Source organism: Heterocephalus glaber, unplaced genomic scaffold (genome assembly GCF_053883595.1).
Source record: "Heterocephalus glaber isolate CG9 unplaced genomic scaffold, H.glaber_assembly_v1.0 deba00000122, whole genome shotgun sequence".
Classification (NCBI taxonomy): domain Eukaryota; kingdom Metazoa; phylum Chordata; class Mammalia; order Rodentia; family Bathyergidae; genus Heterocephalus; species Heterocephalus glaber.
This window is the reverse complement of record NW_028258138.1, coordinates 68,143,339-68,287,517: the sequence shown is the minus strand read 5'-3', so window position 1 is coordinate 68,287,517 and position 144,179 is coordinate 68,143,339. Positions and strand designations below refer to the sequence as shown.

Sequence of the window (144,179 nt, the reverse complement as noted above, 5' to 3'; positions counted from 1 at the left end):
TATAAATAGCATACATTCCAATTTTAGTATATGTGTTGCCGAAGCAAGCACATAAATAGCATAAGTAATGGAGAAAGTTGAAGGTAATCAGGGTCAAGGAGGATGACTGCTGTCACCACTTCTGTTAAGTATTATATTAGAGGTAGGAACCAGTTCAGCAAGAAAGAAATAATAAAATAAACCCAGATATTAGAGGCTGTAAAATTCTCTTTAGCTCCTGGTAACATAATCTTCTAGGTATAGAAAATAAACTCCAACATTTCAGATTATTCATAGTTTATGTAGCGATTTCACAGTTTCTTTAGGTTGAAATAAACTCATTGTTCTTGATAGTTATGCTTTTGTTTTTTATTATAAAATTATAGAATTTCATTATAAAATTCTACCAGAAATTTCCTAAAGATTCTGACTTAGCAGGGTTCAAAAACATTTGGTAGAAAGAAGCCAATTAATAACTGTGCAGGAATATTTTTGGTTTAGCTACAAATTCTCCTTCCTGACTTAGGAAATCCAAGCTGAATTTTACACTTGATTCAGAGAAAGATGGTCATCTCCAGCAGGAAAGCGAACAGACTGGTCAGAAGGAGATGGTTCTTCTTTCTTCCCCATCTCCTTGTCATAATTTAAAGAGTATTCTGTACATAATTTTCAAATACACTTTATATTAATTGTTACTTATTATTTAGACATTTCTCAACACTTAAATTTGTAAAATTAAGATCATGCGAGGTCATGTTTTTAGAGAAATGAAAGTTTCAATAACCCATGGAACACTTGTAATCTTTCTACAGCAGCTTCAGTTTTGTGCCAACATTCCCTGTATTTGAATATAAATAAAAATTGATCCTTACCAAATAAATGAAGACATAAAAGTAGCTGTTTGTACCCTTTAAAATTCATTTTGATTTATTTTAAATCTTTGCATTCAGAAGTGGGGTACTGTATTTTCAGATCAGGAGGCACTGCTGTGAAAGATAATTTACTTTTGTAAAATATCAATTTAAAATAAAGAGTAAAAAAGAAAAAAAACCCAAAATGAACATTTGGACAACAAATTGAATAAAGACAATAAACTATTATGGGAGGATAAAGTAGGAATTCATTTATATGAAATTAAAGGGCCTATAAAGTAATACTATATGTTCATAATTTACTCTCACACCTTTAATGATTTCTGCTTCTTAATAGTATATCTGTCTAGGATGTCCAGTTATTTGAGAATTTGCTTTGCCTTCTTGATGGATTTTATCCCTTATTTCCACTATAAAATATACACATTGTACTTAGAGCTGGGGATTGATTGCTATGGCCAAGCCGAGATTAATGATGCAATATCCTGCGGGTTGTTTCTTCTGCGGAGTTCCAGGGTCTAGACAAGTAACAAATACCTCAACTACTGTTCTCTCCTTGGCTTCATTGTCTCTAACACAGAGATTCAAGTCATGTGTCTCTTAGGAAGTCTTCGAACTTTCAAGTCCAGCAACTCCTTCTTTTTTTCCAACGTTATTTGGATTGTTCTTCTGTTTTAGTGCTTTCTTTTATTTCCATTTCATGGGATTTTTCTAGAAAAAGAGATAAAGATTGTAAAATACAACTCCTTGTTGTATGTTTATAGTTATTCAGTTGCACTTGTTCCAGGAGATGCATAAGTAAGGTTGTGTTATTCCCCTTAGCATGTTAATTTATTTTTATCACTCACCTGTAGAGAGGAAATGCAGATTCACATTCATATACTATGTTCTAGTATACTTTAGTTATTGCATGACTCCATCACACAGTGTTCCCTAACAGGAATAGGAAAGGCATTTATTTATTTCATAACAGATATTTATGTTTCACACAAACATAGTATTTCTTTCACCTTTGTCATTTTTTTGCTTACATTATATTCATCCAATTTGAGATTATTTTCCTTTCTGTATGAAAGCTACTGCAAGTTGTTGATTACATTCTCTGCTGTTCTTATGAACTGTTTATCAGATTCTTAAAAATTCTTATGTTTTAAATGTATTGTTGTCTTCAAATTTTGGGGAAATTCAACCAATATTTGTTGAGCAATTTTGATATTCTTGGCAGAAGGGACACAGGGATGAATAAGATATGGTCCCTGCCTTTGAGGGAAGAATGAGCCATAAACATATGAACCAACCAAGATGTAATGTACAATAAGACAAATGTATTTGTAAACTACGTTTTGCTCAAAGATAAGAGAGTGATTAATTCTGTCTTCAAGGGTGAAGGAAAGCTGAAGAAACTAAATGACATTGAGTTAAAACTTGATAGATAAGCAGGGATTTCCTAAAGAGGAAAATGTGAGCATGTATTTTTGAGCAGGAAAAAAAGAACACAAGCACACGACTGCCATATAACAGAGGATTGGTTAAATGTGAGTCACATGAAAGAACACAGTCAAGGAAAAGGCTACATAGTTGGAAGTGAGAGGATACTTGGGGGTCAAGATAAGGAGTTTGGACTTCAGTATGTGAACAATAGGAACTTTTTAGAGATCATCAATAGAGGTATGCCATGCACAGATTTTGTTTTAAGATTAGTTTGGTCTTTTGAATGTTGGGCTCTTGAAAGCAACCAACTTGTTTGTTTTATTACTGTAAATTCAGTGTCAAAAAACATCCAAACATATACCAGGAGCTTAGTTAAATTTGTTAAATGAAAGGCAGCTAAGAGTGGAGAGAGTTATTTCAGTTAAGAGGCTTGTACAATAATCCAGGGAAGTGCTGTTGTTAATATGCCTTGTTTCATTGTAACAGTTAATTCTTCTCCAATTAGGGTGACCATATAATTTATAATCAACATTGTCTAACTTTTGAAAATAGAAGATGTATTTAAAATTATTCTGGAAAGAGCAGGTGAATATTGGATAATGTGATGTGTGTATCTAAAGCCCATACATCATCAGAATCTCATCCTCATGTCCCTGTCTAGAAGAGAAAGGGACAATGGAGTTTAAGGCTAAGAAAGTCAAAACCAGTATTGATTTATTTATTTTATGGGTACAGGGATGAGTCTATGTTTGTCCTCCAGTACTTTGCAGCTTCCGTGCCCTTGGAGTTATTAAAGGTTTGGGAAACAGCATATGGATATGATCTGAGGGCAAATAGGAAAGCGAAGATTACAATGGGTGGGGCAGCCTCCCTTGAGTAGTAGCTTCCCTTTGAGAGACAAGGAAACATGTGAGCTCCCAAGAGGAAGGCATTGGTGTCAAACCATTTACACTTTTCCTAGGGTCTTTTGGCAGGATGGTGCTTCTGCTTTTTAGGATGTTGGCTTCTGCTTTCAGGAGCCAGATGAGGAGTTAGTCAGGGCTATAAAACCATGAAGAAGTTCAGTATAAAATTAGGTCTGTGTGCTCAGTGAAGGGACACATGTGGTCCATAGGAGTTATTCTTCCTGTTGTATATCTCCCATCTGTACAAGTTTATTTAAAATTTCAGATTGCATATGATGGGTATAGGAGAAAAAATAAAATTGCTTTCATTATGAGGATATAAGGAAAATGCTAAGATGGAAGGACTGAAGGTAAAGAGCATAAGCTGCCACCAGCTAAGCCCATCTGAAGAGGAAGTGGGCAGCTGCAGTAGGGTGCTATCGTCCTGGGTGTGGGGAGCAACAAGGAATTCAGGTGTCTGGTTCTTTTTCATATTCCCCACAAACACTTCAGAAGGAAGACTTCATAAAATTAAGTAGACTGAGAGTTCAAACATCATAATTGCATATTTAATTAAAAAACCCCAGGCTGGAGAGGCTAAGGAATCTGGGTTACAAAAAATTGCCTTTTTTTTAAAGCAATATTTTCAGTTCCCAGAAGCACAAGTGCTTACTTATTGCCTTATTTACTTCCTGTTGCTTGAATGGCCCAAAACAGTGACTAGAAGTGTTTGTTCGTGCTTTTACATTTTCTTTCCCATATTACCTCCCTATTTTTTTCATTTTACTCTTTCCCCACCTTCAGCCTTATTGTCTATCCCCATTTCTCTTACTGACCCTAATGCTGGTTCTGAACTGAGATGAAAGAAAAGCTCTGGGTTTAACACTCTGTGCTCCTATCGTTCTTCAATCATCCTGTCATTCTTTCTGCCATTGCTTCTAAAGGGTTTGTCCCTTTCTCAGCTTCTGTGAGGCTAAGGTGCTCTTTTCTCCCATGATTCATCTTGCTTTGCTCTTCCATTTCCTGTGTGAGCTACTGCAATACCTTGTACCAAACTCAGCCTTCTCCTTCTCAGCTCAAGGTCCCATCAGACATGTCCAGCAGGACCCAGAAACTCAATGGGCCACCCTTCTCTCCCTTCCTCATTCTATCATTCACAGATACACAATCATTATTTATCTGGATGTCTCTAACAAGAGACTGAGGAAAGGGACTTTCATTATTATTATACTAATAAATGCACTCAAATCTAGAGCTGTCTTGATGAAAGAAAGCTAGCTGTTAATAAATAAATGGCAGAACCTAGGCCAGGGATATAGCTCAGTGGTACCTTGCCTACCTGGCAAGGTCCTGAGTTTGATCCCTTATACCAGAAAAAAAAAAGGCAGAATCAGGAAGGTTCAGCTAATGACAGAAAAATATTCGGGGATGGTAAAAATCACTGTACTTAGGGAGCTCGCAATGAAACTCAAAGCAAAGTCACTCAGGATAAAATTCTCACCACAGCCAGCAGCTAAGAGTGTGGGATGTGAGTCCACGATGAGCACTGGAGGCCACTGAGGCCAGCTGCTGCTCCCATTCCTGTGTAAGAGGCATGGTGTTCGTGGGCAATGCTGCAAGTCTGACCAGCTGCCAAGTTACAGTGAATGGCAGGCTGCATGAGTGGTTAAATTGCTACTATCTTAAAGCAGGAAAAAATATAAAGCGAGATTTATGCTAATTTTAAACAGTGTTGGCTTAATTTATAAGAAATACAGACACGATCCTTTGAGATATCAGGTGCCCACATTGATGGCTTCAGAATTTGTGTGAGACAGAACATATAGAAGCCCTGTACTTGTATTTTACAATTTAAAGACCATGACTCTGTGGCACATTTACAAATGTCTCATTAACCATGTTTCCATATCATAAAGCCAATGGAAAAAGTTTTTATTTATCAGCCTTGAAACACAATGCTATTTTCATAAAGTTTTAAAACTTTATGGCTTCTGTTGGATTTCTTACCCTCTCATTGCCACTATTACACCCCACAACAAATTTTTTGTTATTGTTCTGAATTGCTCTGCCCCAATGGGAAAGGCAGTTAATTAAACTGGTCATGTTATCTAGTTAATTCAAACATCAGTTTCTACACTTGACTGAGCTTTGGGATTATCAGGGAGGGGGTTATTTAAAATAATAGCTTTTTGATTCCTACTCCAGATCTCCACATTACACTTTCCAGGAGTGTGACATGGAAATCTATTTTAGAGACTTGGTCAGTTATTCTTATGTAGGTTGGTGTTTGAGAACTGTTCAATCTGGAATTTTCCAACCCAGTCAGTGTGTCAATTAGGATGTAGAGTATGTCCTTATTGATGACCTTGAGGTCTTTGCCAGTGTTCCAAAGAGTGACAAAGGGTCATGTAAAAGCATGCACCTCCCCTACATGGACAAATCAATTTTCACATCTGGTGGGTGGGGTTGTAGAGATGGAAAATAAACTCGTTCTGGAGTCACCCTGAGGGTTGGAGGATCTACCTCTTTTGTGAATGCCCTCACAAATTTAGTTGATATGGTGAAGAAATGTGCTCAGGGACTGGCAATGTTCCTGGCTGGTGAGAGAAAATAAGATGTGTTGAGGGTGTGGTTTTGAAGCGAGGTTAGAAAGTATATTGGTGCTATGCAAAATACTTGCTAGTCAATTTGATCTTTCAGTTTCAAATATGTAAACACTTATATGCCTTCTATTGAATTATATTGTTTAGTGCAATAAATGAAGTGTTTTCAAGCAAAGGGACAGTACTGTCAGATATATATTTTAGAATGATATCCAGTTAGCAATGAATAGGATATAAGGGATTGGAATGGGAAAAAATAGAAATGGGAAGATTTGAACTGCATTAGCCTTTTGTTACTATAACAAATACTTGTGATGATGAAAGTTTAAGAGAAAAGGCTTCTTTTGGCTTACAGTTTTGGAGATTTCAGTCCATTGCTTTTGGGCTTGTGGTCAGGCAGCATCTCATGAAGGGAGATATGTGGTACAATAAGCTGCTCACCTGTGGCCGTGTAGAGCAGAAGGAGAAAGAGAGAAAGGACATGGAGTCCCAGTGTATCCTTTGTGTGTATGCTCCCAGTGACACCCCAACTCCTAAAGGATCCATCACCTCTTAGCAGTGTCATGGTCTGGTGACCAAGCCTTTTTAACAGGTGTACTTTTAGAGGATATTTCAAATCCCAAACACACATTGAGAAAGGCTATAAGTCAAGTCATGGTGATCAGAATGTAGACTTAGGAACAGATTTCAGAATCAGTTTTTGGAACTTTTCAGTTTTTGGTATAGGGGGACTGAGTAGGTGGGGTAGTGGCCCTAGGATCCCGTGTAGTGGTGGTGGTCAGGGAAGGGTGCATGGAAGAGCTCACATGAGCAATCCACTTACATTCATCTTTAGCTGCAGGAGATGTATGAATAACATAAAAAGCAGAGCAGAAAATTCAGGTTCAGTAAGCGAAAGGAGAAACTGAACCAATTGTGTAAACCTCAGCGCTAGCATCTAATGCTATAGACCAGAGCAGAGAGTCAGGATTTGAGCGCCTCAGACTGACCAGCTGTAGGCCTGGACCTCACTGGGAGGGATTTGGAGCCATCTGACTAAATAATGCATCCTGTGACTTTCTCTGAACAGGCCAGCAGAAGCACATCATGTGGGCCAACCATCCAAAGGCAAAGGTCAAGAGATAGACACTACGAAATAAATGCCAATTTCAAAGACTTTCATATAACAATTTCTAAAACTTCACACTGTACTTAGCACATAGTAGATTTTTAATAATGGTCTGATAAAGGAATTTGTGAATAAAGTAGAGTACCAGACAATGTCTGAGAGCAAACTACATTTCTAGGAAGCCTAAAGATGAATGCTGGCTCAAAACATCTCTGTTGAGGAATTGTGAGGATGCCAACCTTTTTGACTAAGAAGCCAAGGGAGGGTGCTATCACCAGAGGAAAGATCTAAGTTCCTTCTGCCATCCTTTATGGACCAGGAAAGCTTCCATCCTAATTCTCTGATAAAGCAGAACAGATATTCTCCAGTTAGGCATTCCTGCCTTCTTCATGAGATTGGAGAGCTGATAAAGAATAATGAACCCTATCAGAATCCATAATTATCTCACACAATTTTAGTTTTATAAACTTGTAGTGCTGTAATTTTCTGTCTTTTCTTCAAATCCTTGTTTGAAAGACTTCAGCATGTTCTTTATTTTTCCTGCACCAGGACTGCTGTCACCTGGCATATCACATGCACTATATCACATTAATGGCTTCCAGCTCAACAGTGTGATACTTAATCCCATATATCATCTGCTGATATAATCCATTGCCATGCAGTATATTTCATTTGCATTTATCTTTTCCATATATAGCACTCTCTTTTATCACTCTTTCTGCAGCCTCTTTTCTCCCTCCTGTTTATTCTCACTGGCACACATCTACACTTTCTTCCTGGCTGTGTTATTAATAATCCTTACAAAGACCTGTCTCCCCCTTTTACCTTTTCCCCTCTTAGTAACTGACAGCTCCTTACAATTTGGCCTTTTAATGCTGTAGACTCAGGCCTGAATGAGAATGTTTCTTTGCTGTTTTCATAGGCATTAGCATAGTTGCCTGACCTGGGACTCCGGCACTTTCTTTAGATAAGATTTATGACATCAATCGAATTTATGGCCATTTAAAGGAATGCTGAACTGGCTGTAAATCAGCAGCAGCACATAAAATACTCATGAGAACTGCTGGAATCCATCTACATCAGCTTCTATCACCTGTAACAGCAGCCAATCAGCAGCAAAGAGATGGAGCTATCCTGAGAAGAGGAAAGCAATGGCAATGATAGGCTTGTATCAAAGAGAAATGACTCATCTGATGACAGTAGATAGTGCAGACATGAATTTCAGGTGGGTAAGGAAAGTCTATAGGGAGAGTAAATGGGTAAAAAATTTGAGCTGGTAGCTGGTGATGTTACAAAGGAATACATAAGAGTAACTAACATTTTGTAGTGGTTTACAGATTACAAAGTAAATTAATATATTTTTTCTTTTAACCCGTTTGGCAACCTTGATACTTGGTTTTATTTTGCCTATTTTATGTATGAGAAAGATATAGGCTATAATTACGAAAGGGCCAAATTATGTCCATATTTTCCCTACCAGTGAAAGAAAATGGTGAATCATTTTGCACTGCAGTAGTCAGGTCACTAATTGAGGAAAGACATTATGGTATCATAAATATATTACTAGGTATTGAGTGACATGTGTGCCACTGTTGATTTATTCTCTTTGCATATGAAGATTAATACAACCTTGAGGGTTCTGGTATATTCTAAAATATTTGTCTTTCAACTCCTTGCTAAAAGGAAAAAAATAATAATCCCTCAAAAAAAAATAAGCTAGTGGTTTCTTCCTAGCCCTTTAGTTCATTGCCTGCTACAATGACCCAGGAAGTTTCTCTTTTATCATCTTTTATGTTGTGGGATGCACGTGTACAGAAAAATCATATTCTGATCCATTAGTTTTCATTTCTTATTCACTGTCCTTATGCTCTCATCCTCTTTCCATTCAAACATGCGATAGATTATCTACCTGTTTCCTCTGAGAAGGCCTGGAAAGAAGAAACTAGAAATAGATTGCAAATATCCCCTAAGCTTTTATTTCTCATAACTGAAAACTCAGAATGGCAGAAAATTTGGGGATCCAGAAAAATATCTGGGAGAAGTAGAAGGGAGGGATGGAACAAGCTCCTACTGTCTCTCTCTCAAATAGATATTTCTTATGTAGGGAGAAAGAAAATTGCAATCTGGAGTCAGAGAGCTCTGGAGCTTTGAGCCCCGCTCCTGGCAGTACTGCTTTGTGGTCACAGCACTATGTGTTTTTATTACTTTAATTAAAAATATTTTTAGTTAATTATTTCTAAAAATCTGTGTGTGTGTGTGTGTGTGTGTGTGTGTGTGTGTACTGATCCTTTCTGTCCTCATGCTTTTCCTCTACATCCATTGATAGCACATTCCCAGATATGTGAAATTTCCTATACCTTTCAGGGAGCTGTATATTTCCTAATGATTTTTTACTATTTCCCTCACCTGCTTCCCTCTCCTCCCATAAATTACATCCCTTGGAGAAACTTTCTCCAACTGTGCATAAGTTGAGTCTTTCAGAGGAAAGATGCTATAAAACATCTAATCGATAAATAACCTTGTTCTCTTCATCGAGTAAAAGAGTCAATCAATCTTTACTCCTCCACTTAAATGTGCATAGCATACTCTTGCTGAAGTCTCATCAGAACTATTTCTATGGTGATTCCCTTTTGGTTATAAAGGAGAATTCATAATAAGTGAAGAGGATACCTTATTTACCTAGAATTTTTAGTCTCCTCTTTAAAGTAAGTGAAAAAGGTGAAGAGAAAAGCTGATTGTCAATGCTTTGTATCTGTGCAAGCTCTGACCTGCATCCAGGCCTTCCATATGATAACCTGAACAGGCTTATTTTAATTTTTGAGCAGCATCCAGGGCATGGACGGTGATCCCTACCTTCCTCAACAAGACTTCAACACATTTAAAAAATGGAAATGAACTATGCCTGGGATTATACAGTCATTACCCTTAATTAAACTTAATCACTATAATTTACGGAGGACATGGAGCTGTTTGGTTCCAAATTTGTAAAGACTGACTGTTTATATTTTATGAATTTAATGGAAATTTATCATTGCCACTCACTTTGGGTGATTTTGTGATTTTCAGTTTTCTTTATCTCATCCTATTCTTCAGTGAGCTGAATTCCATATTAGGAAAGAAAGCTGAAGGTATCAGGAGAAGCCTTTTGGAAGTCATGTTGAAACTGAAGATTTAGTTCATGAAGACTAAGGCAACGGTAGGGATTAAGGCTGAAATGCTGGAAATGTGGTGCAAAGCGCACAGTTCAGTTGAAATAACTTCATGTAAAATCTCAAATCACATGTGAATTGCCTATGAATCCAACGGCCTTAGCCAATTACAAGTTGTGTGATCTTAGTTGAACTTTTTATTCTCTCTCTCTCGGTCCCAGTATCTTTACCTGTGAAGTAGGGGGAGCAGTAATACTTATTTCATGATTAATTTAGGTATTTAATGGGATGTGCTTAGAATAGTTTGTGGAACATAGAAAGTGCTGTATGTTAACTTTATTTTTTGTTATTATTGTTCTGCATTTTAATTTTATTGCCTCATGTTTCTAAAGCCAACCTAACTAAATGATATTACTGTGATTTATTTCTCCCTAGCTCTTTTATATAATTTCTAAACTGTTATGTTATCAACACTTCCTTCTCTGACAAATTCTGTAATCTACATATGCTGTAATTTAACTTGCATATGTTCTCACTCAATGCTTATACATTGAATCAATTCCATCCTAACTCCATGAATTCTCATCAGTGAACATATTGACCAACAGCAAAGATTCCTAGGCCTTGCCCATCTGCTTTTCTGTACAGCTTTCCAACCTAGATTTTTGGTTATTTATCTCCTGGAATTTATACCCTGTATATTTTTAAAAAGTATTTGAGGCAATAAACATCAGTAACAAAAAGATGGCAATACTCCCCTAAAGAACCAAATTGCCATATTAAAGATATAGATTGCATGTAAAATTCTTTTCAGGAAAGCAAACCTTATTAAACGTTGGAGAAGATTGCCAGATTATTTCAAGTAAAAATATCAAGGTTTCAGTTTCACATATCTGTATCCAGTTGCTATGTGAGCACAGGACAGAAGGTTCAGACCTATCTGTATTCACAAATCATATCATATCAAAACATCTAATTACAAAATGATTGTAGTAAAAGAAAGATAACAAAGTAAGATTTGTATAGCTCTATGTAGGAGATATCTGAATATACCTTGAATTAAAGAATAAAATATTAGAAATAGTTCTAATAAATACAAATTTTCATTTGATTACTTTTCTAATCACAAATATAGACTGATGAGTCAGTCCCTCCTCATCGTCTCTAGTAAAAAGTAAAACATGGCTTACATGCTTGAAATGGGCTGCATGTTTGTGTCTTATCAAAATTTGTATGTGAAAACCCTAACACTCAGTGAGATCCTATTGGTTGGTGGGGTCTTTGAGAACTTTGAGTCCATGAAAATGGAATCATCATGGTAGAATTAGTTACTTTTAAAAAAGAAAAATCTGAAAGTTTGTTTCCTTTTTCCTTCTTCTTCATGGGAAGACAATGACTTTCTGCAAACCAAGAAACAGGCCCTCACCAGAGAGTAGTTCTGCCTGCATCTTGATCTCGGATTTCCCAGCTTCCAGAACTGTGAGAAATAAATGTTGTTTACATCACTCAGTCTATATTGCTTTACTGTAGCAGCCTAAACTAACTAAGATAATGCTTAAAAATGCAAATTTCCAAGCCCATTACAATACTTTACACTAAAATCTTGTGAAAGGCCTGCTTGTAGCCAAGTGTGAACAGATACTCATAGACTTTTATTTTAGATTCATGTTTGGAAAACACTGAGTTGGACAATCACTTGGTAATCTGACCTGCATCTTTTGTTTCCTTGTGTGAGTCCTGTAAGATTTTTCTTAGACTACTTACTATAATACCTCTATACTGAAAGATTATGAGCAAACATTATTGAAGGCCTAATAACAATGGAGACATCTTTCTTCCAGATAAGAAAACATCCAAGAAAACCTATCTGATTTAAAGCCACAAAATGTGGCTGTGCTTCAATTCTGACATTTATGATCTGTGTAATTTTATAACATTGACCTTTGATGCCTCAGGTTTTTATATCCATAAAATGGGGATAATCACTCAGTAAGTGAGTAAGTTTGTAAAACTGTGAAACTAAATGAGACAAAGAGCAAAGTGCTATATAAATGTTAGTCTCTGTTGCTATCATTCCTTTATTGGGATTTGGATATTCTTTTTAATCCTAAATATTTTATTCTTCTCTTGTGATACAGTGCTTTTGTGTTCTGCACAGACTCTTCTTCCACTTTTACTTTTTCCCTTCCATGTTTTTTTTTAATTCAGAGAATACTCAGAACTTCTCTACTCCCTCCCATCTTCTTCTCCGGAGCTGAAACTTAATGCCAACTCTGCCATTTTTATACCCAGAGCAACAGGGGAAATCTGAACTTGGCTGTTGGCATTACTGTTTTCTATGACTTCTGCTTTTTTAAAGTCAGAGTTATTCCACAACTTGACTAGTTGGAACTGAGATAAACAAGCTTTCCAAAGTTACAGAACCCAGAATAGAACTTGGGTTTCTGACTCATGAAAGACAGTTTAAAATTTTTCTCCATCTGTTCTGAAAACTTAGAGACTGGTGGTGCTTGTGTTTTAGTCGTTAGCAGAATTAGGAAGGAATACCCATCCTATCTTAGTACATCTGCCTCTCCTAGGCTGCATCCACCTACCACCTCATTCTTTGGGATGCCTCCTCCTCTAAAAATTGAAGAAAGCACATGTTTCAGTGTAGCCACAATGGAACTACAAATATTCTATTGTTTGGGAAATTTGAAGAGCTTGAATGACTGTAAAAGAGAATGCTATAATGTACAATCCAGGCCTAAATATACCCAGAAATAGAACAAGAAGAGAAGGATTTGGACAAAGTGTGCACTTGTGTGTGAGTGCATCCATGTCTACATATCCACACATGCATCGCACACATATGCACACACATAACACACACTTGACATAAATCCTTCAAGGAGCATCAAGTTAGAGTTCAGGGATCCTCAAAGAGACTATGTTTTACCTGAAAGTAAGTGGTGAATCTGGGATTCTCTTGATTCTTTTGTAATGAATTTTCTATCTTTAGTGGTTGGTAGTTCTAAAATTCTGATATGCTGAATAATCACCTAAGGTTTTTACTTAAATGCAGATTCTGAGTGAGAAATGAGAGGTAGGGCCCAAGATCTACCTTTCTTAGAATACTAGGAAATATCCAAGCTACTGCTGTGGGCATCTCATTTTATACAGCAAAGAACTAATGCTTTGTCAATAATAGTCAACGGTATGCAATTTAGTTTGAGGAACTCTGAACTAGAATGATTGTCAAACTTCAGCTATATATTTTAACACCTGAAGAAACTTTTAAAATATGACAAAATATATCCATACCCAGACATTCAGATTAAATTTTTTGGAGTGCAGCCTGGTCATTGAATTCTCAAAAGATTCAAATATATGATCAGGGTAAAGAAGAATGGCATAATGTCTAAATTCTACACTGATGATTTTGGAATTATGGTCTCTGGGCTACCAGCATCAACATCACCTGAGAACATATTAGAAATACAATATCTCAGTCCTTCCCACCCCTTCTGAATCAGGAACTTTGAGCATAGAACTCAGGAATCTTTGTGTTCGCAACTTTTTGAAAGTACCTAAGTTTGAGAACCAAAGCTGCAGTAGAGAGCTTGTTAAAATATATTGATACTCAGACTTTTCGGAATTTCTGAATAGTAAATCTTAAATGGGACTGGTGGACCTCAATTTGGGGCCACATGTCCACACAGAGAGGTTCATGGATAGAGAAAGAAAGATTATGTATGGCTTTACAGGATTTTAGAAATGAGCTTAACTAGAGAGGAAAAAAAGAGAAGTTTCAAAACCACAGATTTAGAAGGTAGGGACAGAAAATCTTTGTGGTAAAAATAGAAATGTTTAAAATCTTTCTAATTTTGTTTAATATCTTTCTTCCCTAGAAGGCAGGAACTCTGTGCATTCACAATTTATATTTTTCTTCTTAGTTTGCAAATGAATGAAAGGAAGATTTTAATAGATTAAATTTAGGAATAGGAGGCTATTCATATATAATCTACTACCTGTAGACATTCAGTTAACAAACATTTATTGAGTTTCTGATGAATTGAGTGTTATGAAAATGCAAAGCTAGATGAAAAATCAATTCTCATACTTAACAAACTCATAGTTCCTTTGACCATTTTTTATTCCTGAATTTATCCTTCCATCCAATTTTCACATTTTTGGAGCACTTACTGTGCACCTTTATGAGGTACTGGAAATAGGTTAGCAAATAAAATAGATTTGACTGTACCTTTCAGAGGATTAAAATTGATTGGGAGAAGCAAGCAAAAAAGATATGTGGGTGAATATATAATTAAACATTAGGATACATGTTGTGAAGAAAATATAGAGAATACATTCCTTAGAATAACAGGTAAGGAGACTTCAATGGAATGGGAAGGCCATCTTCAAAGGGGTAACACACAAGCCCAAGAGCAGGGACATGGGTAAGTAGTGGGTGGTAGTTTGGGAGTTGAAATCTGCTAGCTTGATCTTGGCTAGGACACTTAGTAACTAATTTATGCTAATTTTCTATTTTTCTCATCTGTATCAATAATTGTAATAATATTTATCTCATAGAGATCTCACAAGGATTAAATAAGATAATCTATGATATGGCATAATTTAAGTACTTATCAGAGAGATGCATACAGTTGCCTGAAGAGCCAGTAAGTGTTGTTGGCTGTGTCTGCATGCTGGAAATACAGAGACAGATAGGAAGCATTCTGGTCCTCGAAGGGCTTACAGTATTTTTATGATTGCATAGTTACATCCTGCTATGGTTTGAGTGTGTCACGTAAGGCTTTATGTGTTGGAAGCATGGTCTCCATTATGGCAGTGTTGACAGGTGGTGAAACCTTTAAAAGATGTGATACAGTGGGAGGTCTTTGGGTCATTGGGGTTGCTGCTTTTGGAAGGAACTGATACATTTCTTTTGGGGCCAGGACCATTTCTTGTGACAGGGTTGTTATAAAAGCCCGGCCCCTCCCCAGTCTTCTTGTCTTTTTGTCTTATCACGTGATGTGTCCCTCTCATATGCATAATGATCATTGTGAGGCCATCTGATGAGCGTTCTCACTAGAGCTGAGCAGAAGCTAGAATCATGCTCTTGGGTTTCCAGACAGTTGAGCTAAACAATTTTTTTTATTTATAAAGTACTCAGCCCTTAAATATTATTACACTGGAAAACAGACTGACATGTGCTCAATAAAAATCTTGCATAATATAAAAAAAGATGAATACGATGTACATTGCATTGAATGTTATGGAGGAAGTTACATCAGACAAAGTAATATAGAAAAATATAGTCCTCACTGGCACTTGAGCAGGTAAACATCTCTCCTGATTTTTTGAGTTACAGATATCAAAAGATTTCCTAGTATGCAAGTTTAGGTTACTTGCCTACTTCTTGGAAGCTTCAAGGAGAATTATGTTCTACACGAGGACGCAATGCCATCACTCCTTTTTTACTGGATACTGACACTGGGAACCACTGAAAAATAGTTGAACTGATCAACAATTTATTAAGTATTGAATGCTTCTTTAGTTGATGACACTTCATGAGCTGTGCAGTTTAGAATTATGAACAGAAATCAAACATCAAATATCAAGGATATCAAGTAATGTGTGGCTTTAGAGACATCTACAATGTATATTAACAGTAATGGTAATATAAAAATAATAATTACCATCGTTGAGTATCTACCATATTTTAGGTACTGCTATAGACCCTGTACATGCATTTGCTCAATTAATCCTGAAGAGCCTCATGAGGTACATACTATTTTTCAAACAGGGTAACTGAGGCTGAAGAAGTTAATTGATGTGGCTGAAGGCACCAAGAAGCAAGAATGAATTTTTAAAGAAAATTGTATCTAAAGCAAAGCCTATTTAATTTCTCCACTCTGGGCTGTATTTGTTTTTTCTGCTGAGGGTGAGCTGAATTATTCACCTTTCATCTTGTTTTTAACTTTTCTTTCTAAGCAAGCATTACAATAACATAGAATTGGAACAAAGGAGCAGGCTCTTTATCTCCTTGTGTCTCTCTGACTCCATTTTGATTTATCACACTTATCTGCAAGCTGCAAAGGTATTAACTATTTCCTTTACCACCTAAGCCTGAAAACTTCTCTCTGCATACTTTTTATTTATTTTTTCCATCTATATGCCCAGTGTTTTACTAATTAGGGTCAGTTGCCTTTATGTATTTCCAATCTTTTCACATGTATATTAAAATGGAACACTAAAGCAATTATGAAAATTGCTGAATAGAAAATGAGCTTATCTCCATTTTCTATCTTGGGACTCCAAGGTTACCACTTGGATGAATGGTCTAGGAAACAGGGCTACAGTTATAGTCAGAATTAGACTGCTATATTACTTGGCTCCTAATTTCTACTGTGTAGAAAAACTCTTGTGCACCAAGTTGTTATAATTTGATATGATTTTAGTGCTCATGAATAATGATAACTTTTGCTTCATGATTATTAAGCTTCAGTATATTATCTGAGAATTTTCACAACTAAAATGTGATATGCATATGAGAGTAGGTAGCATCTTTTTAGAAATCAAGTAGAAAGACTGGTGATGGTCATCATGGTTTGTTCTTCCAGAATTTTGTCTGTGAAAGGCTGACTCTACCTCCTTATGCTCATCAGAAATTCAATTTGTGATATTTGTGAATTTGGTATAAAACAATTACAGCACTGAACTATGGAAGCACCCATTTCTGCACCTTCTATTTTTCAAGAACTCTATTTTGCAGGCAGCTCTGTAAACCCTGTTCCTTCCAGATCTAGTACTGTGGCTTTCTAGTGAAGATTGCCAAATGATCACCTATCTTTGCTTCTGTTTTATGTTTTCCAAATACAGTTGTTGATGACTAATTTCTGAGCAATGATGTCAGTGAAAAAAATTATGACTTCAGCCAAATGGAAAAGATGTATTGATGCATGACATTAATTTTCTCAATTTCTCTACATTTATTGAACTTTGTAATTCATGAGACCTAAATCACTTTGAAACTTTTAAAGCATTCCTTAAAAAATAAGTTTTATTATTCTTTTAAAATAAAAATAGCAACTTTGTGCAGTTACTGTACTTGCAACTTTAAGTAAGTGATTTTATTTAATTGGGTCATTTCCATGATTTATTGCTTTTATCCCTAGTTTATAAATGAAATAAGATAGCATAGAAGATCATGGAGTTTCAAGACTGCCTGAGTTAAAACCTGACATCAACATTTACTTAGTAATATGGATCAATAAGTTAATAAACATTGTAAGCCTCAGATTTTTCATATGTACTGTAATAGAGATAATATATTAATACTCCACTGAGTTCTAACAATTCAATGAGATAATTGGTATTAAAATTTCTATCATTGTGTCTGTTATACAATTAGAATTCAGTAAGTGTTGTCTGTTTTTCTCATTGCCTAAGAAAACAGAGCTAGTACATGGTGGAGCAGGAATTTAATTTTGTTTGTTTTTTTGGTGCCAGGGATTGAACCCAGGACCTTGCACTTGCAAAGCAGAAGGCAGAACCACTGAGGTAAATCCCCAGCCTAGGAGCAGGAATTTGAATTAAATGATCTTTATTTCCAAATTCTGTACTCTTACCAGTGGACTGTCCCTCCAAAAACCAGTCATAGGTCTGAGATGACTTGTAAACAATTACTTCCAAAACTAGATGAGTTTTGTGGTTTGAAATTATTGTCTTGAAGGTCTTGTCCATGTCAGATCCATTGTCCATGCAGCAGTCAAAGTAATGTAAATATATAAGTCAGATCATGACATGTTTCTTGCTAAGGTATTTTAATGGCTTTGAATTGTTTCTAGGATAAAATCCAAATTCTTGATCATGGCCTGGAAGATCATGATCTGACATCTTCCCTGTGACTTTTATCTCTTACTTTTTCACTTATTGTGTTCAGCAATACAACATCATTTTGATTCCTTGAACGTGACAATATGTTCACAGGATCAAGAATTTTACATATGATGTACCTGGAAGAACCTTTCCTCCATTTTTAATTCAGTTAGTTCCTATTTATCTTTTGGATCTGCTCTGGTTTAAATATCTCATTATCAGAGAAGACAATGCTAACTACACCATTCCCTTAACCTTCTACCTTCAACAAATGACATTCATACCTCATCACACTTAGTACTGGTGCCAATTACGTATTTGTGTTTATTTTCTTATACTACCTTCTCCCAAAATACCTATATCCTAATGGGAGTGGAGACTATTTCTGTTTTGCACAACAGTGTGGGCTGTACAGTCTCACTCTTTAGGGACATTCTTCCTTGTCATTTTACAAAGCACACCAGCCTTCACCTCTCTCAGGTATACATCTGTGTGTGTGTGTGTGGGGGGGGGATGCACATAGAAAGTTTAATGAAAAAATGTCACAAGTACCTATGTACTTACTGCATAACTTTATCAGTTTTAATCATATTTATTGTACATTTTTATTATTAAATAATTCAGATACAGTTGAAATCTCTCTCTACTCAGAGGTAGTCATTGTATTGAATTAGGTATTATTCTTATGCATAATTTTGCATTGTTATAACATATGTAGATATCTTAAACAATAGGCAACACTGTTCTAACATATTTATAAACATCATTAAAGGATTTATCATAGTGATTACATTATACCACAATATAGTTTTTACTGCAATATTATATTTTAAATTTTTGGCTAGGTCAATATCAGTATTTTTAGTTCATTCATTCTTATCCATGTATAGAAATTTGAATAATATATTAAATTTATTATATTCATATTGGACCTTTATACCATTCTTAATGTTTTCCTGTCTGTATCAAGGCTATAATGAACTTGCTTTTCATATCTCCTTTTGGATTTCTGCACATTTTGTCTATGAAATATAACTTAAAGCACAAGTGCAGGATCAAAGAATAAATTCATCTTCAAATGTAGTTGTATGACAGTAGATATTTTCAAAATGTTCTCTAAAATGTACTTATTTATTTCCTACAGAAGGATATGAAAGCTTCTTTTTCTCCAAATTCTTGCCAGTTTTTGATACTGTTGAAAAATTTAAAATTTGCCCATTTGTTTGTTGAGGGATGGTATCTTATCTAGCTTCAAAATATGGTAGATGTTAAACAAACAGTTCTGCTCTATTGTATTACTGCTGAATATTTTATATTAGTCCCTACATTCAGTTTTAATGCTCCTGAGAGAAGATGTGATCCTGATAGAAGTTTATCACCAATAATGGTGACATTTAAAGTAGAGATTTAGTATAAGATTAGGAAATCCTTCCACCCTCATGTTATCTCTAATAAGTGAGAAGTGAAATGTGAATCTCTCCTGAGTTACAATTTTACCAAATAAATTCTCCTAAATAAAAGTTTGCTGAACTTTGTCTTTTTCTTGCCTTTCATTCTTTTTTCTGGGCTAGGAGGCAGTGTGGTCTAGAAGGTGACAGGTGGCTGAAAAGGCACCAATCATTTGTGCATGAGGGAGCCAGTTGCAGAGCCAGGAGCCGAGAAGCAGCAGTGCTGGGACTGGAGCAGGGAGTGGTGCTTGGAAGGCCACCTAACCAAGGCTGCAAAGGTATCCAGCATGGACAAGAAATTCATTATAGACAGAGGGATTAAATGCTCACTGTCAGAGAAGGATTCATAGAAATGGAAAAAGAGAAGAACAGTATGAACCCTCAGGTGATAGGTTGGAGTTGGTGGCATTTACTGTATCCAACAGATGCAGGCTGGCCAGGGCATGTCCTTATGACAATTAAGGGAAGCAAGAGCAGAAAGGAAAATGTAAAATAGATTTTCAAGTCTCAGCTTGCATCAACTTGACTAAGAAACCACTGACCAAAATCAAGTCCCACATTTAAACTCAAGGCAGAGTGGAACAGCACTAGAATCTTATAAGGTGCAGGCTTGGATACAGGAAGGCCCCTTTCATCGAGGCCATCAGTGTAATTAATTTACAAGCCTGAGTTAGAATCACCAACATAACCCTAATCCCCTGAAAATGGGATAGAACATGAACAACTGTTATTTATGCTCATCCTGTTTTGTTTTGATCATGGTATTAATTTTAATATATCTCGTTATTTTTGCCTTCATGACTTTAACTTCTGTCTCTTGATTTATTGACTTGACATAGTGTCTATTTATTTCTTGATATGAAAATGAGAGAACTAGAGCAATTATCATTCTATCATTGTTCTCTTATCTGTAATTTTTATGTTACTCTGCTTACATTGATTTATCTTAGTATTTATCAGTTTTATACACAAATGCCTTTCATACATTATCTGTTGATTTCTAAAAACAAAGCCTCCATACCATACTTTATAATATTATAATATATACAATTATTCATTGTAGATCAAAGAAATATTTTTAACTCAGGAAAGTAATTGTTACCCAGTATCATTTAAACTGTGGTAGTGGAACATTCTTAGCATACTATTTTAATGAATTTTCTTTTCAAAGCTTTTAAGATTTCTTCTGGGTTATACTTAAATATATATCCTATGTCATCTTCAGTCTTGAATCATTTTCATTTTGGTAGAGTACCTTCTTGAATAGTTTATTTTATTCATAAAGCATCTGTGGGATATAAACTGTCTAACTTCTTGCTTGTCACCAAGTTCCTTCATTCTTCTTTCCTATTTGATTGATATTTTCCAGTCATACAGTTTTGGTCTAGAATCTTTTCTCCTTGGGAAGGATGAGTACAACACTGCTGTCTAAGTCATTGAATATGTATAACTATAAAGGGATTGTTAGATTCTGCCTAGATGTGAATTTCCCATTTGTTTTTTATTGAAATAGCCTCTCAAAATAATAGATTTGTGCTTCTTAATGAGGAAATTATCCCTTACTATTTATTTGAGCCACACCCTGCATTTTTCATTGTTTAAGATCACCATTGATTCTTAAACATTTGACTGCAATCTAAAGAAAGAAATACATTTTAATACTGTCCATTATATATATGCGTATCACTATATATGCTACATTGTAATCAACTTATCAAGTTTATTCTTGTTAGAACACCCAAGGCTAAATTATTTATAAACAAGAGAGGTTGATTTTGGTTCATGGTTCTAGGGGCTGGGAATTCCAAGAGCATGATGTCAGTATCTGCTTAGCTTCTGGTAAAGGTTTCATGCTGTGTCATAACTGGCAGAAAAGAGAAGGGCAAATGAGAAAAAGCAAAACACAGAATGGCCTCTCTTTGTAACAACCCACTATTATAGTGACTAATCCAATCCCTCAAGAGTAAGATCCTTCTCCCATGAGATAGCAGTAAGCTTTCCACAGGGGCTGCTCCAACAAAATACCATAGAGTGGCTGACTTAAACAACAGAAATTCATTGTTTACAGTTCTGGAGGCCTGGAAATCCCATGATCTGGGGGCCAGTGATTCAGTTGCTGGTGAGGGCTCACTTTCCAGGTTATAAATGGCCACTTTCATGCTGAATTCTTACATTGCTGAGACAAAAAGATCTCTCCTATCCCATCCACCCCTCCTTTGTTCTACTGGGTATTGAACTAGGTGTCTTTGCACTAAGCTATGTTCCTAACCTTTTATAAATTTAGTTTATTTTAAGACAGGCTCTTCCTAAGTCTTTAAATTGCCCTGACTGGTCTTGAACTTGCAATCCTCCTGTCTCAGCCTGCCAAAGCTGAGATGATAGACATATACCACCACACCTATCTTCCTGTCTCTTTTTATAAGAACACTAATTCCTTTATAATTGTAAGACCATGGGCCTTACCAAACGCTCCGAGGAGCTGACTACAGCGAAGATCATCTGGGAGGGAACACACCGGACAAGTTGTAAAACAGACCTTTATTAGTCTGGCCACACGGCACTCTCCAAGCTCCAAGCTTAGAGAGACAAGAGGCTCAGAGCCTGAGGTCCTTTTATAGGAGATGTTAGAGGGAAGTCGGCAAGCAGAAATACAAAAGCGGAGGAGAGGGATAAAACAGACCTTTTAGAGATCGTCCTTAAGATAACATATTCAGATATGGAGTTGGGCAATCATGACAGAACACTATGCACACAACAGACCTTCCTGGCACAACAACAAGCACATCCCTGGAACTCGATGTCTACCTAGTGATCCGTAACAGAAGCAGACAAGTTGGGGCCCTATTACAAAATGGAGTAACTGTTGTTCAGTCTCACATAATGACTCCACTTGTAAACTAATTATCTCCTAAAGGCCCCATCTCCAAATGGAGACATCAGGTGTTAGGGCTTCAACATAAAATTTTGGAGGGTCCAATGTGCTACATGGCAATGGCCTAGTAATGGCCCTACCTCTGCAATTTGAATAATAAAGTTTTGTGAAAATGTATTCTTTTGAACATTGTTTTACTTCTCTTAAATATTCCTTCATATATTAGTTCATTTCTTTGGTTATACATGTTATATTTTTTACTTTTTGTGTGTGTTAATAAGTTGGTTTTAAGCTGGGTACAATTTATTACTTTGCCAATCCATTTGAATTTTTAGTTTCCTTTATCAATCATGTAGAACAAGTTTCCTACTTTCTAAATAAGATTTTTGTAATTGTTCTTGTCTTATGGCTACCCTTGCCTCTTTCTCCCTCCTTTAAAAAAATGAGATATACAAACTGTGCCACTATGAACATGGGTGCACATATATTACTGTGGTATGATTCTTTTAATTCTTTTGGGAAGATACCCAGAAGGGGAATAGCTGGGTCAAATGGGACTTCTAATCCTAGTTCTTTGAGGTATCTCCACACTGATTTCCACAGCAGCCATACCAGTCTACACTTCAACTTGGAAAGAGCTCAATTGCCCATCAGCTGGACACAGGATAAAGAAGATGTTTATATATATATATAAAAATATATATATAAAAATATATATAAATATATATATAAATATATATATATATAAAATGGAGTACTACTCAGCCATAAAGAACGAGAAATTAGAGATATTTATAGCTAAATGGATCCACATTGAGGCAATACTCAAGTGAAATAAATAGGACACACATGTAAATACTGAATAGTTTTTCTGGTGTGAGAAACTGAAAGTATAAATAAGGACTAAAACGTATAACAGATAATGTGAAATAGGAAGAAAAGGGGCTAAGTGGAAGGGAAAGTGGGAGGTGTATGAGAAAGGAAAGAAGGGAATGGAATTTATATGAGAAAATGAAAAAAATGGAAACAAAGACTATGTGAATAGGGAGGGATGGAGGGATTGAAGGGAGGGCAGGGAAATGGGGAAAAAATAAGATTACATAAAGATTACATAAAGGTGCAAATTCCCAATGATGAATGTTACTATATTGTATACCTAAAATGTATCAATAAAATTAATAATAAAAAATGTTTTAAAATGAGATATAATTTATATAACATGAAATCCACCATTTGAAATTGTACAATTAATGGATTTATATATCTATTTCTATATATATATCTATATATCACTATGCTATGTACCCATTACAACTAGCTAATTCCAGAACATTTAAGTTACCCCTCAAAAGAATCCTGTGCCCATTTGCAGTTAGTCTGAATACCACCCTTTGCTAACCCCTGGAAACTAATAATCTATTTTCTAGCTATAGAAACCTTAATTTCCTCTGAGAAGTCTCCTCCCATTCTTAACTCCAAAGAGTAGTTAAAGTATGGAGAATCACCTTGAACTTGGTCAATTGGGTTCTGCTTCCATACATTCTGACTCTTGAGGAAGTGAAGCAAAGCTGAGGCTTTGCCTAAAGGTGGTTTGAAGTCTGCTGGGGATAGTGAGTTCCTGTCCCAGTAGTTATGGTCCTGCAGTGGATCTACTGGTGGTGCTGCTATGGCAGGTTCTTGGCCATTATGTACTTCCTTTTACTTCCTTTCTCTTTTCTGTGGACATTCGTGATGATTTTGTTAGGTGCCCAATGTCCTTCAAATAAATTAGCTTCCAATAAAACCAGTGTAGTTTGGTTTCTGTGGTTTGCTACAGCTGCTGGCGCGCACATACACACACACACACACACACACAACAATAAAAATAGTTTGCTAAATAAATGCCAAATTAATGATATTAAAAGTCTTAAATTATGGATATGTGCTTTTAATTCCTGTTTATGATCCTTTCTGTCCTACATATATTTCTGGGTCACTTTCCTCAATAAATTTACTCCATATATTTAATTTTAGTATGTTAAGGAAAACATCTGATTCCCTAAGCAAATATCCAAGAGCTAATGACAGTTTAACTTGGAGCTATTAACTCTGTTTCCTCCTTTCACCAAGAATCCATGTATACCTCTTACGCTCTCATCAGCTTTCACCATCCTTGCAAAACACAAGAGCACTGATCTGATATAGAAATTTCTCCTCCCATAAATTCCCTTATTTTCCCTGGAATCTCACTTACAAAATATATTTTGTGTCATCTATTTTTCTCCTTTAGCATACCAGTTCCCTAATGTCCTCTTTATAATCCTCTCTGATAGAAACAACTCAAACTCACACCATGTACATCTCTTAGAATAGGAATTTTCATTTTTGAAAATTCACAAGTAATAGTATTCCCCAACATTTTTGTACAAGTGACCACAATTTACTGATTGTAATCATTAGTTTTTAGTGCATTATTCAAATGACCAAAACTTCTTGGACCATCATTCGCCATTTTGCAGGTTTTCTATGTATTGCTTCCAGAAGAAGAAAACTTGGAGGCTTATTTTTATTCCTAAGCAGGAAAGAAAGCAGGCTGTGCCTTCAAGCTTTATGAGTGCTGTGTCTGTGATTGCTCCTCCTCCAGAGTAGAGGTTTGTATTTCCAAACAACAGTAGCCAGATGGAACTGAGCGGCATGAACTCCCCCACAGGCAGGGCATGAACTCTGTAGCCTTCCCAGATTCTATCATTTCCTATTGTCTTCCAGAAAACCGAGGGTCAGCTAGAATTCATCTCATCAAGTCAGAACTGGTCACTTCCATGGTTTAACTCTCTAATGAAAAACACTGAGTTTGAACTCTGACCTTAGACCATCAATATGCAGAAGCTTATCCACCATCTGAGTGATTCAAATTTACTTAGAAAATTCTCTTTTGTTTAGAAACACGAGAACTGCTCCCTTATGGGTATGAACAGTTTAGAGGTTAGGAGCCAAAGAAAATTGACTTCCCAGTAGTGGGAAAAGAAAAATGCTTCCATTTTTTTCCTACCATGTTTACAAAAAACAGACTGAGGCAATTTCTCAAGAAGCTTACCAGCTCCCTAACAAGTCATCCTTTACCTGGGTGAGCTGTATCTCATGGGAGGGGAGCTCATGCTTGCAGAAGGCTTACTGAACCACATGCACTTCCTGGCTGTAGCTTCCACTGGTCACTGGGTAATTATAATCAGCAGCAAGTTTCAGAGCACAGAAAATAGAATTCTAAGAAGTTCTCAGGAAAGGCTGCCAGCTGTCGAGGTGCCAGAGTAGGCACCGAATAACTGTAAAGCCCCATGGGAGAGAAACCAGCTGCAACCGCTGCTGCTCTGAGGGTGACCAGATGCAGCAGCTGCCTCATTTATTTTACTTTGGGTAGAGAAACTGTAGTGACAAGGATTGGAGGGGTCTCTTAGGATTTCCTCGTGCCACCACCACAGGAATCCAATTTGGGCTTCCTGAGGAAACTTTTCTCCAACTCTACCCAGGTTCTTGCCAGTAACCTACTGTTTGGGCCCTGCTGGTCCACGCTGGAATTGAAGATGAATCTGTCCCCCAGAGCCTTCTGCCACAAGTGGCAAAGAGCCAGGGCCGAGGTAGTGTTTTTGTTGTGTGACCAGAAGTACTTCCAGGACCTAGGCTAATAGAAAAAATGTTTATGTTTGTTCCAAGGTACACTTGTCAATTATAAAGAAGAAAGCAACCACAGTTTCCTCCTGAGTCCTCAACTGCCCTTTTCCAGGAGCTAAGTAGTAGTGAATTATTCATTATTGTGGTGTCAAAAATTTCCATAGCACTTTTCTTTTGAGGCCTTCTCACATTTTCTGAAAAACATTACCACATTTGTATACTTAAATTTTGTTTGCTGAGTAGAGCTAGGGCATGGGAATCTCATTTAAAAGGAAAACAGATGCATGAACCTGGGAAGTTACATCAATCAAGCTAGCAGAGTTTACAAAATCTGGGCAATTGTTTCCTTCTTATGGCAGACCTCCCTTTTTTCACTTTTCCCTGTGGTTGCTTCTAGGATAAACCCTAGAATTTACAGAAATCTTGCGACTTTCTTTGGGATTACTACAAGTCTTAAAGGCCATTTGCCATCCAGTCAGCTACCAGCATTTTTCTGAACTCTAATTTCACCCATGGGCACTCTAAAATAGGCATATTTTCCCTAGCAAATTGAATTATTCAGGTATTGTCACAATAATAAGGTGTGACAAATGATTTCAAAATATCAATAGTAAAACGAAATTCTTTTGATTTATTTAAGCTATGTTGGGAAGCTGGTTTTAGTTTCATGCTTCAGGTTAACTTCTGGCCATCTCCATTTGTCACTTTGGGTGAGAGGCTATCTAGGAATATTTGCTTAGTGAATGACTGGAGTATGTGAGAGCAAAAGGAAACACATGAGGCCTTTGTAGGTCCCATATTGGAACTGAAACACTTTCCCTTACTGCTATGTTCCATAGACAAGGGAAAAGCATATGGTTAAACTCAATGTCACTTGGGGCAAGGAGATGTACTCTGCCCATTCTGGAGGAGCTACCACAGTGTCATATGGCAAGAGATATACATAGGTCATTCTTATACAAAAAGGACATGAAGAATATAAAAAAGGACTTAATTTTCCATTTAAGTGAAGAACTCAAAGAAGGGAGGAAGAGAGGAAAAAATTCATTATGAAAGAAAGAAATTACAAACATTACAAATTTAAAATTTAAGAATTTCAGCTTTAGAAAGGATTAAAAGGAGCATGTCTTGAATAAAAGACATCCTAGTAAATAACTGGAATATGACTAGAAGGACATTTTTTAAATACTGGCAATTTTTACCAACAAATTGAAAAATACTCCCAATTGGTTTATCAGGTAAAAATAACTGTAGTAAGATGAGAAAAGAAAGGAGAGAGCTCGAGTGAACAAACCTAGAGGAATATAAAGTAAGACAGATTTGATCTAGAGAGAGACTAAGTGTATGAGTGAGGGACATCTGTGATTGTCAGGAGATCAACATTCTAGAACCATTCTTAACTCAGGCTAACAAGTCTCTATAGAGATTCTTCAGATAATGTATCAGATAATATTTGTCTGTTCTCAATAATTTAAAAGATGCATTGCATAAAGGCAGTGAAATAACAAGAAATATAGAATCTTAATTCCTTTTAAAGTGTCTTCCCAATATCTATACTCACCTTTTACTTATAAAGAGAATGTAGTATTCATATAGGTTCCAATACATCCAACTTAATGTCTAATTTTCAACCTCTCTTGTAGCTATGGATGACTCTTTGGCAGAATTGTGTTTTTGTAGATGCAAGGTTTTGGGGTTTTTAGGTGAGTTTTAGTGGGGTGTGTTCATCTGGAACCAGCTTTTAGGTCTTCTTCCAGTCAAGATGCAATTGCTGGAGCCTGAGCAGCCATCTTGAAATCACAAAAGTAATAAAACAAAAGTCATTCACTGAGCAGAAATATTGGAGTATTACTTCCTGCTGTCATTGGAGAGCCTCTAGCCAGCCTGGGCTAGCTGCCATATTCATTATTATGTGAGAAAAATATCCCCTTGCTTGTGGTTCAGCCACTGTGTTTGCATTGCTTCTACTGGTACCAGATCCAACCCTTTACTAAGAGAGTGAAAGGAGGTTACAGATCGTCCAATCAACCTTTCCCTCTTTATGTTACCATGAATGCAACTGCAGTTCTGAAAAAGTCTTTTGCTCAAGGTCAGGCAACCTGAGGTCTCCATAATCCTTTCAATGCTGGGTTCCCAGGAGTGAGATGAAAGAACCATGTGTAAATTAACCTAAAAAATACCCAAACTAAAGGACGTACAATACAGTAATGTTCTGCTCCAATACTCTGAATTCAAAGCATGTTTCTGCCTATGAGAACATGAACTTCAGTATGGCAGGCACTTCTAATTTCACCGGTCAAAATCACTTGTTCTGTTCTTATTACATAAATTTCCCTGCCATTACAGGCATGCTCCACCTTGCCTAGCTTTTTGTGAAGTAATTCCTATGATTCAGGCCTCCTCAAGGAGTCTAATTCCCTGACCTACATTCTAAATGTGACCATGCATAGAGCACATACCAGCATTTGATGGCCCTATCATTCAAATTTGCATTATGAACCCTTGAGCATATTTTACATTTCCGTTTCTCAAAATGGAGGAAAGTATTTTCCATTTGGGGAAGCTGGCAAGAAAGACCTATCTTTGGCTTCCAACTGCCTCACTCAAATTCTCTTTACAAATAGCAGTAGTTTTCTTTCTGACATCAGTTAAAAGGCCCTTCAATTGAAATTGTCGAAGTGACAAGATAAACTGGTACATTCATTCTGAAGCTTGAGAAATACACAAGAGAATGAGTCTCTGGCAGAATTAGAAAGAGGGCATGAAAATGCTCAGATTGAGCTAAATATGCAAATGCAGTGAGTTTATTCAGTTTTAATTTACTTACAAGCGAAGCTACACATTATAGTGGTCAAATTCAGACACTGTTTTCTACTTTTTTATAATTACTGTACCTTTTCCTTCTTCCTATCTTTCCGTCTTCCCTTATATCTTTGGACATTCACTAGCTAGTGTATTTTCTTTGTATACCACCTCTTTTAAAGGTGCTGAAAATCAGCAAGAGTTTGAACTTAATTTCTTGCAGTAATTCTTACACTAAGATACTGATGATAAAATAAATTATAATCCCACCACCAAAAGGACACTTCAGAATAATTTAATACTTTATAGATTTGGGGGAAAACCCTTGATTATCCAAAATAAGTTATATTGCATGATGATGGATATAAAAATGGGATTGGAAATTTGCAAGGTAATGAAAATTCTGAAAAATAATTAGGACTTCAAGCTACTTGAGGACTCTGTTTCTGAAAGATTTCTGAATAGAGTTCCCAGATTTCACCAATAAAAAATATGCAGGGATGCCCAGTTATATTTGAATTTCAGATAAATGATGAATTGCCTAAAATATAATTATACTTGTAATTATTTGTTACCTGAAATGAAAATGTAACTCACTGTCTTGCATTTTTTTTCTGACAACACTGGCTCTCCTTCTGGGCCATTAACAGCGTCCTGAAGCCATTGATCTTCCTTTTTTATCAATTAATATGATCTGTTATCTTACAGAGATAGAAGGGCATCCTCTTACCCAACCTGAAATGGTCCTAATTAGGTTCCCAGAAAGTGGGTTGAGAAGCAAGTTTTCTACTTAGCACAGTATTTCAGAATTATGTTTTTTTATTTTTTATTTTGGGGGTACCGAGGAGTGAACTCAGGACCTTGCACTTTCAAGGCAGGCACAGTGTCACTGAGCTAAATCCCTGGCCCCAATTGTTTTTTTATTTTAAAATTAAATTTACTTTCTTAGATTTTTGCCTCTTTTGCATAGTGTACTGGAACTGAGTCCTAGGACCTGATTTGTTGTTAGGAGAAATATTACACAAAATTAGAGAAAAGTAATACTTTCCAGAATTACTGGCTGTATAGCCTTCTTTTAAGACTATATTCAGATTCTTTACCTCCATTTTGTTTCATAATGCTATTTCTTCTTGAAATTACCTAAAGCATCTCTTTAGAAGTTGGAAGGTGATCCCCTTCAGTAGAAAGTCCTTCTCCTAGGTGCCTAGGTCAGGTGCTAAGACAAATTTACTCTGTTTTGTTTTTTTTTTCCTCCAAGAAGGAGTATGGGTTTATTGATTTCATGAAAAAGCTAGAAATGCTGAAGACACATGTGAAACAAAGTTTTCTCCTTGAACATAACACTAAATATGATAAAACTGACCATCAAGAATCATAGAATAAGTAAAAGTTTAGCTCTTAGTAACTGTAAACAATTCCTGATCACAGTCATGTAAATTAAAAACTACAGTGATCTATAATATCTTAAATATGTTAATTAAAATTATTACTAACCTGAATGTGAGGTTCATTTGCTTATTGTTTGGTGGTGATCACTGTTTTAGGTTTGCCTTGGTAAATATTATTCTGGTTTGGATTTACATTATATTTACCAGGAAAGGGGTCCCTAAAAAGTTATGCGAAGAGTGGATATATTTGTGTATATATAATTTTAACCATTACCTGTTGGCTGTATCATGAAGGAATTGTGAATATGTTGTCATAGATGGCAATGTAGAAAGTGATTTTTTGAGGAGAGAGGCTATGAAGATACTACATTCTATCAGGATTATTGATTCATTAAGTCTTACTTTTTCAACCTGCATCAGCACTTTTTGAGCTGAGTTCACTACCCGTACTTCCAGGTTGTATAGAAAGACGCTGGGGAGCTACATGGTATGAACAAAATATATGGTAGATATTTAAATTTAAAAAATATTGCAGTAAAAGGCATATTGATATTAATCCCCCTCAAAATTTTCCCCCTCACCTTAACACATTTGTCCCATCATTCTTGCCAGTTTCTGAAGTAGTTCTATAGGTCCCTTTTTCCAAGTCTTTTGTTGCGTTGTCATGACTGACTACATGTTCTGAATGATTCAAATCATCTACCTTTCATGGTCATTTTGACTTTTGGACTGAAACCTCTACAAACTGTGAGCCAGGAAGACTGCCACATCAATTTCACAAAGTGCCAAGAATGATGGGATAAGTATGTTTGAAGTGAAGGGGAATATTCTGAGGGGAATTAATGACAATGTGTCTTTTAAGGTAATAATCTTTTTTTAAATTTACTTACACAATAACAGTAGTATTTGATGACTCTTCATATACGATGGGACAATTAGAACAATTCAGGCAGTTAAGGCAGTCACTGTGTGCCATAGTCTTATGCAGTAAACAATACCTACATCTTTTCTTACATTCACAGCATTTGGCATAAGTGTGTGTGACTTAATAATCACAATCACTGTTATTGCCTATCATGCACAAGCACTGAGTCTCACCCCAAGCAGTAGAAAAAAAATACCGTTACTGAATGTTTGCACCAAGCCACTGTTTTAATCAGATAAGAAATTTCTAGAATTAGCATGCCTCTGGGACACGGAAGCAAATTTGGCATAAAGAAATGATCATAGACTAAAGGACGTGACAGAGGTTAGATTATCACTGGGGTAAATGGAATAAGAAAGAGCAACCTGAAGAGTGGAGAAAAAATGAATTATTTTATAATAATGATTATTGAAAAAAGTTGTGTGTTTGTTCATCCATGCCCCATGTATATTTCTACTGAAGCTGTTACTTAGATTTATAAAGAAGTTGAAGATATACCAACTCACAAATAAAAAGTAAACACAGCAACATAGAATCAGTGTGGACAAAAAAAACCTTTTAAAGGCTTTCAACTGTGGTATAAAAACCAAATTGCTGCTTTAATAAGGTGCACTAAAAACACAATGATACTGAAAAGATTAAAGTAAAAGTTAATATTATACATACTTAAAAACAAATGAGAAAAATCTTACAATTTAAATAAAAAGAATTCCTCATTTTCTCACCAACATTTTTGTATATATTTCACAGAAAATATTTTCAAGAAATTCTCACTGAATATAAAATCCTAGCAAAAGACAGTAAAGTCCACAGAATGTCATTTTATTCTGATAAATGATACAATACACAATGAAAAATGAATAAAAAAGATTTATGTCCTAAAAATTATTTTATGAAAATATATAAAACAAAAATCATTACATAAATAAAATCTTTCTAAGTTCTTTATGGACCAAATAAGAAAAATAAGGAACAATGATATAAATAATATAATTAGTATAATTTACCTATCATATGAGTAAATAGATAAATGATAAACATATATATATATAATTTGATAATCATTTGACAGAGAATAGGAAATTTATAGCTTCAGGTCTATTTTTTTAAACAATTTCTCGAAGGTTACAATAAATACTCAAAAATTTATAAGTGGAAAATTTTATAGGCCACATTCTTTGCTTAAAAGCAGCAAACAAATCAAAATAAGAAAAATACCAAAATGTTTGTCACTTGACATTAAAATAGACATATAAACAAAATACTCCTATGAATAACTTGAGATTTTAACAGTTAAATTGTAATTAATAATTATTAACATTTATTAAGCATTCATTATATGCCAAGCCATTGACAAAATACTTTAGTTACATTATGTATCATAACCTGTAATAATTTACTTAAAATATCAACCCCACAACCCCATATATTTTCTTACCATGATTTACTTTTCTTCCAAGCACTAACTCACTCTCTAATATTAGGTGATGTTATTTGTGTGCTCATTTGTCCATGGTTGGGTCTCCGCTGGGAACAAAGCTCCACAAAGACAGGTATGTGGCCCCACTTATTTGTCACATCCACAAAGCATCTAGATCCCTGCCTTCCCAGGTCAGATGCTTCATAAATATTTGCAAATTTTTTTGAAGTAGATGATATCATTGCTACTATCTTTTTAATCTGAGAAAAACAAGGTAGAGAAGGGTTACAGAACTACCTGAATATCTACAGCTGTTGGGAGATCAAAACTGGAATTCTTGGTTTATCTAACTCTAGTTTTTATCACTGCACTGTATATATTTTAGGAATATAATGACAATAAAATACAGACAGTTAACCATAAAATTTAAAATAAAATTGATTCATAGGAAAATTAAAGGATATTTTTATTACTTATGAAGAATAAAATAAAATGTAGTTAATGGTAAATTAATCTCATAAAGTCAAAAAAATACAAACTATGGAAAGTTTAAGGAATAAAACTTGAGTGGAAAAATAAAATGAAATCAAAAATTTCTGTGAATAATAAGCAAAAGGCAAATGTCAAACAAAATGTTTTTGAAACATAATGCAGGTATGATGCTATCAATTTCTAAAATGTGCTTACAGTTCAGTGAGGATCTCTGCTCAGAGGAAAACAAACACTAAGTTCATTCCAACCACTGAATACAGTGCAATGTATCATTTTTAAAGAAAATGACTAGTTAGCAAGTTAATTTATAAGACTTACCCAAAAGTATATCACAGGTAAAGCCATGGACTAAATATGTGTATTTCAAATTAATGTAAAAATAAAATTAATAAACAGTTTTGTATTGGACAAAGGATATAATTTCATGCATTTATCAAAGGAAACACAGATAATATGCAAGCTCCTAAGTATTTCACAGAACAATTGCAAATTAATCATTTATACAATAATTATCAAATGAATGGATAATCCAACTGTGCAGAGGATGTGAGAAAACAGACATTTTCAAGTATTTACTGGTCAAAGTGTAATTGGAATATCCCTTTTCTTGGTGCATTGTATTATGAGCCTTGCAAATATGTGTGCTGTTCAACAATGAGCCTATTGATTCCTTTGCAAATAAATAAACATTAATGCACTTGAGGATTTTAACCAAAGATGTTCATTTCAGCATTATTTAAAGTAAGAGAGAAATTAGAAAGAACTATCCTGTAATCAAAAATTAGTTAAATTATAGTAAAAGTAAAACTTCCCACTGGATATTTAATTTCCTGAAAGTCAATCAATTATTTAGCAATTTTGCATTGAGTGCCTATTTTTACCAATGACTACACCGTTTTTAAAGGAACCGAAAACCTAAGATTATTACCATTCAAGGATTGTTATCTAATAGAATGATTTAGACTTATGTTTAGATGCCTGGCATATTCAGACATCCTTTCTTCACAAAATAGGGTGGTATTAGTAAAATTTAAAATCTAGATATGTCTGAATTCTTTATCATGGCTGAGCCTGTACTGACATGGCTCCTACTTGCCTCTGGCTGTGACTTTTATGCTTTCTTTTCTTCCAAGGTCCTGACATCCTGAACTCTTCCTGTCTTACAAAGGGACAACTCCGCTCTGCACTTTGGTCCTTTGCATCTGGATTGGTCTATAGCACTTTCTTTGTTTGGCCTCCTCAGGCCAGAACCTATTCATCCTTCACTTGTCTGTGAAACTTCCATTCTTGTTCAAGGTCCTCTCTGACCTTAGGCCTTTTACCTGCTCCTAGCACAACTCATTCTGCCACTACGGACCAGAGCAGGGGAACACTGAAGTATAAGACATATTTTCATCTAGCTTTTGAATGCCTTTAGGGCAGCAGCCTGCAGGGCAGGGACCCAGTGGCACCTTCACAGTTGAGTGTTTGTCCCAGGCCTGCTTCGCATTGATTACAGTGCACTTGTTTCTAACACACCCTATAACATTCTTATAGCACAAAATGAACAAAATTTTATGAAGAATATTTGCCAACATTAAAGAAAGCTTATAATAAGCTTAAAGTGAAAGTTTAAAGTTTTATTCCTAATTTTAAGCCACAGTGTATTAATAAGAATATAAATCCAAATAAATAAACTTAATTTGAGTTCAATCATTTGCCTCCTTGATGGCAATCAACAACCTCCTAATTGTACTTTTAATCTCTAAATTTTTCCCCTCCTCCAGCTGCTTTCCATTTCCTACCTGGTAATCTTTTAAAACTCAAATCACCTCATGCAAATCCTCTGGGGTGAACTTCCTCACAGGGGCCCTAATTTCTGGGTGCTTTCTAAAGACCACTTGCTGATTCTTCAGCAGAACCACTCTCCGTGCACCATACCTGCAGGCTTGATGATTCCAAGCCTGCATTCATTAATTCCCTTCCAGAAGTTTGTCACTGCACTGCAATGTTTTTTCCTCTATTTGTTTGTGGAGTTAATGATACTTAGATTCCACAGACATAAAAACCTTTTCTGTTATTGATTTGTTCCCTCTGTTCTTTCCTGAAGTGAAATAAGAAGTTCACTCTTCTTTTTTGTTACATTCTACAAAGGTGTCTGTCATGCCATGTCTTTGTTTTGTCAGTGCTCTTTATTTATTTGCCTTATTAGTGGGAGATCTCACTGGAATGTGAGATCTTTGCTCTTAATACTCTATCTCCACCTGTTAGCACAGTGCCTTGAATATATGAATTATCAAAAATTTCTAAATGAATGAATGAGCTATCTAGGGGATGGCCAAAACCCACTCTTTTGTCACAAAGGGTCAAAACTGCAATTGAACCTGAATACTGAGGTTTTAGTTTAGAAAAAACTAGTGTTATCCTATGCTTGGCTGCTGGGGTGACTTGGCTCTCATGCCAACAGAGAGGGCTCTGCATTCCCACTGTGTCAGGCATGCTAGAGGTTTGCCACCACTCATCTAGATATAGTGTAGTCCCTTTTCTGTAAATTATAAGAAAAATATCTAAGCCAAACATAAACTGTTTCTAGATGCATTTTAGGTAACTTTTAGCTTTATGTAGCATAAAAACACATTTATTTCCATTTAAGTAAAATACCATACAGCCAAATATATAACAACTGACATCCATATTAATCATAATTTTCATCCAGATCCTTCCACCAAACTTGAGGGGTGGCATTAATGTCTTTATCTATATCTATTTGTAAGAAATGTGAACCCCAAGAACATCAACTAACTTCCATCATACTCTGCAAATATTAAAACAAGAACAAGAACCAAAACTCCAGCTTGCTTTTGTCCAAAGTCCAATACACACTTCACTTTGCTAATTGTTTACATTTTTAAAATAGTGTAAATTCTAACCTTACTAAATATTTCCTATATTCATATCCCTATTCTGTTTTACGTAATATATTGAATCCTTATAATTATGACTTAAGTACTATTAATGTGATTCCAATTTTAAAATTAAGAGTACATATGAGTTAAATGACTTGCTCTCTCACATTTAGCTAGAATAAAGAAGTGCTGGCCTGGATTTAAATAGACTGAGTCAAGAGTGAAGACTTTATTCATAAATTAAATAATTTTTCATATGGGAAAGCTTGCTCAGTTTCCAGATTTTCTAAAAAATGCTAAGCAAGCAGCTGGGGATTTATCTCAGTGGTTCCATTGCCTGCCTTGCAAGTGCAAGGACCAGAGTTTGATCCCCAGTACCCCCCAAAATAATAATAATAAAAAATTAAAAATGCTAAGCAAGATTTAGTTAAGTATATATTCATAAGATGCATATAGAAAATCATTCCTGAGATCTACATGTGAGGAAAAGACTTTTTGATTAATTATAAGTAATCAAGATTAATGAAGTGATAAAACTCCAAATGAAAAGCTTAGTAATCATTAGAAGATAAATCTATAAAAAATTTTAACAGAATGAGAGCAATAATTAGACTGCCAAAAAGACCCATTGTAAAAATGTTAAAATTGACATCAGTGAAATGGAAAAGTTTCTTCAATGTTAAATACCATTGCTTGCTACAAAGCTCACCTGATACAATGGTGGTCTGTCAAGAATTTTTTAAAAAGAAAAAAAATCACTCTTTGTCTGAAACAATTCACATATATCTAATTTGATATAAGAATATCATTTTGCAAGGTTTTAGTATTTATTGAAGTCATTCACAAGCTAAGTTCCATGAGAAGTGATGGGAGGTACATTAGTTTTGTTTTATATTTTGAAATGAATTTGTTTCTTTAACTTCTATCTCAAAAAAATTTGAGTGAGGATAACTTGCAGGGAAATAAAAAGTACAAGTATCAGAAATTTCACAGAATTGTTGGTACCTGTTGTCTTGCTTTCTTCCACTGCTGATATTGTGTCTTCTACCATCTACAGCAGGTGGGTAAAGTAGTTAATTGAACGTGTCAACTTGAGTAAGAAATGCCCAACTAAATTGGATCAGCATAGTTCTGGGTGAAGCTAAAATGATTTACTGAAGATGAAGACCCAAGCTGGGTGTGAGTGGCACCAATCAATAGGCTTGTCACCTGAATGGAATAAAAGAGAAACAAAGAAGGAAGGCTCACTTCTATTTCTTCAGAGGAGCTATAGTCTTCATGTTCATTGTTGACATTGTCTCCTGGCTTTCAGGGCAAACTCTTCAGCATGCAAGAGACCCTTCAGCTTTTCATCACAGACCTGTGGGTCCCCTGCTATGAACTCCCAAGGAATACTACAATGAGCTCCAATCCTTCAACTGGTTCCTCCAGATCACCAATTTGTAGAAAAGGTACAGGTAACTCCAACACGCACGTGCTGCCCCTTTGACGTCAGCCCAGGCTTAGCTCTCATTGTCACTGTCCCCCAAGTGTGCTTGTCAAAGAGGAACTCTGCCATGCTGGACTGGGAGGCTCCCATTTTATGCAGGTTGGTCACATAGTCACCCAGCTGATTGATGGACTTCACTTGCTCATCCAGGTAGTGAGTCTCGATGAAGTCACACAGGCGGGGGTCATTCTTGTCAGTGGCCAGCTTTCGCAGCTTCAGGAGTGACTGGTTCACACTCTTCTCCAGGTGTAGGGCTCACACCATCGCGTTCAGCCTGCTCTCCCAGTCGTCATGGTCTGGTTTCTTGATATCCTGCAGGAAGATCCGCCCACCGCCTTGGTTCTGCAACTTCATCAGCTTCTCGGCATGGCATGTTCCCTCTCCTCGTGAGACTGGTGCAGAAAGTACTTGGCAAAGTTCTTCAAAGCCACGTCATCTCGGTCAAAGTAACAAGACATGGACGGGTAGACGTAGGAGGCCTGGAGCTCCAGGTTGATCTGACTGTTGATGGCGGCCTCGGCGGCCTGGTGGTAGCTCTTGGTGCACCTGCGAGGAGGAGGAGTTTGTTTGTTTGGTTTTTTTCTTGGAAGTTAAAGTATTTATTGATGTGTTTAAACTCTGTACATTCTCCTCAGATCATATTAAGAAGTCTGTGTACCAATAAAAGAATTTAATACAAAAAAAAGAAGTCTGTAGGTGAAGCTTAATCTGTGCATAGTGGGAAGAGGCATGGATAGGGTCAAAGGGGAGGAAAGGGAAAAAAAAAATAAAAAGACAGCCACGGAAAATTAGAAAAAAAAAAACCAAAATAAACACCACCGGTTACCAGCACCTGGAGATTAAAAAAAGAAGAAACAAACAAAAAGCTGTGACCAACAACATCAGCTATACAAGCATTACAAAGACTCATGTGAAGGAAACAAAAATGTTCAAAGCTTTCCTCAGTCTCCAGATCCAGCTTCATGTACAGCTGAGAACAGCCTCCTCTCACATCGACAGCCCTAGGCTCTCTCCTGGCCCTCAGCCGCCTGCTTATGTGGTCTTCTCTGAGTGAACAGCAGAGGCCAGGGACCGGAGAGGCACGGGGATATGGAGGCCAGGCAGTGTCGGTGCCCTGGAGGGGACGTCCAAAGAGGAAGAGACTACACAGTTTGCATACAGTCCTTTCACATGCTTCCACACCTGACTATGTGGGTGGCAATTATAACCCAATCTTGTCAATTCTTCTATATTTGTATATCCTGCATTAAATCTGTTTCTCTAGTAAGCACTGACTAGATGCTTGATACACATTGTGGTACCACAAGTGACTCTAGAGAAACAGAATTGAAAAGATGCAATTCTTTAATGGCTCCAGTGGTTACTGGAGTTGGCTCTCTAGAGATGTAAAGCTGCCGCAGCTCTCTGTTTCTGATACTGTGGGGAATACTTATAGTGCTTGGTGTGAACTGTTTACAGTAATAACAATGCAGAGCCATTTGATTATCCTAATTCACAACTTGTGAGATATGAGGAATTTAGCAACTCGGTACATAATACTTTTGAATATTTTGGCCAGAGTGGGAAATACAGTGATGTTGGCTGGTTGCTCTTAGCATCTCTGGACAAACTGCTGAGGGGAAATAATGGTCTCAAATCATCCACAGGGAATCCAAAGTCTTCGAGCTGTGAGGACAAATTAATAAAGAAAATTAAGGAGCTCAAAGATTCAAATTCACAGCTCCAGACACATTTGTGGAATTTAAAAGTCTCTAAGTATGTCCTGAAAGAAAATCTCCTCTCTTAGTCACAGGGCTGAGATTTCAGAAACCCCCACACATAGGCCCTCATAATCCAATTGCCTAAAATAAAGTGTAAATTGAATACTCAGCCTTGCAAGGTATCTGAGTAAAAGTGAGGGCACTGATCAGAAAAAAATAGAGTCACACAAATTGAGATGGAGATATTTGGGAGTATCCTGAAGAGGCTGAAGATGTTGAGCTCCTATATTCTAATGAGATTATTTTGCCAGAGGAAGAGATTTCCTCACTCACAGTGGCCTAGGCATTCCCACCCCACCTCATGTGCTGTTGGCCTCTCCTAGAATACCTGTGTTGACCAACCAGGATAATGCTGACACTCCTCAGGGCCCACCCTCACCACCCACTTTTGCCTCTAGGCCCATGACCAGGCTCAAATCCCCAAAAGATCCTACAGGTGAGATAATACACAGTGTGACCCCTGAGGAGGTCCACTCTTCTCTCAAGGAACTTCTTGAATTTCTTGATTCTTATACACAGAGGCTTGATTACCAAGTGTGGGAATGGATTTTCCAGGTGAGAGATAATGGTGGTAAAAGCATACAACTGGATCAGGCTAAGTTTGTCAATATGGGCCCCTTAAGTAGAGATACTGATTTAATGTTGGTGCTTCCGGAGTGAGAAAAACAGGTGGTAATAATCTATTTGGCTGGTTGGCAGAAGTATGGATCAAAAGGTGGCCTATTGTAAATGAGTTAGAGATCCTTGATATTCTATGGTTTACTGTTGATCAGGGGATTCAAAGGCTTATGGAAAAGGAAATCCTGGCATAGATTTGTCATGTTAAATCTAATCTTCCAGAGTGGGATGATCCAGAAAATCCTCCACACTGGGATAATTCACTAACTCTTTGAGAAAGAGATCCATGAGAGGTCACATTAAGTTACATGAAGAAGTTGCCCAGATGCCCACAGCTCTTACTCCTGCTATATTGCCTTCTGTCTGCAAGCATGCACCTGTTGCCCCATGAGGTGTAACATATCAGCTGTCAGGGGAAGAGAAAGCTAGGGTCTGGTTTATGGATGGTTATGCATATTATGGAAGCATTACCAGTAAACATTATAGAGCCTTTCCAGGACATCGCTGAAGGACAGTTGTGAAGGTAAATCTTTACAGTGGGCAGAACTTCTTGCAGTGCACCTGCTAGTATATCTTCCCTGGAAGGAAAAATGCCCACGTGTGTGACTGTGTACTGAGTCATGAACTATAGGCAATGGGCTGGATGGATGTTCAGGAACTTGGAAGAAACATGACTGGAAAATTGGTGACAAAGATATTTAGGAAAGAGTTATGTGGATAGATCTCTCCATATGGACAAGGCATGTAAAAATATTTATATACCAAAAAGTGACCTCAGCAGGAGGACTTTAACAGTAAAGTGGATAGGATGACTCATTCTGTGGATAACAGTCAACCTCTTTCTTCAACCACCCCTGCCACTTCTCAATGGGCTCCTGAACAAAGTGACTATCAGGGATGTAGGCTGTGTTTGGACTCAACAACATCTACTTCCACTCACCAAGGCTGATTTGGCTACAGGCACTGCTGAATGCTCAATGTGCCAGCAACAGAGACCAACACTATGTCCCTGATATGGCACCATTCCCAGGGTTGACTAGCCTGTAACCTGGTGGCAGGTTGATTATGTGGGACTGCTTCCATCATGGAAAGGACAGTGCTTTGTACTTAATATCATAGACACTCATTCTGCATATGAATTTGCTCTTCCTGCGTGTAATGATTCTGGCAAAGCTACTGTTCATGGACTCAAAGAATGCCTTATCTACCATCATGGAATTCCACACACCATTGCTTCTGACAAAGAAACACATTTTATAGCCAGTGAAGTGGGGCAATTGGCTCACACTCATGGAATTCACTGGTCTTACCATGTTCCTAATATCCAGAGGCAGCTGGATGGATAGAAAGGTGGAATGGTCTTTTGAAGACACAGTTATAGCACCAGCTAGGTGTCAATAGCTCACAGGACCAGGACAAGGTCCTTTGAAAGGTTGCACATTGTTCAAATGAGCAGTTTCTATATGGTACTCTGTCTCTCACAGCCAGGATTCATAGGTCCAGGAATGAAGGTGCGGAAGTGGGAATGGTACCACTCACCATTACTCCTAGTGATCTAGTAGCAAAATTTTTGCTTCTTTTTCCTGGGACCTTATGTTGTGCTAGCTTTGATGTCTTAGTTCCACAGGAAAGAAGGTTTGTACTGGGCAGCACAACAATGATACCACTGAACTGGAACCTAAGCTTTCATCTGGTAATTTTGGTCTTCTCATGACTCTGGGAGTTGTATTGTGACAGGAGTGATTTACCCAGGCTATCAAGGGGAAATTCAACTATTACTCCAAGGAGTAAAGAAGAGTATATAATTTTACTTTGGTTAGTGAACCTTTGGTTAGCAAACAGAAGTATTTGGCAAAAATTTGTTTTGTTTGCAAACTCTGCATCAGGAGACAACCATGAGAGTGACCAACCTACCCACACAAACACAAACATGACCATCTTTTCCAGCATTGTAGAACAAATTAAGTTCATGAACTGAGGTACCATTGTAGTTGAAGTGCAGGAGAACTTATTGTGTCTCATACTATTACCATACCATATTATTAAGGTCGATGGGAAGCTATAGCAACTCAGGCAGGATTAAAAATGGCCCAGAACCTCCAGGAATGAAGGTATGGGTAACCACAGTAGGGAAAGAACCAGGACCTCCTGAGGTGCTTGCTGAACCCAAGGGAATACAGACCGGGTAGGAGAAGAAGGTAGTTCTAAATACCAGCTAGGACCCCTGGTCAGTTAAAGAAACAAGGATTGTAATTGTAATAGTTCTCTCCTAATATCCTTACCATGTAATGGGAATGATGTCGATAAGACTTAGTATTAGTTCATAAATATTGTTAAACTTATGTTACATTGTTCAATTTATGATGTGTTAGGAGTAAGCATTACTCAAAGCAAACTTGCTTTCTGTTCTGGGGAGGGAATTCGTGTGTTTCTGCTTGCGATCATGATAGTTTTAACATGTTAGGCATAATTATGAACTTGTCTTTATATCCAGAGATATATCTTAAAGTATATCTTGTCAAGTTGACAAGGGGTGGATTGTGATAGTTAACTCTTTCTGTCAACATGGATAAGAAAAACCCAAATAAATTGGATCAGAATAGTTCTGGGTGTGGCTGAAGGGGTTTACTGAAGACAGAAGACTCACCCTGGATGCAAGTGGCACCAACCAATAAATTTATTACCTGAGTGGAATAAAAAGGAAACAAAGAAGAAAGGCTAATTTCTATTTTTTTGGAAGATATCCAACCTTTACCTTCACCTGGGATGTTGTCTCCTGGCTTCCAGTGCAGACTCTTAAGCCTTTTAGCAAAGATCTTTTAACTTTCTAATGTGGACCCACATGGGACATTATAGTGAGCTCCTTTTTCACACTTCCACACTTGACTCTGCAGGTGTCTATTGTAGTCCAATCTTGTAAATTCCTATATTTTTGTATATCTTACATTCAATGTGTTATTTGGTAAGCATTGACTAATACAATGACAAAATTGTTTTCATATTTGGGGGTTTTAATCATTTTGGTGGTTGTTTAAATGCCTGATTTAATGTAGTAACTTCTCAGTTGTCTCCCTGCAGTATAACGATGGGAAAACCTATGACAGTTCTAGCACAATTCTATGCTACAGACAGACTAAACACTGGTAATGGGAAATGTTTGCAAAGTTGGATGCAAAATTTTATGGACAAAATATAGTTCACCAACTACTAACTCAGTAGGGTTTAATGGCAGTGCTAACAGTGGCTTTTTTTTCTTACCAGTCAGTTTGACACACCAGGAGGGTATTAATATTTGCATCTGAAAATAATTGATAAACTTTGGCTTAAAGTATTTGCTTTTTAATACATAAAATTACCCCATAATGTTTTCCAAGTCTTCATTTTCTATGAAATGAATTCCATAACTATCACCTTTGCCCTCCTATATCCTTGAAACAATTTTTACCTGCTCATATCCTTTTAGCAACAAACACTGCCAAATTTACCCAGAAGATCAGGCCCAGAAACTGGCCCCCAAACTGTACTGGTATTAGGAATACTTGACTAGGGACCAGATGTCATTATACTCAAAGCCCCACTCCTTGTGTGCGTGGATGATCTGGAGGCTCCATGTCCAGCAAGCTACATTCCAATCCTCCTCAACCTTACTCATGTGCATCATGTGCAAAAATGGGCTCCTGCACTATATCCAAGTGGTTAAAGAATCTGTATCTGGGATTACACAGAGACATGTTCATATCTTGGTTTCAACCAATTAATGGTGTGTAACCTTTAGCAATTTTCTTAAGCATTTTTTATCGCAATTTTATTTTATTATTAATATTTACTTACTCATTTTTAGCAATTAGGAGTTAGCTGTCATTCAGTGCTTCAAGTGACAGGAATCCTTTGAAGTTCTTCACTATATTGACTCATCCAAATCTTCTAAGGACAATCTGAGGTAGATAATTTTTTTTTAATCTCCATTTCACCAAAATTCACTCTGAGGTCAGTCTTTAAAATTTTCACCCTATTACCTGTCATAATTGAAGGGTTATAATATTGTTATTATAGTGTGACTAAATGAAAGAGTTCATTTGTATTGTATATGTAAAAAGCCTACACAGTGCTTGGGACATTGTTCTCCCAGAATCATAGTGTTATTAATGTGCCTCAATTTCTTAATTTATATTTAAGCTTCCTTTATTTAATTGAAAATTCTGAGTATCACATTTCTCCTTAGGGTTGTGATAATCTCTAATCATTCCAATTCTTTCCAGCCCCATGTTTTCAAGATCTAGGCCTTGACTTTTTCTTTTGTGACCTAACTTTAAAGGACGAATGCCCTGGCAATTAGGTTTGTCTACACATTTGATGTCAAATATTAGCACTTTCTGTATGTTATTAGCTAGTGCTGCATCTTACCACAGAGCAGAGTCCTCAATTCCAGACCACTTTATACAGCCTTCACCTCTGCGAAGCTGATGAATCCCTTTAAGTTCCAATCTGAAAAGTTTAATACCCTAGCCCTGGTCTCTCTAGTTTTCAGCTCTTCTCCCTGGAGACCCTACATTCAAAGGCTATCAATTGTCACAGTTGGGGCTGTATAACTAATTATTGAAATGGAAAAAAATGTAAGAGAGTGTGGTAGAAATCACCCATAAGATTGGTCTTGACCTTACTCATTTCAACCACTCCAACACAAAGAACTTTATATTTCTGGGAGACATAGATAACATCTAGCCCTGTCAAGTCTTGATTCTTTTTCTTCCAATGATCTTTTTTCCTTTTATATCTCTGTCATACAAATCTGATGCAAGAGATTTTTACAGCAGCCTATTGTAGGAACAGGGATTTAATCATATTAAATCTTAAGAGGGCTTCTTAAGAAGGTGAGTCACTTAATCTTTCTGAACCTCAGTTTCCTCATTAACGAAATGAGGATAATATGAGGATCTATATAATGAAGGTAATTATACAGTGATCCAGGACAGAATTACAGGCTGAAAAGCTGTGGGAAACAGAAAGCAGAGTGGTAGCATCTTCTTTGTCAAAGCATTGTTGGCCTCACTTATAACTAGAGACACAGACATAAAAAATTATCCTACTCTCCATTTAGAGGCAAAGAAAATAAAATTGAAAGGCAGATAATAGAAGGCAACAAGACCTCCCTAACTTCCCTCTGAATTTCTCACAAAATACATGAAACCTTCATTTGACTTAACTTTTGATACCTTAATGTAAGCCTTTGTTACTTGGGGCCTTCATAATAGGATTACTAAAGAGCCTTTTACTTTACAAACCTTTCATTATTTTTTAAACTCCATAAAGAGTTGCTTTCACCTTCTCACTACATTTTGCCATTTTAACCTATTTTCTTTTATTTTTTAGGTCATTTCCTATTGGTGAGCTATGCTCCACATCCATTCCCCAAGTTGATTGAGCACCTTCTCTGTGTATAGTTCTGTGCTGGGCACTGTAGTTAAGAAAAGGACAGAAGGAGCTCACCACTTAGTTGTATTATGCCTGTATGGCAGATATTGCAATCTTTACTTTACAAGTGAACAGTTCAATGCTCAAAAAGGTACAGTAAATGACTTAGCAAGATTAGAACCAGTGTAGGGAAAAGCCAAGATTGAAATTCAAAGGTTGTGTGACTTCAAAAGTTCTGATATGGGAATGTGCTTTGCGTGTATATCTCAGGAGAAAACCCCATTGACCAAAAGGAGATAGCATGTTGGAAGTAGTCATACATCAGGTAGCAATGAAATTTGTTATTTCTGTCCCAAATCTACACTCTTGGGCAGAGTTTTACTGGTGAACTCAGTGCCTTAGTGAGAAAAGGAGGCAGGCTGCTCCCAGTTAATTATGACACGAGAAGAGAAGTTTGGGCCACACAGAAGGCTGGTCATGTTAGGATGGAATGGAATTAATACTAAAGGTAGGTAAAGACAAGAGCTGTTCCAGCTAGAGAGATTGCTGGAGGCAGGCAGGAATATGATACTTAGATGGGTCTAAGTTTGAAGAGGAAGTGGGGTTATTTCATCTTCCATTTGGGGGAAAAAGTACCAAATTGGACAAAGGGAACATTATCCCAACTTTCTGAATGCCTATAATGTATGGGATAGTTTTGATTTGCCCACATAAGTAGATGGAATGATTTTCATCTTATCAGGTCCAGATCATGAAATAGTCTAGGACATCTTTTTAGGTCCATGCAGTTGGAGAAATGCAGATTGAAGCATAATTATAGACAATTTAGACCAAAAGTTTTACTGGGGAGTGACGGTTGAAATAAGCACAGCAAATATTCTTCAAAACCAGGTATTTCTGGTTTACCACCTTCCCCTGGCAGCACTCAGAAACTATAAAGGAATAGTGACAGTGGGTACTAAGAGTTGAACCAGGGGTGGGTGGCACAGTATTCAATGACAGTTAGACACCATGGGATCTCAGCTAAGGTGCTAGTGCTGAAAAGGGAGATTGCAGTCATGACCCTTGGACTAATCTGGGGAGCAGGAGAGACCTAATGGAAAGGTACAGTGGGACATACAAGTTCCCTGAGGACTAGCTGCTTCCTTATAGGGATGGGAAGCATGGGTGGGGAGTGGAAAATGGGACAGGTGAGGAGGCTGTAAATAAGGAACAAACCCATTAGTTGGATGATTCAAACCCCTTTTCCCCAGGTCCTTAAAATGGAATTCTCTGACCTTTGTCTGTTGGTAAGTGGGGAGAAGATTGTCAGACTCATTACATATAGTTGAGAAAGAGGCGGTCTTCCCTTCTCTGTTCTTTTTATTTTTATTATTTTTCTTGTCAGATTTAATTGCCACCTTTATTTTCTTTGAGAATCAAGACATCCTCTTTCCCAGTTGAGAGGTACAGTGCATGGGGAAGACAAAGAAAAATTGAATACATCTTGTTCCCCCATGAGTCATTTTCTTTATCTTCCTCCTCTCTTGCCCTCCTTTTAATTATTCACCACTGTCCTTTTGCTTTTTCACTTCTTTCATCTGAGTTTCATGTCACATTGTTATTCTTAAATCATACTCACTGGAGGGGAAAGAGGGCTGTCTAAAATCTAAAATATGGAGATTACCAATTTATAATGCACATATGTAAAACAGGATTCAGCAGGGTTTGCCCTCGCCTCCTCAGTATTACTCCTAGATGCTGAAGCAGAGCTCAGCACAAGAACATGAGCATTTTCCATCAGTCTTCTAGTTCTTCTTTCTCTCTTCTCCTCACACAGATGAGGACCTTTGAACACAGACATTCATAAATTAAAGTGTGTCGTTAATTATCCTCAGGCACCAGAAGCAGTCAAAAAGTAACAGTATTCCTGGCTCTTTTACACTTTAACATCAGTGGATTTTTAAAAATGAACTAAAGGGGACTTAAGTAATAAAGCAAATGTCCCACTTTTGCAAACATTTGGGGGAGAAGAGGGGCGATGTCACTAGAAACACTTGAAGAGTAATACAATGCAGCATTTAGTCTGGGCAAATCAGGATGGAGTAGAGGATGACATCATTTCTTTGTAAAGCACAAGCACTCTCTCACATTCCCTTCTTCTCTATTACTCTCTGGAATTGTCTTTATTGTGCTTTCATTTTTTAACGTAGTCATTTATTTTTTTCAACACTTATTTATTGAACACTGTGCTAAACTTTGAGGACACAGAGACGGATGATACATAGTCTCTGTCCTCAAAAGACCTCAGACGAAAACAAAACAACCAGCATTTCAGTCTAATTTTTTCTAAGCTAAAGCAATTATGAAAGTGACTCCAGTGTAGCAATTCAGCAGGCAACCCCACGGGCAGGTCTGGGCAGAGCTACAGTCCCCAGAGGGTGGCCTTTTACTAGATTCTTCACTGTGGTCTCGGCTCTGCATACTCCAGGCCAAATATCAGCTGGCCACAAACAACTCCATCACAAAGGAGCAGGCATCATATGGCCTCACAGAGATAGGCTACAACCCACAGGATATACAGAATATCAACAGGAAATGCAACTGTGAAGGGGAAGAAACACTCCTGCTTTGGTCAGTGTCTCCTTTCTCTAAAAGGAGACGACATACGGGACACTGAACAACAATGAGAATATTGTTTGAGGTTGCTGGTTACCAGTGATTCAGTGGCTTAGGTCCTGGACTCACAGTTTACCTTCCAGGGATTGTTTTGTCTTACCTCAAGTATTTAGAAATATTCTATTTTCTTTCTCTCTCATACTCTTTACATGATGTTGATATTTCACTAAATTACAGTTTTGTGGGGTCATTTCAGACTTACTAACTCAGAATATTGGGAGAATAAGCCTGGAAAATAATATTAAAATAATATTCCAAGTAATTATTATACAGATTAAAGTACAAGAACCATGAGGTCGGGATTGAGCTCAGTGGTTCCACTGCCTGCCTCGTAAGTGCAAGGTCTGGAGTTCAATCCTAGGACCAAAAAAATCAACAAAAAACCAAGAATCATCAACCCTGAATGTGGACTTTGCTCTCTTGACTCTCAAAGGCAGCACCTGTGGGTGTCCGTGTCACTGTGTCAGCAAATCCAGAAAGGAGGCAGGGCTCAAAGACAGTGTGAAGAGAATGGCAAAATCTGATTTTTGGAGAACAAAGCTGAAGCTGAGGTTGGGACACAGTTGGACAGCAAAATAGTAATAAGAGGTGCAAATTTGGACAGGAATGAGACCGCTCAAATTACCCGCTCAAACCAGATGTCAAAGCTCCAGGGCCTGATCTAACAGACATCACAAGGTAATAAAGAGCCCTCTGCTGAAGGTGGATTGTTGAGGTTGCATCAGAACCTCTTTAGCAGTAAGGCTTGTGAGCTTTTCTTCTCCCAAATCAAAAGGCACCATATTGCAAAACCAAAATTTGACATTTGTGTTACCAGATTCACTCTCCCATCTTCACCTTCAGCTTTGGGCTTTTCTCTTTTCTGTGCACAGACATAATTTTCTGTCTTTTTGTTTTGTTTTGTCTTTTTGGCACCAGGGGTCAAACTTGGGATCTTGCGCTTGTGAGACAGGGGGCGGCACCACTGAACTAAATCCCTGGCCCATAATTTTCTGTCTTACTTTGTGCTTTTAATTCAAAAACTAGATATGTTTCTGCAGTTGTTACAAAGGTCCATGCCGCTAATCCATAGGCAGCTGTGACTCAAGTCTCCAGTTTGCAACATGTGACCAAGAAACCATCTCTAATTGGTGGCAATAGATTCTAATGAGAGGTAAATTGTAGTTCAATGCTTGTCTTTTTTGAAAATCAAATCAGCAAAATAAAATGACTGATATTCCCTCATAACTTTTGTGGAGAAGATCTCTGAAGGAAAGAAGGGTAACGATGCAATCCTCTGATTCTGTAACCCTTCTATTTTTGAGGCAGTGCCAAGTGGCCTATCTGTCATACCTAAAAGTACCCAACATCTGGGAAACCTTTTCTCCAATTGCAGGCTTGCAGGAAAGGCTAACCCTCCCCTTCTGTAAGGAAGACTGTAGTTCAGACCAAAGGAGAATAACTGCATTCTTCATGAAATTCAGAAAAAATTGAGCAATGACAGTGATAACTGTTTGTAATGACTTATGTCAGTGTTCCCCACTTAAAGCAGAGTCGCTCATATTAACAACACCTGAAGGCATAGAGCCAGGGGTTGGAATTGAGCTCAACTGCCTCAGTAGTGATTTACTGTTCTAAGAAAAAAATGTGTGAAGATACTTTTGAAACATTTTTGACATTGGGAATGCATGGAGAGCACTGATAATTTTTTTTTTTTTTTTGTCAAAGAGCTTTAGCACTTTCTTTCAACTTATAACGTAAAGTTACATCCAGGATGAGGAAAGGATCGTGGCTTCCTTTGTTCCTTCCTGCCTTCAAAAGCAGAGGGACAATGAGGTTGGTTCAGGAGATGTGGTGGTGAGAGATCCTTGGGACATTACATGTTGGTTTGGAACAACTCAGGAGACTCTGCTGTGCAGCTTGTCTCAGAATTCTTTACATACAGACATACAGGATCAAGGTACAGGAGAACAAAAGTTGCTAACCTTTCTTTCATACTTCCAGTTAGACAGAGAAAGATTTTAAATGGAATTCAGAAAAGGTAAAACCCGGTAGAGGTTTCTGTGAACCTTCAATTATATTTTGCGATTGATGTGTCAATAAGGTATGAATTGTCCTTAGCCTCCCTACTCTCATCTCAGGGCAGATTTGCATTTATAGTTAATTCATAATAAACTCAGACCTGTGCAGACTGTGAGACTGATTGGAATCTCTTGCTAGAAAACAACAATTTATGTACCAAACATCATTCTTTTTCGAACATGGTATTTTATTTTATGATTATGATATTTTAGAAATGTGGTAATACAGAAAATATGAGAAAGAAATGTATCGTTACTTCGATATTGCAATGCTAATATGCAGGTATGTTTAGTCGATAAAGATATAACATATACTACATAAAGTATATTCACACATACATATGGATACATTTATGTCTATACATATACAAACGTGAACATCTATTCAAGGACTTAAATATGTGTATCTACACGTATATGTGAGATATAGATTATACAATATATCTACTTCAGAGGAACTATTTTATTTGAATTATATTATACAAATCACTAATATAGCTAAGTACATTATAAAGACAGGATTTTTAAGGCCATATCATATTCTCTAGTTTAGACATACTGTGATTTATTATTCTTTCTTTGAGTAGAAAAAGTTCCATGTATAGCACTCTTTTCATCAATCTTTATTTTGTAATTTTGCATTTTTCTTTCTATTTCCAATCAGTGTGGTAAACTAAATATCCTCTGATGATTTCATGCCTTAATTCCTGGAATCTGAATATTTTACAGTATGGGGGGGGGAAGGGAGTTTGAAGATATAATTAATGTTATAAACCTTAAGTCAGAGAGATTACCCTAAATTATTTGGGTAGTAACAAGATAATCACATGAACCTTTAAAAACAGAGAACTTTCTCTGGCGAGAAACAAAAGAAAGACTGACCAGAAGTAAAAGTTAGAACAACTGAGAGAAGGACTTGGCAGGCTGTTGGTGATCCAAAGAAGTGGGGGCCCCGTGTGTGAGGACTGGAGAAATCTCTTGAGGGAGCCCCAGGTGAAGGCCCCCAAGGACGTAAAGGACTCAGTCCTTCAGCTGCAAGGAACTCTATGTCCTTCCCTGAACCTCCTGATGAGAAGCTAGTTAGCTAACAACCTAACTTGGGCCTTGTGAAACCCAGAGCAGGAGAACCAGCTGGGGAAACCTAGAACTCTATGAAATAATAAGTTTCTGTTGTTTTAAGTGGTTTAGGTTTATGAGAATTTATTGGGCATTAATAGAAATTAATACAATATCACAGAATATACATTTCTGTAAATAATAAATTATGTTTTTCTTTACTATGGTCTGAGATTGACCCATTATTATCTTTTGAAACCCAATTTTTGAAGTATTCCTATATGAAGCTGTTTAATGGACAAAATGAAGGCAAGAAAAAGCAAATATTGCACTGTTACTATTTCAGTCAGAGTAATGGACATTATATCCCACCACATAGCCCATTAGGGATTACTGACAAAGAATTGTATGTTGTCACCCTAAATTGGGTGAAAATGCTTTTGATAGGTCCTCTGATGAACTGTAAAATCCTGCATAGTAAGATTATTATGCTTAAAATTAATATTGTGTGAAACCAATTAATCATTTGACTTCTAAATTATAGGTTAAAAAAGCTGCCAGTTTATAATAACTTTTGAAATTCTATTTACATATATTTCATTGTCTTAGAAAGCATCCAGTGGAATAAATTTTTAACCCATATGAATATTCCTATGGAATAATTGAAAAACATGAATTGCTTTTTCACATTTTGGTTAACTAATGGGAGTATCTGTAAAGAACAAAATTTACCTTTTGCAACATAAGATAAATGCAATCACTGCTCTTAGACCTTGCCACAAAAAAATATAATATTCTAGATTTTCTCAGAAATATTAATTTATAAGTCATTTACTGATGATCTGGTTCTTAAATAATAGCACTGGCAACTCTAGAAAACAAGACTTACAAAAATATTTTCTCAAAAATTTCTGACTTTTATAAGAAATATTTCAATCCTCATATAACAAAGGTAGTCAGTTATAATTAGTTCTGTGCTACTGTTAGACACTTCTCTCTACAGATAACACTGTATTTTTTGTTTTCCCAAGCAAGCAATGTTAAAATAAGGCAAAATCTTTCTCATTAATAAAACCTAAAGTTCTGATACTGAGACCTCTGTGTTTTGTACAAAATGGACAGTTTGCAAGAATGGAAGAAATTATGAAAAAAGGGAGTGGCCCAAGGAGTGATGCTGCTGGTTGAGAATCAGATGGTATGGAGATCAGCTGGACTGAAAAGGGGTCCTAAATATCTTGAGCTTTAGTACAGGATATGACAAGGAAAAGAAGAGTAAAGGCTTGAATCTTCTCATTTTTGGAGGCTGCCACAAGATGAATGGTCTCACTTTTAGTGTCAGAGTGCCAAGAACTCAGCCCAACTTCCCCATGAAAAATATGCAATTGAAGTAAAATTAATGCCTCTCTGTAAATGCAGTGTCAGGTGCTTTCTCACACTCTTGCTATTAATTAAATTAAGTATTACATAAAAATTTGGACTCATTTATTGGTGGAAGAAGTTACACAGGGTGCAAGGCCCTGGCTGACTCTTTAGGAAGTCCAGTGATGGAAAACTAACTCCTCACCTTTGCCTTCTCCTATTGCCCACACCCTTTTCTCTAGCACCTTGCCTCTTCTCACTGAAGCAATATTTCTCACTTTCTTACTCTAGCTTACTTTCTTCCGCTGAAGAAATCTTTCATCAGATTGCAATATGTGTACTAATTACTGTTGTCTACCATGGCTGTCACCTGCTCTATGACTCACTGGAGCCACCCAAGCTCTGCAAACCTATGCAATGTGGGGAGGTCAGAGGATATACTAACCTTAAGAGTGGCCAGGTCATTGTCACCTGGCACTGAAAAATCATTCCATTCCTTATTCTTTCTTAACATGTTTTTTGAACTTTAGGACCTATTATAGGATCAATTGTTTCCACTGAGGTTTTAATCTTGTCATACTTTCCCTACACTTAAGGGCATTAACCAAATCCTAGGATTCCCTTGTGGAGGCCTCTTTTTCTTCCTTTATATCAAGTAGAATTTGCTTACTTTCCCCCATCCTGCAGGCTTATAGTTAGAGATATAGAATAGGTACCGTTGCCTCTCTTTGATTTTTCTGTAAGATCATTATACATCCAGCTTAATATTTAAAAATAAGCATAAAATGTAATCAGTTCATAATCAGTTTTATGCTACGTAAGTATGCGACTCTCTTCATCCTGTCAACCAATAGCTCTTCATTGTCCTCCTTCTTTCACTGAAGCATATTTCTCCTGATTTGAAGTCTTTTTCTTCAACCCAAGTCCTATTTCTGACCTAACAACTTCAAGATCATGACACAGGACCCATCCAGAAAGGTATCTCAGGTGTTTGGCCTCCTTATATTTTATGGCCTTGCCCTTATATCTTTTAGGCAACATGTTGTCCTTAGGAGCCATCAGCATTTATTACTTGCTATTGAATATAGTGGACTCTTACCCTATTTCCCCTTGTAACATGGTACATGTTCCTCACTCTACTCTGTAAAATAAAATAATCTTTTAAAACCCAAGCATAATGATAACATTTCCTTGTTTGAAACCCTTCAAGTTTCTGGTTCAACATGAAAAGAGCCTGACAGTCTTCATTATTGTCTGACAACAAGAAAAAGCTAGAATCACTTAAAATCAATGTCTTTCATTGTCCTTATTAGAGAACTGAGGTCACAGAAAAACTGGTATTCTGAAGTTGGCAAGATGGGCATATCCAAAGAAGCAAATTTTTTTACAATAAGTGAATATTAAATATTTGTAACTATGTTTAAGCTAGATTCCATATTGAGCAAGACTGTAAAAAACATTAATAATGGTACAAATAAAAATAATCTCAATGATCCCATAGCTACCATTTATTTCTTCAGTTTACTCTTTATGTCTATTTCCAAATATTGCCTATTTTTTAAATTTGGTATTCTCTGTCAATGTAAAGTCCTAACATCTTAGCTGATCCTTGGCTTCCTAGCAAGACAACTGACTTTCAAGTCCTTACTGCGCTTTTTCTTGCTGTTGAAGTTAATTAAGAATTATTGATGGCAGGATGTAACAGGAAGAAAAGGTCTAAAGGAGCAGGGGAATTGGGAGGAGTAGGGGAAAGGAAAAAAGGGAAAGGAAAAAATAGGGGAAAAGGAAAAAAATGGAAACAAGGTCTTTTCAAATAGGGAAGGGTGGAGGGGGTGAAGGGAGGGCAAGGGAAGGGGAAAAAAAATAAGAACCAAGAGACTCATGTAATGGTACAAGATCCCAATGATGAATGTAATTGTATTTTATACCTAAAATGTACCAATAAAGTTAATGGGGGAAAAAAAAACCCAAAAACAAAAAACAAAACAAAACAAAAAAGAATTATTGATGGCATGGCTTCTTCAAGTCTTTGTTCTGGTTCACCAGATAGGCAATCTCCCTCACAAAAAATAAAGCTGTGTCACTCTCATAGAAGGCCTAAAATAAATTCTGTAGATTTGATCATTTTTTCTTTCAGATTAAGAAAAGAAAAAGAATAAAAAACAGGATTCTGTAACTCTTTCATCAGTTTCTTTAGTTTTTGCTAAGTTCATTATACTCCACCATGAAAAATAATAACAGGAACAAAAATACATTCACTTATCTTTGGGACAAAAATGGTAATTCATTCAACTTCTTTTATCCTCTATCAATGCTCTATTAAGAGAGATTATTTCTTCCCTATTTCTTTCAGTTTTGCAGCGTTGTTAAATGAACTTTATTTTCCTTTGATTGTTATAAATACTTCTGGCCAGGGAAAGGTAATTAAAGTGATTGTCTTGCAATGTTTATTTTAGCAACTATGCATAACATGTATTCCTGGCATATAATGTTATGCAATATTGTCACAGTGGCAATATTTTCAAGTATTACTTGTACCTTTTTAAAAACTTAGTTACTATATAGATTTTATAGTGTTAAGCCATTTTAGTGTAGTCTGTCTAGTAAATATGTATACAACTGAATGTTTTCTCCTATGTTTCACAATTTTTCAACTTTTTTGACACTAGAAATATCATGTAGTTTCTCTTATATGAGAAATTCAAAGTATAAATAAAGAGCAAAGTAAAAGATAGAAGATAGGAAGCAGAGAGACTTTGAGGAGATAGGAAAGGGATCTAGGGATCAGGGGAGACAAGAAGGAGTGGAGATAAAGGGGAAGTAAAATGGATGAAGATATGAAGTGTTTTTGTACCAATATCACATAAACAATGGGGTTATTATCTATTGCAAACATATACTAATACAAAAGAAAAGGAAACTATTCCCAGCTCTACTTATAGCTTATGGATCTTTTCCTTTCCAGTTCCCCTAATAACAGGCTTATTGTGAGTAGAGACTTTGATTTTCCACATCTTAAGTGTTTAGCACAACTATTTGCATGGGGTTCTCATTAATATTTGTTAGAAGAATAGATCAATGGATGCATCAATGAATGTAATTATAGATGATGAAATGCATAGGAAAGATTAATGTATTAAATATAGTGAGTATACTAATAAGTAGGCTTAATTTGAACAGAGATGTAGATGTCTTTTATTAGTTTGAAAATAAATCCTTATGACAGCAAACTTCTGGATTATTAAGAATGGCAAGTGAGGGCCAGGGATTTAGCTTAGTGGTTCTGCTACTTGCCTCAAAAGCACAAGGTCTCGGAGTTTGATCCCCAGTGCCAAAAAAAAAAAAAAAAGAATGGCAAGTGATGTTTTCTGTTACTCAGTAATGTCCCTTTCTTTGGATGTCACACTGTTAATTAACTCCTCTTCAACATCAACTGCTATCGTTATCTCCTTCAGTTTCCTACTCAATTTCATGTGATTTGGAAGGACATAAAAGAAAAATAAATCTCTTAGAGAAAAAGTAAATTAAAATCTAGGCAATAAAACTTCCTTGTTTGATTTCCTTCTTTAGAAACAACTGCTGTTATGTGCAGTTATACTTTCTTCAGTGTCCAGAACTCTCAAACAGTTTCATACATATATTTATGAAGGTCCAGAATAAAGGTCTTGGCTGTGCTAAGTGATGCTATGAATTAACATATGCTAAGAAAAAATAATAGCATGAAGCGTGGAGGTTGATGTCTGAAACACATTTTGCTCCTTACCTTATATTATGGAATTAAGGAGGAAAGATCATTGTCAAAGCAGAATTTTGCTGCAGCCCCGTGATAAGCTCTCTAATTAGAATACACAGAATATCCAAGAACAAAGATTTTTAAAATTGGCTTGCAGTGAGTGCAGGTGATGAAGCAGCTGGCAGAGTTAATAACATACCTTCTATAGTTGCCAAAGACCTGGTTCCAAACAGAGTAGGTAATGCCATATTGGAAAAAGATGAAGAGAAAATTAGATAGGGATGAGGGGGCTGAATACTTGAGGATGCAAAGAAATGTCATGAGTATGCAGACTGTTTGAATGGGTATGTGGGTGAGTTGTCTCACACTGATGATAACTGATGATATGGAAAAGGGATTTTTGAGAAGAGCCCAATGACTGCTAGCTAGGAAGGCTGGGAACATAGGATAGTTGCAAAGCGGTAACAGTTTCATCGTGGAAGAGAGGGCTGGTTGCTAAGATGCAGGCTGATCTTGGCTGTGAATAGTTTGAATTGGAAGAGCATGTTTGGAGAACTCTTGAGACTGAATCTTAATGTTTATTTGCATATTTAGTGGTAAATATAGGTCTAAAGGTTTAGATGGGGAAAGAAAAGGATAGAAAAGAGTTAGCTGGTATTAATAGTGCATTACTGAAATGTCTTAGGAAAATCATTGAGAAAATGATACCTCAGGATATATAAAATCACTAATGGGAAACCAAGATTCAGTTCCAATGGATACAAAATCAGTATGAAGAATTTTGCCAATGTTTCTCTTCTATCAGAAATTTAATATCATCCTATTATATTCTGCTCAAACTTTTTCTAAGTAATGCTCCAATAATCTTAGCTTTACAGCTTGAAAGAGTATATATGACTTGTTGGAGAAGGTATTACAATATTAAAGTAATCCTAATAATCCTTTAGATGTGGGTAAATATAAGCTAAGTAAAGCATTCTGTTAAATAGACTATATACAAAGACCACGGAAAACACGAGAGTTTAAATCAGCTGGCACCAGGAAGTGTAATGGAAAAGTTCTTCTACCTATACATGGTTTTCATGACAAAAGCATTTTGCAAACCAAATCCATTTTAATGAAAGACAAACTGTATTAGAGTTATTAAGAGGAAATGATGGGCACCAAGATAAGTAGTTTTAGATATCAAGTTGCTCTCCATATTATAAGATGAACCTAACAGAAAGGAATCAGAAGTACTTGCTTAATACGGTCCCATGATAAGACATCCCCAAAGGTGATTCTAGACAGGAAAGTCAATGACTGTTTTTTAAAGAGAAGAGTTGGTGGAAAGGGTGGCTTTGCTTAAATATCTAAATTCTAATTTGGCATCTGCCTTAGTGCTGCAGTCCTATGGCTCTTCAAATTTCTCAAGATGCATTACAAGATGGATGGTCATGGAGACACATAGCCAAGTTGCTGGCCCATAATTTACTGTTCCATTGCATAGTCAACTTTGCAGAAGAAACTATAGAGGATAAACTGCTTCCGAGTCAGCTTATATTCAAAGCAGTCTAGGCAGTCATGTTGCTAAAATATTCTTCTGTACTCACCATTTTACTGTAAGAAAAAACATGCCCAGAAGGGCAAGGTAGAGCATCAACATAGTCCTTTTACAAAAAAAAAATTGCAAATGTTTAATAACTGAAGTGGGAAGGAAATTGAAGGAGAAAGTTTTGTTTTGTTTTGTTTTTTTGGGTACTTGGGATTGAACTCGGGTCCTTGAACTTGTGCAACAGGCGGCAAAACCACTGAGCTAAATCCCTGGCCCAAAGTTATTTTTAAATATGCAAGAAAAAGAGAAGAAAGAATGAAAAAGGAAAGAAGGAAGGAAGGAAAGAAAAAGAAAGAAAGAAGAAAAGAAAGAAAGAGAAAGAAGAAAAGAAAGGAAGGAAGAAAGGAAGATAAGAAAGAAGAAAGAAAGAGAGAGAAAGAAAGAAAGAAAGAAAAAAACGAAAGAAAGAAAGAGAGAAAGAAAGAGAGAAAGAAAGAAAGAAAGAAAGAAAGAAAGAAAGAAAGAAAGAAAGAAAGAAAGAAAGAAAGAAAGAAAGAAAGAGACTGAGAAGAAAGCCCTTATTGTGGTTGGACAATGTGGCCTGTTCCTGAATTTCCTGTTCTGCCAGGGGACTTCATGTAAAATCTGATCATCCAAGCATCTGTGTCTCCCTTGGATCTTTTACTCCTTCCAACAGCACTGTCTGCCTTCTTGGGCATCAGTGAAGTCCACTGCCACCCAGATAAAACCTCCCATTGCCAGACAAGGGGACCTCAGAGTCTACAACTACATCTGCTCTAGCTGTGCCTGTCTACCTGAGGAGGCCATGGGTGACTCTGCCTCTTTCCCGCCAGGTTCGTAGCCATGACTTGTGTGGTTCATGTTGTATCCCTAATGGCTTAATTTTTAGATGTTAGAATATCAGCATGCTGTATCAGTGATGATTTCTTTTTTTTCTTAAACATTTGCTCATTTCTGGAGTTTACCCAAACTCATATTGTAAGAAAAGTAAGCAGCATCAAGATGGCAGGCAAAATAATATCAGCTCTCCAATATTTTTTAATTTTGAACGTTTCTGGCCCATAGGCTGAATTTGGTGCTAAGTTAAATAATTCTTCATATTTAGAATTAAGTGAGCTGCAGTTAAACATGGTTTACATAGAAGAGCTTTACATTTCTGTGACAAGCAACAGATGGCTCAACCAAATGTTGACAGTTATGGCAGCTATATATCTGAAACAGGAGGTATTTTCTCAAGAAAAGATATAGTCATCTCTTTTTCCAATTTGAGTTCAAAGTGAAAGTTTTGAATCAGGTGTAAAAGATCCTAAAGAAAAAAAAAGTCATGTTACTCATCTGGATTCTCCTTTGTTGTTATTATCACTCTACCATCAATGTGGTTACAAAGAAAAAGAAAAAAACTTACACCATTCAAGCCCATGTTCTGTTCTTGGCACCTTGGAGCTATGTATGCCTTGGACTAAGGTGGGGAAAGATTATGATATGTATCTCTTGGCTATGTTTATTCTCATTTTGATGTTCCCTTGCACCAAGGGTCCTGGTGACCTTGCACATACCCTGTGGAGAGTTGCTGCTATTTCAGGTATAGTGGCATGTGCGTTCCACGTAGGCAATGAGAGTGCTCATGGTCATTAGGAGACTGCCCAGCTGGGGGTAAATAGCTCAGGCTTTTTGATTTTCAGGGCTTAGGTTCCAGTTCCAGCAGCCCATCTATGCATGATGCTGGGCTGCCTTCTTTCAGATGTCAATATCCTCATCTGCACAAGGAAGATGGACATTTTCAAGTTCCTACTTCCAGGGTTGCAAGACTAAAATGAGGTTGTTCATGAGAAAGCTCTTAATAATCTGTAAAGAGCTATTATATTTTCATGGAACCCTTATCTGGCATTTTCCCAATGAGGGAAACAAGAGAGCTGGGGTTTGAAGAGGCATGGAATCCCTATCTGCAGGTTGATTCTTCCTCTCCATAGAGGAAGAATTTGTTTTAAAAAGTTGATGGCTTGGAAATCAGGGGCTGAGACACAGCCTCTGCTTGGCACATCCTATCCATGTTACCTTTCAGCTGCCCTTACTAAAGAGTTTGTGACAAAACAAGCTGAAAAAACACTTGGCAACAATGAGTAGGATAAACCTACTCCCCTCCCAGGCTTGCTGCCCAATCTCAAGCACAAGGGTTGTTTCTGTTTTGTTTCGTTTTTACCCCCAAGATGAAATATTTTGTACTTAGCTGAGAAAACACCAATTAATTCCTCAGCAGGAGGGGTGTTCCTGAGACTGAGTTCCTGAAAGCCACAGGGATAGATCTTTGAGTCTGACACAGCCCCACTAAATGGATGTATTGTTTAGACAGTGCCCTCGGTAGTCAAATAAACATCAAATTTAGGCACTGAATATATACCTTCCATGACTTGGGACAAGTGGGTGTTACCTGCTTCTCAATCCAAAGTAGGTGGTGGTCATAAAATCAGGATGGTAAATATTTTATAGATATCATCAAAGATAACTAGTTACCTACTCTTACTTTTCTTTCCATCTCTCACCATACACATCTAAATGATCACAAGAACTTTGACTTTTAAATCCCTTTTGAGTTTGTCTTCTTTTCTCTGAGACATTCTCTTGCCTTTTGTGAGCTATTGCAATAGTCTTCATCTGCTTGACCTCCCTAAGACAGTCTTCTTTCCTCCAATCCATCCTTTCGCTATCCTGTCATAGGAGTCATTTCCAAATACATAAATCATGAGTTTGTCATTCTTTTTAAATCCTTTAGTGCATCCCAGAAGCCACATGTCCAGATTCCCCAGTATGGATTGCAAGGCTTTACTGTTCCACTCAATAGGACTGGATTTCCCAGGGTGGTCATGAGCCCATTTTCCTCAAGGTAAACTGGGATATTTGCTTAAAATTACATTCCTGGTCCCTTTCCTGAAAATGTTGAATTAAGACTTGTGAAGAAGGGTCTACCAAATCTGATTTTTAAAAATTTCGCATAGATTATTGGTACATTTTAGGTATACAATATGATGGTATTCATCACTGGGAATTTGCATCTTAACATTCTCTATCTTGGTTCTTATTTTTTCCCCCTTCCTCTGCCTTCCCTTCAACCCCTCCACCCTTTCCTGTTTACAAAGACTATGCTTCCATTGTTTTCATTGTCTCATATTAATTCCACTCTCTTCTTTCCTTTTCCCTACCCCTCCCAATTTCCCTTTGCCCATTTTCTTAATATTTCACAATATCTATTTTACCTTTTAAGCCTTATTTTATTACACTTTCAGTTGCTCACACCAGAAAAACTATTCAGTATTTACACATATGTGTCCTATTTATTTCACTTGAGTGTTGCCTTAATGTGCATCCATTTAGCTATAAATGTCCATAATTTCTCAGTTTTTATGGCTGAATAGTACTCCATTCTATGGAAAAACCACATTTTCTTTATCCAGTCTCCAATTGATGGACAATTGGGGTGTTTCCAATTTTAGCTATTACAAACTGTGTTGCTATGAACATGAGCACACATATATTGCTGTGGTATGATTCTTTTAATTCTTTGGAGAAGATACCCAGCAGGGGCATAGCTGGGTCAAACGGGACTTCCAGTCCTAGTTCTTTGAGGTATCTCCATACTGATTTCCACAGTGGTTGCACCAGTCTACACTCCCACCAGCAGTGGAGTAGGTTCGTCTTTCCCCACAGCCATGCCAGCATTTGTTATTGGTTGATTTTGTGACAGCAACCATTTTTTCTGGGGTGGGGTGGAATCTCAGCATTGTTTTCATTTGCATCTCTCAAATGACCAGTGATGTTGAACATTTTTTCATATGTTTATTTGCTATTTCTACTTCTTTACCTGAGAAATGTCTGTTCATTTCAGATGCCCATTTTTGGATTGGATCTTTAAATTTGGGAGGTTTGATTTTTTTAAGTTCTTTATATATTCTAGAGAGTAGACCTTTGTCTGAGGAACTGCTGGTGAAACAATTTTCTCACATTGTGGGTTTTCACTTCACACTGTTGGTGGTTTCTCTTGCTCAGCAGAAGCTTTTTAATAAGCAGAGATCCCACTTGTTGATTGTTTGTGCTAGTTCATGTGCAACTGAGGTTTTGTTCATAAAATCTTTTCCTATGTCAATGTCTTCCACAGTTCTACCTAACCTCTCTTCCAGACGGTTTAGTGTTTCTGTTTTAATATTTAGATCTTTAATCCATTTCAATTTTCATTTAGTGCATGGTGAGAGATATGGCTGTAGTTCTAATCTTTGACAAATTGAAACCCAGTTTTTCCAACACAATTTATTAAAGAGGCTATCTTTCCTCCAGTGAGATTGTTTGGTGCCTTTGTCAAAGATGAAGTGGCCGAGTATGTCTGGAGTGGTTTCTGCATCTTCTAATCTGTTCCACTGGTCCTCAGGTCTGTTTCTTTGCCAGTACCATGCTATTTTTATCATAGTAGCTTTGTAGTATAGTTTCAAGTTAGGGGTTGTAATACCCCCTGCCATGTCTTCATTGCCTAGAATTGCTTTTGCTATTCTAGTTCTCTTCTTGTTCCAAATGAATTTTTGGATTGTTTTCTCAAGGTCCTTGAAGTATGCAGCTGGAATTTCAATTGGGATTGCACTGAATCTATACAGCAGCTTTGGAAGTATGGGTGTTTTCACTATGTTGGTTCTTCTTACCCCAGAGCAAAGGACGTCTTTCCATTTTCTGATATCATCTTCAGTCTCTTTTTTCAGAGTGCTTTAGTTTTCAGAGTAGAGGTCTTTGAATTCTTTTGTTAGGTTGATTTTTAGGTATTTCAATATTTTTTTGCTTTTTGTTTTTTCGGTACTGGGGATTGACCTTGGGACCTTGCACTTGTGAGGCAGGTGGCAGAACCACTGAGCTAAATTCCCAGCCTTATTTGAATTTCTTGGATGATATTGTAAAATGAATTGTTTGCCCCATTTCTCACTCAGTGAGTCTGTTGTTCATGTAGAGGAAAGCTGTTGATTTTTGTGTGTTGACCTTGTATCCATCTACTTTACTGAGTTCGGTTATTATGTCTAGAAGACTTTTGGAGGAGTTCTTGGGATCTTCTATATAGAGTATCATGTCATCTGTAAGTAATGACAATTTGACTTCTTCATTTTGTATCCTTATTACCTTTCTTTCTCTTGTCTAATTGCTGTGGCTAATGTTTCTAAAGCTATATTGAACAGGAGTGGTGATAGTGGACATCCTTATCTTGCTGCTGATTTTAGTGTGAAAGATTTCAGTTTTTGACCATTTAGTATGATATTGGCTGTTGGTTTATCATAGATGGCTTTTATCAGATTGAGGTAGAGACAGTCTATTCCAAGTTTTTGTAGGGTTTTTAGCATGAATGCATGTTGGATTTTGTTGAATGCTTTTTCTGCATCTATTCAGATGATCATGTGGATTTTGTCCTTGGCTCTGTTGATATAGTGTGTTACATTGATTGATTTGCATACGTGAAACCATCCCAGCATCCCTGAGATGAATCCCACTTGGACAGCCTGTATAAAATTCTTGATGATCTTCTGCCTTCTTTTTGTCAGTATCTTATTGAGGATTTTTGCATCTATGTTCATTAGTGAGATTAGCCTATAGTTCTCTTTTTCAGTTGGGTCTTTCTCTGCTTTTGGGATCATGGTGGTGCTTGTGTCCAGGAATGAATTCAGGAGTATTGCCTCCCTTTCAATTTCATTGAAGAGTTTAAATAGTAGTGGCAATAGTTTCTCTCTAAATGTCTTGCAGAACTCAGCAGTGAAGCCTTCAGGGCATGGGCTTTTCTTAGTTGGTAAGTTTTTAATTACATTTTCACTTTCATTAATTGATATTGCATTGTTTAGAATTTTTAGGTCTTCTTGGTTCAACATTGGCACTTCAAACATATCTAGGAATCTGTCCATTTCTTCTGTGTTTTCTATCTTATTGTCATATAGGTTCTCAAAGTAGGTATTGATGATCTCGATTTCTGCTAGGTTCTTTGTAATTTCATCCTTTTCATTCCTAATTGTATGGATGTGTGCTTTTTCTCTCCTTTTTTTTTTTGATAAGGTTGGCTAAGGGTTTGTCAAATTTTTATATTCTTTTGAGGAACCAATTCTTTGCTTTGTTGATTTTTTTTGTATCATTCTGTTAGTCTCGATTGCATTGATTTCTGCTCTAATCTTTATAATTTTCTCCCTTGTATGAGCTTTGGGTTTGTCCTGCTCTTTCTCTTCTAGAAGCTTGAGGTTCAGCATCAGGTTGTGTAATTGAGCTCGCTCTGTTTTCCTAATATGAGTATTCACTTCTAAGAATTTCCCTCCTCAGACTGCTTTCATCATGTCCATAGATTCTAATATGTAGTATTGCCATTGTCATTTAATTGTAGGAACTGTCTAATTTCTTCTTTAATTTCCTCTGTGACCCCTTGGTTGTTCAGATGTGTGTTGTTCAATTTCCATGTGTTTATGAGATTCTTGCAGTTTCTTTTGCTATTGATCTCCAATTTAATCTCACTATGGTTTGATAATATACAGGGGATAAATTCAATTCCTTTCCACTTCCTTAAACATCTTTTATGAGCAAGTACATTGTCTATTTTGGAGAACAAACTGTGTACAGCTGAAAAGAATGTGTATTCTGATTTTGTGGGGTGGAACACTCTGTAAACATCTGTTAAGTTCATTTTTTTCAAGATTTTGATTGAGTTCTAGTATTTCATTGTTTATTTTTTGTCTAGTTGATCTATCTATTTGTGACAGTGGGGTATTGAAGCCCCCCACTACAATTGTATTAGTGCTTATTTCATTTTCCATGTTCATTAGTATTTTTATATAGTTGGTTGCATTAGTTTTTATTGCATATATATTTGTGATTGTCATCTCTTCCTCTTGGATTGTTCCCTTTACAAGGATGTAGTGTCCTTATTTGTCTTTCTTAATCAGTGTTGGTTTGAAATCCACTTGATCTGCAAAGAGGATAGGTACTCCTGCTTTTGGAGGGGGGGGTTCCTGTCACATGGAGCATTGTTTTCTGTCCTTTAACTTTCAGTCTATGAGTTTCTTTTTAAATTAAGTGTGTTTCTTGTATGCAGCATATTGTTGGGTCTTGTTTCTTGACCCATTCTGCCAGTCTATTTCTTTTGACTAGTGAATTGAGACCATTAACCTTGATGGTTATAACTGATATATATTGACTTATCATTGTCATGACTTTTTCTTTTTGTTGGATTTTCCCCCTTTGCAATTAATTTCTTGTTGTGCCTGATAGAGCCATTCTATGGGCTTCCTGGGGTTGTGATTCTCCTTCTCTTTTCCTAGGGTATTGTTCAAAATTTGTTGGAGTCCTGGTTTCATATTAATGAAGTTCCTCAGCTGCTTGTTGCTTATTTCTCCATGAATTTTGAAAGATAGTTTTGCAGGGAACATCAATGTGGGTTGGAGGTTGTTTTCTCTTAGGGCTTGGAATACATCACTCCAAGCTCTTTTTGCCTTGAGGGCTTGGGCTAAGAAGTCTGCTGTGATTCTGATGGAGTTTCCTTTGTATGTGATTTGTTTCTGTTCTCTAACTGCTTGTACAATTTTGTTCTTCTGCTGGGTTTCTGGAATCTTAATTATTATATGCCTTTGTGTAGATTTTTTTTTAATCATGGTTAGTTGGAGTTCTGTAGGCCTCACTTATCTGCATGTCAAGTTCTTTTCCCCTACCTGGGAAATTTTCTCCCATCACTTCTGTGAAAAGATTTTTTATGTCATCTGCACTCTCCCGTTTCTTCATTGACTCCAATCAAGCTCATGTTATTCTTTTTGCATTGTCTAGTAGCTGTTGGATTGATTTCTCATGGTTCTTTACTATTTTTGAGAAATTTTCCTTTTCCTGGTCACTAGTTGCAATCCTATATTCTATATCTGAAATTCATCCTCACACTTGCTCATTCTGCTCCATAAACTTTCAATGTAGTTTTTAATCTCCTGGAAATGTTTGCATCTGTTTTATGGATTCCATTTGTTTCCTATGTTAGGATTCCATCGTATTCCTCAGCTCCTCTATTTTTTCTAACTGTGTCTGCTCTAGGTATATTAATCATGTCTTGCACTATGGGCACAATCTCTGTTGTTATCTGAGAAATCATTTCTGATTTCATTTTTTCCAGATCCTCTTTCATTACCATTTCAGGGAGTCCAGGTGGTTGAGTATCAGATTATTCCATCTCATTTCCCTTTGGGATTGCCTTAGGTGATCTGGAAGTCTGGTTTTGAGACTTATTTATGTGTGTTTTCATTTCAACAGATGCAGCCCCTGTGTCTTTGTTGAGGCAACTTTTTGCACACCAGTGGTCTTCAATTCTCAGCAAGCCATGGAGCCACCTTTTCTCTGCTGGTCACCATTGTACCAGTTTCTGGGTTCAGAATGGTTGCCTTATGGGTCCCTAAGCAGGCAGGCTTCTGGCTGGGGCCTGTACACAGTTGCAATGATATCTAGGTGTGCCTCTGGTGAGGGCCTGGCTCCTATATAGCTGTTGTCTGGGAGGGCCTTTGGCTGGGAGCTGTGCATCACAGACCCTGGTGTAGGAGTGGGCTTCTGGCTAGGGTCTCCATGCACTTACTGATAGTATGAGGTGGGCTTCTGGCTGATGCTTGAGTGCCTGTGCAGCTCTTTTCTGGGCCTCCCTTTGGCTTGGGCTTGTGTACGTGAGCCACTGGTGTCTGGGGAGGGTCCTGGTTGGGATCTTCCTGCAGCTGTGTGTCTCTGGCCCACACCACTGCTCTCTGGGCCCTATGCACACTTACAGATGGTAACCTAAACCTGAATTTTAAACAATACTTCTGGGTGACTTTCGTATATTAAAAAAAGTAGGAAATACTGTTCTAGGTCCTGAAAAAAGAAACCATTTGGAGATAAGAAACCAACTGTATCTATTATTCTTGTGTTTTTTCCCCAAGTTTTTCTTGCACTACTGTTTGCTTAGCAAATTTTCTTAATGAAAGGAAAGATATAAAATGAATCTAATTCAAAGTTCAGAAGGAGACATGATTTTTGAATGGAAACAGGTATGTGGAAGCCTTATGATGAGCTGGGTGTATTTTATATTGATCCTGGTTATGGTGGTATAATGTACATATATATGTCCATCTGAATGAATGACTAAATTAATAGTAAGTTAATTAATATACCCCTTCAATATGAAGGAATAATAAATTAATTAGTGTAGCACAACATTTGGCTTCTCTTTTCTATACCCCATGTAGACTTTCTCTCTGGTCTTTCTTATCTTAAACAACAATCATCCTTTCCCACTTGTGAAGGCTAAACTTCTCAGTCATTTTTTAAGAGATCATTTCTCTTCCTAATATTCACAACAATATTTTCTAATTTCCCAATATTTCTCCTACACTGTATCATATGGCTCTTCTCCCTATGAATCTCAATCACATTGCATCTCTTAGGTCTATTTATTTTTAAATCCTAGAATTAAATTTTCCACCCCAACCAAATTTAAATTTCAAGTAGCTCTGCATTTTATGGAACATCCTCTGTATATTTGACCTTTATTACTTGATCTCAACCTACTTCCTTTATTATGAAAAAAGAAACAGTGAACAATTTATCCTTTTAACACTATCCAAGCACACATTATTGTCAACCATGTACATATTGTGCAACATAGTTCCAGAACTGCCTCTTCTTTACCATTAAACAGGACCTGCCTACCTCCTTCCTCCCTCATTCCCTGCCACCACCATTCTATTTTGTATTTCTATGACTTTGGTTACTTTAGATACTTTGTTTAATAGAGTTATGTAGTATTTGTTTCCATGTCACTGGCTTATTTAGCTTTCCATAATGTCCTTACAGTTTATCCATGTGGTATCATCCCACAGATTTTTTTCTGAAGCTAGATAAAGTTCCCTTATATTCTGCTTGTGTGTCTTCTCCACGTGCCTCATTTGCTTTATTCCTGTATCCATAGGTGGACATTTGAGTTGCCTCTACTTAGTTTTTATGAAGTATTGCTATACAAATATCTTTTCAATATCTTGATTTTGATTACATATAGTCAGAAGTAGGATTTCTGGATCATATGTAAGTTCTATTTTTAATTATTTTAAAAAAGAATCATACTGTTTTCCATAGCAGCTACACAATTTTAGAGTCCACTAACAGGTTACAGGGGTTCCAATCACTTGACATCTCCACCAACATTTTTTATTTTATGTGTTATTAATACTGGGCATTTTAATGGGTGTAATGCAATACTTCATGCTGTTGACTTGCATTTCCCTAATGATTAGTGATTTTAGAAGTTATTCCATGTGTTTCTTGGCCATTTCTTTATCTTCTTTGGAGAAATGTCCATTGAAATCTTTTCTCCATTTTTTTTTCCTTTTTTTGGTACCGGGGATCGAACTCAGGACCTTGCACTTATGAGGCACTGGAACCACTTTTCTCCATTTTTAATTGGATACCTTTTGTTAAGTTTTGAGGGTCTTTATATATTCTAGGTGTTAACCCCTTATCAGATATGTAATTTACAAATATATTTTCAGGTTCCACAAATTATGTTTTCAATTGGAAATTGCTTCTTTTGCTGTACAAAGGTTTTTATATATGAGACAGTCTTAGTTGTTTTTGGTGTTGTTGTTTGTGTTTTGGTGTCACAGTATGAAATCATTGCCAAGACCAAAGTCTTAAATATTTTCTCTATATTTTCCCTAGAATATTTATAATTTACGTCTTATATTTTGGTCTTCAATACATTTTGAGTTAATTTTATATGGTGCAATTCTAACTTCTATTTTTGCATATGGTTTTTATGTGGTTTCCCAATATCATTTGTTAAAGAGTCTTTCCCCATTGTCTTCTCAGAATCCTTGTTGAAGATCATTTGATATATATATAAGGGGTATAATTCTGGTCTCTCAGTTCCTTTGGCTCATGTGATTGTCTTTAGCCAGGACCACATCATTTTGATTACTTAACCTGTGTACATGTTTAGAAATTAGAAACTCTGAGTCTTTTAGCTTTGCTTTTCTTTCTAAGTATTGTTTTGCCCGTTAAGTGGCCTTTGAAATTTGACATGAATTTTAGATTCCTTTTTATCTATATCAAACTACTTTAATAGCTTGTACTTCTGTCCTGGCCTCAATATCCAATGTAATTCTCCTTGTCTATTTTTTTTATTGCTGTAAAAAACAGTCAAATTTGGGCAATATCTAAAGGAAAGAACTTTATTTGGTTCGCTATTTTGGGACATCTAATGCATGGCACTGATATGTGGTATGTCACATCATAACATGGCTAAAGGGAAAGAGGAGCGAAGGGAGCCAAAGTCCCTTTTATAACAACTCACTCCTATGAGAACTAACCCACTCCCATGAGAACAGCATTAATGTATTTATGATGATGGAGCCTTCAGGATCTTTCACTAACCCCCAAGTTCCCACACTGAGGCATTGAGACTTAAGTTTCCAACATATGAGCTATCGAGGGACACCTTCATTGAATTTTTAGCCTCTTAAACAGTGTAGAGACCAGCTCCAAATTACAAAAACTGCCTCTGTTTTTTTCCCCTTTCTGGAAAAATGTCTCTCACTCCTGAATATTCAACTATGTACTTATTGATTCAAAATAAACATGAATTTGGGAACCCTCAAGTCTGTAGAAATAACAAAGTGGTAGGGAAGTGCACCTGGAAACTGTACTTAGAAGCCATAGATCTATTCTACAGTGTCAGGAGATAAGAGCTTTAGGATGAAAGCTAGGAATTTAGCTCAATGGTGCCATTCCTGCCTCACAAACTCAAGGTCCTGAGTTGGATTCCACTTACCAAAAGAAAAGAGAGAGAATTTAGGATGATTACTACATATTAGATGATTAGTATACAGATCTAGTTCTCAATTTCCTACAGCCACACTTTTAGCTGAATGGAGGAGAGGTTAGTCCTTGTACATAGTCAAGGTGGCTGCAAATCCATCCTGGGTTAACCTTCAATCATCAGAAGAAGACTTGAAAGAAGAATTAAACAAAGGCTCTTCTTTCATTTTAAATTCAATTGGGTTGTATGTAAATCAAAGTAGAGGAGATGTTTTATGTTTGTATGCAAGTAATATTAGTTTGATGCTTTATAATAGAAAAATAATTTCAAAAATTCTTTCACATATATTTCCTTGAATCCTAACATGAAATCTATGAAGGTAGCTTTACTACTACATCTGCTTTTTAAAAAATAAATAACGTGCCTTTCAGAGAAATTCAGTAATCTGTCTAAGCTTTTTATGGAAGGTGGCATACCAGCAATTCATATACAGAAATTTTTAAAATTCTGATATTTTGAAGTGAAATTAAATATTTTCTTAATGTTATAATTTTATTTAAATTTCTAAATGTAACCTAGAAGTAGAAGGTTTGTGGATATATACATATTATATACATTTATATGTCATATGTATGCATTTTTATATGTATAATATATATGAATTTTCTGAATATTAAAGCTGTATTTAGATTTTCATTTTGAAAAAATGAGTAGAAAATAGAGCATTCATCTTATCCTACTCATCACAGATGCTTTTAAGTGTTAAAACTGTTGGAAATCTCAACTTCAAGTCGATCTTTTAATTTAAGTTTATGTAGAGAGTGTGACTCCATTAATGACCTCACAATTTCTTGAAGCCTTATATATTGAAGAAAAAAAATAAAATAGAAGGGATGTTTTGATATTATTTTCAGATCATATTGTTCTTATTTTAGCATTACTGAATTTTCCTTACATGAGCTACATGTGATTACAGGAAAGCTTAATAATAATAATAGTAATAATAATAACGATGATTCTAGCAGCTAATATTGATTTTATATTATATACTACTCATTGCTTCATCCTTATATCGTGTGTCATTAATATTACTTTTGTGTATGAAATGCAAGAGAGACAAAGCGAATTTAAGTAATTTTCTCACTATCACAAGTGAGATGGTTGCAGGAAGGAGATATATCTTTTCCTCTATGTAAAGCAAATCTCAGAGTGAAAATTGCAGGGATTAAGAATAATGGGCTAGGAAAGCAAAATGCTAGGGATAAAAGTCAATGTAAGAGGCTGTTGTCAAGAAGGACCCTGCCATGGTAGAGTACAATCTCATAAGATCCTTCTAAGAAAAGGCAGACACCCAAGGGATTCTCAAAATTGTCCACAAAAGGAATAACTGAAGAGATCATCTACCCATTAGTCCCATCTCTCTACCTTGAGTATTATCCCAGCAAACATTTACCTTCCTACTTTTGTACTATGTGTGTCTCTTGATAGTGAATTCTAACTGAATCCCTAAGCCTTAGCATTGGAAAATCTTCATGTCAAAAAATAAATGTGGATGATCAAGCCAAAACCCACATAGATTTCTAAAAAATCAATATAGAGTTAGAATCAAAGATAAAGTTGAGAGTAGGTGAGGCCAGACCTAAGACACATTTAATATGATTCACATGTTGTATTGCTAAAAACTCCTTGTGCCTTACATTAAGACCTATCCTATCACTTCTTCAAGGCAGTGGATAAATGGAATTTTAAAAAGATTTACTACCTGAACTTTAATGGACACAGTACCTGCTTGGTTCATAATTAATATTCATCTTTTCTTCTTCCATGTCTCTTGCTAGATTTCGCTACCTTTAGCTCATACTTCAGCAAGTCTAGGCTTCTTGCCTGGTGTAATAACCCCGACTTTTATCCCTAGTGACTGAAGCCTTACTGGGCTAAGTTGGCTGTGACTGAACATTCATTATCACCAGACCAGCACCAAGAGATGTCCTATTGAATTTCTTCAGTTCTACACTTAACATCTTTTTTCTCTTACTGTGAAAGAGCAGGCTTCGCTCTTCATGAAAATCAGGGACAATTTCTCCTAAATAAAGTAAGTCCTTTCTTGGTTCTGGTCCCTGATACCAGGATATACTTAAATAGTTACTCAAAGGGACCCTTATTATGTTTCTACTTGAATTTGTTTCCACTCTGGAAATCAAAACTCACTAGCATCAGATGCTAGTGTTTCAGGGATAAGAAATATAAATTCCTCATGGGAATCATTAAAAGCAATGGTAGCAAAGAACAACATTTAACCCTTTGCTTTCAGACCCAAGTACCTTGGGTAGAGAGGGTATGAGTTTCCCTATAATAGCTTTTAGTTTAATGTGTCCTAGAGGACAGTTTCCCAAACCCACAAGGAGTGAAATATGAGATGATGTTTTAGCTGAGCTTTTAATAAATCATTCTATTATTCTATTAGTTCTACTACTTCAAGATGATGCGGTATATGAGTGAGAACATTAATGATACCCCATTAATTACTTGCCTCCATAAACTTTTTAATTGACACTTTTGTCTCCCTGTATTAGTATTAGCATAGACCCTGTCCAGTGGTCATAAAAATACTTGGTAATTACCTTCTTTTCCCAGTATACAGTTACTCAAGGAATTGACCATAGGTAGTTTTTGGAGAAGGAACAGGTGAATATTTATCTTACATATGTGAGTGGCAGTCCAGCATATTTTCAAGAGGACCCAATTTTCATTTTAATCAATGGATTCTGGCTTGGATTAGAAACTTTGTGAGTCCTTTGCTAAAGGCTGAGTTGCACATCCACAGATGTAACGATGAATATACCAAATTCTTTGAGAATATTCCTTATGCTTCAGTGCACAAGAATATTAATGGATGATAACTCCTATAAGAAGTGTTTAGTATAGTAGTATGAAAGCCGGAAGCTTATGCAACAGTTAAAACTCCTAAGATGTGTTAAATGTAGATAGTAAACAAGCAGAATGTAAAGCATAGACAAAATTTATGATACATGTTAAATCTGAATTATAAATAAGTAAGTAACCTGTAAGACATATGAAAGATGGAATAAATAGCCAAGAAGATGAAATGACTATGTTACTTATAGACAAAAATAAACAGAAAGACCAAGTCATGATTACGTCTTTGACAGCACCATATGTGCTCTATGAAGAAATGTAAATAAAACTCATATTGGTTAACAGGCTATTTGGGAACTTCCTGCTATGCCCAGGTGTATTTTCCCCTGCATATTTTTTTGATAGAAAAGCCGTGAGTTAGGACAAATGAATTTTATGTACCCATGGACACAAATAACATTGTCTTTCTATCCACTTGTAGCTCATCTTTAAAAATACCCATTCCCCCCTTGATTCTTGTTGTGTGATTAAAATAATTTAATAAACCAGGTAACAATATTCTGTTTCCCATAAGCATTTCTTTCTCTGACTTTTGGGTGAGATATTTACCTGGTAGTGTTTACAGAGGATGACTGTGCACAAAAGTAAGGATGAATATTGTAACACAGCAAGATTACTAGTGGCTCACTACATCAGACTCCCTCAAATGGTTAAAATTAAAATAGATTAATTTTACAATGAATTTGTGAGGATTTGGGGTAAGTGGAACTCTCATACAGTGTTGGTAGAACTGTAAAATAATCTAGCAACTTTAGAAAACTGAATTTCTTGAAAGATAATCATAGAACCAATTTCTATATAACTCAGGAATTCTAAGTATTTTGTCCAAGAGAAGTGAATATGTACATCTACGTAATGATTGGATAGAAATGTTCTCAGCACCCCATTTATATCAAGTAAATAAATGTCCTTCAGCATATAAATGTATAAACAAATTGTAATATATTCAAACACCAAGATAATCTTCCCAAGTAAAGTAATATGGCCCACTATTACATGTGATAATATGTTTAAAATTCAAAATATTATTTTAAACAAAAAAATAGGCACATGAGAGTATGTTCTGTGTTCTTTCATTTATGTAAAGTTGTAGAACAGGAAAAACTGGTCTGTAGAGATAAATACAAGACAGCAGTTACAAAAGATAAATACAAAATTGTAAAGGGAATAAGGGAGCTTTTTTGTATGCGTAATGTTACCACTTTCTATCTTGAATATGGTGTATGTAATTATCCAAACTCATAAAATTATATGCTTAAAATATGTATATTATATATAAATTATACTTCAAAAAAATTGATTAAATTTCTAAACCAACTCCCCTACCTCCCTTCCATTACTGTAGACCATCAGAATATCAAAGTTGCAAGGAATCATCCATGGGGTATTAGACTTGGAACCTTGAATCTAGGTATAGAAACTAGAAAAGTAAATCCATAAAACCTCATGATTCATTGTAAATATTAGCCAAAATCTGACATTTTTATTCAGCAAACTATTATATTCCAGAGTAGACACTGTGATTCCTTGTTTGGGCCTTTGTGAGACCTGGTTTTAGCTATGGGTTTAGTTATGCATTGTAGAAATGAATGGAAAGCAAACATGATCTTGCAAGGTGTCTACCCCAGGTGAGTTCTTTGAATGGTCTTCACGCTAAGGGAGGTTGTAGCCCTCTCTAATGGAATGGAGTTTACTTCCGCTGCTTAGCATTTATTTATGAAAATCTTGGGATGTTAACTTCTTGACTTTGTCTACCCATATATTCTCATTTCTATTATCAGGTTTATATTCCTCTTCTCTCATGATGGCCCTGGTGTACCAGTCATCATGAGTCATCATATTCATCCCTGTGGAATTTCTACTATTTCAAAATGACAAAAAAATAAATCCTGGACATTCTTCAACACAGGCTTCTCCATAGATGCAGGTGAAGAGCTATCTTTAAGCTATTCTGTGGAGGTACTTACAAGTGTCCTAACTCTCTCTGAATTGATAGTTGGTGTACCACAGCCTACAGTTTTTTTCTTTCTCAGTGTTTCTAATGAAACTAACAGATGTCCACTATTGATCGCCACAGTCAATTACTCACCAACAGCTCACATTATCCCAGGTTCACTTTCTACCTATATATCAGACAAATCCACCATAGGTGATGGCTTTAAAGTTAATGCTACAGCATGCCTAGCATTGTCATTACCCCACTTGTCACTGGCAACTGATGAGTGATTCAGGCCCAGAATTTCATCCTGAAGTATTAATATCTGAGAATACATCTGAAAGATATAAATTGTTTTAGATAGTGTTCTGACCACCAGTTCATTTCCACAACCTTAAACAAAAATGGGCAAAGCCCAAAACATTGTTAGCATGAGCAGGTAGTTCAATTTTTGAAGTGATCTCAATAAATGGATATAACTAGCTAAGGTTTAATGGGGGAGGACAAGAAGTCAACATAACAGAACATTATTGAGTTGTTTACAGGCAAGAAAAATGGTGTTCATTCCTCCTGGTATTATCTAAAGGTATATGAAATGTTTCACAGGATTGTGAATGTAAAGATCATTCTGGAAGGGTACTCACCCATTGTCTCTCATGCCAAATTGATTAAGCTTTACCTCAGAGGTAGTGATGTAGCTGCTCTATGAAAGCACCCATTGCAGGCCCAGGATTTGAGATTGGACATTTCATCGGGCAATAAACAAGGATGTGTGCCATGTCTTGGAGGAAATGCTTTTAGTGCAAAGTGATTCAAGCTTACTGAGAAAAGTTTGTAGCAGTGGTAGCTAGGAAGCAGTGATGAGGTCATAAAGATATGAAATGGCCATGAAAATATTCAATATAGTATTCAAACATAGATTTGTTTGATTCTACAGCCTAGGCACTAGATTATTACATGTAATATTTCTAATAAACCAGGACAAAAATTTGACACCTACAGCTAATGTGTTCTCAAATATTTTCATTGTTTTGGATGAATTTAAATCCATAATATTCATTACCAAATGTGTGATAGATTAACAAGATTTTAGACAAAAATGAAGGATATTTTCCAGAAAATTTTCTTTAAGCCTATATGTAGTAAAATCCAGTATAAAGTAACTTTAAAAATAACTGATAATTAGCACACAGTAAGGGTCATACAAATATCCTGACACAAAACGCATGCTTTCTAAGGCTTTTATGAGAACATAATTCTTTTGAAACCTTTCACAGCCAGAGTTAATTTATAAGCATTATTCCCTTAGGCTTTGAGACATGGCCTATGGACCTGAAGAATAATGTGGCAGAACTAATGTTTGTGTTTTGGCAAGACTTTATTTATTTATTTTTTAGAAATGCTAAAAGTGAATCACCCCTTTCAAGCTCAGAGGGATGTAATTAATGAGTGCAGAAAAGATGGAAAACTTTCCCCGGCATTCAAATCAAGTAATTTTGATATGGAAAAAAAGCTCCTACATAGCAGAAAAATGCCAGAACTGTACAAAAAACAGGGCATCCAGATCTGATTTCAGTTTTATTCTTGTAATCTGAAGGCTTTAGCACCAGAATATAAATCTTTGCTTCTTATTCAGCACTTGATGTAGCCACTTGTCTTCCTCAGCTGTATCATCTTCGTTTTCAGTGTAGGAAATCACTAAGACAGCCCTACCTAATTCAAGGAGCTGTTACAAAGGTTAAAGTTTCCAATGTTCTAGAGCCCTGTGCACGTCTGGTGTTGTGGTTGCAGTGGTAATCTGACCAATCCCTAGAGTAACTGGCCTTGACTTTTACCTCTGTACTCACTGTTTTTCCTTCCTTCCGTAAGTTTCTTCTCTAGCTAACTTCCAGCATACCTGGGTTATGCCCTCCACACCCAGCACACTCCCACCATTACTGTTGTTTCATGTGTCTGTCTTTTATAAATGGAGCTTATAAACAAACTCAGATTAACGTACAAATAACTGAGTCTCATGCTGTAGTGTTAATCTCTGACATCCAAGAAGTATTTATCCACAAAGAACTCTTTAGGTCAGAACACAGGGGCCATATAAAGATCAGATACTTCCTGTTTATCTAAACTCAGAGTTCCAGGGACTTGCTTCTTCTCTTTTTTGAGGGGGGGTGGTACCGGGGATCGAACTCTGGACCTTGCGCTTGCCAGGCAGGCACCAGAACCACTGAGCTAAATCCCCGGCCCTTCCAGGGACTTGCTTAAGGTCATAGAACTATTAATAGATAAGGCATATTTTCAAACTAATTCTTCCAGTTCACTCATAAATGGAATTTTACTTGATGCAAAGAGGCATTTGGAAAGAATGCCTATGGTAAATGTTTCCAAAGTTGACTATCTTCAAAAAGCCAAGCACTGGAATAGCATACAGAGGACGAACTTTTAAAACTGCATAAACCTATAAGAATTTTCACTAAATCCCTTAAAAGATTTTTCAACCTTGAAACTACTGACATTTTGATTTGGATAATTCTTTGTTGAGAAAATTCTGGGATATTCATCAGTATCCCTGCCCTCTACACATTACATGGTAATAGTACTTCTCCCACTTTTGACCACTCAAAACACCTCTAGTTCAGTTCATCAGCAGAGATGGTAGCTAAAATTGAGGGAAATATAGATGGGGTGGTGTAAGAATATGATTTTCACTTATGTCCTGAACTTCCATTTTGGCAATGGAGTTGTACTCTATCCTGATAATTCTGTTAGCTCTCTTAAACTATACAGAAATTGTCACGAACAAGAATCCTGAAGCGGTCTGACTGTCTGGAGTAAACCTGTTGTGATAAGCCAATGAATCTGAATGATACACTGGGTAGGATTTGTGGCCCACAGAAGTCTCTGTATTGGGAAGCCATCTCTTATCTCTTGTGGTTAACAAGTAATAGTTTTGCGCTACCAGAAAACTTCTCTCAGCTAAATGTAAGCCACTTGGTCAGATAGAGAATATTCCCATCCTACTTCCTACTTTGGTACAGATAGTCCAACAACTAAGTGATAGAAATAAAAGCCCAATCCACCTTTCCTCAAGGTTAGATTGACTGTGGGGCTTTTTCTAAGCCAGGTCATCTGTTGGGATGAAAATGAAACAAGTTGTAGTTGAAATCAAAGCATTGCCTAGTTTTGCTCCCCTCTCTACCTTACGTTTTTCACCCCTTTTTCTTGACAGCACTCTCCAAAACAAGGAGATATGTAAATATTCAGGATATATTTTTAGAGAATCAGATGTTGACATGTTGGTATAAAAACAGTTGAAAATTTTGCTCTTTTTTATTCTTTAAAATGTTTATAACCATTATTATTACTTTTTAAATGTTTGAAAGAATTCACTGTTTAGAGTTACACCCATTTAAACCTAGAATATAGCATATAATTGTAAATAAAATTTTTATGTATATACAACACATATTTCTAGATATACAACTATTTTATATATATTACTTAAATAGATATATATATAGTGATTTTTGTATAAGTTCAATAATATTATGTGTAAACATTTTGTCCATTTCTTGCGAAGTTTTATCTATTTATAGCTATTAATAATTTCATCCTATTCCTTTATGTCTGGAGCAGGTACTTATAGTGACCCTTTCAATTCTTTACATTAGCCATTTGTACATGTAGCTAGGGCTATAAATTTTAAAAGTCATTTTAAAGTTTAACATTGAACTTCCCTTTTCACATTTACTTTAGGATTTTTTGCCACTTTTTTTTGAAGCCCCTGATATACATATTTGTATATTTCTGCTCATTAATTTTCAATATTTCTTTTTTCTAAAAATAGGATTTTATTAGACTAATAGGTTATTTATAAGTAACTCTCTTAACTTTGAACACTGAAAAATTTACTAGTTATGTTATTTATATCCAGCTTAATTCCATCAGATAACATATGTTGCATGACTTCAGTGCTTTGACACATGTTTTTTGAGATTTGTTGAGATATAGGCAAATGTCTGCCCAATTTAGGTAAAAATTTCATGCACACTTCAAAATTATTTATATTCTATAGGTGGTGTATATTTTCTGTTAGGCCAAATAAGATTCAATGATTTAAATTAAACAAGAGTGTTGTGTATTAACAGATTTTCTTCATCTTTACTAATATTTTGACTGCTGGTTCTATCAGCTGCACACAGGGATTGATTCATATAGTTCTTTCAGTTCTGTGACTTTGGGCTTGTAAATTTTAAACCTATCTTATTAGGTGGATACAGATTTATAGTTTTAAATATTCCCAGTGAATTGGCTCTTTTCTCTTTAGGAAATATATCTTTCTATCCAATATTGACTTTAGTGCTACTCTGTAGAATATATCTATAGTTATAACTTTTTTTAATCTTTTTTCCCTATTTTGTTTTATCTTAAAAATTAATTTTACTGTAACACTTTAGACACATGAAACAATCACATTCATCATGGAGAAATGTACCTGAACATAATATATCTTAATTTTTTCCCCATTTTCCTCCCTTTCCTTTAATCCTTCTTCCCCTCTCCTTTTACAAAACTCTGTTTCTATTGTTTTCCTTTCATTCTTTTTTATTTTGTTATTCCTATTTCCTGTCTTCCCTCTCCCCTCCTCCCTCCCTTATTCCCTTTCCCTTTTGAACATTTTCTTTCTATTTCCCAATATCTTTAATCTATTTTGGTCATTTACCCTTTGGGTTTCTCACATAGAAGAAGCAATATGATTTTTAAACATGTATATCTGATTTATCTCACTTAAAATTATGTTCTCAAGGTGAACCTATTTACCTAAAAATGTCTTGTTTACCCTTCTTTATGGCAGTGTACTAATCCACTGTATATGAAAACCACATTTTCTGTATCCATTCATCTGTTGATGGCCATCTGGGCTATTTCCAAGATTTAGCTATTACAAATTGTGCTGCTATAAACACGGATGTACATATATTGCTGTGGTATGATGCCTTTAACTCTTTTGGAAAGATACCTAGAAGGGAAATGCTGGGTCAAATAGAACCTCTAGTTTTAGTTTTCTGAAGAGTCTCTATACTGATTTCCATAGTGGTTGTACCAGTTACATTCTAGTCAACAGTGGAGAAGGATTTCTTTTTCCTTTGCAGCCTTGCCAGCATTCCTTATTGGCTGATTTCTTGATGATAGCCATTCTTCCTGGAATGAGATGGAGTCTCAGTAGCATTGTTTTAATTTGCATTTCTCAAATTACCAGTGATATTGCACACTTTTTCATATATTTATTTGTTGCTTGCACTTCTTCATCTAAGAAGTGTCTATTCCTTTCAGATGCTCATTTTATATCAAGTCTTTAAATTTGGGAGGTCTGATTTTTTGACTTCTTTATATATTCTATATATCAGTCCTTTGTCTGAGAATAACTGGTAAAATGTTTTTCCCATTCTATGGGTTGGTTCCTCACTCTGTTGGTGGTTTCTCTTGCTGTGCAAAAGCTTCTTAATATATTATGATCCCAGTTGCAATATTGCAATATTTTCTGTGCAATCACTGTTTTGTTCATAAAATCTTTGCCTACACCTATGTCTTCAAGAGTTTTATGTATTCTATCTTCCAGCAGATTAAGTGTTTCTGTTTTAATATTTAGGTCTTTGATCCATTTTGATTTTAGCTTAGTGCATGGTGAGAGATATGCCTAGTTTTAGTTTCAGTATGTAGAAAGCCAGTTTTTCCAGCACTATTCATTAAAGAAGCTATCTTTCTTCCAGGGAAGGTGTTTGGCCCCTTTGTCAAAAAATAAGAGAGTTGAGTGTGTTTGGAGGTTTTTTTTCTTCATCTTCTATTCTGTTCCATTGATCCTAAGGTCTGTACTTTTGTCAGTACCATTCTGTATTTATCATGGTAGCTTTTGCAATATAATTTCAAGTCAGGAATTGTGATGCACCCTGCCTTGCTTTTGTTGCCCAGAATTGTTTTACTATTCTAGGTCCCTTCTGATAAGAAATGATTTTTAAGATTATTTTCTCATTTCTATGAGGTATACTATTAGTATTTTGATTGGGATTGCATTAAATCTGTATAACAGTTTTGGAAATATGGCCATTTTAACTATATTGGTTTTGCCTATCCAAGAACAAGGGATGTCTTTCCATTTCCTGATATTTGCTTTGATCTCCTTTTTCAGAGAACCATAGTTTATAATGTACAGGTCTTTTGCTTCCTTCATTAGATTTTTTCCTAAAAATTTCATTTTTTTTATACTATTGTGAAAGATGTAGCTTCCTTAATTTCTCTCTCAGAGAGTTTGTTATTTGTATACAGGAATGCTACTGATTTTTGAGTGTTGACTTTGTATCTTGCTATACTATTGATTTTGGTTATTGAATCTAGGAGTAATTTAGTGAAGTTTGGGGGATCTTCTATGTAGAGTATCATGTCATTTGCAAATAATGATAATTTAACTTCTTTCTTTCCTATTCTTATTCCTTTCTCTTGTCTAATTGACTGGGCTAATGTTTTCAGAACTATATTGAATTGGAGTGGTGATAGTGGGGAATCCTTTTCTTGTTCCTGTTTTAGAATGAAAACTTTCATGTTTTGACCATTTAGTATGATGTTGGTTGTTGGTTTGTCCTAGATAGCTTTTATCAGATTGACATAGAATACTTCTATTATAATTTTCTGTAGTTATTTTTTTTTTATCATGAATGGGTTTTGGATTTTGTCAAATGATTTTTCTGCATCTATTGAGATGATCATGTGGTGTTTGTGCTCGTTGCTGTTAATGTGGTATATTATATTCATTGATTTGTATGTTGAACCATCCCTGCATTCCTCAGATGAATCCTATGTGGTTATGATACAAAATCTTCTTAATGATTTGTTGCATTCTTTTGCCAGTATTTTATTGGGGATTTTTGCATCAGAAAAACAGTGGAAGCTCAAATAATTAACCTAATGTCAAACCTCAAGCTTCTAAAAAAAGGAGAGCAAGTTAAAAATAAAATGATTACAAGGAAGAAAATAAAGATCACAGGAACAATTAAAGCAATTGAGGCTAAGAGAACAATACAAAGAATCAATGAATGGAAGAGTTGGTTCTTTGAAAGATAAATAAGATAGAAAAACCCTTAGCCAACCTTACAAAAAAAAAAAAAAAAGGAAAGAAAAGACTCAATTCCATGCAATTAGGGATGAAAAGGGCAAAATCACAATGGATCCTGCATAAATCCAGAAGGTTATCAATACCTACTTGAAGAACCTAAACTCTAATAAGATGGAAAATGCTGAAGAAATGGACAGAGTCTGTATCAGTCAGTATTTACTAGAAAGACAGATATAACACACGATATACAGATGTATATGAGAATTTACAAGATTGGCTTACAACAGCCACCCACAGAGTCTGATGAGAAGGGTCCAGAGGGTCTGTCCGCACAGGGAACCGAAGGATTCAATTGAAGTTCTGGAGGTCACTGTAGTGTCCTATGGGTGTTTGTATCAGGAGGTTGAAGTATCTCCAATGCCAGGCAGGAGACAAGTCTATGCTGGAAGGCAAAGGCTGGAGTTCCTTCTAAGGAACAGAAGCCTCTAGGTCCTTCCTCATTTCTCCTGTATAACAATCAGGTGAGGAGCAGCCCTAGGGTGGATCTCCCATACCATAAGGTGTAGAACTTGCTGAGCTGATTTAGCTAAGCTTCTCTTACCCAAACTTCTCAAGCTGACACAATCGCTCAACCACCACAAAACCCTAGATACATATGAATTACCAAAGGTGAATCAAGAAAATATAAAAATTCTAAATAATCCAATACAAGTCAATAAAATTGAAGAAGTAATTTAAAAACTACCAACAAAGAAACACCCAAGTCCTAATGGATTTACTGCTGAATTCTACAAGAACATTAAAGAAGATCTAATCCCACTATTCCTAAAAGACTTTAATACAATTTAAAAGGAAGCAGTACTTCCAAACTCATTACTGGAAGCAAGAATTACCCTGATACCAAAACCAGAGAAGGATCCAACCAAAAAAAGAGAACTACAGGTCAATCTCCTTAATGGACATAGATGCCTATTTTATCTTAATATGGGTAGATTATGTGGAGAAAAAAATTTAAAGGGGATGGTATGAAATGAGAAAAGTCTTTTTTTGTTTTTTTTACAGAAGAATGCCAACTACTAAATGAAGAATTAATAGAAATAGAACAACTTCCATTTTTTATTTCTTTGTTATTTTTCATTAGTACATGTTTTTATGCACTTTATAATCACCTTGGGGAGTGGATACATGTCCATAATACAACTTATTTCTCTTTTTAATCCCACTACCTTTCCCTCTGCCCTCTTTCCCTACATACAAATATCAAAAAATGTTAAATAAATTATTGAAAAATTATTTTAAGTAAAGGGTATATTGTGTCATTTTTCCAACATTTGAGGAGGTTTGGCATATTTTTAAAATTAAAAATGGGTATATAAAGTTGTGTTTTGCAAACTCAAACTATTCCAAATGCCTGTTAACACTAGATTATATAATTCAATTGTGCCATATCATTGAATTGTATAATATAAGCAAGAAAAATAAATTACAAATGCAAGCATCAACATGAATGATTAAAATGTGAATCAAGTCACAAAGCAATCTATATAAAATTAGTCTACTAGTATAAAGTTCAAGGAAAAGTAAGTAACATGTATATAGTTACAAGATAAAACAAATGCTGAGGGATAGGAGTGCAAAGCAATCACACAGGGACATCAATAATCATCTCTCACTGGTGGCAAATCTGTGGCATGTGTGCTGTAGCAAGCTGTTTGCTACCATTGAAAGTTCTAAAAGGTTCGCCATCTCTGGATACATTGTAATCTATTTCTTAAACTGTGTGAAGAGCACATAAGTGTTTAAACTATTTCTGTTCTAAATGATTTATCTGCTTTATCTGCACATTGTAAGTAGGATTGTTTCACAATCATTTGTTAAAGCCCAAGAACACGTGACTTCATGGAGAATGTAACCATTTATATACATGTGACTTATGGGGTTTCATTATCAATCCTTTGAAAAAGATTATTCACTTTCTTCACTTTTCTTTTCCCCTAAGTGTGGTGACAGCTATTTAGATGGAGACTGGCAGGGCAAGGAATAAAAGAATGGAAGCAGGGTCAAGGAGCCACTTTTGTTTCCCATAAACACTTTGTGGCAATATCTATTCTGGATAAATACCCCTTTAAAATGGCTATTTCTCCCACCTATGCCCTCATAGACATTTCTTCCCTGTCTTACCAAATCTACCACTGATTTATTTAGCAGCTTTTGTATGCTCTGTATATGACTCTGAGGGAGGAAATGTAACTTGATTCACATCAGAACTATTCTTGGGTTTTACTTTAAAATGTCACTAAAGCTCCATTTACTTTTTATTGATTAACTTTTTTCCCACTTAAATTATTTACTGTAGAAAAGATTAGTGAACCTGAGCACTATCCTAAATTCTGCATGAAGGAAATATTACAGAGAATTTCTCTTTTGGTAATCTATATTTAGACTAGAAAATTAAAAATAATGCAGTATTACTAAAGTTAAGTCATTTTTTATTAATGCATGCAGGTTTTTATATGCAATTTAAATGAGCTAAGGGTAGATTAACTTGTAGGATTTGTTTGAACCCTTATAGTGTTCTCTATCATTTAAGGAAGTTTCTCTTTTTAGATTTCAGTTTGCTTTCAAATTTGAAAAATACAGAATAAACTTAGATGGTTTCAATTCAACCAAATTCTACCAGAGCTAGATTTAAGAATACTTTAGGAACAGATAGATTGATTATTCAGAACACAAAGACCTGCCCTGAGCAGCATTTCTCAGCTCGCGGATTGACACTACAGCTGCTGAGAAAGGATTTTCTGACACCTATTATTGCTGGAGTCAAATGTACTTACCATATTGTAATGATAAGGGCTCTTTCAGTTTAATCAAGAATGCTTATCTTACATGTTTAAAAGTATATCAAACATGAAGAAACAATCATTAAACCTTTTATTTTTATGAAGCCATCAGAGATTTGTGGGAAAAGGCAACATGTAGTACTTTGTAAATGTCAAATCTCTTTACAGAAATGCGAAGGAGGTACAGCAGGCTGTCATCTGTTCTTCATGCTGCCTACTGACCCTCACTGGGAGCTACCAATTCCCTCAGATTCTGCACCCACTGAAATAAATAGCTCTCTCAGGCACTAAGTAAAATGTTAGACAACATATAGCAGAACAGCACCCACTTTAATTATACTACACAATGTGTTTTATGAAGAAGCAGGGATCTGAAGGTTAGACATTGAAGGACAGTTCCAGCTGGCAGGCAATAAAGGAGAATGTTTCAAAACAACTGTGGCAAATGACAAAAAATTAGGAAGAAAAAGTTGGTATATTTTAAGCAAGTGAAGACAAAGAGAGGATGATGCAGTTTTTAGAATGCAAAGAAATATATGTGAATGGCTTAGAGGGTCCATTTAGTGGCTTTAGGATGGACTTCACAATAAAGTGATATAGCCAATATGGCTTTGTTTCCAACAGCATCTGATTCATCATCTGGATTCTTCCTAAGCAAAAGGGTCCATTTTTCACCCGTGTTATTACTTATTACATCTTATTTCACTATAAAGATATAGCTCCTACTTTGTATAAAAACTCATATAGTCACTTGAAATGTAGACAAAATTAATCATTAAGAAGATATGACACAGGGAACAGAATGGTTGCAGTCTCACAAGGCCCAATACAAGGTAGGATCAAAATATATAGTGAATGTTTAAATCTTAAAAACTTATTACAGGAAATGATACATTGTCATTAATGCTGCTCAATATACTCCCTTTCACTGCACACACACTTATTCCATTGTCCTTGTTACTTTCTGAAGCAGTTCTGCAAATTTTCTTTCTTGAGTCACTCTAGGAGTTGTGATGAAAAATACATTGCCAGTTCCGGTTCCTGCCCATGGCATGGTGAGGTCTCAGGAGTGGCTTGGAGGCCCACCTTCATCTTTTGCTCTGCTTAGTTGGAATTGGGCTCTGCAAAGCCCAATTCCAACCTCCCCCAATCACCGCCCCCCCCCCCCGCTGCCTTCCGACTCTTCTGCTACCTGGTCCCACACTACAGAGAGACAGGGGATTATACTTCACATAGTTAAATATGATAGATTAATAACTACCACAAATTGTCATTTTCTAAGCTGTGCTTGATGTTATGGTATTGCTGATTGTAACATTTGGCTTAACATGTTGTGATTGATGTATCAGTTTTCCTTCCTGGTATAAGGAAAATAAAATAGCCTCAGAGTTATTAGAGCCTCAAAACCCAAACACAAGCCATATCTGGAAGACACCTCTGAAAAGCAATCATTCCACAAGGGTTTTAAACACAAGCAACAAGGATACCTGCATTAAGCAATTTTGAAATATCAATCCAGGAATTAAACCAAGGACAGTACCAAAAACGAAAATGAGAAGACATTTAAGCAAGGCACAAATGAAGGCTTCCATACCACAAAAAGGAAATTCTGGGGGAAATGAGGTGGAAAAGTCAGATAATCAACCACCTGGACACCCTGAACTGATAGCACAGGAAGTAACAAAGCAGAGACATAAGGCTCTAGAAAAATTCAAAGCAGAAATAATCTCCCAGATAAACACAGAGATGGTGAGTAGAGTGAAAGGCATGATTAGAGGCTCTAGAGCAGAAACAGATAAGAAAATAGATGAGATCAGAAACATGCTGGATGCCATGAATGCCCAGCATAAGAAAGAAATGGATGATTGCCCAACATAAGAAAGAAATGGAATCCATGAAACAGATTCAAACAGATATTCATGAGATTAAAATCTCCTTTGAAAGCATGCAGAACAGACTAAGAGAATCTGAAGACAGAATAGCAGCTATAGAAGACAGGATCACAGTTAAGGACCATGAAAACAGAGATTGCTTAAAGATAGTAAGGGATCATGAGAAATCAACTCAACAGCTGCTAGATGATGCAAAGAAGAATAACATAAGACTCATAGGAGTCCAGGAAAAAACAGGAGAAAGTACAATTGACATAAAAAAAAACTGTTCACAGAAGTAATAGTAGAGAAATTCCCAGACAGAGGTGGAGAATTGGTCACACAGATAAATGAGGCATATTGAACTCCACCCAGCCATGATCCAAAAAAATCTACACCTAGACATATAATAGTCAAGATCCCAGAAACCCAACAGAAGAACAAACTTCTACAGGCAGTTAGAGAAAAGAAACAAATCACCTACAAAGGAAAGCCCATCAGAATCATGGCAGATTTCTTAACACAAACCCTCAAATCAAGGAGAGCCTGGAGTGAAGTATTTCAAGTCCTAAAAGAAAATAAATTCCAACCTAGACTGTTGTATCCTGAAAAATTATCTTTCAAAATTGATGGGGAAATTAGATATTTCCATGACAAAGAACACCTGAGAAATTTCATGAACACCAAACCAGCACTCCAAACAATTTTATGCAATATCCTAGAAAAAGACAATGAAGGTCACAACTCCATGAGGGCCAACAGAGAGAAGACACCATGCAAGGTAAGGCACTAAAGGGAAAGGGGGAAAAATAAGAAAAAAGCCAACAACAATAAAACATCATTGCAAGAATGAGTCAATATCTCTCAATTAACTATCAATGTTAATGGGCTCAATTCACCAATTGAAAGAAACAGACTGACAGAATGAATTAAGAAGTAAAACCCAGCAATATGCTGTATACAAGAAACACACCTAACTCAAAAGGAAATTCATAGACTGAAAGTAAAATGATGGAAAACAGTTCTCCACACCACAGGAACCCAGAAAAAAGCAGGAGTAGCAATCTTATTTGCAGACAAAGTAGATTTCAAAACAAAACTAATTAAGAGAAACAAAGATGGTCACTATATCCTTGTGAAGGGAACAATCCAAGAGGAAGAGATAATAATCCTAAATATTTATGCATCAAATACAAATGCCCCCAACTGTACAAAACAAATATTAATCGACATGAAAAACCAAATGAACAATAACATAATTGTAGTGGGGGACCTCAACACTGCTCTATCACAAATAGACAGATCATGTAGTCAAAAAATTAACAATGACATTCTAGAACTGAACCAAGCTATTGAACATATGGACTTAATAGATGTTTACAGTGTGTTCCATCCCACAAAATCAGAATACACATTCTTTTCAGCTGCACACAGGTAATTCCCCAAAATAGATCACATGCTAGCTCATGGGGAAATTCTAAGTAAATGTAAAAGAATTGATGTTATCCCCTGAATATTATCAGACCATAGTGCAATAAAATTGGAGATCAATAACATAAGAAACCACAAAACACCCACAAGCACATGGAAATTGAATAACATTCTCCTGAAAAATCAATGAGTCACAGAGGAAATTGAAGAAATTAGACAGTTTCTACAAGTAAATGATAATGCCAGTACAACATACAGGGATCTGTGGAACACAATGAAAGCATATCTATGCGTGAAATTCATAGCAGTGAATGCCCATATTACAATAGAGAGAACTCAGTTAAATAACCTAATGCAGAACCTCAACCTTCTAGAAAAAGAAGAGCATAACAAACCCAAACTCATACAAGAAAGGAAATTATAAAGACCCGAGCACAAATCAATGCAATGGAGACTAAGAGAATGATACAAAAATCAATGAATTGAAGAGCTTGTTTTTTGAAAGAATAAATAAAATTGATAAACCTTTAGCCAACCCTATCAAAAAAAGGAAAGAAAAGGCTCAAATCCATGCAATTAAGAATGAAAAAGGTGAAGCCACAACAGATCCAGTAGAAATTCAGAGGATCACCAATACCTACTTTGAGAACCTGTGCTTTAATAAAATGGAAAACACAGAAGAAATGGACAGATTCCTAGATACATACATATTGCCAAATTTAAATGAAGAAGATGTAGAAAATCTAAACACTCCTATTACAATGAGTGAAATTGAAAATGTAATAAAAAATTTACCAACAAAGAAAACCCCAGGTCCTGATGGGTTCACTGCTGAATTCTACAAGACATTTAAAGAACTATCACCATTACTCTTTAAACTCATCAAGAAAATTGAAAGGGCAGCAAGGCTTCCAAATTCTTTCCTGGAAGCAAGTGTTACTTTGATTCCAAAACCAGGGAAAGACCCAACCCAAAAAGAGAACTACAGACCAATCTCGCTAATGAACATAGATGCAAAAATCCTCAACAAGTTACTGGCAAACAGAATATAGAGGGTCATCAAGAAGATCATACACTGTGACCAAGGCGGATTCATCCCAGGGATGCAAGGATGGTTCAACATCCATAAATCAATAAATGTAATACATCATATTAACAGAGTCAAGGACAAAAACCATATGATCATCTCAATAGATACAGAAAAGGCATTTGCCAAAATCCAACACCCATTCTTGATAAAAATGCTACAGAAAATTGGAATAGAAGGTCTTTATCTCAACCTGATTAAGGCTATCTATGAAAAACCAACAGCAAACATCATACTAAATGGTCAAAAACTGAAAACTTTTATGCTAAAATCAGAAACAAGAAAAGGATGCCCACTATCACCACTCCTCTTCAATATAGTTCTGGAAACATTAGCAATTAGAAAAGAGAAAGAAAGAAAAGAAATAAAGATAGGAAAGGAAGAAGTGAAAGTGTCATTATTTGCTGATGATATGATACTTTATCCAGAAGACCCAAAAAACTCAGTCAAAAGTCTTCTAGACCTAATTGGCAGATTCAGTAAAGTAGCTGGATATAAGGTCAACACTCAAAAAACAATAGCCTTCTTTTATGCAAATAGCAGACCCATTGAGAGAGAAATTTGGGAAATAATTCCTTTTACAATAGCATCTAAAAAAATGGAATATCTAGGAATCAATCTAACAAAGGAAGCAAAAGACCTCTATACTGAAAACTACAGCACTCTGAAGAAGGAGATTGAAGAGGATATAAGAAAATGGAAAGATATCCCTTGTTCCTGGGTAAGAAGAATCAATATAGTGAAAATGGCCATACTTCCAAAACTACTATATAGATTTAATGCAATACTAGTTGAAATTCCAATAATATACTTCACAGAACTAGAGAAAACAATCCAAAAATTCATTTGGAAGCAGAAGAAACCTAGAATAGCAAAAGAAATCCTAGGCAACAGAGACATGGTTGGGGTTATCACAATCCCCAATGTGAAACTATAGTACAAATCTACTGTGATAAAAACAGCATGGTACTGGCAAAGAAACAGACCTGAAGATCAGTGGAATAGATTAGAAGATGCAGAAACCACTCCAGACATACTCAGCCACCTCATCTTTTACGAAGGAGCCAATCACCCTCATTGGAGAAAAGATAGCCTGTTCAATAAATGGTGTTGGAAAAACTGGATTTCAACCTGCCAAAGATTAAAACTAGACCCATACACCATGCACTAAACTAAGATCGAAGTGGATTTAAGAGCTAAATATCAAGACAGAAACAGTAAACTTGCTGGAAGATAAGGTAGGTAGAACTCTCAATGACATTGGCATAGGAAAAGACTTTATGAGCAAAACTTCAGTAGCACAGGAGCTAACACAAAGAATCAACAACTGGGATTTCATCTTATTAAACAGCTTCTGCACTGCAAGAGAAACTACCAACAGAGCTAAGAGACAACCTACAATATGTTAAGAAATTTTTAGCAGCTATACATCAGACAAAAGTCTACTATCTGGAATACATAAAGAACTGGAAAAAAATCACACACTCCAAGTTCAAAGACCCAATTCAAAAATGGCCATCTGAAATGAACAGATATTTTCTCAGACAGAGAAGTAAAAACAGCAAATAAATATATGAAAAAATGTTCAACATCACTGATCATTCAAGAGATGCAGATGAAAACAACACTGAGATTCCACCTCATCCCACAAAAAATGGCTGCTATCAAGAAATCAACCAATAACAAATGCTGGCGGGGGTGTGGAGAGAAAGGAACCCTTCTCCATTGTTGCTGGGACTGCAGACTGGTACAACCACTGTGGAAATCCATATGGAGACACCTCAAAGAACTAGAACTAGAGGTCCCATTTGACCCAGCTATTCCCCTACTGTGTATCTTCTCAAAGAATTAAAAGAATCATAGCACAGTGATATATGTGCACCTGTTTATAGTGTCACAGTTTGTAATAGCTAAAGTTTGGAAACGGCCCAAGTGCCCATCAGCTGGAAACTGGATATAGAAGATGTGGTTTTTTTAATAAAATGGAGTACTACTCAGCCATAAAGAAAGAGAAAGTAGAGTCATTTATAGCTAAATGGATCCATATTGAGGCCATACTCTTAAGTGAAATAAATAGGACACATATGTGTAAATACCAATAGTATCTCTAGTGTGAGAAACTGAAAGTGTAAATAAGGATAAAAATGATTAAAATGAATAATGGATAATTTGAAATCGGAAAAGATCCAAAGGGTTAGGGGTGGTGGAAGGGGAAAGGGAAAGGGAAGAAAGGAAAGGAAAAATTATGAGAAAGAAGAAAAAATTAAACAAAGTATGTATGTAAATAGGGAAGTATGTAAGTAAAATAAAGTATGTATGTAAAATAAAGTATGTATATAAATAGGGAAAGGTGGTGGGGGTGAAGGGTGCATTGGTAATGGGGGAAAAATAAGAACTAAGATACATCATGTTCTAGTACAAACACCCAATTACAAATGTAAATGCATTGTATATCTAAAATGTACCAATTAATATATAAATAAAAAAATAAAAGAAAAATACATTGCCCCTGCCGATTATCATGCAACAGAAAATAGGCTCCTACAATCATTATGGTTTGTTCTCATTTACCTTATTAGATCTGACATTGTCTGTCTTCTGTCCCTTCCCTAACATAAAAATGACCATGAAAGGTAAATATTTTGAATCAATTCAGGATATGGAGGCAGCCAAGATAGTGCAATTAAAACACTCATGAAAGAGGACTTCCAGAACTGCTTAAAAGAGTGGCACAAACAATGGGATATGGGTTTAGAGTGAGACGGAGTATTTTGAAGGGCATCAATGGCGATATATCTTTTACTGTGATAATTTTTTTAAAATGTAAGTGTTCAACATAGTTTTCAATTACACCTTGTGTTGACCTTAAGCAATTTCTCTAAGTACAATGAACTCCAATTTTGCCATTGACAATTAGTATACTCATTGAATATTTCAGTTTTTGGAGACAGAGTACAGTCAGCAGCACAGAAGTTTTCATTATGCAAGCTTAGTGGGTCATTTTGTCTTTTTATTAGTCATAGTACTTGGTTTTGTACTTGATAATTGAATTACTGAATTTTAAATCCTAAAAATGTCATTTTAACCTCCAGCCTTCTTCCTTGATTTAGAAGTTCTTTTTTATTTGTTCAATTTATTATCAACATTGTCTGAACTCTAGCAACTTCAAACCTGATATTCTTAGTTAACTCTTCTTCTTGGACTTAATGCTCATTGGTAAACTATCCTTCTTTGTGAACTGTGTTCATTAGTTTTATCTCCTTTGCATTCTTAGATTCACAAGGATTCAAATCTCAGAAGTACTTCAGTTTAATCAGTCCAGTTTATAAAATTTCTCAATTATCTCTCCATATTGTTTATATTATCTTTACATAAACATAGAACTCATAATTCTATCTCCTTTTGGAAAGATCTAACTACTAGAATGATCATTTTTATACTGAGCCAAAAAGAACGGTGTGGTGGTTGGGTCATTAACCTCCTGGGAGTCAGGATATATTGATGTTATTTTTAGAACTACCATGGCAAGATGTACTGAATCACCATGGCTGAACCTTTGACTAAAAGTTTAAATCTTGTTTAAAATTTTTCAAACTTCATGTTTTAAATCTTTATTCTAATAGTTTTCAGAGTGAGTCCCATGGACCAGTGGAATAAATATCATGTAAGAAGGAGTTAGAAATCCTAGTTAGAAATGCCTTCATAGTACCCAACAGGGAGATTTCAAAAGTAGAGGTCTGGTGATTTGTATTTCAGAAAATCTTCGCAGTAATTTTAATGCAGCTAAAGTTTGAGAATCGTTGCTTTTGTAGAGTAAAATAGACTCAGAGAATTAAAAATCTTATAAACTGTTATAGAACAATAAAAGACAGAAAGAACTTAACTTCTGTGAAATTAAGAAATATAAGGCATAAACCTAGAAACTTTAAAATGAAACAAAGTTCCTTTAATTATGTATTCAAAATTTATACAGTAAAGTTACCCTAAACAAATTTAATAAATAAAAATTATATTATGAAAAATGTTTGTTATCCATCTGACAGATAAAGTACAATATATAAACATACATACATTAAACATAAATCAAGAGTCAATTTATGTAACATGATGTGAATACACATCAAAACTATATTGCAGTATTACATCATATGCATCACTTGCAAAGAACTTTAAAAGCTTGATAAAAACCTATTGTTTAGAAGATATGTATAAACATCATGTATTTATCAGTGCTCTGTTACTGTACAAAATACCTGACATAATCAACTTAAAAGAAGAAAAGCTGATTTTGCTTAGTTTCAGAGGTTTCAGTCCATGATCTGCTGGGCCTGTAGATTTTGGGCCAGTGGCAACATCATCACTATGGTGGAAAGTGTATGATGGAGCAAAGCTGCATGCCTCATGGTGGCCAGGAAGTGAAAAGGAGAGGGAAGAGGGGGAGCTGTGGTTCCAATAGTCCCTTCAAGTAACCCCTCCCCCCTCCATGAGCTCACTTTGTTCTTCTAGTCCACATGGCCCAAAGTTTCTGTCATCTTCCAATAGTCCCATATTTAGTGACCAAGCTTTTGATACATGGGTCTTTGGGGGATATTTAAGATCCAAAATAGCAGCAGTTCAGTTCAGTTCAGTTCAGGAGGCTAGCCAGATCTTGTCTCAACATAAAAAGGGCTGTGGATGTCATTCAATGTGATAGCCCTAGGTTCAATCCTCAGTACAAAAAACAAAAGAAAACAAAGTAATATAAAACCAAATCCACCTGTCAAGTTCATTAAAAATGAAAACATAAATACCCTTAAAACGTTCCTCCAGTGAATGCATTCCTTACATAGAGAAGACCAAGTTCAGAAGGATTGTATTTATAAGTATGTTAATCACAGCATTGCTATAATGACAAAATATTAAAGAATTTAATAGTAAATATTAAAATATCCACTTAACATAATAAAAATAACTTAATAAAATGAAGTTTGTTTTTCTAACAAACTTTTATATAGTTGTACCTATACTCATTGACTTGGAGGGACTGAGGGATATTTATCTGCTTTTGTTAGTTAAAAAGTGGAATAATGATATACCAGGAAGAGGTAACATTTTTTAAATTCTTTTTCATGTTACTTTCATTAAATGCATTATCCCCTCACTCTCCTTTTCAGATAAAATTTTCTGTTATCATTTTTTAACATGAGAAATCTTAGCTAAAGTGAACTTAGTCCAACTTCACTCACAAAATTAACTTCATCTAAGACAGTGTTGATCTGGTCCAGATTCTGTATTTTCAGAGTTCAAATTCATATATTCTTAATTTAACTGTAATGTTTGTTTAAACCACATATAAAGAAGGCTATAATATCTTTTTGGAGTAAAATTACATATATAATTTTGTTTGAATATATAAGAATAGAGAAGTTACAAAAAGATATAAAACAGCTTGTAAATTTTGGCTTTGAGCCTAATCCCTTTAGGGACTATACTAGGAAATCTATGAGAAAGTTGCATGAAAGTAAGCCTTCAAAAGGGAGAAAGGAAGAAATCTGCATTCATAAAGCATATGTAAAGTTTTTGAAATGATAGTGTGATATGATTCCATACATGTAAATTTATATGCTTGAACGTGCTGTGAATGTGTGTATAATTTTTATGTGTGTATGAATGAAATGATCTTTTCTAAAATATTCATTGTAGTTTTAATGGTTACTTTTATTTTCCCCTTTGTACTTTTATGTATTCAAAAATTGTAAAATAAGGAGACCTTTTAAAAATAAAAGCAGAGTAGAAAACAACACCATACCTTAACTTTGGGCTGTGTGTAGTGATTCTCTTTTTAAAATAGTACAATGTGAAAAGGAAAATAAAAATGACTTTATAATGGAGAAACTTGACAAATACTACCTTAAGCCTCCTATCAAGTTTAGTATCAGTGGTGATTGGTTCAAATGATATAATTCATCCTTGATATTTGTGATGAAAATTACACTACTTCTGTGGTCTTTCTTGTCAAAACATAACCCTAGTCTGTTCAGGAGGAAAACACAAGATGAAATCTTATTAAGTGACATCGTACAAATCACCTGACACAGTAATCCTGAAAACTATTAAGATCATTAGAAATAGAGAAAGTTTATCAAAGCCAAGAGACCTCCACTAAATATAGTGTGATATTTCAGAGTATATCCACCAAGATAAAAATAAATAAGGGGAAACTGAAGAAATCTTAATCAAGTATGGACTTCAATAAAAGTGCATCAATATTCATTCATTACTAATGACAAATGTATCTCATTAAAGTAAAATGTTAATAACAGAGGTATTGGGTGTGGGATTATATGGAAACTCTTTGCAAGCTATAGTCTTAGAAATCAAATAGTCATAAATTTTAAAATGTGTCAAAGAAACAAACAACAAAAACCAAAATCCCCCAAAGCCATAGTGATTAAAACAGAGTAAATGTAGGCATTTTTTTGAGTGCTGCAGTTACTGTACAGTACAAAGCAATCAGTACTTATTCGGAACTTAAACGCTAGAATAATAAATTGTTAATATTTCTCTATTCCATCCTAATAAGTAAACTAACTTTAAATATGGAAGCTGCAAAGTATGAGTTCTGCTACATAAACTCATGTGTTTAAGTAATTTAGATCAACTTTTTTAAAAAGCCAACAAAATTAGTGATTATCTCTTTTTTTATCATATTCCACACATTTAGATTTATAGCTAATTTATTAATTTTTTCACTGCTTTTTATATCCCAGTTTTATTTAGGTTTCTTCTTTCCTCTTGCTAAAGTAAACCTCTTAGTGATATTTTAGGAATAAGTCACATTCTTAATCGTTCAATTTTTTATCTTTAAATGTGTTTTTTAATTGGCACATAATAATGATACATATTTATTCAATATAGTATGACATTTCAATATATATACACCATGTGCAATGATCAGAGCCTGGTAACTGATGTATCAATCACTTTAATCTCCAGATTCTAGAGAATTCAGGGTATTTTCTTGCTCATGTGTTTCAAAATTTTTCTCTTTATCCTTGAGATTCCATGGTTTCATTATAAAATTATCAAGGTAAACATTTATTTTTATTTTTCTTTGTTAGTATGTAGATTTCCATCTATACAGGAAAATTTCATTCAATATTTCTTTACATGTCTCCTATTTTGCATTGGCTATATTTTTCCCCTTTAGATTTACATTATAATTTTATATGCTATCCTGACTTTCCTGCTATATTTTTCATTGGTATTTTCTTTCCTAGTCTCTTAGGATATATCTTCTGGCTCCACAATTCTGTCTTTATTTGTGTCTAACCTAATTTGGGTTTCCATTTTCTGTGAGTTCTTCTTTCTTCATCTACTACACAGATAGAATAAAGCCATTGTAATGCTGCATCTCTGGGCTAGTGGGCAGATGTTTTATGGATGCCATTGTTCTGTACTGATGGTTACATTATACAGTAGTAAGAGAGATTGTCAGGGAAAAATGAATCGTGAGACAAATGGGTTCAGACTTTGAGACTTCTCAATATTGTTGGGAGTGCAACAATTCTTCATATTGTAATTTTACAAACCTTATGCAAAGAGACATTGCTGGCTTTGATTTTAACATCTTCAAATGAGATTTGTTTTTTTAATAACAAACAGCCTTGAAATATAGAAATAGAGTCTCTCCCCAGGAAAAGAACAGATAGTTCCCTGAATGAATAATAAAGATAATGCCTTCCTCCAGGGGAAGTCTGGGCACATATGCTCACATTCCCTTCTGAAATTTGAGGTTCAGGGTTTTGTAGGTGTGATACAAACTCAGTGTGTACCCAGCATTCACTCAAGTCCATCTCCACATTGCATCCATGGTACCTGAGAAGTAAGAGGAATTACAAAAACAAGCATGGGGCACTGTTTACTGTGCCATGTCTCTCACCAGGAGTTTCTGACTCAGGAGACTGTGTCTTCTACCAGAATCTATGAAACAGTTTCAGATACTGCTCCCAGGTCTTATAGACAAATATATTATTTTGCTACAACCATAGCTTTCTTCCACTTGTTAGTTTGGGTTTGAATCCTTATTTATATTTTTTCTCCCTTTTTTCCTCCCCCAATTTATATTCTCTCTCTCTTCCTCTCTATATAGTACATTTTTATGTGACATTTTTACATATACATGGAATTCCATATAGGTGAATTTTTACTTATGTACATAAATAATTTTTAATCTTTATATTTCGATGTCTTTGAGAAAAAACAATTCCATTTTTCTCATCAATTTGATCTCATAGTGGCTGCATGTCAAGAGGCCTCTTCTGATATAACTGTTTAATTTCAGTTTTCATTATATTAAGTTGTTTTCAAGTATTCACCAAACCATCTTGAATAATTTATCCCTGTAAAGTCTCCCATTCCAGGACCATACATATATAAATACACAATTCTTTCCTTCCTAAATCAAAGATAAGATATTTAACTGATTCTTCCATTCCCTTTGGCATGTAGCACAATTCCTAGAGGTAAGCCATAGAAATCCACTCCTTTTAGAATAAGCAGTTGGTAAATTTACCATAGGGGTTGGGTCTCCAGGTTTCATTACCTTAATCAGGGTCCACAAAGAGGGTCAGATGTTCTTTCCTGCAGGCAAATATTCTTACTTTATTGGTGTTTGTAAGATCTCTTCATTTGGCTTCAGTAAAAAAATGCACAGAGTGAAAACTCATACCCAACTTCAAAACTTCTTTCCCATCAATTTTTGGCATTTTATCATATAGGGGATATATTTTCTTTTTATGTTTCATAAAATATCATGTCTAACATATGTCTAACACCCAGGTTGTTACATATTATTCTTACTTCTGATGCTTTGATATAAAGGGAAAGTCCTTGTTTAACATACCCCTATATGAATGGTGTTCAGTGGGTTAGGACAGAGAAAAAAATTCAGTCCCGATATGGAAATTCTCATCTATTATGTATACTGCATCCAGTTTCTTGATCAGACTTCTATTTTAATTGGGTTCAGTTACAAATTTTACATGGTGAGAGAAAGGTGTATTTAAAATTAAGTCTCAGATATGTTTGATGTCCTGCCATTGATAAAACAATGCTTTCATCACAAATATTTATAGCTAGAATTCTTCCAGCTTTATTATATTGGGTCTATGTGTCATATTAAATTCTTTATTATGGATACTTTACCTGTATTCTATGATTTGAGTATTTTAATTGAGCAAATATTTACTCAAACTGATGATAATGTCATGGCTAACAAGCACACATTATACTTCCCCTTGTGGAAGTTCTAATATAGCAAGTATTTTAGTTACTTTTATCACTGCTGAGACAAAATACCTGAAACTCAAAGTTAAAGAAGGGAAGGTTTATTTCAGCTCACATTTTGTAGAGGTTTTAGTCCATAGTCAGCTGGCTTGAAGGCAGGGTGGCATGGCAGAGAGGCATCACTGAGGAGAAACAGTCCATGGCAAAGTAGGTAGGAGGGAGGAAAGCAGCAAGCAGCAGCCTGACTTCTTTCTGTCTCTTTATATTCCATACAGGCTATAACCCTATTGATTGGAGGCATCCACAGACCAGGTGGGGCTTCTATTATCCACACCTGGACCTATGCTAAACCATTCAGTTATCATGCACCCTAATCCATCTGCCTCTGAAAAGCTCCACCTATGAGCATATGAGGTATTGGGGGAACATATAGATATCTGGGGTTAATTTGATACAGATGAGGGAAATTCCAGAAAAAAAAACCCCAAAACTTCAGTAACTCACTCTGGGAAGTGGAGAGCTATGAACTTCCTGAAAATAATTTAAACAAATCCTCTTAAAGAAGCTCAGTGAGATGTGAGAGAACATGGATAGATAACTATAAGAAATTAGGGAATAATACATGAATAAAATGCTAAGTTCAAAAACAACCACAATAAACAGAAATTCTGGAGCTGAAGAATACAATGATTGTATTGAAAAAAATATCAAGAGAGCTTCAATAACAGGCAAAATTTAGTGAACTTGAAGATGAGTCATTTGGAATTATAAAGACAGAGGAACAATAAGAATAAAGAATGAAAAAGAGTGAAGAAAATCTAGGGGAATTATTAGATACTACAAGTGAATCAATATACCATTATGGAAGTTCGAAAGGAGAAGAGAAAAAAATAGAAAAAATAATTAAATAAATAATTGCTGAAAATGTATCAAATCTGGATAGAGAAATGAACATATAAATTCATGAAAATCAAAGGACCTGACATACATTAAATATAAAGAGTTTTACACTGAAGCATAACCTAATTTCCAAAAGTTAAAGAGAAATTTAAAAGCATCAAAAAAGAAAGAAAGAAAGATAGAAAGAAAGAAAAATAAAAAAGAAAGAAAGAAAGAATAAAAGCAGTTTAACACATACAAAAACAAAAACCTTCAGAAGAATATTGATAGTTTTTTCAATACTAACCATTCAGGTCAGGAAGAAATAGGATAACATATTTAAAGTGATGAAAGAAACAAAAAAACCCCACAACCCTACCCATTAATAATAAGATACTTGACAAAATTGTCCTTTAAAACTGAAAGAGAAGTAATTTCCCAGATTAAAAAAAAAGAATTTTATGAGCACTGCATCTATCTTTCCAAAAGCATCAAAGAGAATTCTTTAAATTGAACAGTGGAAGAAGAAAAAGTGACATGACAATACATAAAAGTATACATTCCACTGATAAAGGCAAAGATATAGACCTATATCTCACTTTCCCTGAGCAAATTCTTAGTTCCTTAGTTTAGAATGAGTGAATTAAACTCCTCAAAATTCCGTTCAAGAGTGAAAATTATATTTGCCTCATACCATGTTCTAACCATGACTCTTTCAGATTAAAATTACAAAAATCCAACTCAGCTTATTTAAATTAAAAAAACAAAATAAATGGAATTTATTTACTGCTGAAAGAACCTAGCAGTCCACCTGGCTTCAAGCCAAATGGTGTTTTCTGGCTTCACTCTCTCCTGACTCCTCAAATTTGCTCAGCAGCCACACTCCATATGGTATCCTATCTGACTCTTAGAGGCTCCAGGCTAATATGCTGTGAAGGAAACAGTGCTTCTTTCCTGATAATTCTAATAAAAGATCCAAAAATGATGCATGTGGCTAGGAGATGCCATCCTTTTGCTAATATTATTAAGGTAATCTTTACATCTTCCTAAACAAGGGAAAAAGTAGAAGTAAATCCCAAGAGAGTGAGAGAGATAATTCACAAAAATAAATAAACAAATAAATAAATAAATAAATAAAATGCAGTTATAATTTTCATATGAAAGGAGAAAGGTTACTGAGGAAGCAAATAAACAATAAAAAAGCTACAAAGTAAATCAGTACTGTATGATTAAATAAATTTTTTTTCTCTAAAAGCAGGTTATTTAATTCCTATCTATATAATACTTATTTTTATACTTGCTAATAAACCTGTTTTTTCTAATATATTCCATGAAATAACATATAATGCAGTTTCTTTATAAGAATTAAATTTATCTTTCTGGGAAGAAGAAACATGGCTCACTAGTTTTGTCTTTTTTTCCACATATATATCATATGCTAATGATCTCTGAATATTTAACATATCTTTCATTTCCCTATAATTAGTCCTTATTTACACTTTCAGTTTCTCACGCCAGAGAAACTATTCAGTATTTATTTCATAGGACCCACATTTGTAAATACCGAATAGTTTCTCTGGTGTGAACAACTGAAGGGACTAAAAGGTATAACAGATAATGTGAAATAGGAAGAAAAGGGACGAAGAGGAAGGGAAAGTGGGAGGGTCAGCGGAAAGGAAAGAAGGGAATGGAATTAATATGAGAAAATGAAAAAATGGAAACAAAGTCTTTGTAAATAGGAAGGGACGGAGGAGTTGAAGGGAGGGCAGGGGAAGGGGGAAAAATAAGAACCAAGAGAAATTATGTAAAGGTGCAAATTTCCAATGATGAATGTCATTATACTGTATACCTAAAATGTACCAATAAAATAAAATTAAGAAAAGAGTATTGCCTCAGTGTGCATCCATTTAACTATAAATGTCTCTAGTTTCTCATTCTTTATGGCTGAGTAGTACTCCATTTTTACAACACAATCAATGTGTCTTGCAGCTTCTAAGTAGATGTGTGCCAGGTTCAGTCTCTCCCTTGAGCTACAGTGCCAGATGGGTGGCTTAAGTTTTAGGTTATTGAGGAAATTGTTTGCAATTCCTAACTCTAAGTAACAGGAATTTTCTCCAAAATGAGGACAAATATACTACATCTTTTTGCTATAGATCACAAAAAATACCAATTGTAAGAAAAAATATAGTTTCAAATTTTCAATGCACATAAGTCAAGGCAGGATGTCTCTTACATCCTGGCTTTTGCAGGACACATTGAAATGGAGCAAAGCAAAATAATTTAACAAATTATTATCAGTGCTTATATTTTAACTCTTCAAAGGATAAGTGATAACAGGTGCTCACAATTAAGCAATTTATCATTGCAAGTTACCATATTAGAGCACACTGCAGCTGGACTATAAAGTTCCTTCTGCCATATTATTAATGAGTCATTCCCAGTTTCTTAATGCAGAAAGTGGAAACAATTCTCAGAAGCATTTTACACTCCTATGCATTGCGTATGTAAGGAAGTAGAGTTCTTGTCTCAGATTATGTTTTCAGGTACTTTCAGCAAATTTCTTATTGTCTCCCTAAATTTTTCAGTTAAAATAATTATTTTATTGTATATCTATTTGGATCATATTTATTATTCAGAGAAGAAATTCTAGTTTTCTGTGTAGATTAAACCAGGAAAACATCATTATATACAGTTCTTTCATGGGCTATTTCTTCTGAGTTACATTTGAATGCTTTTTCTCATAAAGAACTCTGTGTCTGAAGAGATAGAAAGATGTTACTTTAACCTCATTATTTTCTTCTTAGGCAGAAATATCACCTTTCATCATAACAGTAATGATTTAATGCTTTATTCTCCCAGAATTTCCTTCACATATATATATTATATATATATCAAATACCCTTCTTTCTCAGGTAAAGCATTTAAAGCAGAATGAAAACAAATATATAAGAATAAGGATGACAATACAGCCACTGTTCACAAATGGTTGACTAATGTAAACATGGGATCCCTTAGCTGGATAGATGACCACATTTGTAAGAGTAATTGTACTTCAGTCCATGAATTTTAACCTAGCGGATATATCATTACTTTGAATCTCAGAATGCAGATATACTTCCATGTCATAATTTAAAGATCAAAAAGGAAACAAAACTGTCTCATGTATGGCCCTATCTGAGAAATAGTTTGAAGAATAGTGGTTAATTTTCACTGAAAGCAATCATTACTATGAATCCATGATGACACAATCTCTTTTAAAATTATCTAGTCTGTCTTTTAGGGTACCTTATTTCCTCTACCTCTCTTCATTTTACACTGAAATTTCAAAGGCTTAACTGTCTCTTTAACATAAGTAAGAATTTCAGGGACCTAAGTGCTTTCATGGTGATACGCCACACCATGGCCTGTCAAATAATCTTCTTCCCCCTAGCCAACTTTAGGTAATTAATGGAGCATATTTTCTTTTGCCATTATTTTTGAATATATTTAATTATTTTTATTTTTTTGAGACAGGGTCTTTCTATGTAGTCCAGGCTGCCTTAGAACTCACTATGTAGCCCATGCTGGCCTGGAACTCACAGTGATCCTCCTGTCTTAGCCTGCCAAGTGCTGGAGTTATAGTCATGCACCACCATGCCGGGCCATATATTAATTTTACGCAGTAATTTCTACAAGCCTCATAATTTATCTTTTAAAATAAAATAAATTAAAACTGTGCAATATTCTTGGTAATTCTAAGTCTTCTCAATATAAAAAATTTAGATACATGGATAGGTGAATTAGTCACAAGTTGTTATAATAAGTGCTTTGTAAAATATTTGTTTGGATCTTGGAATGTCTTTTATGTTGTAGTAGTGCTTTCATCCCAAAACCAGTATAGAAAATATAGACCTGATTATGCCTATTATTTATAAATGCCAGACCTGTCAGGGGTAAGGACACAGAACTCTGTGCTTAGCTTAATGGCAGGGCTTATAACCCATATTCATTGTTTACCTATCTCTCTCTTTTGTATACCAAATCAGCTTTCTCACTAGTACAACATAATATCCAACAGTCAAATGAAAGACAGAGATTTAAACCTGTCTCCAGGTCTCAGTGGACCTAGTCCGTGGTCGGCTGGCTCGAAGGAGGAAACATCCTTTATGCAAGGTAGCCCAAACTATTTTTGTCAATATAATCATATTAAAAAATAAAAATATGGTGCATGTTCATTTTTAATATAAAAGTCTGAATACAATTAGAAATGTGAAAGTGTAAACATTACCCAAAGAAACATTACTTAAAGGGTAGAAGTAATAGTGTGTGCATTCTTTTAGTACATTCAAGTAATAAAATTTTCTTTCGAATAAAAAAAAAGGAAGAAACATCTTGGCAGAAGGAGGAGATGAAGCCAAACACTGCATTCATGGTGGCTGGGGGATAGATCAAGGGAACAATGACAGAGAGACAAAGAGTTGAGGGACCAGGAATAGATGCCAAGGCCACACATCAATGGCCTACCCAGACCACCCAAGAAGCATGTTTCACCAATCCCTGAGTTGATTCCAACATCATTCAAGTTAAAACTCCACCCTAACCACCACACTAAGCACTTTAGGGCAAGACTATATTCTGTTCTCAGTGGTTTCCACAATTTCTGCAACATTGCTGCATACATAGAAATGTAAAATAAATATTGATTAATCAGTGAATTGGGAATGGAGAGGAACATAAGAAGGTGAGGATGAAAGTAGAGGAATTCCAATTATAGAGATCCATGAAATTTAAGAAGAAAAGATGTAGTGGCTCTTAGGGATCTTGTTTGCCTTTAAATATCTGTCTGGTTGCCCCCTTTTCTCTCTTTTGTGACCACGCTTGCTTATCTTTATAACACTTTCAAGTTTCCTTCTCAGAAGAAACAGTTACTGTTAGAGTTTCCATGTCTGAAGCTATCACAGAGACATTTTGAAGGCTTAAAAATGATTTTGTTAATGGTTACACTGAGCAAACATGCGAGGACTACAGATCCCTCATGTATATTCACTCATAACCGGTAGGACTGTTTTGTACATCCATGCTGAATCTCTCTGTACTCAAAATATTCATGGGAGATTTAAGTATGTAGGAATGGAACATTCTTGACCCAGCCTTACTGGTTGTTTAACAGCTTGTAGTAGCGTAACAGATAAGGCTTAGTAGATAGAAAGTGCAAGTAGGGTCAAGGTCCCTGGGAGATGAAAATGAGAATAGGACCCAGGTATAATAGAATGGTGGGTGCTCTCCAGTTTGAGCAGCAGTGTGTGCCTGTGCTTGTGCGTGTATGTGTGTGTAGGCAAGGACTATGGAAGATGAAGGAAATAGTCACTATTACTTCTCAAACCCAACTATTCCAGGCTGGCCCTCTGAGGTAGCATCTAGACTCACTTCTTTACTAACTAAACACGTTCTCAATAGAAGGAGAAAAGGAAGAGAAAGGAAAAAAAATCTAAGAGCCAGTGAGGAGGAAAGAGAAATGCCCATTATCTCCAGGAAAGCAAGTACAGGGAAGGATATGGGTGGAACGCAAAAAAGAGCACACGACACGCATGGGTGACATTCTCCTAGTGTATCCAGCGGGATGCATTCAGTCAAGAGCTTGGTGGAATCATAGCCGAGAAACTGCTGCTCTCTGTCATCCCCAGTCTCTAGCTAACAAACTTTCTTCCACGCTGATTACTCCCTGATGATGTGAAATTATACTTTCTCTTAATAGAATGGTGCTCCATTTATATGAGGGTCTCAGAAGGAGTGAATAAAAGGCTTTGCGTATAACCTTTACTGGTTCATCTTAATGTTTTCTCATACTAGTGACAACTCCATATGTATGTAGTCAGTATTTTTGTAAAGTTTGGAGTAACTACAAAGAGTTGGTAAAGTAAGTTTACTTTAACACCTTATCAAAAAAAGAAAGGCAAAGAAAAGAAAAAAAAGAAAACAAATGTATACCTGAAAAATGGGCTTTTGTTATATGGGATTATGAAAATGTCCACCACCAAGCTTTTAGGATTTCTCCCTGATTATTGACCTATCCAGGGTCCAGACTGTTAGCCAGCCTTTTGTTGATCTCTTTTTGCCTTTTTCTCTTCACCATATCCCCAAATTCTTGTTAATTTCCTGCAAAGAGTGGCTTAATAATCTCTTTCTTTGCATATGAGAACATAGTCTTAACACTGTTCTTTGTGCCCAATACAGCTGAGCAAGGAAGTTTCTTAAATTAAAACCACAGGAACTTTAGTTCCATTTGTTCAAATAATTAAAGGAAAGATTTATTCATTAATATATTAATCAGGCCTTACCAAACACCAAGTGCCAGACATCATGCTGAACACTTAGCATAGAAAAAATGAAGAAAAGATGAATATTGACCTAAAAGTTATACTCTAAGAAATATACAGAAATAGGGACAAATAATTGATTGGTATACAATATGCTAGGAGTAGAAATACCTACTGGGCATTAGATCACCAGGGACATCGCAACAACCATCATATTTGGCTTCATGGAGGAGATAGCAACTGAGTTAAGTCTAAAAGGGAATTAAGATTTAGCTAGAGGAGAAAGAAGGATGGCTGTAGTGCAGATGGGAAAAAAGTGTTCTAAGTAGGGTCAACACATGAAGGGAAGAAGTAGCATGGCCAATACAAGCAATGAAACAGTTTATTTTCAAAGGCATGTAATTTGGATGAAAGGACTCAGAGATAAAGAAACCACAGTGATAGGCAGAGTAAGTTCATGGTGTTCCTTCTATTTCACATTGAATACCTTGAACTTTGTATAGCAGATATTTTAAATATAGGCCTAAATAAGTTAGTTAGACCTAATGGGAAAATGAACAAGAGTCAGGAGAGGTATTCAATACTTAAGCTAGGGCTGTGATAGCAAGGAAGGAAAGTGGTAGGAGTTGGATTTAGGTTATTATTTAGAAGATAAAATCTGTAGAATTTAATGACCTGGTTTGGTGATCCAAAGGAGAGGGTCTTATAAAAAAGATTGTTTGTGGTAGTGACTGATAATAGTACTATGATGGTGGAGGAGATAAGTTCCTTCCAGATCATTGGATGAAGTTAAATTCCTATCACTCATTAAGACACAGGCTAATTTTTTTTGGAGGAAGTTTGTCAACTGTCCTTTTTAAAACGTTTCCCGTGATTGGTTTTGGAATCTGCCCAGGATAAAATCGTTACTTGGTACATTGGCTAGTATTTGGCATAGAATATATCAATATTTCCAATCACAATAAATATACTATAAAGGCAAGTTTAGTGCTTATCTTAATTGGCTAACAGATAATCAAGCTCATGGTGCTGTTTAATCTATTAGCATTAACAAGGTAAAGGTAAATTCTATCAATCCTGACACTTGTTCAGCCCCTGGAAAATAGGAATTTATGATCTCAAGTTTCATTTCTTCATCAGCAGTGGTTTGTGAATCCGAATTGTTTCAAATTAAAATTCTATTGCCTCATACTCAAAAATTCACTGCTATTACTTCAATATGTTTGTAGTGCAGCCTCTCACTACTAGAATTACCCAAAGTAAGGGTTGTAGACAAGGATCAGTATAATCTAGATTATTTAAAATTCAGAATCTCAGGTCTCATCCCAAATATACTGATTCAGAACCTGAATTTTAGCATTCCCAGGTGATTTATTTGGGCATTAAATTTTGAGACCCACTTAATTAGGATGCTGATTTGTTCCAGCATTAGAATTACATTGGAGATTTCCAGCTATGGGCAAAGGCACAGAAGCTGAATTGGAATAACACCTCTGCTGAAAACGGTGATTCACCCTGGAAAAGGGTTGAAAGGCTCTGAAGATCAATTGTGAACAGAGAAATACTGGAATAATAAGACACCCGTTGAAGAGAGCCACACAGAGCAAATCTTCACTTTAGACAGCTTTTCTCTAAAGATACTATCCAGTTAACAACACACTCTGGCAAGTAAGGCTCAAGCAGGAAGCCAAAATCATTTTGACCTAAAGAGTCAAAAGTGAGATGATGATAACGTGACTGGAATTTACAAAGCCACTGAAAATTAGGGAGTTATAGAAGGAGTGTCCCAAAAGTCCATATAAATCATCTTGATATCCTTGGCTAGTTTACAAAACATATCCACAGGGCATAAAACTCCAAAGTAAAAGGCTGAAAGAGCCCAGTACAGATTTAAACTATAGACATGAAAGGGTTGGCAGAATTTATTAATATTTTATGTGGTTTTAAAACTTTTGTTATCTCCTAGAATTAGTTTTGTTTTTGGCTTCTTTAGCTTGGTATATCTTCGTCCTACTTTTCTAGTTTCTTGGGATAGAAACTAAAGACTTTATTTATATATATATATATTTTTTTTTCTAAACATCTAATCAATAAAAGAATAATAAATTTCTATGTACAAATACTTTTTATTACCTCCCCAAATTTTTGTATTCTGATTTGGTTATCATATAGTTTAATATATTTTCTAATGCTTTTATCATTTATTATTTGGCCCACAGATTATTTAGATGTAAGTCACTCAATTTCTGGTGTAGTTTTCATAGGTTGAATTTTGTTACTGATTTCTAGTTTAATTTCATCATGCGTGTTATTGGTTCATTTAAGTTAACAGAGGAACCGGTCATGATCAGGATGTGATCACTCCTGATAAATGTACCAAGTGCCTTGGGAAAAAATATATATTATGAAGTTATTAATTATAATTTTGTATAAAGATCAACAGGTAAAATGTTTATCAATGTTGCTTTTGTCTCCTCTGTCTTAACAGATTTTTGTCTAATTTTTCAGCAATTGATGAGTTAAAGTGTCATAGTCTCCATTGTGGAATTAACTACTCTCCAACTCTGCCAATTTTTGAGTCACATAATTTGAGAGTGTTAGAAACATGCACATTCATTAAAATCATTGCTTTTCTTATGAAATAAGTTTTGTCAATTATGCAATTTCTTTTTTATTTTTGGTGGTACTTTTTGTCTTAAAGTATATTTTATCCATTATTACTTTCAACCTATCTGTTCTTTGTATTTACATTGTGTCTCATGTAGATATGAGATAATCAGATTTTTTTCTTATCAATTATGTCTGCCTTCCAAATATAATGTTTTCTCATTAACATTTTTTAGATTAGTTCATTAGTACATGTACATAGTACATAATATTTACATTCCTTCAGGGAAGTTGGCACGTATACATAACACATCTTAATTTTGTACATTCCTTTTCTTTCGCCCATCCTCCATCCCCTATACCTCCCCCCCTCTTCTCTCCATCTCTTAATCCCCTTCTTGAAAACAATCTCTATCCCTGCTTCCTGTAACCTGTCATTTATTTTGCTGCTTGTTCTTACTCTGCATCACCTACATAAGTGAAACCATGTGATATTTAAGTTTGTGTCTGATTTATCTGATTTAATGTGCTTTCAATGTGTATCCATTTTCCTACTAATGGCTCAAGTTTATCTTTCTTTATGGTAGAATAGGTAGTCTATTGTGTGTAGATACCATATTTTCTTTATCCATTCATCTATTGATGAATGTGTGGGCTGCTTCTAATACATAGCTGTTATGAATTATAATGCTCTAAAAATGAGTATGTATTATTACTGTAATATGATGTCTTTAACTCTTTTGGGAAGATATCAAGAAAGGAATTTTTAGTTTTAGTTTTTTGAGAAATCTCCGTACTGATTTCCATAGTGTTTGTACTAGTTTATACTCCCAACAGTGTAGAAAGGTTCCTTTTCCCCCTGCAGCCTCACCAGTATTTGTAATTATATGCATTCTTGATAAGCCATTCTTCCTGGGGTAAGATGGAATCATAGTTTTGCTTTAATTTGCATTTTTGTAATGGCTAGTGATGTTGGGCATTTTTTCATATATTTATTGACCATTTGTACCATTTGTGTTTATTTCACTTGCCAATTTTTTGATTGGGTCTTTTATTGGGGGTGTCTAATTTTTTGAGTTCTTTATTCTTTGTCTGAAGAAACACTGGCAAAAATTTTTCCAGTTCTGTAAATTGTTATTTATCTCTGTTGGTTGTTTCTTTTGCTGTATAGATTATAGATTTTTAATTTAATATGATTCCATTTGTTGATTTTTGAAACTGTTTCCTGTGCAACCAGGGTAATGTTTAGAAAGTCCTTTCCTATGTCTATGGGTTCAAGAGTTTTACCTTTCTTGTCTTCCAGTAGGTTAAGTGTTTCTGGTTTAATATCTAATTCTTTGATCTAGTTTGATTTTAGTTTAGTATATAGTGAGAGATATGGGTCTGGATTGAATCTTCTGCTTGTGGATAGTAGATTTTCCCAGCAGCACTTATTAATGTGGCTATCTTTCTGTGTGTGTGTGCGGTTCCTTTTTCAAAGATAAAAATTTTGAATGTATTTGGAACTGTTTCTTCATAATCTATTTTGTTCTATTGATCCACATATCTGATGACAGTACCATGCTGTTTTTATTACTGTAGCTTTGAAATATAACTCCATCTACAGCACTGTAATGCCTTCGCCTTTGCACTTTTTAATCAGAATTTCTTTTGCCATTCTGGATCTCTTTGGATTCCATATGAATTTTAGAAGTTTTTTTTTCTGGTTCTGTGAAAAATGCTTTTAGAAGAATTTTGATTATGATTACATTAAATCTGCACTGCAATTTTGAAAGTATGGCCACTTCTATTGTATTGGTTAATTTTATCCAGGAAGAGTGGATATCCTTCCATTTTCTGATGTCTTCTTCAATTTCCTTTTTTGGTGTACTGTAGTTTGTGTTGTACAGATGTCTTACTTCCTTAGTTAGGTTAATTACTAAGCATTTGATTTTTCTCAGTGCTCTTATTAATGGTATTTTCCCTAATTTTTTTCTCATTGGTTTTGTTATTAATGTATAGGAATGCAATTAATTCTTGTGTGCCAATTTTGTATCCTCTAACATTATGGAATTTGGTTATTAGTTCTACGGGTCTTTTGTTGGCCATTTGGGGATTTTCTAGATGGAGGATCCTGTCATCTTGTAAGTAATGATAAATTGATTTCTTCCCTTCCAACATATATCCTTTTTATTTCTTTTTCTTACCTAATTGCTCTTGCTAATATTTTGTCAGCAGTTTGAACAGGAGTAGTGATAGACAATATCATAGTATTGTTCCTGAGTTTTGAGGGAAAGCTTTCATTTCTTCACTATTTAATATGATGTTGGCAGTAGGTTTGGCATAAATTATCAGACTGACATAAGGTCTTTCTACTCCTATTTTCTTGAGGGTTTTTATGGTGAAAGGATGCTGAATTTGTCAAAGGCTTTTTCAGCATTTATTGAGATGATCATATGATTTTTTTCTTTGCTTCTATTTATGACATGTATTACCTTTATTTATTTTTCTATGTCAAGCCATTCTTGCATCCCTAGAATGAACCCTACTTGGTCATAATATATGATCTTTTCGATGATTTCTTGCATTTTGTTTGTCAGTATCTTGTTGAAGACTTTTGTGTCTACATCCATTGCAGATATTGGCCTGTACTGAATTTTTTGGTTGGGTCCTTTTCTGATTTTAGTATCAGGGTAAAGGTAGCTTCCAGGAATGCCTTTGGGAGTACTCCACTTTCAATTTCATTACAAAGCTTGAGGAGTATTGATAGTAGAATGTCTGAAATTTTTGAATAATTCAGCAGGGAACCCATGCAGATCTGGGCTTTTCGTAGTTTCCCTTGTATTGGGTTATTTATTACTGCTTTGATTTCATTGCCTATTATTGGAATTGCCTCTTCAGGGTTTTTAAATCTTTTTGGTTCAATTTTGGTAATTCATATATACTAGGAATCTATTATTTTCAAAATTCTCCAATCTATTAATGAACAGGTTAGTGAAGTACTTGGTAATACTGCTTTTTTAAAAAAATCTGCCAGTGTCATTTTGATTTGACCCTTTTATTTCTCATTGCATTGATTTGGCTCTTTTCTTTTTTTGTTTAGATTGGCTGTTTTGTCTACTTTGTTTATTCTTTCAAAGAAACAATTCTTAGATTCATTAATTCTTTGTGTTGTGTTTTTGGTCTCAATTTCATTGATTTATTCTCTGATCTTTATAATTTCCTTCCTTGTATTAGCTTTTAGTTGAGTTGCTCTTGTTTTCCTAGAACCTTGATGTCCTAATTAGGTTATTTACTGGGACTAGCTCTGGTTTTCCTACTGCGGTCATTCATAGCTATAAAGTCCTCTTAGAACTGATTTCGTTGTGTTCCATACATTCTGATATGCTGTACTGGCATTATTATTTATTTCTAGAAACTATCTCATTGCTTCTTTGAATTCTTTTGTAATTCCTCAATTCTTTAAGAGTATATTGTTGCATTTCCATGCATTTGCATTAATTCTGCATTTTTCCTTGTCAGTGATTTCTAACTTCTTTGTGCTATAGTCTAATAATATGCATGGTATAATTTCAATTGATTTACATTTATTTGAGGTTCATTTACTGGATAGTATGTAGTTCTTTATGGAGAAAGTTCCATGTGCTGCTAAAAAGAGTGTGTATTCTGTTGTTGGGTGAAACACTTAGATATTTATGAAGTCCATACATTGAAAAGTTTTGTTCAACTGTGATATTTCTTTGTGGATGTTTTGTATAGTTGATTCATGTATTTTTGATAGTAGGGTACAGTAAGTCCCAGTCTTACAAATATTTGTGTTGGAAACTTTGATATGCTATAGAGTAAGAATGCCAAGAGAAACCAAATATTGACCTATTATTGACAAAAAATAAATATCTAGTCCTATTAAGTGGAACAAGTTTACCTTTGACAATAGTACAATATTTAATAGAAATAGCTTAAAGTTAATTCTTTTTCTAAAGATCGATAAAGATATTTTTTGTATTAAATTCTTTTATTGGTACATTGTAGGTATACAACACAATTACATTTCTCATTGGGAATTGTACCTTTACATAATGCATCTTGGTTCTTATTTTTTCCCCATTCCTAGCCCTCCCTTCACGCCCTCCACCCTTCCCTATTTACAAAGACTTTATTTCCATTTTTTCCATTTCTCAGCATTTTTTCTTTCCCTTCTTTTCATTCCCCTGCCCCTCCCACTACCCCTACCCCTTTGGACCTTTACTTCTTATTTAAAATTATCAATTATTCATTCTAATCATTGGTACATTTTAGGTATACAATATAATGACATTCATCATTGGAAATTTGCACCTTTACATACTCTCTCTTGGTTCATATTTCTCACCCTTGCCCAGCCCTCCCTTCAACCCCTCCAGCCCTCCCTATTTACAAAGATTTTGTTCCTATTTTTCCATTTTCTCATATTAATCCCATTCCCTTCTATCTTTTCACCTAGCCCACCCACTTCCTCCCCCTTTGCCCCTTTTCTTCCTATTTCACATTACCTATTATACATTTAGACCTTATTTACACTTTCAGTTTCTCACACCAGAGAAACTACTTGGTGTTTACACATTTGTGTCCTATTTATTTCACTTAAGAGTATCACCTCAATGTGGATCCATTTAGCTATAAATGTCTCTAATTTCTCATTTTTTATGGCTGAGTAGTACTCCATTTTATAAAAAAAAAACACATTTTCTTGATCCAGTCTCCAGTGGATGGGCATTTGGGCTGTTTCCAAGTTTTAGGTATTAGAAACTGTGCTGCGATGAACATGGGTACACATATATCACTGTGGTATGACTCTTTTAATTCTTTGGGGAAGATCCCCAGCAGTGGAATAGTGGGGTCAAATGGGACTTCCAGTCCTAGTTCTTTGAGGTAACTCCATACTGATTTCCACAGTGGTTGCACCAGTCTACACTCCCACCAGCAGTGGAGCAGGGTTCCTCTTTCCCCACAGCCCGGCCAACATTTGTTATTGGTTGATTTCATGATAACAACCATTCCTCTGGAGTGAATTGGAATTTCAGCATTGTTTTCATTTGCATCTCTCGAATGACCAGTGATGTTGAACATTTTTTCATGTATTTATTTGCTATTTCTACTTCTTTATCTGAGAAATGTCTGTTCATTTCAGATGCTCATTTTTGGATTGGGTCTTTAAATTTGGGAGGTCTGATCTTTTTAAGTTCTTTATAGATTCGAGATAGTAGACCTTTGTCTGAGGAAGAACAGGTGAAGATATTTTCCCACATTGTGAGTTGTCTCTTCACACTGTTGGTGGTTTCTCTTGCTGTGCAGAAGCCTTTTAATAAGAAGAGATCCCATTTGTTGATTGTTTGTGCTAGTTCATGGGCAACTGAGGTTTTGTTCATAAAATCTTTTCCTACTCCGATGTCTTCAAGGGTTTTACCTAACCTCTGTTCCAACTGATTCAGAATTTCTATTTTAATATTGAGATCTTTAATCCATTTCGATTTTAGTTTAGTGCATGGTGAGAGATATAGGTCTAGTTTTAATCTTTGGCAAGCTGAAGCCCAATTTTTCCAGCACCATTTATTAAAGAGGCTATCTTTCCTCCAGTGAGGGTTTTTGGTTCCTTTGTCAAAGATGAGATGGCTGAGTGTGTCTGGCTTTGTTTCTACATCTTCTAATCTGTTCCACTGGTCCACAAGTCTGTTTCTTTGTCAGTACCATGCTGTTTTTATCACAGTAGCTTTGTAGTAGAGTTACAGGTTGGGGATTGTGATTCCCCCTGCCATGTCTCTGTTACCTAGGATTGCTTTTGCTATTCTGGGTCTCTTCTTGTTCCAAATGAATTTTGGGATTGTTTTCTCAAGGTCTATGAAGAATGCTTCTGGGATCTCAATTGGAATTGCATTAAATCTATATAGCAGTTTTGAAAGTATGGCCACTCTATTAATCCTTCCTACCCAGGAGCAGGGGATGTCTGTCCATTTTCTGATATCATCTTCGATCTCTCTTTTCAGAGTGCCATATTTTTCAGAGAAGAGGTCTTTGATTTCTTTCATTAGGATGATTCCTAGGTATTTCCGTTTTTTGGATGCTATTGTGAAAGGAATTATTTGCCCTATTTCTCTCTCAGTGAGTCTGTCATTGGTGTAGAGGAAGGCTATTGATTTTTGTGTGTTGACCTTGTAACCAGCTACTTGACTGAATTTGGTTATTAAGTCTAGAAGACTTTTAGTGGAGTTCTTGGGGTCTTCTATATAGAGTATCATGTCATCTGCACATAAGGACAATTTGATTTCTTCATTACCTATCTTTATTCCTTTTATCTCTTTCTCTTGTCTAATTGCCATGGCTAATGTTTCCAGAACTATATTAAACAAGAGTGGTGATAGTGGACATCCTTGTCTTGTTCCTGATTTGAGTGTGAAGGATTTCAGTTTTTGACCATTTAGTATGATATTGGCCGTTGGTTTTTCATAGATGGCTTCTATCAGTTTGAGGTAGAGACCATCTATTCCAATTTTGTGTAGGGTTTTTATCATAAATGCATGTTGGATTTTGTCAAATGTATTTTCTGCGTCTATGGCGATAATCATATGGTTTTTGTCCTTGGCTCTATTGATATAGTGTAATTCATTGATTGATTTGCGTATTTTGAACCATCCCTGCATCCCTGGGATGAATCCCACTTGATCAGGGTGTATGATCTTCTTGATGATCTTCTCCATTCTGTTTGCCATTATCTTATTAAGGATTTTTGCATTTATGTTCATTAGTGAGTTTGACCTATAGCTCTCTTTTTCAGTTGGGCCTTTCTCTGCTTTGGGGGTGAAGGTGATGCTTGCTTCCAGGAATGAATTTGGGAGTATTGCTTCCTTTCAATTTCACTGAAGAGTTTAAAGAGTAGTGGCAGCAGTTCCTATCTAAATGTCTTGTAGAATTCAGCAGTGAAGCCATCAGGGCCCAGGCTTTTCTTAGTTGATAAGTTTTTAATTACATTTTCAATTTCATTGGTTGATATTGGGATGTTCAGAATTTTTAGGTCTTCTTCATTCAACTTTGGTAATTCATAAGTATCTAGGAATCTGTCCATTTCTTCTGTGTTGACCATCTTATTGGCCTATATGTTCTGGAAGTAGGTATTGATGATCCTCTGGATTTCTGCTGGGTCTGTTGTAATTTCACCCTTTTCATTCCTAATTGCATGGATTTGGGCCTTTTCTTTCCTTTTTCTGATAAGGTTGGCTAAAGGTTTGTCAATTTTGTTGATTCTTTCAAAGAATCAACTCTTGGCTTCATTGATTTTTTGTATCGTTCCCTTAGTCTCCATTGCATTGATTTCTCCTCTGATCTTTATCATTTCCTCCCTTGTATGAGCTTTGGGGTTGTCCTGCTCTTCTTTTTCTAGAAGCTTGAGGTTCAGCATGAGGTTGTTTAATTGGGCTCGTTCTGTTTTCCTAATATGTGTATTCACTGGTCTGAATTTCCCTCCTAAGACTGCTTTCATTGTGTCCCATAGATTCCGATATGTTGTATTGTCATTGTCATTTAATTGAAGGAACTGTCTGATTTCTTCTTTAATTTCCTCTGTGACCCATTGGTTATTCAGAAGTGTGTTGTTCAATTTCCACGTTTATGAAATTTTTTGAGTTTCTTTTGCTATGGATCTCCAATTTCATCACATTATGGTCTGATAATATACAGCAGATAATTTCTGTTCCTTTGCCCTTACTTAAACATGTTCTATGTGCGAGGATGTGGTCTATTTTGGAGAATAACCCATGGGCAGCTGAGAAGAATATGTATTCTGATTTTGTAGGGTGGAAGACTCTGTAAACATCTGTTAAGTTCATTTGTTCAAGAGTTCGATTGAGTTCTAGTATTTCATTACTTATTTTTAGTCTAGTTGATCTATCTATTTGTGACAGTGGGGTGTTGAGGTCCCCCACTACAATTGTATTAGTGCATATATGACATTTCATGTCCATTAGTGTTTGTTTTACATAGTTGGGTGCACTAGTGTTTGGTGCATAGATATTTATGATTGTCATCTCTTCCTCTTGGATTGTTCCCTTTTCAAGGATGTAGTGTCCTTCTTCATCTCTCTTAATCACCCTTGGTTTGAAATCTACTTGATCTGCAAAGAGGATAGCTACTCCTGCTTTTTATCGGGTTCCTGTGGCATGCAGTATTGTTTTTCACCCTTTAACTTTCAGTCTATGAGTTTCCTTTGGAATTAAGTGTGTTTCTTGTATACAGCATATTGTTGGATTTTGCATCTTCCCCCATTCTGCCAGTCTATTTCTTTTCATTGGTGAATTGAGACCAATAACGTTGATGGTTATAACTCAAACGCATTGACTTGTCATTGCCATGACTTTTTCTTTTTGTTGGGTTCTCCCCCTTTCCATTTAATTTCTTGTCATGCCAGATGGGTTCATTCTGCTTTGCTTCCTGGGGTTGTGATCCTCAATGTCTGTTCCTAAGATACTGTGTAAAATTCTTTGGAGTGCTGGCTTGGTATTCACGAAGTTCCTAAGGTGCTCTTTGTCATGAAAGTATCTTATTTCTCCATCCATTTTGGAAGACAGCTTTGCAGTGTACATCAATCTGGGTTGGAGGCTGTTTTCTTTTAGTGCTTGGAATATGTCACTCCAAGCTCTTCTTGCCTTGCTGGTTTGTGTTGAGAAGTCTGCTGTGATTCTGATGGGCTTTCCTTTGTATGTGATTTGTTTCTTTTCTCTGACTGCTTGGAGAACTTTGTTCTTCTGTTGTGTTTCTGGAATCTTAACAATTATATGCCTATGTGTAGATTTTTTTTGATCAAGGCTATTTGGAGTGCTATATGCCTCACTCATCTGTATGTCAAGCTCTTTTCCTCTGCTTGAGAAGTTTTCTGCCATTATTTCTGTGAAGAGATTTTTTTATGTCATCTCCATTCTCTCCTGTTTCTTCATTGAGACCAATTAGTGTTATGTTATTCTTCTTTGCATCATCTAGCACCTGCTGGATTGATTTCTCATGTTTCCTTATAATTTTGAAACAATTTTTCTTTTCCTGGTCACTAATTGCAATCTTATCTTCTATATCTGAAATTCTGTCCTCACACTGGCTCATTCTTCTGTGTAGACTTTCAGTGGAGTTTTTCATGTCCTGGAAATCTATTTGCATCTGTTTTATGGATTCCATTTGTTTCTCATGTTGGGATTCCATCATGTTCCTGAGCTCCTCTCTAGATTTATTAATCATGTCTTGCACTAGGGGCACAATTTCTCCTGTTATCTGAGAAATTATTTCTGATTTCATTTTTTCCAGATCTCCTTTTGTTGCCAGTTCAGTGAGTCCAGGTGGTTGAGTTATCAGAGTGTTCCATCTCATTTCCCTTTGGGGTTACTGTAGGTGATCTGGAAGTCTGGTTTTGAGACTTATTTACATGTTTTCTCATTTCGACTGGGGCAGGGGGCTGTTAGAGCCTGCACAGATTACCTCCTCTGAGCTCGCTGAGGTGGGACAGGGTCTGGGAGCACCGGTAGAGATGGTGACCCAAAAGCCCTTTCCTGTGGGCTGGGAGCAGTGGGTGGGATGGTGGCAGGGAAGCCCCTTCCTCTGTACCAGGAGCAGTGGGATAACGGCTCAGAAGCCCCTACCTCTGGGCTGGGAACAGCGGGACTCAGTACCTTGTTCTGGTGGTTTGGTGTCCTCTGTGTCTTTGTAGTGTGGAACCAAGTGGCTGCCTGTCTGCAGCGGCGTGATTTGGTGTCTTCTGCATGACTCAGGACCTCGATAGGGTGTGCACAGACCTTCCTGTCTGCAGCAGGCTGATTTGGCATGTTCTGTGAGACTCAGGACCTCGGTAGGGTGTGGGCAGACCTGCCTGTCTGCAGCTGGCTGATTCAGCATGTTCTGTGTGACCTAGAGATCCATACAGATTACTAGTTATGCTACTTAAGCTGAAGGGGGTGGGGAACTGAAGAATGAAAAAAGTAAAGTTGAAAAATTAATCAGTGGGATGTGGGAAAAAGAGAAAAGTAAGACATGTGGTCCTATTAAGGAGTAAAAAGAACTTAGTAGTGATAGATGACAGTCAATGGAAAGAACGAAGAAGGAAAAACATTAAAAAGATAAACAGTAAAAACGGGAGATAAAAGAAAGATGAAGGAAGAGAAAATATGTTGTTAGTAAAAAGGACAAAGTAAAAAAGAAAAAAGTAAAGAAAGGGTAAAAAAAAGTGAGAGAAATACCTCAAACCCTGAAAAAAACTCAGTGAATAAGAAAATCAGAAAAATAGAACAAAGAAATAATTCCTGCGTTATTAAATGAGTAGTTTTTTATCATGATCTTCAGTCTTGAGATCCAGCCAGACACACTGTTCTATGCCTAGCTTTAGGGCCTATGGGTCTTTGATGTGCCCTTATTGTCCTAAAGGTTCCCCACCATACACTGTGTTTCCATTCAAGCCATGGCATGAGGTTGCTCTTGCTGGTGAATGGGGAATACAATCAGCCTTCTGTTCTCTGCTGGATGTAGGCCACTGGTGGGTGTTCAAGTGGGCTATTGGCTTTAATGTTAACGGTCATGGGGTTTGTTTGCTCTTTCACTTCCCTGAAGGTATCTTTATCCAGGACTGTGTTGATTGGTTGGTTATTGCCTCTGCTGCTCCATACTTTGTTCCCATTGTGTGCAGTGCCGCTCTTGTGATGTGGGTCTGCTCTCTCACATGGGGGCGGGGTACTGCTCCTCTAGCATGGATATACTTTCTCATGTGCAGGGTGGCTTCAGTATTCTGTTGCAGGTCTGCTTTATCATGTGTGAGGGTGGTGATGCTCTCTCATATGGTCAACTTTCTCATACAGAGGCATCATTCCTTGCCTATTAACATTTAATTAAATTAATGATGCACTTTAACTTAGCTGTACCATTTTATCAGTTTCTACAGATTTCATTTTTCCTTTTGCTTATTATTTTCTACTTTCTCTTCTATTAATAGAATATTTAGAACAATGAGAAATAAATTCAGTTCTGATATTGGGAGATCCAAGATTAAAATACACTAGGTATCATACCAGAGCCTACATTCTTAGTCATAGACAACATCTTCTTATGTCCTTATATGGTGGAAGAAGTAAGGCAGCTTCCTGAGGCCTCTTTTATAGGGGTAATAATCCCATTTATGAGGGTGCAATCTTCATGATCTAATTACATTCCTGAATTCCCCACCTCCTAATAATATTACTTTGTAGATTTTACCAAATGAATTTTGGAAGAATACAAACATTTGGTTCCTGGAACCAAAAAATTCATGTCATTATCTCATGCAAAGATATATTAATTACATTACAGTAGCCTCATAATTTTAAATTGTTCTAGGATCACTTCAAACCCTAAAGTCCAGAGTCTCATCTTCATACCATCTAAATCAAGGCATGAGTGAAACTAAAGATATGACTTATCCTGAAGCAAATTCTTCTCCAGCTTTGATTCCTGTGAAATCAGAAGAGTAAGGTAATTTCATCACACAATGATAGTATAGGACAGGAAATACATTTTCATTTTAAAAGAAAGACATAGGAAAAATAAAAGAATAGAGAGTCCCAGGAAAGTCCAAAACCTTAATGCTTGAGTATATTGTCTATGGCTCAATGTTCATTCCTGAAAGACCACTGTGCTAGCAGTCCTATCTTCTGGAAATAATTGGGTGGCAGCACTGCCTTCTCAGCTTCTGACTCCACTGTGCCTTTGTGCCTGGGCCCTACTCTCATGGTAAATGACCACAAGAGCCATATCCCATATGTCTAAGTCACATACTGTGGTCAGGGGTAAGGAGGTAACCCTTCCTTGTAAGCTTCGTTAGGCACTGCCCTAATAAGAACCCTACAGTGGTTTCACCCCCAAAACAGCTCTCTGATACCCCCATGACTCATCAGGGCATCTTTTAGCATCTAGTTGAGGCAGCTCCAATCCCATTGTGAATGTTTCACTGAGGCACAGTGTTGCTGTACCAGGGCAGCTGAGAAAAGTGGCACCAGAGGATAGGTAGCCAGGCTCACAATGTGAGGTGGTTTAGGGCAGCAGATACCTCTTCTTTGATATTGTTTTGTCCTTCAGCCTTAGCACTGCTTGATGGGAGAGAGAGCCCTGATGCATAAAAATATCTTTGGGTTCATTTTTCCATTGTCTTACACAATAACTGCATGCTTTTGTTTGGATGGCCCCACTGAGATGGAGCACTTATGTTAATCTTCTTATCAAATACTCATTTGACTGTATCCTGATTCACTCTGAATGTGCTTTCTAATTTTTTCCAATAAAGATAAGCTGAAAATTGACCAAATTTTCAAGCTTTGCTTCACTTTGATGAACAATTCTATTTTTACATTGCCTTCTTGTATATTACTATAAAATGCCAAGAGGTACCAGGACAACCTTTAGAAATTTACTCAGCCAAATATCCAATTTTATCACTTAAAATTGTATGTTTCAGAATTATTTCTACTTTATAGTAATGATGGTCTTTTCTCTATTGTTTAATGGCAAGTTCCTCATTTCCATGTGAGACTTTAACAAAGTCGTTATTAACATTCATATGCTCTTCATGACGACTCAGGCCATGAAGAATTGAAACTTTCTCTATAGTTGTTCTCTACCTATCCTACACCTTTGCTGAAATCACTCTTCATGGTTTGTTCGTGCCTTTGCCCGATTTTCTCAGCATGTATCTCAAAATTCTTCTAATTTCTATGCATTAGTTAGTTACAAAGTTACTATTTGCTACAACATTTCTACTTTTCAGACTTAAGTTTTCACCATAGCCTGTTAAAACTCCTATAACAAAATACCATAAAGTGGGTAGCTTATGTAAAAGCAGAAATTTATTTTATTGAGGCAAAAATCATAAAAAAGATTGTAACTGGCAAGGGTCTGTCTTTTGATATTTGGACCTTGTGTCTTTGCTTTGTCCTCGTGTGGGAGATAAGATGAAGGTCTTTTTAATAAAGTCAGTAAGCATCATCCATAATGGCTCTCCCTCCATGAACTTGTCACTTCCCAAAGTCTTCAAGTACTAAATATCACTTCCTTGGAGTTTAAAAGTTGGACATAAAAACCTTGAGGGAACACAAACCTTCATACCATAGTAATGGACAATAATGAGTCAGACCTCCAGCTATTGCTTCTGCCAATTAGAAACAATAGGGTGTCATCCCTGCCTTCTCAGATTCTGACACCACTGTGATTCTCTGCTTGTGCCCTGATCCCATGGCATTTCTCTGCAAGAGCCACCCCCAAACCCATGGTTGCTCTATGCCTGAGTCACATACTTATGGCTTGCTTGGCTTAGAGTCATTCATCTATGCCTTTGGTAGTTGGGACTAAGTAGGAAACCCTTCCTCTATAGCTCTCTGAGGTACTGTCCTAATGGGAACTCTACAGCTTACCCTAGTGGCAGCACTTTGCTTTTGATCATTAAGCTATAGAAATAGGGGAAGTGGTCTATTTGTGTTGCATCTCTCTCTAATATTATAAGTAAATTTCATATAAAATGACATACAGGGAATTATTTTAAATATAAATGCATTACCTCATGGGTGTTAAAACTTTTGGCTTACCTGGGTCTCATTGTGTGAAGGTGAATTGAATTGTGCTGTATATAAAATATATCAAATAATTAATATGTCTTTAGCAAAATTTCTTTTTAAAATCTTTTTTGTTATAATATTTAAAAAGAGAGCAAGCAGCCCATGGGCTGCAGGTAATATATAGAGAAAACTTTCCAATAGAAAGAAAGTAGTGAAAGGCAGAGTTTTTATGGCACTGAAATTAAGTTTCTATAATTCAATAGAATGTTATAACTCAAGTATCAAGTGTAATCTCTACAGTAATCACAAAGAAGGTATGTATCAAAAATACATAAAAAAGGAAATAAGAACTCAATTTTGAAATTTCACTATAAAAATAAACCACAGAGAAAACAGAAATGCATTAAATAGGACACAAAAAGACCTTTAAGCATATAGAAAATGATAGAAAAATAGTAAAATAATTATAGCAAGTTCCTCTTCCTTGGTTATTACAAAAGACAGATGGGTAGAATTCCTTTTAAGTAGTGATCTATATAGATTGTGTACAAAATACTCAATTTAGATCCACTGGATTGAAAATGAAGCATGGAAAATATATTCTATGCAAATAGTAACAAGAAAAGAGCACAGGTGGCTCTTTTTTGACAGATAAAATATTATAAAAACTTTAAATGACATAAAGAAAAAATTTTTATACTAATAAGAAAGTAGAATATAGCAAGACAGAATAATTATAAACATTTACAAATGTAATAATAGTTCTATGAAGCAAATGCTGAAAGAATTGAAAAGAGAAATGGTTCTATAATAATGGTGACTTTAATACCTATCTTTTACTTATGGACAGAAAAGCCAGACATAAAATATAGAAGGAGACAAAGGACTTACACACAAACACTAGTTTTAACAGCTATATATAGAACATTCAACACAATAAGAGCATATGTATTTTTATCAAGTCCACATGAAACATTTCCCAGGACAGACCATATTGGACAAAAAATTAAGTCTAAATACATTTTTAAAATTAGTCTACAAAATACTTCCTCTAACCATACAAGATGAAGTTAGAAATCAGTAATTTCATAAAATCTAAAAAAAATTCAGAAAGTTATGGATATTGAAAACAATTCTTAAATTGTCAATTGATTAAAAATAAATCACAAGGTAAATAAAAATACTTCTTATAAATGAAAATAAAAACACTAAAAAGTATGGAATGTTGTAAAAGTTGTTTTAAGGGGAAATTACAACTACACATATTTATATTAATAAGAAGAAAGGCCTCAAATCAACCATATAACTGTATAACTTAAGGATATAGAAAACAAATAACAAAACCAAAACTAGGAGAAGAAAGAAAATACAGATCGAGGCAGCGACAAATAAGAAAGAAAATAGAAAAACAGAGAAAATCAATGAAAAAAAGTCCTTTAAAAAGATAGACAAAAATTGACAAACTTCATTTGGAAATACTAAAAAATAAGTGAAAGGACTGAAATTATTAACATCAGAAATTAAATTTCTACAAATTCTATAGAAAGAAGACTACTAGAAAGTATTATGAACAATTGTACCAACAAATTAGATAACTTAAATTAAATGGAAAAATTTCTAGAAATAGCAAACTTATCACACTAACTCATGAACCAATATATAATCTGAAATAATAAATATAATTATGCTGCATAATAGATGGTTTTATTTGTTCATTTAAAAGTTAACAATAATTTTTAAAAATATCTAGTAAGGAAGTTGACTCAATAATCAAATATTCCTCTAAAGATCTTTGTTTCACTGGTGAATTAAACCATACATTTAAAACACATATGTCAACAATCTTCCCCAAACATTTTTCTATTCATTGTATGAGTCCAGATGTACCTTGATATCAAAAACATTATAAAAGAACCCTACTGAGAAAGATCTCTGATCAACATTCTTCCAAAATCCTGTCAGAATGCAAGATTTGTTCAACATCTGAAAGTAAATCAATGTACAGTTATAAACTACATTAGTAGAAGGAAGGGAAACATAAAATCTCAAACTGTACAGAAGACGCATTTGGCAAAATTTATTGCCTTTCATCACAAAAACACTCAACAAACTAGAAGTAGAAGAAAATGGCTTCAATATAATAATCAGCATGTTTAAAAACTCATAGAAAATATAGTCACTGATAAAAATCTTAAAGCATATCCTCTAAGGTTGGAAACAAAGCAAAGATGCCAATGTCTACAACTTCAGTCCAGTATATGTTCAACATAGTACTGGAACTTGTAGCCAGTAGACAACTAGGCAAAGAAAGGAGAATTTAATTCATAAAGAGTATAATTATCTCTTTTCACAAATTGAATTGTCTTCTGTGTAAAAGACCTTAAGGTTTCCACCAAAAGAATAAATCTATTAGAACTAACAAAGGAATTTCACAATATAGGAGGATATAAACTTTACACATACACAAATAATAAAAATAAGTTGCATTTCTCTCTACTAACAATGAACAATTGGAAAAGGAAATTACAAAAGTGGTGCCATTTATAATAGCATGGAAAGGTTTTGTAAATATAAGACAGAACTTATGGAGGAAATGAAAGACTTATCAATGAAAACTACAAAGCATTACTGAAAGATATTAATGAAGACATATTCATAGATTAGAAGTTACTATTCTTAGGATATCAGTAATACCTAAAGTGATGCAAGGATTCAATGCAATCCCAATTAAAATCCCAATGGTGCTTTATGCAAAGATAGAATAAACAATCCTAAAATTTATATGGAATATCAAAAAATGAGATGGGGAGATAAAATTGAAAAGAACATATCTAAAGTACTCATATTTCTTGATTTCTAAACAGAGATCCAGTAATCAAAACAGTGTGGTACTAGCATAAAGACAGGTATGTATGTGAGTGGAATGGAAGGCCCATAAATAAATCTTCACACATATATTGCTGAATGATTTGTGGTAAGAATGCCATATGATCATTCAGTGGGAAATGATACTCCTTTAAATAAAGGGTGCTTTGAAATTTGAATATTCATGTACAAAAGAATGAGACTGAAACCTTACCTAATATCAATATATAAAAATAAACTCACAATGGACCAATAACACAAACATAATAACTAAAACTCTAAAACTCTTAAAACTTGTTAAAATTTTATGATATTGAAATTGGCAATTATTTCTAGGATAGGACATCAAAGTTATGAGTGATAAAAAGACAATTGGACTCCATAAAATTAAAAAGCTCTGTGCATAAAAATACAATATCAACAAAGTAAAAAAGGAAAATTCAGAATAGGAGGAAATATTTAAAAATTACAAATCTAATAAGATATTAATATCCAGAATATGTAGAAATTTCCTGGAATTCCAGAATAACAATAAATAATGATTGAAAAATAAAGGACTTAAAGACATTTCTTGAAAGAAGATATACAAATGACCAATAAACACATGACAAAATGAGCATTATCACTTTGGGACAAAGTAATTAAAAGCTAATAGAAGATGCAATCTCTTAACCACTACGGTGGCTACTATAAAAGTTTATTCTCTCTGAGTTGAAACTTCAATATATATCTACCTATATTACAAGAGACACTGATATGGAATTAACTAGCTGTGTCACTCCTGTACTCCTGACCCACAGACATTGTGATAAGGTGAGTGTTTATTGGTTTAAGTTGCTTTGCTTTTCAGTAAGTTTTTTTAAACAGTATCAGAAATCCAATGAAAATAATTATATTAGAAAACAGAAAAAGTCTCATATCAATTGCATGTGGATCCATCTTTGGAAATGCGAAACTGATGAAAATTAAATTTAAAAACAGTAGAAGAAATTAAACAAGAAAGAGGATAAATTAGTAATAGGATAGTCGCAAAGATAATAGAGAACAACTAGTAGAACCAAAAACTTGTTTTTTTAGATCAATGTAATTGAGAAGGAAAGACTTACCAGAAAATAGCAAAACTGATCAGAAAATAAAAAAGAAGACATTCCAATAAGGAAAATGAGAGAAATTATATTCTAGATTTTTAGATATTAAAAGGATAATTAACAAGTATTATAAACAGTTTATCCAATAAATAAATTGGACAAATCATTAAAGAAACTATCAAAGATTGGAAATGAGTGGACAGGAAGTTTAAATGCTCCTCTATTTGTTAAAAACATTTATTTTATACTTGAACACTTTCCAAAGTGGAAAACTCCAGCCCACACAACTGCATCAGTTCTATAAATATTTAAGAAAGAAATAAAGTTAATCCTGTGCCAGCTCTTCCAAAGTATAGAACAGAGAAAACATCTCATTTAGCTTACTTTATGAAGCCAACATTATCCTGACATCAAAATTACTCACAAATGTTACACAAAAACAAAACTACAGAACAACTTTCCTCATGTGCTTAGTCACACACATTACTATCAAGATATTCACAAAAAAGAAACAAAGCAAATAATATATAAAACAGATAATACATTATGAACAAATGGGATAACAGAAAAAATGCAATTCATTTAACATTTGAAAATCAAGCAATATAATTTATCACATTAGGGAAATAGAAATATATTTTTAAAGGAAGTGGATTAAAGGATGAGTGGAGGAGAGATGAAAATGCAAATTAAAATACGTTCATGTACCAACTTCCCACAAGAAATGTAAACATTATGTACTATGTTCATGTATTAATAAATTAAAATAATGAAAAATAATTAATAAAATGAAAATAATTAGTAAACTAGAAAAAAAGTATATCATTATCTTAATGGATACAATAAGTATTTGAAAGCATTTAACATATTTTAATAGTGAAAATTGTTGTAAAATTGGGGATTTGAAAGTATACAAATGAGTATTTGAACGTATTCCATGTACATTGTTGAAATGAGTATTTGAGTTTTCAACAAATGATTATTTGAAAATATTCAAAAAATTAGTATACATTAATTATGAAAACTGTCATTATACTCATCTTAAAAGACATTTCTTCACATGGTAAAGAGAATTTTCAAAGAGCCTGCAGGTACCAATATACACAATATGAAAGACTAAATATTTTTCCCCTAAAATGGGGAAAAAAGGAAAAAGTAATTTGCTACTCTTTTCTCAATATTGTAATGAAGGTTCTAGTAAGAACAGTAATAAAAGAAAATTCAATAATTGGTATCCATATTGAAAAAGTTACAGCTTTCATTATATTCCATAGGATCTGATGTGTTAATAGTGGCATTGTTGTTTGATTCCAGAAATTATTTCATTTCTTCCTTGATTTTTTTCAGGGAGCCATTGCGTGTACCCAAACTTACTAAAATAAGTAAAGAAAAAAATCAATGCAATTAGAAATTAAAAAGCCAAAATCACAATGGATATTAGCAAAATCCAAGAGATCATTAATAAGAACCCTATAAAAATTGTACCCTAACAAATTGGAGAATCTTTAAGAGATGGATATATTCCTAGACACATATGAGTTACCAAAACTGAACCAAGAGGACATAAAAATTCTGAACAATCCAGTAAAAGCAATGGAATTGAGGCAGTAATTAAAATCCTGCCAATAAATAAAATTTCAGAATATGATAGATTCATTGCTAAATTCTAAAAGCCCTTTAGGGAGATTTTAACATCAATACTTCTCAAACTCTGTAATGAAATTAAAAGGGAACGAATGCTTCCAAACTCATTCCTGGAACCAGGGATCACACTGATAACAAAACCAGACACAGACCCAACTGAAAATGGAAATTACGAGTCAACCTCCTTAATAAATATCGATGTAAAAATTCTCAATGAGATATTGTCAAATGAATGTAAGAAATCATTAAAAAGATCATGCATCATGACCAAGTAGATTTCATCTCAAGAATACAAGAAAGGTTCAACATATGCAAATCAATAAGCATAATAAATCACATAAACAGAAGTAAAGACAAACACCACATGGTCATCTCAACAGATTCAGAAAATGGATAAAAGCCATTTATGACAAACTAACAGCAAACAGTATAATAAATAGGGAGAAGCTGAAAACTTTCCCTCTAAAATCAGGAACAGGATTTCCACCATTACCACTCCTGTTCAATATAATTCTTAAAGCATTAGTAAGAGCATTCAGGCAAGAGACAGATAAAAGGCATGACATCATCTATGTCATAGAAGACCCAAACAATTCCACAGAAAGATATCTAGAATTAATAACTAAATTTAGCAATGTAGCACTATACACAATTAACATACAAAAATCGTTATTATACACAAATAATAAGTTCCCTGAGAAAGACCTTAATAAAATATTACCAGTCTCAAAAGCACCATGGAAAATTAAATACTTAGGAATTAACCTAACCAAGGAAGTAAAAGATCTCTACAATGAAAATTACAGAACTTGGAAAAAATTAGATTGAACAGGTTATCAGAAAATTGAAAGATATCCTATGTTCCTTGATAGGCAGAACTAATATAGTCAAAATTTCCATCCTCCAAAACTGATACACAGATTTATACAATCCCAATCAGAATTTCAATAGCATTCCTCATAGCATTATGGAAAACAATCCTAAAATTCATATGGAACCAGAGGAGACCCAGAATAGCAAAAGCAATCCTGGGCAATCAGTGCAAAGCAGTAGTCATCACAATCCCTGACTTCAAGTTATACTGGAAAGATTCAGTGATAAATATAGCATGGTCTTGCACAAAAATGAACATGTGGATTAATGAAACAGAATAGAAGATACATAAAAAAGACATATTCAGCCACCTAATCTTTGCCAAAAGGCCTAAAACAAGCTGGAAGACAGATAGCCTCTTAAGAAAATTGTGGTGGGAAAACTGGCTATTCACTTGCAGAAGATTGAAGCTAGGCTCATATCACTTATCATGTACTAAACTAAAATAAAAATAGATCAAAGATCTAAATATTAAAATAGAAGCAACCTGCTAGAAGACAAATTAGACAAAATTCTTGGAGTCATAGCATAGGCAAGGGCTTTCTGAACAGAACTCCAATTACATAATGAAAAATATCAGGAATCAATAAATGGGATTATATCAAATTAAAAGATTTTGCTTGGTAAAGAAAACAACCAACAGAATGAAGATACAACCTACAGAATGAAAAAAGTTGCATTCTACACCTCTCATAGAGGACTAATATTTAGACTATACAAAGAACTCTAAAAATTAGCTGTTCCAAAATATAAGACTCAATCAAAAAATGGGCTACTGAAATGAACAGATACTTCTCAAAAGAAGAAAGATAAATGAACAATAAGTATGTAAAATGTTCAAAATCTCTGACTGTTAGAAAAATGCAAATTAAAACAACACTGAGATTCCATCTTACTCTAGAAACAATGACTATCATCAAGAAATCAAATAATAACAAATGATGATAAAGGTGCAATGAAAAGGAAACCCTCCTACACTGCTTGTGGGAATGTACAACACTACAACCATTATAGAATTCACTATAGAGCTTCCAAAATAACCCTAAAAATAGAAATTCCATTCAACTCAACCATTCCCCTATTAGATATCTTTCCCCAAAATTTAAAAACATCATATTACAGCAACACATGCATGCCAATATTAATAACAGCACAACCCATAGTAGCTAAATCTTGGAAGCAGCTTATATGTCCATCAACAAATAAATGGATAAAGAAAATGTGGTATCAGCACATAATAGAATACTGCTCTTCTATAAAAAGATACATTTGTAAGAAAATGGATGCACATCAAAACATAAGGTTAAGTGAAATAAGTCAGTCACACAAATTTAAATACTGCATAGTTTCTCTCATGTGAAAAATCCAAAGTATAAATAAGGAGTAAAATAAAAGAGAATAGAACACAGAGAGTGGGCTAAGGATGTTGCTCAGTGGTATAGTGCTTGCCTAGCATGCACAAGGCCCTGGGTTTGATCTCAGTACCACAAACAGACACAAAGAAAGGAAGAAAGGAGGGAAGGAAGGAAGGAACAAAAAAACAAGCAAAGAAACAAAGAAACAAAGAATACAGGGAGATAAATCCTTTTACAAATGGAAAAGCAACCAAGAGATGGAGGATAGGGAGGGGTTGTAGAGGAGAACATAAAAATAATTAAGATGTGTCACATATATGTACTAACTACCCATGGTAAAAGTAATCATTACATTATGCAAACATGAACTTAGAAAATGAAGAGGAATGAAGGAGAGCATGGAGAGAAATTAGAATAAAAATATAAAAATATGTAAAGTGCAGGTGCCTAGTCCCATAAATGACATAAACATTATATACGATACATATATAGTATAAATTTAAAAAAATTCATAAAATGGTCAGAATAAAAAAAGATTGCCTAACTCGAGATCAACAGATTTATCCCTCTGCTTAATTCAAATTATTTTATAATTTTAACTCATACATTACCTTATGATCTATTTTCAATTACTTTTTATGTATGGTCTAAGAAAGGGGTCTAATTTTATTCTTTTACCTGTTGGTATCCATTTGCCTCAGAACAATGTTAATCTTCATTAACCTTTCTAAATACATTTGTAAAGTAGGAGAATGTTGCCTACTCTTTTGATTTTGGAAGAGTGTGTTAAGGATCAATATTAAATGTTTAAAAAAATTTAAAAGTTATTGGGGGAATTTACCACTTAAACTTCATAGTCCTTGTGTTTCCTTTTTAGGAAATTTCAAAATTATTAATTCAAGTACCTTCCATATTTTAGATGCCTCTCTATTTTGTATCATTTATTCATTTTTGCTAGTTTGTTTCTTTCCAGAAATCTTCCCCTTCATCTGTGCTATCTAATTTTTTGGCATATTCGACAGGAAGTTTCTGACACAGTGATGCCTTGGCTCATAAACTCTTCTATTTGCAAACAATTTGGTTCTCAAACAAAAAGACTTCAACAAAATTTTGATTTTGTTCACAAACTCCACATAAGGTGACAAACACAACCAAGGCCATGTTCTTCACATGAATACAAATGTGGCTATCTTCTCCAAAATAGTAAAACAAATTAAGTTTGTGGACCAATGTACCATTTAAATCCTTTTCCATTTCTGCAGGGTCTGTAGTGATGTCCACTTATTCATTCTTGATTTCCATAATGTGGTATTTGTTCTCTCTCTCTTTCTCTCTCTGATTATCTCTCTAAAGATTTGTAAGTTTTGTTGACCTCATAAAACAAAATTCAACAAAAAACAAATTCAACTGAATATTGTTTCTCTATTTTCAATATTATTTCTCCATTTTCTATTTCATGTATCAGAATTCTGTCTTTCCCCATCTGCTTTGTGTTTAGCTTGGTCTTCATTTTCTAGTTTAAGAAGGAAGAAGTTTTAGTCATTAAGAGTCCAGCTATTCACCTGTTAGGTATCTTCACAAAAGAATTAAAAGAATCATGCAACAGTGATATCTGTGCACCCATGTTCATAGCGGCACAGTTTGTAATAGCTAAAACTTGGAAACAGCCCAATTGCCCATCAACTGGAGACTGGACAAAGACAACGTGGTTTGTTTGTTTTGTTTATAAAATGGAGTACTACTCAGCCATAAAGAATGAGAAATTAGAGACATTCATAGCTAAATGGATTCACATTGAGGCGATACTCAAGTGAAATAATTAGGACACACATGTGCAAATATCAAATAGTTTCTCTAGTGTGAGAAACTGAAAATGTAAATAAGGATCGAAATGTTTAATAGATAATGTGATATAGGAAGAAAAGGTGCAAAAGGGAAGGGGAAGTGGGAGGGGTAGGGGAAAGGAGAGAATGCAATTAATATGAGAAAATGAAAAAATGAAAACAAAATCTTTGTAAATATAGAAGATTGAGGGGTTGAAGGGAGGGCAGGGGAATGGGGAAAAATAAGAATCAAGATATATTATGTAAAGGTACAAATCTCCAATGATAAATGTCATATTGTATACCTAAAATGAACCAATAAAATTAATTAAGAAAAACCCTAAAATTCCGGTCATTAAAAAAAAGAGTCTTTTTACCTAGCATAGGTATATGAAAATATAAATTTTCTTCTGAGCACCAATTTAGCTGCATTTACACTTTTTGGTAAATGTATATTATTTTCATGTATTTCAAAGCATAGCATCCTGTATCTTTTTTCTTTGATGTTTTATTTACAAGTACATTCTTTAATTCCAAATGTTTATGCATTTCTCAAATTTCTTCCCAGTTTTCATTTTCAACTTTATTCTACTGTGGTTACTGAACATATTTTATTTGATTATTCTCCTTTTTAATTTTAACAGTATTTGTGTTATAGCAAAGGAAACGCTCTATTCTAAAAAATATTAATATGTGCTTGAGAAGAATGTTTATATGCTACTACTGAGAAGAGTGTGTCTACAGATATCTATTAAGTCTAACTTTTATAGAATTGTTTAAATTTTATATTTGCTATCTATTAAATAGTAGGATTAGTCATTATTAAAGTTTAATATTGAAATTACCAACTATTATACCTTAATTCCCTATTTATTCTTTTAATTCTGTCAGGTTTTGCTTCATGTATTTCAGAGCCCTGTTGTTATGTGCATATATGTTTATTTTCCTGATTATTGATCATTTTATATTTATAAAAATAGCCTCTTTGACTCCAGTAATCATTTTTTCTTTGTCTTCATGTCTACTTTGGTCAATATTAGTATGGCTGTTATAGCTTTGTTTGATAATTGTTTGCATGCTACTTACTTGTCAACCTTTTTCTTTCTATTTATATTTTTATGTCTAAAGTATGTTTCTCATAGATAACACATAGCTATATTATTTATTAAAATCCATTTTGCTCTTCTTTTTATTGCTGGATTTAATTTGGTTTAAGTTTAAGTACTGATATTTAAGATTTATATCTACCATTTTAAAATTTGTTTCTTATATGTCTTATGTCTCTGCTTCTGCATTGCTGCCTTCTTTTGAATTAATAATTTCTAATGTGTCATTCAGTTCTATTATATTTTCTTTATTGTCACTGTTAGCCTTTTTTCTAGGGGTTTTTCTAAAGAATACAATTATTTGAACTTAAAACAATATGGTTTTTATCAGTGATAACTTAATTTTAATAGTGTACAAATCCTCACTTCAATATACTCTCATTTCCTAAATCCTACCTTGAGTTACTGTCATTCAAATTATATTTGCAACTGTTACATAATCACTGACAGAATTTTATAACAACTGCTTTATGCAATTATGTCTCAAAAAATTATAAAAGTTAAAAATACATTTATTAGTTTGCTATATGCATTTATTTAGTCATTTTTTGCCAGTTTTCTTTAGTTCATTAAACAGAATAATGAATTATTGGAGAGTTTCTTCTCATTTCAGCATGAAAATCTCCTAAATGTTTTATTCTAGGATATATTTGTTAGTAATGCATTCCTTAATTTTTCTTTCAATCTGGGAAGATCTTAGTTTCTCCTTAATTGGCTTTTGAAGGCCACATTTGCTAGATATTGAATTCTTGGTTAATATTGTATTTATTTCACCCCTATGACAGTACCATCCCACTAATATCTTCTCATTTCTCATGAGAAATGAATTGTTAATTTTTGTTAAAAATTTTTATATAATTTAAGTTAATTTTCTCTTTCTACTGTCATGACTCACTTTCTTTTTAATTTTTACAATTAAAAAGTGCTAAAATGTTATTGTTTGATTTATTACAGTTTGTAATCCACAGTTTACCAAAATAAAATACAATTTCCTTTTGGTCTTTTACACTTTTCCTTTTAGTTTTTACACTTTAGCTTTTTATAGTTATACTGTAAAACTGCAGTTTTATTTTTCTTTTACAAATTCACATTTATTGATTGACTGAAAAAAGCACTCTTCTGCTCACTGAGAGTCCTCAGGTATCTGGCAGTACAAAAGAAGAAATTGTATCGTGTGTGTGTGCGCACTCACGTGTGTGTGTGTGTGTGTGTGTGTGTGTGTCTGTGTGTGGGTTCATAATGACAAAAGGGACATTCCAACTACTTTCCAGTCTTCCAATCTATTTTCCTTTGGTCTCTTTCCTAAGTTATCCTTCCTTAAGATATGCATTAGGAAACCAGTTTCCACCTAGCATAAAAGGGGCAGAGATGCTCATGGTGAAGCAGCGCCAGTCCTGGATGCTTCTGTGTGGACTTCTTTGTATGTATCCTATTTGAAGTGTATAGACTATCTTGGCTGTGTAAATTAATGTATTTCATCAAATTTGTGGTTTGTTTTTATTAATCATATTTATTTCTACATCAAAATATGTGAAGATTTTACACATTTTTTCAAATATTATTTCTGTCTCTTTTCTTTCTTGCTTTCTGAGACTTTCACTGTGTATTTTTTTGCGTAACTTAATGATAATTTCATAGGTCTCAGAGGCTGTGTATATTTTTTAATGTTTTTTCCTCTGTTCCATACTTTGCACTGTTATTTGATCTCTCTTAATGTTTGCTACATCTTTTTTGCCAGTTTAAGCCTACCTACCATTGTCTCTAAACTTTCATTTTAGTTATTTTATTTTATGATTCCAAAATTTTACTTGATTTTATTTTTATATTTTCTATCACTCTGTTGGTATTATCTCTTATTTATACTGAGCATCACAGACATCACTGTCTTTAATTCTTTACAAATGCTTTAGTTTATTCATCTAAATACAATTATATCAGCTGAATTAAGTCTGTGTCTAGCAATTCTAATGTCTGTGTCCCCTTTGGGACAGTTTCCATTAACTGTATTTTTTTTCCAATACTAGGAATCGAACTCAGGACCTTGTGCTTTCCAGACAGGTGCAGTGCCACTGAGCTATACTCCGGCTCCTATTGACTGTATTTTTCCCTGTGTGTGTAGACTGTACTACTAAGTTTCCTGTAACTTTTCTTAAAAGGTGAATATCTGGATTAATATAACATGATAAATCTGGAGAATGTCATTTTTTTCTCTGCCCATGTTGGTGTTGTTATTTGGTTGTGGCTTTCAAAGACTAATTCTATAAAGGCTATACTTTTTGTACTGTACTGCCACTGAAGTCTCTGTTCAATTAAATTAGATGTAAGCCAGCAGTCAGTCAGAGGTTTCTTTAAATGCCTTGAAGAAGTGTATTTGTTTTCTGCCAATAGACTTTATATGTAGGTTAATTCATGCCTTGATTACACAGGCTTTTCACAATCCTGATTCATGCTTCATTTTCCTGCTTGTATGCTACTTCACCCCTAAGAAATTATTGCCTATATGTGCATGCAGACAAAGCTATAGGAATATCTCAGAGCTTTTCAAAGTTTCATATGGAAGTTTTGTTCCCCAAACTTTCCTTCCCTTTTTTGCCAGGCTCTTGTTTGTCTCAATTAATATTAAAATCTTAAGCAGCTGCAATGATTCATATTTGCTATTTTTTTAACAAATACTCTAGGCATAGAGATTTTCAAATCAAGTGAGATAAAAATTTAGGTTAAGTCATGACATTATCCTTTCAATCAGGCTTTTCCTGGTAGATGTGATACGGGTTTAATTGTGACAGAAATCTTTTGAACAGCTGAAATACTGATCTGTTTTCCATGGTGGTAAAACAGTTCCTGTTTCTCACTGCCATTGTGCTTTTAAAGCTAAGCATTTTCAAGGGTACCATGAAACCTTTAAATTAGAGTTATAGCTAATATGTATGAAGACGGAAATTAGAAGAACAAAGTGTCTGCTTTTCTTACTGAAGAGGTTTAAATTTTTAATGTTATATTTTGTTTGTAATAAAAACTTCTGTGATCTCCATTCAAATTTTTTAAATAGTAATGGAAATGGACCCTAAATATTGTTTGAAATGCAAAGGATGTAAGATAGTCAAAATATTTAGAGGAAGTGAAACAAAACCAGAGGACTAAAACTACCTGAATACTAACTAAAACAATGGAAATGAAGATTGTATTATATTGGTATTTAAACAGATAAATAATTTAACATAACAGGGTACAGAATGAAGGAATAAGTCCATCGATATGTGTACAACTGATTTTTTGACAAAGTTGCAAGTGCAGTTCAGTGAAAAAAGATAACTGTCTTCAACAGTGTTTATCCATACACAAAAAACAAGCAAATAAACAAAATAAATGAAAAGTGTAACTATATCTCAACTTTTATTTTAAAAAAACACTAACACATACACACATACATGATCTAAAAGTAAAATCTAAAATTATAAGTCTTCTAAGAAAAGTATATAGCAAGTGCCAGGGATTTAGCTCAGTGGTTCTGCCACCTGCCTTGCAAGCCAATAAAAGATAAAAAGAAAAATATATAGGAGAAAGAATTTGTGAATTTAGTTTAGGGAAACATTTCTTGCAAATGAAACAAAAAGTACAGTCTATAAACAACTAGACTGATGCATTTAACTTCACAAAAATTAGCAACATATTTTCTTAAACATGTTGAAAATATAATCCACAGACTAGGAGAACTTATTTGCAATAGGATATATCTGTATTTCAGAGCACTTATACACATAATGTAAAAGGAATTCTAAAAACTGAATAAGATGTTTAACTACAAAGTTAAAAATCAATCTGGGCAAACATTTCACTATTAAATAACTAAAGATTAATATCACTACACAACTATTAGAATTGCTAAACCTAAAAATATATCCTATTCCAGTTATTGGTGAGTATTTAGAGAAATTAAAATTCTTTTTCTCTACTGGTCAAAATGTAATGCAGCACAGCCACTTTAGAAAATAGTTTGGCAGTTTTGTAAACAAGTTAAACCTACATGTATTGTATAATCTAGCCATTCCATTTCCAGGTATAAAATAAAACTGTATATCCAAGGTATTTATAAAAAAAATAAAACTACAGGTCTATTCATAGTCTGGCATATGAATATTTGTAGTAGTTTTATTTTTTAATAAGTTAAAATTATAATGAAGTAAGTGAATAGATATAATGTAAGAGTATTCAGCAGTAAACACAAAGGAATTGTTGATTCATATTACAAAATGGGTGTATCAAAAATAATTACACATAATAAGCTATACCAAATACTACATACTATGATTTTTTTTTAATTTTAACAAAGTTAACAAAAATATTTTTGTTAATTATAATGTTAAGTGAAATAAATCAAACACACAAGCTTAAATGTTGCATGGTTGCTCTTATATGAGAAACCCAAAATATAAATAATAGAAACAGCAAAACCATAGATAGATAATAGGAAACAGGGAGATAGATATTTTACACAATGGAAGGAGACCAAGAAATGGAGGGAGAGGGTAGGGAAGGGAAAGTAACGGAATAAAGAACAAAGATGTGCTATATACAAGATGAATGTAATCAGGATGTACCACAAATATGACTAATAAAAATAATTAGTTGTTAAAGAAAATTAGGGTTTACATTGCAAGATAAATAGACATTACTAAGAATAGCCACATTCTTAAAATAATAAAATTCTTAAAATCATTTGGACAAATGAATTACATATTTTTGAGGTAAAGTTATAAACTGATATATCTGTATTTGAAGGAAATGAATGATATCATCAGTTTTTGTGATGATTAAGGTGATCATCAACTTGATTGACTTGGGAGCCACCAAGGGTGGTCCTCGGAGATGTGACCTTGGGCTCTATATCTGGTCCCTCACCTTTTCTTCACTGAAACTGTTCTGTTTTGCTCCTCAGCTTCCCTGAAGTCAGCATCTTTCCTCTGCCATGCCCTTCCCTCATGATGTTTCTGCCTTGGAGCCAGCCAGTCATGGAATAAATTCCCATAAACTCTGAGCCAAATGAAATTCATCCTTGAAGTGATGGGTGTCTGGTATTGTGTCACAGAGATGAGAAAGCTGATTAATGCAGTCACTGTAAAAACGAAATTTAAAAGCACAATTAGAGAACAGAAACACCAGAACTAGCATTGAAGGACGAGGAGCTCCACGGATATTCAGTGCAGCTGGGAAAGGATTTTGGGGAAAGCATAAGTAGAAGAAAAAGTTACTAAAAAACAAAAGCATTTCAAGTCTCTGGAAATTTTCTTAAGGGCAGAGCTCAAATAAGGGCATTGGAGAAATATTTAGGTTGGAAAATCTACAAAATCTCTAGAGAAACTCTGTAGATCCCTGGGATTTAAACCGCAAACTGCTCCCTCTACTTGCAGCTAAGCACTATAAAAGCTGAACTTCATGCAGGTTTGGCCAAGAAGCCAGAGCTTGCTCTTTCCCCAGCTTCCAGTCAAGGGCCACAATGTCTCAATAAGAGGGATGGGTCACCAGAATCTCTCATCTTGGCTAGTCCTGCATTTAAGGGAATAAATTATATATGAAAACAATTTAGAAGGCAGTCAGGGGCACCCCTCCACATGGTGCCTATTCATAAGGCAGAGATTCTAATCCAGGCATGTGAGATAAAGAATATTGAGAATCCCAAAAACTTTAGCTCAGCCTTATTTCTAAAATTCAGGTTTCACAAAATAGAGATAAACCAAGAAGAGGATATAACTATCTTATAGTACTCTGTTCATAAAATCAAACAGTTACCTGAGGAGGAGCCAATATTCTTGCCCCAGTTCTGTATCAGCAGCTCAGAGATTTGATCTGTGATGAAAATCAATTCACACAATAAAGAGGTCTGTAGCTCCCTCCAAAAGGAAATGTTTTTATATGGAACAGAGTACAAAGCTATGTAGGCTTAAATGTGCTCTGAAGGAAATGGAGTTTTCTTGGAATAAAGAAATTAATGAAGGCTGTTAATTCTATGTGGGGTACAATTATAGACCATATAGTTTACTAAAGAGAAACAAAAAAAGAGACCAGAAAACTGGCTTCAAAAATGTTCTTGTGAAGGGCTCCAAACTTAATTGGATCAGACGTTGGAGCATTATATGTTCTGGGACAGTGTTCAAGACAATGCAGCCGTCAGGTGGAGAGGGGTGGAGACTAATAAATTGGATTGCTCCCAACTAAGGCAGTTTATTCAAGAGAGAGTCAAAGAGAGCCTTGGTAAAACTATTGTCATCTCAGGTTGACTGTATATATGTCTGAGACTCTTTGCTTTTGAAAAGTAACATGACAGGTTTTACACTGGGGGGATTCACATTGCTTAGATAGCATATCCAAGTCACTAAACATAAAAATAAAAGAGAAAACAAACTATGAAATTTGTATGAATTGCTACAATATATTATCTAAAATATCAGATTTCAATAAGAAATTAAGAGACGTGCTTAGAAACTAAAAACTATGAATGTAAACAGGAAAGTAAAAGTGAGTATTGGAAATTTCCTATTAAATGGTTCAGATGTTAAATATCATAAAAATCTAAATCAGCTATCATAAAATGAAAGAAATAAAAAATAAAGACAATTATATTTTATAAAGCAGGAGAAAGTAAGATGACAATGATTGAGAAAAGAATATTAAGAAAGTGATAGAAAAAATTAAAAATTAAAATTATAAATGAAAAATTCGGAGTTGAAAAGTATAGTAATCAAATTGAAGAATGCACTAGACGGAATTGAAAACAACGTTTAAACTGGTAGAAGAAAAAATGGGGAACCTGGGACCCAAGCATCATGTGCCCCACCAGACCATGCCACGTGAACTCTGAGTAGCATCTTAATCCACACAGCAGAGGTGCCAGGGGGAACATAAAGGACATGGTTATGAGCTCCAGAAGATAGAGTAAGAGTGAACAACAGAGAGTGCCTTTTTGACACTCCTCAATGAAAATTGAAGCCCACTGGGAAAGTGAAAAAAACCCTCTTCAATAGCACACTGGACCATCGTGATTAGTAAGTTGGTAGGATCAGCACCTCCCACAGAAACGCAGACTCACATAGCGGGAAGGACAGCTGGAACCTGAAGTAGAACCTTGCAGAGTTTAATCCTGCAAGAGGTCAGGGACCTCAACTTGGACCTTGCAGCCAGAAATCAGCCTGAATCTCAGTAGACCACAGGTGGCTTGCTGAGACTAATCGAGTTAGACCCGCACAGTGCTGTCCACATTGCCTACCAGGACAGCAGAGACATATGCTGAGGCAGACCTTTGTTTTGATATATAATTTTTTTCTTTTCTTTTTCTCTCTATCCCTTCTGGCTCTATATTTCTCTCCGTCTTTGTTCCTGATCTTGTCCCATTCTGAATTTTTTCTCTCTCTCTGTTCTCTTCACTGTCACTTTTAGAGAAAGGTGAATACAATTTCTACCTTCCCTATTGTTGTCAGTTTTTTCTATACTTGTCTCTGTTCTTTCACTCTGTCTTCTCCTCCTGTCTTCAACAGATTCCTACAATTTGCAAGATCTTCCTGTGTCCTCTAGCCTCACCTCTAACATTCCCCTCTCCCTTTTATCTCTCTACCCATCCCTCCCCAACCCCTGCTAAATCCTTATCCCTAAGAATAAATTTGCCATATTGAAAGCTTTACTTACTACCAACATATTTTGGGCTGGCCTAGATTTTGATCTAGCTTTCACATTTAAAGGTGGCAGATTAACTGCTTTCACAAATTGTCATTTTCTAAGCTGTGTTTGGTGCTGATTGTGTCAATTGGGCTAAAGTGTTGTGATTGATCTAATCAGTTGTCCTCCCTGGCATATTGAAAACAAGATTGCCTAAGAGTCATTAGAGACTCAAAGCCTAAAAAGTCCAGCTACCTGGAAGATATCCTGAGAAGCAATCACTCCATGGGGGCTTTAAACACCAGTAATAAAGATACTCAAAATAAGAAATATAGGAGTATCAGCCCAGGAATTAAAGCAAAAAACAGCATGAACAACGGAATTAAAAATTAGAAGACATTTTGGCAGGACACAAACAGAAACTTCCAGCTCACCAAAGGCAAATTGTGGGGGACACATGGTGGAAAAATATTATAATCAACCACCAGGACACCCTGAAATGGTAGCACAGGAAGTAACAAAACAGATGAATGAGGCTCTAGAAAAATTCAGAAGAGAAATAATTTCCCAGATAACTACAAAGTTGCTGATTAGAGTGAAAGACAAGATTAGAGGCTCTAGAACAGAAAGAGATAAAAAAAAAAAATAGACGAGCTCAGAACCATGCTGGAAGCCATGAATGCCCAGCATCAGAAAGAAAAGGAAACCATGATCACCCAACATAGGAAATAAATGGAATCCATGAAACAGATTCAAACAGATATCCAGGAGATTAAAAACTGCATTGAAAGTATTCACAGTAGATTGAGCAAATGTGAAGATAGAATATCATATATAGAAGACAGGATTGTGGTTAGTGACCATGAAAACAGAAGTTTCTTAAAAATAGTAAGGGACCATGAGAAATCAATCCAACAGCTCCTAGATGATGCAAAGAAGAATAACATAAGACTGCTACAAGTCCACTAAAAAACAAGGGAAAGTACAAATGACATAAAAAATCTGTTCACAGAAGTAATAGTAGAAAACTTCCCAGACAGAGGTAAAGATTTGGACATACAGATAAGTGAGGCATATAGAACTCCAACTAGCCATGAACAACAAAAATCTACACCTAGACATATAATAGCAAGATCCCAGAAATGCAACAGAAGAACAAAATTCTACAAGCAATTAGAGAAAAGAAACATAACAAATACAAAGAAAAGCCCATCAGAATCACAGCAAACTTCTCACCACAAACCCTCAAGTTAAGGAGATCCTGGCATGAAGTATTTCATAGCCCTAAAAGAAAATAACTTCCAACCTAGACTATTGTATTCTGCCAAATTATCTTTCAAAATCAATGGGGAAAATAGACACTTCCATGATAAAGAATACCTGAGAAATTTCATGAACACCAAACCAACACTCCAAACAATTCTAAACAATATCCTAGAAAAAGACAATGAAGATCACAACTCCATGAGGCCCAACAGAGCAAAGCAAACAGGCAAGGCAAGAAACTAAAGGGAAAGGTGGAAAAATGAAAAAATAAAAGAGCCAACAACAGTAAAACACCATGGCAAGGATGAGTCAATATATATCAATTATAATCATCAATGTTAATGGCCTCAATTCTCCAATCAAAAGAAATAGACTGGCAGAATGGATTAAGAAGCAAAATCCAACAATATGCTGTATATAAGAAACACACCTAACTCAGAAACAAATTCATAAACTGAAAGTAAAAGGATGGAAAACAGTTCTTCATATGATATGAACCTGGAAAAAGCAGGACTAGCAATCTTATTTGCAGACAAAATAAATTAAGAATAAAATAAATTAACCAAAACTAATTAAGAGAGACAAAGATGGTCACTACATCCTTGTGAAGGGAACAATCCAAAAGGAAGAGATGACAATCATAAATATATATGCACCAAATATGAATGCCCCCAACTGGACAAAATAAATATTAATGGACATGAAAAACTAAATAAGCACTAATACAATTGTAGTGGGGGATCTCAGTACCCCACTGTCACAAATAGACAGATCATGTAGACAAAATTTAACAACGAAATTCTAGAACTGAACCAAGCTTTTGAACAAATGGGCTTAATATATGTCTACAGAGTGTTCCACCTCACAATATCAGAATATACATTCTTTTCAGCTGAACGTGGGTCTTTCTCCAAAACAAACCACATGCTAGCTCATAGGGCATGTTTAAGTAAATGAAAAGAATTGAAGTCACCTCCTGTTTATTATCAGAACATAGTGCAATAAAATTGGAGATAAACAACATAAGAAACTGCAAAACCCCCACAAAAACATGGAAATTGAATAACACTCTCTTGAACAACCAATGGATCATAGAGGAAATTGAAGAAGAAATTAGACAATTTCTACAAGTAAATGATAATGTCAGTACAACATACAGGAATCTATGAGACACAATGAAAGTTCTAGGAAGGAAATTCATAGTAGTGAATGCCCATATTAAGAAAACAGAGAGAGCTCGAATAAACAACCTAATGCTGAAGCTGAAGCTTCTAGAAAAAGAAGAGGATGACAAAGCCAAAGCTCATACAAGAGAGGAAATTATGAAGATCCAAGCAGAAATCAATGCAATGGAGTCTAAGAGAACAATACAAAAAAATCAATTATTCAAAGCATTGGTTTTTCAAAAGAATAAATAAAATTGATAAACCCTTAGCCAAACATCCAAAAAAGGAAATAAAAGGCTCAAATCCATGCAATTAAAAATGAAAAAGGTGACGTCAGCACAGATCCAGCAGAAATCCAGAAGACAATCAATACATACTTCAAGAATCTGTACTATAATAAAATGGAAAACACGAAGAAATGGACAGATTCCTAGATAATACGAATTGCCAAGATTAAATGAAGAAGATTATAAAATTCTAAACACTACAATTACAATCAGTGAAATTGAAAAGGTAATTAAAAATTTACCAACAAAGAAAAGCCCAGGTCCTAATGGAATCATTGTTGAATTCTACAAGACATTTAGAGAAAAACTATCACCACTACTCTTTAAAATCTTCAATGAAATTGAAAGGAAAGCAATACTTCCACATTATTTTTTTTAATTAAATTCTTTTATTGGTACATTTTAGGTACATAACACAATTACAATTCTCATTGAGAATTGTACCTTTACATAATGCATCTTGGTTCTTATTTTTTCCCATTCCTAACCCTCCCTTCACCCCCTCCACCCTTCCTTATTTACAAAGACTTTATTTCCATTTTTTCGATTTCTCATCATTTTTCCTTTCCCCTGGCCCTCCCACTACCCCTACCCCTTTGGACCTTTTCTTCCATTTTGCATTATCGATTATTCATTCTAATCATTGGTACATTTTAGGTATACCATATAATGACATTCATCATTGGAAATTTGCAACTTTACATAGTCTCTCCTGGTTCTTATTTTTCACCCTTGCACAGCCCTCCTGTCAACCCTTCCATTCCTCCCTATTTGCAAAAATTTTGTTCCTAGTTTTCCATTTTCTCATATTAATCCCATAACCTTCTATCCTTTCCCGTAGCCCTCTCACTTCCTTCCCCTTTGCCCCTTTTCTTCCCATTTCACATCACCTATTATACATTTTAGTCCTTATTTACACTTTCAGTTTCTCACACCAGAGAAACTATTTGGTATTTACACATTTGTGTCCTATTTATTTCACTTAAGAGTATTGCCTCAATGTGCATCCACTTAGCTATAAATGTCTCTAATTTCTCATTTTTTATGGCTGAGTAGTACTCCATTTTATAAAAAACCCCACATTTTCTTTATCCACTCTCCAGTTGATGGGGATTTGGGCTGTTTCCAAGTTTTAGCTATCACAAACTGTGCTGCTGTGAACATGGGCACACAGATATCACTGTGGTATGATTCTTTTAATTCTTTGGAGAAGATACCCAGCAGTGGAATAGCAGGGTCAAATGGGACTTCCAGTCCTAGTTTTTTGAGGTATCCCCATACTGATTTCCACAGTGCTTGTACCAGTCTACACTCCCACCAGCAGGGGAGCAGCCTTCCTCTTTCCCCACAGCCCCGCCAGCATTTGTTATTGGTTGATTTCATGATAGCAGCCATTCTTTCTGGAGTGAAGTGGAATCTCAGCATTGTTTTCATTTGCATCTCGCGAATGACCAGTGATGTTGAACATTTCTTCATGTATTTATTTGCTATTTCTACTTCTTTGTCTGAGAAATGTGTGTTCATTTCAGATGCCAATTTTCTGATTGGGTCTTTAAATTTGGGAGGTCTTATCTTTTTAAGTTCTTTATAGATTCGAGATAGTAGACCTTTGTCTGAGGAAGAGCAGGTGAAGATTTTTTCCCAAATTGTGGGTTGTCTCTTCACACTGCTGGTGGTTTCTCTTGCTGTGCAGAAGCCTTTTAATAAGAAGAGATCCCATTTGTTGATTGTTTGTGCTAGTTCATGGGCAACTGAGGTGTTGTTCATAAAATCGTTTCCTACACTGATGTCTTCAAGGTTTCTTCCTAACCTCTGTTCCAACTGGTTCAGAGTTTCTATTTTAATATTTAGATCTTTAATCCATTTCGATTTTAGTTTAGTGCATGGCAAGAGATATAGGTCTAGTTTTAATCTTTGGCAAGTTGAGGTCCAATTTTTCCAGCACCATTTATTAAAGAGGTTATCTTTC

General features: G+C 35.2%; 1 long non-coding RNA gene and 1 pseudogene across 1 annotated transcript; one reads left to right on the top strand and one right to left on the bottom strand.

Moving 5' to 3' along the window:
* Positions 1 to 37,268: 37,268 nt before the first annotated feature.
* On the bottom strand, positions 37,269 to 40,657 carry LOC101725072 (ferritin heavy chain pseudogene; annotated as a pseudogene).
* Positions 40,658 to 48,148: 7,491 nt separating this feature from the next.
* Positions 48,149 to 143,010, top strand: LOC147830467 (uncharacterized). The gene is made up of 3 exons (XR_015452874.1): positions 48,149 to 48,381; positions 133,869 to 134,000; positions 136,781 to 143,010. It is a non-coding gene; the product is annotated as an uncharacterized LOC147830467 (long non-coding RNA).
* Positions 143,011 to 144,179: the final 1,169 nt, after the last annotated feature.